Below are 143,022 nucleotides of genomic sequence, written 5' to 3' on the forward strand. Positions count from 1 at the left end.
AAAGAATAGGTGCATAATAAAAAAAATCATATCACAAACAAGACAGCGAAAGTGGAAGAATGGAATGAAGGAACGATTAAAGAGTCAGAAAACAATGAACGAGATCAGCATAATAAGTTCTTAACCTAGCAAGAATTGCATTAAATGTAAATGAATTAAATTCTCCAATCAAAAAAGCAGAGAAAAGCTGAATGGATTTAAAAATAAGATCCTTTGCCTACAAGAGATACACATTGACTCTAAGGATTCATGTTGACCACCATAGACAGAAAATGAAGGCATGCAAAAAGATTCTTTGTTCAAATGGAAACCAAAATTGAGCAAGATATCTGTACTTACATCAGACAAAATAGACTTGAAGTACAAAAAAAAACAAACTATGGCAGGAGAGCAAGGACACCATATAATAATAAAGGGATTAATTTACCATGGAGGAGGAACAATTCAGAACCTGTATGGCTAAGACTGGTGACAGATTTCCATTTCTTGGAGGGTATGGAGGCCAAGTTCCTGATTCCCAGCTGGAAATCCAAATGTTGATTGTTGGGGGTGGAGGAGTCCACCATGGAGGTCCGCTGCTCAGGTGAGAGATGGAAGCCCCTAAATGCTGACATCAACATAGGAGTAGGAGAGAAGCTTGAGGAAATGGACCAGGCTGGGCCATGGGAGCCCATAAGGACACAGAAGGAGGAGGAATTGAATAAAGAGGGTTATAGAGAATGAAAGAGGGGTAGAGATGACATCTGACACACCAAAGAGAAGGTGTCCAGAGACAGCAGAGTTCTGCTTCTCAGATAATACAGTCCACTGTGGTCTCTGGGTCTCCTGGACTCCAGAGTGAGCATCTGAGCACTTGAGGTGTTGTTCCTGGGGCTCTGGGATCTAAGATCTCTGATTCTCTTGTCTCCTTGCCCTGTGCTTGCTGTCCCAAGCTTCTCCCAGAATCACCACCAGGGTCAGCAAGACCACCCCTGCCAGGACCATGTGGACATTGTTGAACACTGTGTAGTTCTGGAAGGTGGAGGCTGGAAACAGAAAGATAGGGAACAGTGTGGGGTGGGGGTGGAATGGGACTATCAGGTATACAAGACCCAGCCCAGGACTCCTAAAAGGGGAGCCACTTTCTCAGTATCCTGCCTGGAACCTCTCCACTGGGGCACTTCCCCATGGTACAATTCCCCAGAGACTTACCTATAGGAGCCCACATCTGTTGTTTGGAAGCTGATTTTACTAGAGGTTCCCAGGAGTCAGAAAGAACTTGTTAAAGGCTGGGTAGACTCTCTTCTCCTTCTGGGCTTCCTTGCCATCCTGAGCCCTCCCCTAACAATCCATTCAGAATCCTCTGGCCCTGCCTCCCCTGGTGCCATTTGCCCCACAGCAAGCATCCTGAGTTCACCTCCCAGATCTCAAACAGTGAACAAGAATGCCCCAGAAACAGGAGAAGCGGGATAATCCACACCTGTCTTGGATCAAACTCAGCTTCCATATTGAAGGGAAGGGTCACCCCATCCTGGATCTCAGTGCCTCAGGAATAAACTGGAGACAAAAGAGTTCTTCTGCTTATGAAGTTGAAATGACATCTTAGTGCCTGGTGGTGAATACCACACCCACTGTGAGAACCATACAGGGAAGGCAGAGCCTGGACCCTAGCGTGTCCACTGCCCCTCATGTGCTCCAAGCCTGTAGATCCATGGTCTGGATACTGGGAGGGGCAGGGAATTCTATGATTCATGGTGTCTCTGCTCTGCCCATACAGCTTTCAGTCTCCTGGTTCACCATTTGGTATTCCCCATCCCTCCTCTCATGGTGAACCATGGTGCCAACCATGGTGGTGATTATCAGAGATCCAGGTTCTGTGGGTCCTGTTGAGATCTCAGGGAACAGGATTGTGCAATGTCCCCTCCCTCTGTAGGGACAGAGCATGAGTCTCACAGAACTGATGAAACTGTGACAGGACCAGGTTGCTCAATAGGTGCAACTGGGAAGGTCCAGACCAGCCTCTCCTTCTCCTGAAAGGTTCTATTCAAATGCTAGTAGGATAAGGTTCTGTTCAAATGCTGGTGGGAGAAGGTGTGTGCAGAAAGCTACACAAATGTCCAAACAGTGAGGGCTATTGAGCCCCATCACATGGACAGGGAGGCAGAGACAGCTGTGACAGCTTGACAATTGGAGTAGGGTGGCAATCAGCCAACCACTTCTCATCAATGTTACCTGTCAGTGCCTTGCACTGTGGCTTCATCCCCTTAAAAGATTTATGTGGTATGATATCCACCTCCTTCAGAGGGGCATCGGGTATCTGTTTATATTATTGTGATCATGTGTGTGTGTGTGTGTGTGTGTGTGTTGCTGGGGATTGAACTCAGGGTCTTGTGCTTGCTAGAAAAGCTCTCAACATTGAATCTACCCCTCCCAACACTTTTGTTTTATTATGTTTTTAGTTTTGAATCTCTTAAGTTTTCCTGAGCTGACCTCAAACTGGTGAGTCTCCTGCCTCTGCCTCCCAAGCAGCTGGGATCACAGATCTGAGCCACCATTGTGGTCTTCATAGAGCTGATTGTATAGTGATAAACAAATGAACAGACACACAGAGAGAACAGAGACACACAAAGAGCTGACGGCTCTGGGCTGCAAGCCACAGCCTCAAGATAAACTAGGTGGACACTCACAGGACTAGATCATGGGTTCAGACCTGTAACTGTGCATTTGACACACAAGATGTCTGAGTCATAGTAGAATGAAAAGGAGGAGAAAGACTCTGCTTTAAAGGAAAAAAGTCCCTGTCCTTCCTTGAGGTGTGGGAACTTTCAGACCCTGAGTCTAGGATATCTCAGGGGTTGACTACACACAGGGCAAAGCTCCCCTCAAAATGCCATCCAGCCCTTTTCAGAGGCCAATAACTGGACTTGCATCCTGGACCAGTGGGAGGGGACACACCAGAGGTAACATATTCTTGAGGTCACCACAGGCTCTGGCTCCAAGGAAAAGACAGGTAAAAACATACAATACCATGAAGGGATCCAGCCTCCACCATCCACAAAGAGCCATCAGGGACAGCTCCATGCCCACCCTATGCTGAGCTGTGTCCAGGCCACGTGTGATGTGCAATGAGACAAGTGCTCCAAGGAACAGAGGAGTGAGGGAAGAGGGTGCAACTGGGCAGAGGGAGGAGAGGGATGATGAGGGAGAGAGGAGACTGAGGGCAGGGGATGGCAGCTGAGGACAGGGTCCAAGAATGTGAGGACAAACCTGAAGGCAGAGTTGAGACTGGAGCAGTGGCCTTTGTGATGTCTTCACTGATCACAAGCTCCAGAATCTCAGTGCGTGAAGACCACTTGGACTGTTTCTGATAGATGTAGCAGTACTGCCCAGCAGTGTCTTCACTCACTGAGTCAAGAGGGAATCTGTCCTCTGTCCTAGAAGGCAGAGAGTTCTTCTCATCCTTGATCTTGACACTTCCCTTCTGTAGGCAGAAAATCTCAAACCCACCAGGGGCCCAGCACACGATGATCACAGGTACCCCCGAGTGATCACAGGGCCTGGCTCAGCTAAGATAGAGGGTATGGGCAGGTCCCCTAGGAGGGAACAGAGCAAGGATGTCAGCATCCACTGTGAGGAACATTTTCTCTCCGAATGTGATGGACAGGAGGGAAACAGCACAAGACCTCCCAACCTCCACCACATCTCCACTCCACTCCCCACTGCAATCAGAGTCTTCTTTGGCTGTGCTTCATGAGACAAAAGATTCTTAGGAACCTCGGATCTATTCTGTGCAACCAGGTGTGCCCTCTGTGCCCATGAGATGGAGCCTTGCTTGTGAGATTCCCAGAAAGAAAACTTACAGAGTGGCAGTCAGGCAAAGAGAGCCTTTCCCTTCTTTCTAGGGTGCAAAAAGATGTGATGCCTGGAGCTACAGCAGCCATCATTGGCATGTTTCAGGTGTTTGGAGTGATTGATAGAAAACAGATAGATGATGTTTACATGGCTTAAGCTGGGATTAAGATCACTCCCTGAATCAATAAAACTTCCATCCAGAGTGGCCCTTAGGGTGGAGAGGATTAGGAATATTGTACGCCAGACTCACCCTCCTTCATGTGGACCTTCTGGCCCAATCAGAGCACTGGAAAAGAATCCCCAGTAAGAAAAATGCCCACCATAAGAGGTCACTCAACTGGGGTCAAGGGTCAGTTTGATGCATGGGAGAGGTAGGTGATTGAGCTGCTTATAATCTCCAAGTACCCTAATAAATGTTACTTCCCAGTAAGAGTTTCCTTCCTCTATAGCCAAGACTAGAAGAAGCCCAGGTAACCTCTGAATTAGTCTTTCCTATTGGACACTCTCCACTCCTCAACTTCTGACACACTAGAAGCCTGTTATGGTTTAGATATGGAGTGCTCACGTGTTGAAGGCTTGGCCTCAGCCAATGGGGCCAATCATTAAGTGGTTATTCACCAGGGCTCTGACCTAATCACTGCATTAATCCTTGAGGGATTCCTAATATGATGGCATTATTAGGAGTTGGGGCATAGTTTAGGAAGTGGGTCCAGGGGAGGAGAGGGTTATGCCCTAAAAATATGTATAATCTGTCTCATAAATTCCCCTTCCTTTTTCTCTTTTTCTCTCTCTGCTTCCTGGATGCCACAAATTGGGCATCTCTCTCTCTCTCTCTCTCTCTCTCTCTCTCTCTCTCTCTCTCTCTTCCTCTTTCTCCCTCTCTCTCTCCCTGCCATCAACTCCTCACCATGATGATTCTGCCTTCCCTCATGGTCAAAGTAATGGAGCCAACTAAAACTTCTGAACCCATAAACCAAAATAAATCTTTCCTCCTTAACTCATTTCTCTCAGGCTCTGTCACAGCAACAAAAAGTCTGACTAGCAAGGCTTCAGGTCCATCCATCATTGCTCAGATATAAATGACACTGAGCAGGCAGTTGACTAAGAGGTGACTCCTCCTCCCCAGAGTTTCAGCAGTCCTGAAGTAGAAATGTGATTTGGATGCCTCTCCCATGATATTGATGTCTTCTGCCTTCTGTGTCCCTGGAATCCCCCTTAATTTTCATACTCACCCATGCCTAGGAGGGAGATGGGATGGGGGGACATGGCTTAGTGTCTTGAACCTGCTCTGTGCTTGTCCTGTGGTTAGGCGAATAGGTCCTGTAGTCAGGAACTGTGTAGGGTGAGCTCACAGGACCAGGTCACAAGGACAGAAGTGTTGAGCTCAAGGCCCCATTCTAACTTACCCCAAGTGAGCCACAGGAAGTCCTTGGTTTCCAGAAGCAGTTTATAGTGAGGCATTTCATAAGTAGACAGAATCCATGTCCAAATTAAACCCATATATTGTTAACTAGCCATAGATAAATAAATAGATACATAATTGACTGATGATTCATTACTCCTAATATGGATTCATGCATGGGTGGATGGATGGATGAATGGATGGAAGAATGGGTGTACACATGCATGCATGGGTGGGAGACTGGATGGATGGGTGAGTAGATGGGTGGGTGGATGGATGGTGGATGGATGTATGAATAGATGCATGAGTAGATGGATGGTTTGATGGGTGGATGGACAGATTGGTGAAGGGATAGATGAATGGCTGGGAGATATATAATAACAGTCACAGAGTAGCACAGGGGTTGGAAAGCCTATTGACTCAGACTCTGGTCCTAACAGCCTTCTTCTCAGGTCATAATAGCATAATAACCATAGGTCCTCCACGTGCAAAGTGAGAACTACAAATTTTCCTTGTGACTTAGTATTACAACATCTACAAGGCACAAAGAGTTTTTGGTACATAGAGAAGGTTTGCATTCTCAGTGCGAACCAGGAGAGGTGAACCAATGTCACTGATGGGGCCCTGATTCTTGTCCACTCCTTTACACAGATGGTAGATCCCACCTCTCCCTGGGGCACTGTGTTAGAATTTTAGCTATTGTTAGAGTGCTGTTAAATATGGTGAAAGTACTGTTAATGTCAACAATGAGCCTTTAATATAAGCACCATTTTTATGTTTTTTCCCTTGAAATGTGCTGAGATAGTGGATATTAGGAAGATTTAACTCTTTCATTTACAGTTCTTAGACCCCTCCCCAGGGTCTGGACTGTCTTGAGTGAAGGACATCCAGTCAAGCAGCCAGCCAGACTGTTGCTTTGAATACTCCGTGGACACCTTAAGGAAGCTGCACAACAACCATGGTTTTCTGTGAAAGCACAACTTGCTCCTGAAGATGCTGTCCCAGCCAGCAGCTTCACAGGATTCTTGCCATCACACACCTCAGTGAACTCTACTGAGCAGCTGGGAGACACCTTCCTGCCTGCCTCCTGGTGTTGTAATAGCAGGTCCAGCAAAGACTTCTCTCCAGAGGTCTTCCTTGGCTACTTTTGATTCTCATTATTAGTAGAACAGCTGAGTTGGAACGTGACAGAGAGAAGAAGAGAAGGCAACAGTGGCATCAAGAGTGAAACTGACATCACCTGATTGTGGGGTCACAGTGGTGAAACTGAAACTGACGTTGACTGATGAGGACAAAGGTGGCGAGTGACTTCCTGCCACAGGACCAGGCCCCTAGGCCTGGACTTCAACTGCTCTATGTTGTGACTTCAGGCTGGTGCTGTAAGCCATTTCAGGTTCCAATCCTAAGGCTAGTGCTGACGGATCACTATCCTGACCTCTGAGGCTGGTGCTGTCAAAAAAGCAAGCAATTTTGGAATTAAAAATGAAAGACAGAACTGTAAAATAGGTACAGTGTGTGTAATGGGGGGGGTACTTGAGAGAGAGAGGAAGGTGAAAGGAATAGATGAAGGTGAGGGAATATGATTGATGAGCTTCATGTACATATATGAAGTAGAAAGATGAAACATCTTGCAATTGCTTTAAATGAGGCAGGGGGAGGATGGGAGGAGGGATGGTGGGGACCATCTAACTAATGTACAATGTAAGACTATTCAAAATTATCACAGTGAATCCCTCCTGTACAATGAATATATGCTAATAAAAAAGAAAACAATAAAAAGAGATCAAGTCACCTGTCATCTGCCACTGCTGCTGGCTAAGGATTGCAAATACCCAGCCAAGGGCCCAGAATAAGTAGGAGTTCCTCCTTGACTACCAGTAATTTCTATCCAGGAAGAAAAGAAGAACCTCAGCCAACTGTTCTTTACTCATGCATCCCAAGACCTAGGCTGTGGCTCTCAAGAATCCCCATTCTTACCTGAGGTCTTCTATGACTATAGACACAACTGCAGAGGAACAATTGTACAAACACTGATGGGAGGTGCTTCTTGGACTTCCCAGTTTGCAAACACCCAGATAGCACTGGGGTGGTGGCTGATTCTTGTCTGGGTCCCATTTTGGGGATGGAACTGGGGCTCTGTGACCAGGGCAGTATGGTCTTGCTGTCCCTCTCCTGACAATTTGGACTCATCCATCATTTCCTCCTTATTTCTGTACAAGGAAGTCTCCTCTGCTCTCTCCCACTGGTTCTTGGATATAGGTTGAATGTGGTTTCAGGGTGCTCACCAGATGGTAGGGGGTCTTGGTTGGGTCTGTGCTTCATAGTCTGATTCCCTCCTATCTCTGCTCCCTCAGGCCTGGGGATAGTTCTTGACTGAATGTCCCCCTTAGTATCAGGAGTTCTGCACATCTGTGTACTCACAGATGTGCTCCTGCTGTCTGGTCAGGTGGGATGTCTCCTGTGACTACCCAGTGCAGCTCCTTGGTGATCCTCCTCTTACAAACATACAGGAACTGGAGGTGGGGCTCCAGGAACATGGTAGCCCTGCCCTCTCTGCTGGATCCAGTGCAGCACCATTGCACTAGCACAGCACCTCCTGCAGGTGGCGCTCTAACCACAGGCACCAAGATGGTCTTCTGAACCAGGGAGGAGCCTCAGTGGCTTGTCTGTATTTTGGTTCCTCTCCCTGCACCCTCCTCCTCCCACCTGCCTGTCAATAAGGAAAATTGGTGGCAGTGGGGGTGGGGAGGAAGTTTGTATGTAATTTTTGTCCTGAGGCCTCACTATCTGCCCTACCTATACTGGAGCAGATGAAGGCCTGGGCAGCACCTGTGCTCTGGAAGGGGCAGGAAATCTTCAGGTCCTTTCTCTGCAGATGCCCACTGTCCACCTCTGCTAAGAGTCACTTTGCCACCTATCTACGTTTGTGCCAGCATGACTGTAGGGGAAACACATGGCTCAACTTGATTAATAATCCAGAGATAGAAACAGAGAGAGACAGTGACATAGAAAGACAGAGACAGATAGTGACAGAGATAGAGAGACAGAGAGAAGGTGGGCCCCATGAGAGAGGGAATCTCATTCTTGATGTCACAGAAGAAAGCAAACGCAAAACTATAGAGCTGGATGCAGATCACTGGAGAAACTAAACACTAGGACCAGTAGAAAATTAAAGCCCGGGACAAATTAAACTCAGTAGAGCCCAGGTCATACCTCTGAGCCAGGACAAAGGCCCCCAGTACAAGCACAGCCTTTGCCTGCTCAGGACTGGCAGCCAGGCACCAGGGTGCAGCCCATGACCTCAGAGCTGCCACCCTGGAGACCTGCTCCTCCCTAGTCCCCCAGGACAGAGTCCAGTGAAGGGCTGGGTAGGATTGAGTGTGCTGGCATTTTCAGAGCACTGGCAAGGCCATCATGGCATGGTGAGAGCTCAATGAGGGTTTTTTTTAATATTTAAATTTTTTTCATACATAAATCCCTATAACAGGCATTCTTTTGTATTATTGGGAATAGAAACCAGATCTCATGCATGCTAAGCAGACACTCAACTACACTGAGCTACATCCCCAGCAAGGTTTATTTTCTGTTATTTCACTTGTTTTTATGCTCCTTTCTTCAATTGTTAAATAATACTATCTATACATTATGTTTTAAAGGAATTTATATACTATATATTTCTATATATTTATATTATATATACATATGTTTTAAAGGAAACATTACATGATACCTTGAAACATATACAGGTATAGATACATGCAGATATGTATATGTTTACATCATCAATTCTGCCAGGGTCACACCTTTCTCTGAACATCCTTTTTTGCTTGTTTGTTTGCTTGCTCATTTTTAAAGTCATGAATACTCAAAAAAATTTTTTTCTCTCTGGTGTTGTTGGGGTTTTTTGTGGTGATTGTTTTGAAGACTGCACACAATTAGTATGGTATATTCTCGCCTCCTTGTGGTCCTCAGGATAACTTTTCTGTTTCAATCTGAGGAGAGAATCTGGCCTGGACAGAGGGGCAGAGAAACTGATACTTCCCAACACACACAGGGCTAGGGCTTCTGCTCTATGTGCACCATGTGGTGTGTGTGTGTGTGCACGTATAGTTGTGGGTAGGAGGAACCACTCTGCCCTCACTAAGCCTTATATCACCTTTCTCTCCTCCCTCCCAGATCCACACACTGTATGGGGGACCAGGCTTCACTCATCAGACACTGTACAGGGTCAGGGAGTCTAATGTACCTTGTGGCAGGTGGCAGATGTGCAGCACATTTGGTTGTAATTATGGCCACACAGCATATGCACATTCAAGTCCTCAAGGTGCAGCCCTTGAATGCATGCAGTCTTGGTCAATTAGAAATGTTTTAAAGAACAAAGGATGTATGGACACATTTCCCCACTAAGCTCAGAAAAGTTATGAAGGCAGATATGGAGTGCACGTGCCTGTGCATCCAGAACCAGCACAGGGGTGTGGGTGTTCATTGTGTTAAAGTGTCCACTGATGCACCAAGAGATGTCTGATGGACAGAATGGGTTCAGCTCCAAGCTGTATGGGTACAGCTCAGGCTTGGGGTCAATGCTATGGTCTGGGGAGGATTTTGAGTCCACTGAACAGATCATAAATATGGAGTCTTGGGGACAGGTGGGCTTCCCAGGAGACATCTGGGGGAAGCTGGGCAACTGAAAAACTAGCCATGAAAAAACCTGGGCAACTGAGGAAACAGCCAGGGTGCTGCATCTGGATCTCCAGAAACAGCCAGGGGGTTGCAGTTGGGTCTCGGAGGACAGCCAGGGTGCTCTAGCTGAGTCTTTGGAGACATCCAGGATGATGTTGCTTGGATTCTAGAAGCAGCTGCAACACAGTCTCTCCAAAGGCTGGTCAGTTGTGGAAGAGACACCTTGTTATTTCTCCTAGATGTTGAGTAGAGCCCTCCAGGCTCCACCACTCATCTCCAGCAGAGCTGGATTCCAGATCAGGACGAGTGTAAAAAGAACCCCTCCTGATGGCTGCTTCACCATCTTCCAAGAATGGCTTTCTGTGTCCTCAGGTGCAGGAGCCAGGTGGGGCCAGGGTCAGGGTCTGGCAATGGTTGCATATGTGGCGGACTCAGTCAAGGGCTCTGTGTAGTGTGAGGGCACAAGTTTCTCTGCTCTCTGTGCCCTGAGAGCTAGGGGGTCCAGCTGAGCATATGTCACCTCCTGGGGACTTCCTGCAGCAGGAATCTGAAGGACAGAGATCCAGGGTGAGTTAGGATGACAGGGTGAGGGGACAGGCTATGGGGCTGGAGGCCAGTAGTAGCCACCTAGGAGGGCTCTGTCTCCTGGAATTATGTCAGCCTGCAGTCCTGTGCCACATGGTATAGGGTTGATCTCTATGATCTATAGAACATGTCTGAAGTGAAGACATGACACTTCCAGGAGGAGGCCACAGAAGTCAGTGTGGCTTCTGTACTTTCCTTTCTCAGACCTCACTCTGAGAAAAGTAGGCTACTGTAGAGAGGAGGCTTCTTTCCTCAGTGATGGGAGTGCACCATCTTGGATGTTGACCCTCCAGCCCATCACCTGCACATGACTGCAGCCTTAGCCTAAGCTTTACGGCAACCTGATGAGAAATCCTGGACCAAACCACCCAACTGAGCTGCTCCCAGATTCCTGACACAAGCCACTGAAGCAATGTTGTTAAACTGGTAAATTAGGATACTTTGTTACATTGTGATAAATGAGCAATGACCTACCAAGTCCTCCTTCTCTGTGTCCATCTCAGGAAGTCTTTCAGCTGTAGACATATCTGCAAAAGAGAAAACACATGGTCATTTCTCAAGGATGGACATGAGCAGGCAATGTGATCAACTCACATCCACACCAGCTAGAACCCCCTAGAATGTTCACAGTCATTCTCCTTCTGCCCTTAATCTCCTGATGAACAGGGTCCACACTTTCCTGCTCCATACCTGTTCCTCTCATCTCCCCTTTACCTGGTGTCTTCTCTAGATGCCCAACAGTCTGGCTGAGCCTGAAGGGAAAGAACAAGTCAGTATTAGGGGAAACTGGAGCACAGAACTGGACAAGGGGCAGGGGTCACTCTGGTGCCTCACCTTTCCTGTGGCCTTTTCTCCTGGCCATTGCCACTGGGTGTCCCTGGGTGGGGAAAGTTAGAGATCTGAGTTTAGGAGAGGGACTTTGTTCCAAACAGCCCAACACCCTACCCAGGCCACCCCAGCCTCCCTGAAGACCTACCCTGTTTCATCTGATGCTGACGATGGAGGCAAAAGAGAAGGAGGAGGAGACAAAGAAGGATGACCACAGAGATTCCGATGAGAATATAAAGGTGCTGGTTCATAAGGCCAGGTGAGTCTAGGGAAGTCACAACAGGGCTATCAGCATCATGCATCATTGGTCACCCACAGTATAGCACACATATGCTGGGTGATTACCATGAATACACTGTGTAAAATCTCTCCCATGCACACTTGTCTTTCCACAAAAGAATCAGCCCCCACCTTACCCACTGGGGTCCTGAGCTGATGCTTCTCTGTGCACAGGGACATGCTAGCACCTGGCAGATCTGGAATCTGATCAGTGCCAAACCTCAATGGTCATCCCTCTCTAGCCCCCTGCCCCAGAACCATAGCCAGGCTCATGGTTCCATGTCACCACCACTCAGTGCCATTGTTACTATTGGCCCAAGGTGTCTGTTTCACTCCTGGTTAGGATGAATCTGGATGATCTGGACAGAGCAGGCTCTACAGCCTAGGAGCTGTAGGTTTCTCACCTCCAACCTTCCTTACTCAGGACCCCAGCTCCTTCCGCTAGGTGGGTGCTGCCCAGTGGAGTCATGCAAAGATTGAAACATCCTGTATCATTGATAACACATGGCTATCGATGCTGCAAGTTATATAAATGAGAAGGCAGAGCCTCAGCAGCACTGGCCCCGTTTCGAGGACTCCGGGGCCATGAGTGACTAATGACATGCATTCTTGACCTTGCAGATTAGACTGCTTTCTCTGTGCAGGAAGCTGCACCCAAAGCATTGCCAAACTCACTCCACCCAAGTGCAAGAGGTTTGCATGAGGCCCCACGATTTCATACTGGTCACCTTTCACAGGCCATGTTTCCTCCCCTGGCACCTTCTTCTCAGGGGTCCTCCTTCCTAGTCAGGCATAGCCATAGAGTCCCCTTGACTCTCTTAGTGTCTGAGTTGGAGGATGAGCACCAAGTGTCTCCAGGAGCAGAGCAGTATGAATAGTGAGTTTTGCCCCACAAGGTGGCAGCATAGAGCTGAAGGAGCCCTGACACCTGAGGTGTGGCCTCAAGGAGCTGGTTCTGCTTTGACCCCTTCAGAGCCTTTGTTTTGTTTTTTGTTTAGGTGGTACTGGAATTTGAACTCAGGGCCTGATGCTTCCTAGGAAGTTGTTCAAGCCAGGCACTTTACCACTTCAGCCCAGCCCTTCAGAGTCTTTGACCAAAAAAAAAAAAAAGTTGTTTTCCATGTTAAAAATGGGGATAGCGGGGTGTAGAAACACATGGTTGTAATCCTAGTCACTACAGCTACCATGGAGGTAGAGATCTGAAGAACAGCAATTTGAGGACACCCAGGACAAAAAGTTAACAAAACCTCATCTCAACAAACAAACCAGGCATGATGGTACACATCTGTATGGGTGAGGTACAGGTAGAAAGATTGCAATCCAAGGCCAGTCCTGGCTAAAACCATTAAGACAAAAGAGCAAAAGAGACTGGGGGTATGCTCCATGTGCTAGAGCACTAGCCTAGCAAGTGCAAGGCCCCGAGTTCAAAACCCAGTACAGCCAAAAAATGGGGAGAGGGGAAGGCTCTGGAGAGTCAGAATGCCATATGTCTTTAGGGTTGCCATTTGCTAATGCTTTAACAGTGCCTGGCATGGAGTTATGACCACCAGTGGTACCCCAGTGCCTGGCCATATCAGTCCTTTACTGTGGTCTTCCTTGTGCTTGGTCCCAGGGTAGAAGAGGGGGCAGAGCCTCAACCCCAGCACAAAGCCCCTAGTAAACCCCTCTAGCTGAGGACTCTGTCAGTTACCTGCAGAGGGCCGGGGCTTTGTCGGGGAGGTCCTGAAGAATCCACTGGTGTCTGTAAACAGGGGCAGGTAGAGGATTGAGAGTTATATGGCAGGCAGTTTAGAGGATGACCCATCCAGCCTGGGCCTTCCCCACCTTCAGCATCTATCCAGAAGACACTTCTAGCTCTCTGTCTCAGACAGTGTCCCATGACATCTGAAAAATTAGGACAGCAAAAACAGGCAGTGTGGCAGAGGGACACACACACACACACACACACACACACACACACACACACACACAGAGTCCATCCTGCTGGGGACTGCTCACTCCTTCTGCTTGACTTCCCAGAACCAACACTGGGTAACTCCTGAGAGGACATAGAGGTAGCTGGACCCTCCTCCTGATCCCTGACTCCATTGTGTCTCAGGCTTGACCACAAGCAGTGCATGGGCTGTCTCATCCTGAAACTCCCCACAAAGTACCAACCAGCCCTGTTCATCCCTGAACCTTGTGACCTGCCAATGGAAGGGGACACACCGGAAGAGACATATCCTTGGGGCCACTACAGACTCTAGCTTTGTGGAAAGGACAGGTTATCACACCATCCCAGTCAGCAGATACACATTCCCTTGAAAGGGTCAGCCCCCCACCATCCCTGGAACCCAGTCTCCTCACAGCCAGCAGGGCCAGCTCCATGTCACCTCATGCTGAGCTGTGTCCAGGTCATCCATGAATGAGGCCTGGGGTTCAGGTTCCAGGGTTGTGAGGGCAGAGGGAAGAAGTGTGAAGAAGGAGAGGGAAAATCTGGGTCATGAGAAGCCAGGGAAGACTGGGGACAGAGATGGCAGCTGGGGACAGGGACCTGGGGACAAACCTGAGGGCAGAGCTGAGACTGGGGCAGGGTCCAGCATTACATCTTCACTGGTCACTGTGAGCTCCAGGATCTCACTGCGCAAAGACCAGATGGACTCTTTCTGATAGATGCAGTGGTACTGCCCAGCAGTGTCCTCACTCGCTGAGTCAACGGGGAATCTTGCCACTGTCACAGAAGACAGAGAGTTCTTCTCATCCTTGATCTTGACACCTCCCTTCTCCAGGCGGAAAATCTCAAAACCAGCAGGGGCCTGGCACAGGATGGTCACAGACTTCCCCTGGGAGACCACATGGTCTGGCTCAGCAGAGATGAAGGGTGGGGGCAGTTTCTCTAGGAGACATCAGAGCAGGGATGTCAGCATCCACTGTGAGGAAATCACTGCTCCACAGAATTAATTTAGGTATAACATTCAATGTTCTTAGCAAATTTGCAGAGTGATACAGTCATGATCACAATGTGACTTTGCATCATTTCCATCCCTGTATGCATTTGAATTCTCATCACACAGATATTGTCCCCACCTGGCAATAAGGACCCAGAGCTTGGCACATCTTCATCCTGATTCAACATCACTTGGGAAGTCTCAGAGCATCCCAGAACTGGGCATCCTGCTGCAGAGCCCACTCCCTCCCCACCACACCCAATTTCCAGGGGTCTGTGTTGAGCACTTCTGAGATTTCCTCTATATTTTCTACTTCCATCTCAGCCTTCTTTCCATTTCCTTCTTCACATGGTTTTTCGTTTGTTTGTTTTGGCAGTACTGGGGTTTGAACTCAGGGCCTCATGCTTGCTACACAGGCACACTATTACTTGAACCACTCTGCAAGCCCCATTTTGTGTTGGTTATTTCCAAAATAGGGTCTCATGAACTATTTGCCTGGGCTGGCTTTGAACCTCGATCCTCCTGATCTCTGCCTCCCAAGTAGCTAGGATTACAGGCGTAGGACACTGGAGTCCAGCTTATGTTTTAAAGCCCCTTTGCCTCAATCTGTTGGAGGTTGGAGAAAAGATGGTTTTGAAGCCCTGTTACCGAAGATCATGTCAAGGTCAACAACGCTCTACCAGCAGGGAGTTGACAGAGGGTCAATTTGCTCACCTATGCATCATTCATTTATTTTTTTAAATTGACAAATAAAAATTACAGTAGTGGATATTCTAATTGCTCAATTTTGTTCAGTACATATTACACACATGAACTGAAATGTCACAGTGTTACCCCACAAGTACGTACATTTACATCAACTAAAAATTTGAATTGTGCATATTTATGGTATACTACATGATGCTTTGATGTAAACGTACATTCTAGAATGGCTAAATCAAGCTTATTAACATATGGATTGCCTCATATACTTCTTTTTTCTGTGGGGAGAACAGTCAAATTTGCTCTCTTTAGCAATTTCCAGGGTTACAGTACATTGTCATTAACTATGCTGCAAGACTGGTCTCCTGAACTTAATCCTTCTGTCTTATAATGCCTCCAGCAGCAGCAGGCTGACAGCAGTGGGCAGACAAGCCACAGACGCAGATACCAGTCACTGAACTGTCTCCAGACTCTTTTTTCTTCTCTCTCTCCCTACCTTTAATGAGAAAACAACTGAACTACACCTGCATGCTGAAAGACTTACCGAAACTGTATTGCATTTGAACTTGGGACACTTTGTGGATTTTTTTGGGTTTTGTTTTTTATTTTTATTTTTTTTGTGCAGTTTTGTTCTACTTTATGCATCCCCTTTGATGAGACAACTACAGAACAACATCTGAGGCACCATCTCCAGGATTGGAGACTGAGACAGACACCAAAATTATTAAGACTGAAACTTCATTCCATTTGAATTTGGAGGGTTTTTTTATTATTTTTTATTTTCTATTTTCATTTTGTTTTATTTTATATGTATATATATATATATATATTACTTTCATTTGCTTATTTTTTATTTTTATTCTTATCTTTATTCTTTTAATTTTTTATTTTCAATCCTGTCTCTGTCACTCTAAGGCCTGTTCAGCTTACTGTTGATTAGTACGCTAACTCTCTCTGTTTATACCTTTGAAACTTTGTTTGATTCCTTGTTTTGTTTTTTCCTACCTGTCTGTTTGTTTTTCCCTTTTCTTTAACTTCTTGCTTTCCATCTCCTCTCACCCTTCCATTCTAAATATTACCATCGTTATTATTACAAGCTAGAAAATACTTAATAGCACACAGTACAGGGACAGTAACAACACCAAGGACAATGACGGGAAGACAGAAAAAACAGGGAAACCAGTTTCCCCACAGCAAAAAATTAGTACAGGACCAGAGGGAAATGAAGAAAACAGATACTCAGATCCAGACTCCAACAAAATGAAGATTAAATATGCCAAAGAACCCAATGAAGCCCACAAGAATAATTTAAAAGAACACATACTACAGGTACTCAATGAGAATTTTATAGAGATGATACTGGATATGGTCAACCAAAATGTACAGGAGACACTCAAGAAATTCCAAGACAACAAAAATAGAGAATTTGAAAAAGCAAAAGAAGAAATAAAGGAAACCACAGAAGCACTGTATAAACATCAAAGTGAAACAGAGAACACGATTAATAAGCAGATAAATAAACTCAGGACAAAAATAGACAACATTGAAGAGGAAACCACCCAGGATATAGAAAACCTCAGCAAAAAGAATGAAACAGAAATGCAAAACAAAACGGAAGGCCAATCCAGCAGAATAGAAAAAACAGAAGACAGAATCTCAGAACTTGAAGATGAAATGGTAATTAAAGGAAAAACTGAAGAACTATTAATCAAACAACTCAAGACCTGTGAAAAGAAAATGCAAGAACTCACTGACTCCATAAAAATGCCAAACTTGAGAATCGTGGGCATCAAAGAAGGAGAAGAGGTGCAAGAGAAGGGAATGCTTAATATATTCAACAAAATAATAATGAGAAATTTTCCAAATCTAGAGAAAGATATTCCCATACAGATGCAAGAGGCCTCCAGGACACCAAAAAGACCAGATCAAAATAGAACTGCCCCATGACATATCATCATTAAAACAACAAGTTCAGAAATTAGGGAAAGAATATTGAAGGCTGTAAGAGAGAAAAAACAATTAACATACAAAGGTAAACCCATCAAAATCACAGCAGACTTCTCAACAGAAACATTAAAAGCAAGAAGAGCGTGGGGTGAGATCTTCCAGGGTCTGAATGAAAATAACTTCAACCCCAGGATACTCTACCCAGCAAAACTATCATTCAAAATAGATGGAGCAATAAAAGTCTTCCATGATAAGCAGAAACTAAAACAATATGTGACCACAAAGCCACCACTACAAAAGATTCTTCAAGGGATTCTGCACACAGAAAGTGAAACCCAACTTAACCATGAAAAGACAGGCAGCACCAAACCACAGGAAAAGAAAAAGCAAGAAAGTAGACAGTAACCTCAACTTAGGTACACACAATCAAGCCTTCAAACAACTAAGACAACTAAATGACAGGAATCACCACATACCTATCAGTACTAACACTTAATGTTAATGGACTTAATTCACCCATCAAAAGGAACTGCTTGATGAAATGGATTAAAAAGGAAGATCCAACAATTTGTTGCTTCCAGGAGACCCATCTCACTGACAGAAATAAGCATAGGCTTAGGATGAAAGGCTGGAAGAAGATTTACCAAGCCAATGGAAAACGAAAACAGGCAGGAGTAGCAATGCTTATCTCTGACAAAGTAGACTTCAAACCTACATTGATCAAATGAGATAAAGAAGGACACTCCATACTAATAAAAGGGGAAATAGACCAAAAGGAAATAATAATCATCAATCTGTATGCACCCAATGTCAACGCACCCAATTTCATCAAACACACCCTGAAAGACCTAAAAGCATATATAAACACCAACACAATGGTTGTGGGAGACTTTAACACCCCATTATTATCAATAGATAGGTCATCCAAACAAAAAAATCAATAAAGATATCCAAGATCTAAAATATACAATAGATCAAATGGACCTAGTTGATGTCTACAGAATATTTTATCCAACACAATATACATTCGTCTCAGCAGCACATGGAGCCTTCTCCAAAATAGATCATATCTTAGGGTACAAAGCAAGTCTCAGCAAATATAAGAAAATAGAAATTATACCATGCATACTATCTGATCACAATGCAGTAAAAGTAGAACTCAACAACAAAAGTAAAGGCAAAAAACATGCAAACAGCTGGAAACTAAATAACTCACTACTTAATGAGCAATGGATCATTGATGAAATAAAAGAGGAAATTAAAAAGTTCCTGGAAGTCAATGAAAATGAAAACACAACCTACCGGAACCTATGGGACACACCTAAGGCAGTCCTGAGAGGAAAGTTTATAGCCATGAGTGCATATATTAAAAAGACTGAAAGATCCCAAATCAATGACCTAATGATACATCTCAAACTCCTAGAAAAACAAGAACAAGCAAATCCCAAAACAAATAGGAGAGAAATAATAAAAATAAGAGCTGAAATCAACAAAATAGAAACAAAAAAAAAACCATACAAAGAATTAAAGAAACAAAAAGTTGCTCCTTTGAAAAAATAAACCAGATCGATAGACCCCTGGCAAACCTGACTAAAATGAGAGAAAAACCCCAAATTAGTAGAATCAGGAATGCAAAAGGGGAGATAACAACAAACACCATGCAAGTACAGGAAATCATCAGAGACTACTTTGAGAACCTATATTCAAATAAATTTGAAAATCTTAAAGAAATGAACAGATTTCTAGATACATATGATCATCCAAAACTGAACCAAGAGGAAATTAATCACCTGAATAGATCTATAACACAAAATGAAATTGAAGCAACTATCAAGAGTCTCCCCAAAAAGAAAAGTCCAAGTCCTGATGGATTCTCTGCTGAATTCTATCAGACCTTTAAAGAAGAACTCATACCAACTCTCCTTAAACTGTTCCATGAAATAGAAAGGGAAGGAAAACTGCCTAACACATTTTATGAAGCCAGTATTACACTTATCCCAAAACCAGGCAAAGACACCTCCAAAAAGGAGAACTATAGGCCAATCCCCTTAGTGAACATTGACACAAAAATCCTCAACAAAATAATGGCAAACTGAATTCAACAACACATCAAAAAGATTATTCACCACGACCAAGTAGGCTTCATCCCAGGGATGCAGGGGTGGTTCAACATACGAAAATCAATAAACGTAATAAACCACATTAACAGAAGCAAAAACAAAAACCACTTGATCATCTCAATAGATGCAGAAAAAGCCTTTGATAAGATCCAACACCATTTCATGATAAAAGCTCTAAGAAAACTAGGAATAGAAGGAAAGTACCTCAACATTATAAAAGCTGTATATGACAAACCTACAGCCAGCATTATACTTAATGGTGAGAAACTGAAACCATTCCTTCTAAAATCAGGAACCAGACAAGGAAGCCCACTATCTCCACTACTATTCAACATAGTACTGGAATTCCTAGCCAGAGCAATTAGGCAAGAAGAAGGAATAAGAGGAATACAAATAGGTTAAAAAAAAAACTGTCAAAATATCCCTATTTGCAGACGACATGATCCTACAACTTAAAGACCCAAAAAACTCTACTCAGAAGCTTCTAGACATCATGAATAGCTATAGCAAGGTAGCAGGATATAAAATCAACATAGAAAAATCATTAGCATTTCTATGTACTAACAATGAGCAAACTGAAAAAGAATGTATGAAAACAATTCCATTTACAATAGCCACAAAAAAAATCAAATACCTAGGTGTAAACCTAACAAAAGATGTGAATGACGTCTACAAGGAAAACTATAAACTTCTGAAGAAAGAGATTGAGGAAGACTATAGAAAGTGGAGAGATCTCCCATGCTCATGGATTGGTAGAATCAACATAGTAAAAATGTCTATACTCCCTAAAGTAATCTACATGTTTAACGCAATTCCCATCAAAATTCCAATGACGTTCATTAAAGAGATTGAAAAATCTACTGTTAAATTTATATGGAAACACAAGAGGCCACGAATAGCCAAGGCAATACTCAGTCAAAAGAACAATGCTGGAGGTATCACAATACCTGACTTCAAACTATATTACAAAGCAATAACAATAAAAACAGCATGGTACTGGCACAAAAACAGACATGAAGACCAGTGGAACAGAATAGAGGACCCAGATATGAAGCCACACAACTATAACCAACTTGTCTTTGACAAGTTGGGAAAACTGGTTAGCCATCTGCAAAAAACTGAAACTAGATCCATGTATATCACCTATACCAATATTAACTTAAAATGGATCAAGGATCTTAATATCAGACCCCAAACTCTAAAGTTGATACAGGAAAGAGTAGGAAATACTCTGGAGTTAGTAGATATAGGTAAGAACTTTCTCAATGAAACCCCAGAAGCACAGCAACTAAGAGATAGCATAGATAAATGGGACCTCATAAAACTAAAAAGCTTCTGTTCATCAAAAGAAATGCTCTCTAAACTGAAGAGAACACCCACAGAGTGGGAGAAAATATTTGCCAGCTATACATCAGACAAAGGACTGATAACCAGAATATATAGGGAACTTAAAAAACTAAATTCTCCCAAAACTAATGAACCAATAAAGAAATGGGCAAGTGAACTAAACAGAACTTTCTCAAAAGAAGAAATTCAAATGACCAAAAAGCACATGAAAAAATGCTCACCATCTCTAGCAATAAAGGAAATGCAAATTAAAACCACACTAAGATTCCACCTCACCGACTAGCCATCACTAGCAACACCACGAACAAGTGGTGTTGGCGAGGATGTGGGGAAAAAGGAACCCTCTTACACTGTTGGTGGGAATGTAAACTAGTACAACCACTCTGGAAAAAAAATTGGAGGCTACTTAAAAGGCTAAACATTGATCTACCATTTGATCCAGCAATACCACTTTTGGGGATATACCCAAAAGACTGTGAAACAGGTTACTCCAGAGGCACCTGCACACCCATGTTTACTGCGGCACTACTCACAATAGCCAAATTATGGAAACAGCCATGATGCACCACCACTGACAAATGGATTAAGAAAATGTGGTATCTATACACAATGGAATTTTATGCAGCCATGAAGAAGAACAAAATGTTATCATTCGCCGGTAAATGGATGGATTTGGAGAACATCATTCTGAGTGAGGTTAGCCTGGCCCAAAAGACCAAAAATTGTATGTTCTCCCTCACATATGGACATTAGATCAAGGGCAAACACAACAAAGGGATTGGACTTTGAGCACATGATAAAAGCGAGAGCACACAAGGGAGGGGTGAGGATAGGTAAGACACCTAAAAAATTAGTTAGCATTTGTTGCCCTTAACGCAGGGAAACTAAAGCAGATACCTTAAAAGCAACTGAGGCCAATAGGAAAAGGGGACCAGCAACTAGAGAGAAGATTAGATCAAAAAGAATTAACCTAGAAGGTAACACACATGCACTGGAAATTAATGTGAGTCAACTCCCTGTTTGGCTGTCCTTGCCTTAACCAGCAAAAACACTTGTTCCTTCCTATTATTGCTTATATTCTCTCTCAACAAAATTAGAGACAAGGGCAAAATCGTTTCTACTGGGTATTCAGGGGGTGGGGAGGAGAGAGGGGGGGTGGTGTGGGTGGTAAGTGAGGGGGGTGGGGGCAGGAGGAAGAAATGACCCAAGCCTTGTATGCACATATGAATAATAAAACAATAAAAAAAAGAAATGTTTCCTTTGACCAACACTTCCCCATCCCCTCTCCTCCTTCATTCATGCTCTCAACCATATCTTAGTTCCTTATTTGTCCTTCAGAGACACTGTCCATGTGCAAATACAGAAACATAGACAGAATCCCTGCCCTTTGAGGCTAAAGTCTGTGAGGAAGCAGTGATGTTTATTTAATAGCTGTCCAAGTTCATAGACACAGCTACAGACTGAGATGCATGTTCTTGGGGTGAGTGCAGTAAACTAGGGGACAGGTGGAAGCAGAGCTGCCCTCCCTGAGCTGGCATCTGAGGGATGCGTGTAAAGTCCCCACACCAAGAAACAAACATTGCATTCAAAGCTGATAAAGCAGTACCAATGTTGGTCAGGGATACAAAATGTCAGCTAGAAGGAGAAATAAATTCAAGAGATCCTTTGTAGGATGTGGTGATTGCGGTTGATACAATCTATCATTTTCTTGTAAATTACCCAGCAAGATGATACTAAGTGTTCTCACCACATACACAAAAAAAGTAGTGGTGAGGTAAATCCTGTGCTAATTAGCTCCATTTATCCATGCTGCAATGAGTACTTAAGTTGTTCATGGCAAACATAGACAATTCTTATTGTCAGTTTTTAAAAGTTAATTAAAATTCATCATGTGGGAAGGTCCAAAGTATCTGAGGAAGTGAAAGAGAGTTGAAGAATCTAGAGATAAGTGAGCCAGAAGGGAAGGGGGAAGGATGTAGTCAGGGAAAGGATGCAAAATAGAACAAAGAGAGATGCACAGGCCCGATTCTGTCTGAAGATAAACAGTGAGAGGACATTGAGGAAGAATACTTTATCTGAAAATAAAAATACACACAAGAAGTTTTGAACAAAGTTTTAAAATTACGGAAATTAGGACTAGGCATGGTGGTACATGACTATAATCCCAGTTACTCAGGAGGCAGAAGTAGAGAACCGAGGTCCCAGGCTGGCCCAGGCAAAAGTGCAAGACCCTATCTGAAAAACAAAATAAAATAAGCGAAGGGGCTGAGGGTTATGGTTTGAGTGATAGAGAGCTTACTTAGCAAGCACAAGGCCCTGAGTTCAATTCCCAATCTCTCCACAAACTTTGTAGAAATTAAATGAATATATTTATGCATTTGCAATGCCAACATCATTCCCCCTGTGCTGATAAGGGTGTGGGCGATATCAGGCATGTGCAGGTGGCAGCAGTCCTCGAGCAGGTAGCAGCAGCATGGAGGAGAGAGGTGGTGTAGTTTGGAAAGGACTGGACAGAAGTACATGAGATAAGAGGGAAAGACTTGAGAAGAGATGGGAGTAGGGCAATCAACAGGGCCTGGTAACCTAATGTGCATAGGACAATAGAGAAGTGAGATGCAACATGAATCTTTGGGTTTTGACTTTGTGATTGCTAAGCAGATGCTAAGGGAGGTCTGGTCTTGTGGGGGGAGTCTCTTGACTCAGCCTTACTCATGTGGGATTTGAATGATCTTTGCAGACATCAGCATGGCAAGGAGACTTCTACTTCCCCTTGTTCATTGCAGCTTACTTTGCAGTAGCCAGGAAATTGAATCAACCTAATGGTCCATCCAGGACTGAATGTATAAGGAAAATGTGGTGCATATTCACATTTGAATACTACTTATCCTTTAAAAAAGGAAATTCTGACATTTGTGGCAACCTGGATGAACCTAGAGGACATTATGTAAAGAGAAATAAAGCAGACAGAGGAAGACAAATACTGGCCAGGCTTGGTGGTGCAGGCCTGTAATTTGAGCTACTTGGGAGGTGAAGGCAAGAAGATCACAAGTTAGAGGCCAGCCCATGCAAAGCAGTGAAACCTGCTTCAAAAATGATTTAAAAAAAAAAGGATTGGGGCATAGCTGAAGTGGTAAACCACTTGCCTGGCAGGTTCAAGGCCCTGAGTTCTAGCTTAGTACCACCAAAAAAAAAATTAATTCACTCACATGTGGAGTGTAAAAACACTGATCTCATAGGAGCTGAGGGTAGAATGGTGACTACTAGAGGCTGGGGGAAGAGGGAGGATGGGGAAAAGAAGTTGCCCAAAGGGTACAAATTTGCAGTTAGGCAGGAGGAATAACTTCTTAAGAGTTCAGACCCTGGTACTATAGTATCTATAAGGGTAGATATTAAATTTTCTCACCACACAAAACAATGCATCTGTGAGGTGATGAATGTATTATTTAGTCTAATTTAATCATTCCACAATGCAAACATATATCAAAACATCATCTTGTATCCCATAAATATATACAGTTATTATTTGTTGATTCAAAACATTTTTAAAATAAGAAAGCAAAAGGAGACAGATAGACATTGGGAGAGGGAACTGGATGAAAGCTGCACACTTGGGGTGCTCACAACTGAAGGCATATTCAAGGGTGCCCCTCCAGGCCTCCCAGGATGCACATCACCACTATCTAAGCTGCCCATGGGCACAGACGCACTGGGTCGGGGGGAGGGGGGGTGACTCACCTTCCTGTCCACGTATTGTCCAACTCAGGCAGAGTACTGGAAGAGAAACACCAGTGAGAAAAATGCCCACTGCCCAGGGTTCTATACAGGGCAGAATGAAAGAGGGTCTTAATGGAGCTGGGAGCATTTAGCCTCCCATGATTACCAAACCATCCTCCTCTTTAACCTCTGAGTATACTCTTCCTTGTTTCAAGACATCCCCAGTGTCCCCTTCTGAACAGGCTCTCTGCTCCTCCAACCTCTCTTAAAGCTGAACAGGTCCCTGTTTCTAGCTCTGACTCCTCACAGGTCAGACTGAGATTGGTTGGGAGGTAAGGGGGGCTTTCCTCTCTGAGTGCCCCAGATTTCCTGGGTTGGACTCAAGCCTGAGTAGGGAATAAGACCCCTTCCCCAAACCACTTCCCCTAATCACCTCCCCTGTCCCTCCAGTCCTCCCCCACCCCTCCTTCCAGGACTCACCAAGGACCAGCAGGGTGCCAGGATGGGAGAACATGGCCCAGACTCCTGCAGCCTACCCCCACCTGGAGCTGAAGCCTTGCAGACACAAGGGACAGAATGTGTTTACTGGGGTTTGTCATGGGATTTCTACATCATCTGTGTCACACAAAGAGGAAGGGCTTTCTCTCCACTCCTTTCCACTCTTTTCACTGCTAACACAGGGGATGGAGGTCAGGGGAAGTTTCAGCTTCTGAAAAATGTTTCCAGCCCAAATGCTCAGAAACTGCTGAGCTCATTCCTTGGTTTATTAACCTCACTGTGAATCTGCAGGAGAAGGCAGAATAAGATTGTGAAACAAACTGACTTGGACACCAGTCCCAACTCCATAAAGTGACAACCATCTGCCTGGGACAAGCATTACAACACTGAAATCTAACATTTCCTGATTTTTGCAATGGGAACCCTAAGTTCCTCCCCAAGCTTTTAGTGTTATGATCATTGTTTAAATTCCAATAAGATATTAACACATTAAAATATGCTATTATCACACTGTAGGCATGGCTCAAGTGATAGAGCACTTGCCTAATAAGCACAAGACTCTGAGTTCAAACCTCAGAACCACCACCAAAAGGAAGAAGAGGAAGAAGAAGAAGAAGAAGAAGAAGAAGAAGAAGAAGAAGAAGAAGAAGAAGAAGAAGAAGAAGAAGAAGAAGACTCTACTATACATATTTTAAAGACAAGTGCTGCCACAGATGTGGAAAAATTGGATCCCCACTGGTGGGAATGCAAAATGGTGCAGTATATGGAAAACAGCAAAACTAGAACAAAACAATTAAAATTAGAACTGCTGTACAATCCAGCAATCCTGTTGCTGGGTATATATGCAAAGGAAGTGAAATAAGTAGATTTAAAAGATGTCACTTCCATGATCATGACAACTTTATTTGTGAGAGTTAAGATGTGGAAATAAGCAAATAACATTGTTTCCCTAATTTTCCATTTATGTAACCATGTAGGTATATCTGTTAAAACCAAGAAATTAACATTGACACAGTAACTAAATGGTAGTCTAGATTTGGACTACATCCATTTTCCCACAAAAGTTCCCCTGCCAGGACCTGATTCAGGGTACTTAATTATATTTATTGTATTTAATTTCCTCTCTCTTAACTACCTCAAAGATCTTCTATTCTCCTGAGTGGATGCTGGTTAATATTCCCATCATACCTAAAAACCATATGCCAGTGAGGAGGTAGGGACTAGAAGTGTGCTAACCACTTAGAAGAGGATTGTTTGATAGAATCCACATTGATAAGCTCCTCCAAAAGGGTTGGTAGAGTGGCTCACATGGTAGAGCACCTGCCTAGCAAGTGTGAGGCCCTGCATTCAAACCCCAGCACTGCCAAAAATTAATTTATAGGTTCCTTCAGAGATAAAACATAAGGATCATACTTAGGGACCGTAGGGTGGCTATTATGGGTTTTCCTTCAGGGAGTGAATGCAGCAATGCCATTGCAATACTCTCAGAAAGTCACTTCACCATTACATCCTTCTAAGACTCTGGGCCCCATCTGGAGAAAACATGTGCCCAAGGCTTGCTACAGCATGAGCACAACACATCTTCCTCAAAAAGTACATGACCCTGAGTGTTTCATAAGCATTGAATAAAGATCCTCTTAATGTATTCAGATACATACACAACTCAGGAAGGCAAATATCAAATGTTTTTGCTTATGTGCAGAATCTCAACCTAAAAAATAATGATATGACATGATTGCAAAAATGGACCTGTTTGGGGAAGGGGAACCATCCGGAGGGAGGAAGGGGAAAAGAGAGTGATCAGAGAGGAAAAGAGATAAGATAAAAGTTACATTATGTGTTCATGAGTGTGTGCATGTGTGTGTGTGTGTGTGTGTGTGTGTGTGTGAAAATAGCATAATGAAACCCACTAAAACTTGTTAAAAAGGAGGAGGAGAGAGAAGGGTTAAGAAAGAGTAATATAGAGTGAATTCAACCAAAGTACATTATATGTATGTATGTAAATATCACAGTGAAACCCCTTTGTACTATTAAATTATGCAAATTAAATACTGATTGGTTGTCAAACGTAAAGGCAAGATTGGCATAAAAACAGGATGCAAGATACAACATGAAATGTTATTAAGAGATGAGTTGGCATCTGAATAGTCTGAATAACTCAATGTTAACCACTCCTCTCTGAGATGGGATGGTTGTAATGACCTCCAGCTTGGCTTTTGTGGACAGACTGGGGAGCTCAAGCTAGGTTCTGGTCCTCAGAGTGTCCAATCTATTACAACCCTCGGTCTTTCCTTCACTATAAGGAGACATGATCCAGTCTTTAAAGACTCCAGTTCCTGAGCACCCCCAAGTTGGCTCAGCTAATGGGGAGAGCCTAGAGAACCTGAATCTAGAATGCCAAGGGGGCTCCATTCCAGAAAACACAGCAGCAACCCCAGTCTTCACATTAGCTCACACTTCTGTCCTCCACCCTTTCTGCCTGGGGACATCCCCTGTGTCCATCCAAAAAAAAGCAACAGGGGTCAAAGTGGTGATGGTGACTAACCTACTGTGTCCTGATCCTCTAGCTGTGATGGAACTTGAAAGAAAGGCCTCAAAACTGATGGCCTACCTCCAGAGGAATCCCAACCTACTGGTATCTTCACAGTTTTGGGTGTCATCTGTGGTATACAAGTCTCGGCTCCAATGGTGACAAATTGGGTTTCCTATAGGCTCCCACCTCCAGTCCTACACTTAGACAGGCCAGGTCTTCAGGATGGGATTTTCCACCATAACCCTCTCTCTTTCCTTCCAGAATTTACCAAGACATAACAGGTGATGAATGTGGTAGAAGTAGGAGTACTTCTGCTGGGCAGGAGACAGCCTTCCAAGTTGAAAATGCACAGGAAGTGTTATGCTAAGCAGAACTCTCCTGTGCAAATAATGCAGCACACACAGAAATGAATACTGTCTTTTTACCCTGTTTGCTTCTCCATTCTTCTCCAGAATGGGGCCAAGAAGGGAATATAGCTTCCTGATTTTTTTATATGAGACCCACGGCTTTATTAGGAAGCTCTGCTTCCTTCTTAGTGTCTGGCAAGAACACTATTTCTGTTCTAATCCTCCTACCCAAAATAATTACAATTTGCTTTTGTCAAATGCTAAACTTGTGCCACAGTCACCAGGTGAATATTTACACCATAAAGATTAGAAAGTGGTGCACATGAGGTATTTTCTTATAGAGAGCTGCTTTTGTCAGTACTCTGCAGGTAAATTTCCAAAGGCCAATTTAAAGAAAATTAAGTTAAAAATATAAAATTTTAAAAAATAGAACTACCATATGACCCTGCTATAGCACTCTTGGGCGTATATCTGAAGGAATGTAAGTCAGAATACAGTACAGATACCTGCATGCCTATGTTTATTGCAGCACTATTCACAATAGCCAAGCTATGAAATCAGCCTCGGTGTCCATCAATCAATATATGGATAAAGAAAATATGGTGTAGTCCATGATGGCAGATTGCTGGCAGGAACCACTTTTCTGTGCTTTCATGAACCAGAAATAAAATCTCAGGTATATGGCTGCAAGGAGAGGTGGACAAGTTAGTAAGCTGAAAGAGGATGCCAGGATGAGGCTAGATAGCCGCTAAAGAAAATTTTAAAAAACCTGAACTTTAACAAAACCTCTAAAAGCACATATCTGCTGCAGGATGGATCAGAGACATCCTGTGCCCTTCCCAATCCAGTCTTTTTTTTCCTTTTATTCATATGTGCAAACAATGTTTGGGTCATTTCTCCACCCTTCCCCCTGCCCCCTCCCTTTTTTTTCTTATTTGATTTGCTTCCAACAAGAGGCACACACATGCACCACCCTATGAACCAAACAAGGCACAGAAGACTAACAGCAGGTTACAGCAGGTTACAAGCCTTGCCTAGGCCACCAGACAGAAGCTGACTGGTGTTGGTACTCCACAGACTAAGGGCAAAAAAGACAACATGCAAAAGAGCCAGTGGAGCAAACTGGTTTCAGTCCCTAGGCCTTCATCCAGGCCAGACCAGTGCATAGTCACAAATACAACTGAACCCCTAGAAAACTATTGTCTAAGCAGACTGATTAAATGTCCCCACTCATAGCCCTGGGTTGGCTAGGGTGGTGGTGAAGCAATAGCCAGTGTTATCTCTGAGGGCTCCTGCCCAGCCAAGCCTACCCATTTGACTCCCAAGAAAACTTTTGGCTAAGATGACTGATTAAAAACCCCACACCAGCAGGTAATGGATGAAGCAGCTCAGCAAGAGGGTCTCTACCCAAAGGAAGGGTGTGGAAGTGAGCTGTCTGGTTGGCTGTTGCTGAGCATCCAGGTCTCTATCCTAAGACAAGGAAAGGTGTGGAGGTGTATGGGCTACAGCCCTTAAACTACAACCCAACACAGCAGTGTATGCATATACACAAGTGATAGGAGCTATTTACCCTTCAGTCTCCAAATGAAACATTAAACTGGAGGTCTAAACAGGAAAGTCTAGAGCGGCCACTAGACTCCCTGAGCATGGAAAAGCATGAGCTTCAAGGGTGGCAGAGAGCTTTCTGACCCACTAGCTGTGCTCAGGGATTCCACCACCCCTCACATATCTGGAACTGCCCCAACTCACCCCAGCAGATCAACTCAATGTCTGGCAATTGCTACTACTCCCCAGGATTTGCCCCACCTCACCCCAGCAGTTGCCCAGATCCAGAGCCTTCCTCAAGGTTACACCTGGTCAGTCCAGGGTCCTGAGGGGCATGTGAGTAAACGCAACAGGAGAACTGCAGACAAAAAACTGGGGGACCAGAGATTGGAGGGGAGCATCCATTGTGCTGATAGAGCACAGAAGACATCCACTCTCCTCAACAATGAAGAAATCCTGCCTTTTTCTTTTTAATTTGTTGATCTTTTTATTTATCGTCATTTTTTCTTTACTTTTTCTTTTCACTTTTCCTATCTTCTGCTTACCAAATATTATACTGGTTGTTTTTTCTAGCTTCTTCTTATCTTATCATTAACTTTTCTTTCCCTTTGCAGTCCTGATGATAGCACCCTTCTTCACAATAATTGAACTATGTTCCTGCACAGTGGTATTTTGTTTATCTGTAGTCCTCACACTTTACTCTTTCTCCCCATCTTTCTTCTTTCTTACTTCCTCCCCCACCCCTTTATTTTTATTACCTGAGTTTTACACTCCTAAGTAAATAAATTTTATTTTTCTACCACCCTCCCTACTGTACCATACAAGAATGCTTGTCTCCTTCATATATGAGATGGTTGGTTGTATAGATAAAGTCATCAGTGGTATTTTACTTCATGTAAATATCTTGTTTGGTATTGAATTGGTGAGTTTGTTATTGATGAGTTAGACTCCCAGGCCAGTGATCAGGTATAACAGCACATCAGAACTCCCAACACCCAGTCCTTCCAGAACTTAGAGAATAACTCAAGGGAAAGACTTTAGGTGATGAAAATCCCCAACAAATGAATTGTCTACAGATGAGCAAATCATAAAGTAGAAGCACACAAAATATGAAAAGGCAAGGGAATATGACTCTAAATGTCAAGAACCACACAGCAAAGAATCTAAATGATAGTGAAGGGGGTGACGTTTCAAATTCTGTGTTCAAAGGAATGATGATAAGAATGATTAATAAGATGAAAGAAGACATGTATCTATACCTCAATGATGGAATCAGTGGAATAGGGAAAGGAAAGGATGTGCAGGATGGAAATGATCAAACTATGCTACACACACACACACACACACACACACACACACTGGAATATTATTCAGCCCATAAAGAAAAATGTTGTTTGAAGGAAGATGGATGGAACTGGAGATCATCATGGTAAGTGAATAAGCTAGACCAAGAAAGACAAATATTGTATGTTTTCTCCAATATGTGGAATCTAGACCATACAAACAAGAAAAGAGAAGAAAATGACATGAGTGTAAAACAGGGACTGTCTGGGCAACAGTGGAAAAGGGAAGGTGAAAGGAGAGGGTGATTAGATGGTGATTGTGATCAAAGTACATGATACATATGTATGAAAATAAAATGATGAAACCCACTAAAATTGTTTTAACAGGGGGAAAAAGAACAATACATGGGTTGAATTTGTTCAGAGTATATTATATACATGCATGGAAATATAACAGTGAAACCCCTTTGTATAATTAATATATGCTAATAAAAACAATGTAAAAATAAATTATTAAATAAGTGTAGGATGTGAAAAAAATTTTAAATAAATAATAAAAAGTTTAAAAAAGCATGAAATCAGCATCTTGCAGGAAAACCAGAGAACTAACAAAACCTTATTTATTTCTGTGGTGTACCCCATCCTCTCCCTACCCCATCTCACATAAACAACATCCAAAATCTCTTCCTTCACATTTTAAAAACACAATGTCATCTCACCCATATCTACTTGTGTGTCTGTAGATGTCTACACTGTCATTTTTAACTTTAGTACAAAGTGTTGTTTTCAAAATTATTTTGGAATTTCATCAAATATGCAGTGAGCATGCCTCAATGTTCTATTAATTTTTCAATGATAAAATCACCATTCAGAATTCTTACCTCTACCCAAATATTTACCTTTTCCCATTTGCTCATTCCTTCCTGTATTTCTCTGTATTTGCTACAATCATTTTCTCCTGCCTAAAAAACTTTCATCTTTTTGTACCTAATCTGTTGGTGACAGAGGTAGTTTTTCATTGCCTGGGTGTCTTTATGTCACTTCCAATTTGGAAGGGCATTTTCTGTTACTCTAGAATTCTAGGGAGGGTTCTTTGGGTTTTTTTTCTCCAGCACTTTACAGAAGCCTTTCCATTGTGGCTGCCTTTAGTCATTTCCACTGTGAACACTCTGTAAATCCTATTGCTGCTCACTTGTAAAGAATGTTTCCTTTTCTTTCAGTGCCTTTCAAATCTTGTTTCTGTAGTTCAGCTTTTTTGTTTACGTGTGCTGTGTGTGCTTACTTTTATTTATAACAGCAAAAAAAATGCATGCAAATGCAGTTTCATATACTTTCCTTGTTCTGCCTTCTTTTATCTTCTTCCAAAGGGCAATGACTATCCTGATGTCTAACAGCTTGGATAAAATTTGCTTGCCTTGGTTCTTTACACGGATGTGAAAATAAATACTCTGTTGTTTTGGTGTGGGCGGACCTCCTTTGCTCAGGAAGTGCTTGTAAGATTTAATTCATAATAAAGAATGTAACTTTTCCACCTCCATAGTGTTCTGTGGTGGGGATAATGACAAAGCAGTTGTCCATTCTAGTGTGACTAGACATTTGTTTTACTTCTAGTTTAGGCTAATATGAACACTATTGCATTGAGTATTTTAATGCTTGTCAATTGATGAGCAAACACACTCATCCTTTCTCTTCACACAAGGACTGATTCCAGGTATCCCTTCAGACACCGAAACCCATCGATAATAGTTACATAGATCCTATGCACATCTTCCCATTCACTTTAAATCATCTCTAGATTATTATAATGCCTAAAGCAATGTGAACACTTTGCAAACAGTTAATGAACTGCATTGTTTAGAAAATAATGACAAGAAAACATTTGCACATGCTCAGTGCAGATTCAATATCTTTTTCAAATATCATTCAATTCACAGTTGATTGAACCCCCAGATGTAGAACTTGTGCACACAGAGGGCTGACTCTAGTGCACCTCTGTTGACTTAAATCCAGTAGTGGCTGCATTACATACTGTGCATTTGTTGAACTTAGTCAAAACTGCCAAGAATGTTTTCAAAGTGATTGTAAGGATTCCTGCTCCAGCTCCTGCATTTGAGGTGTCTTGTTGCCCCATCACCTCACCCATTCTTCAAGCTTCTCCTCTTTTTGGTTAACCACATCATTAGGTGCAATGGTATTTTGCTGTAATTTTTTTTTTACATTTCTGTGGGGACCAATGCAACCGAGAACACTTTCATATGATTTTGGCCATTTGGTCATCCTTTCTATTTTTGCAAAATGCCTATTCAAGTCTATCTCGTTTCCTCATTTTTTAAAAAATTGGCTGCCTTTTTAATTAAATGGGACTAAATTTCATTTCTTGCTATGCATGTGAGTTGTCAATACCTGCATTGTGAGGTTGTAGTTCCATCTAGTTGAGATTTCACTCTTATTGGTGTATTTTTGAAGAACCAGATTTCTGAGTCATATTATAGCCCAGTTTATCTATACTTCCTTTTCTTTATTTTTTTGGAGGCATTGGAGTTGAACTCAGGGCCTCACACATACTAGGCAGGTGCTCTACCACTTCAGCCATAACATCAGCCCTTTTTTCTCTGGTTATTTTGAAGATAGGATCTTGGGGGCATTGCCCAGGCCAGCCTGACCATGACTATTTGTTTTAAGCTTTCCACTGTTGCTGGGATCTTAGGCATGAACCACCATCCCACAAACCTGGGATCTCACAAACCTTTTTGCCTGGGCTGGCCTGGTACCACCATTCTCCTGATCTCAACCTTCCAAATAGCTAGGATAAAAGGTGTGAGCCACTGGAATCCAATTTTTCTGAATTTTTTTTCTGCATACTGGGTCTGAACTCAGGGCCTTGTACTTATTGGGAAAGTGATCTACCACTTGAGCCACCCTGATGTATGCACTTTTAAAAAGAGTGGGCATCCAACTTCACCTGACTGATGGAATTCCTGGTGAGAAGTAAAAGGAGAGCAGGAGGGAGCAGTCAGTCATTCTCAAATTTCAGTCCCACAACTCTGGTAGCCAGGCCATGGTCCCAGCCCCTAGGATGCAGGCTTCTTGAGGTGTCATCTTTTTCCAATTAGTATACATTACCTGCAGAAAGAGGTTTTGTTATGATAGTTCCATATGAGTATATAATGTATTTTGATCATGTTCATGCTTCCCCCATCAGTGTGTTCCATTGTGCTATTTTCATATATGCATATAAAGAACTTATTTGATGATACCACGGTCTGAATGTTTGGTCCCTCCCCCTCCCCTCAAAACTCACATTTTCAAACCTAATCCCCACTGTAATTAAATTAGGAATTAGCATCATACATGTTTTAACTTTTGATTGATTAGAAAAATTCATAAGCAAATTACCCACTTCTCTGATGAAGAAATATTGATGCATCTCATTGTTTAAAAAGCCAAAAATAATTTATGAGCAGTGTAAATTTTACATTTTACCATTTTAAATAGTATAGTTTTGTGCTTTTACCTGAATTGATGAATTAATAAGAGAATGCAAAATGAGGAGTTTGGGGTATAGATATATCGATTCGTTGATTCTATGTACAAATTTGAAACAGAGTTACAGTTTTATGTAAGTATAGGGTGAAATGGGGTATCAGTAGAGATGACTTTCCACTCAGAGCATTACCATTTTAAAATGTGGTGTCTCTTATAATAGCGGAGCAGGATGATAGAGAAAGGGCAAATAATGGGGGGGTCTGATTAAAGCATGATATAAGCAGGTCTGAAATGCCAAGTCAAAACCCCCTTAGACTATCAATACACACTTTAAAAAATGAAGTACAAGAAGGTTAAACAGGTCTTTTCCAGAGATGTGTATCACTGGGAGGGGGAAGGCATACAGAAAGGGTGAAGGAGGACAAATATGGTGGATATATTTTGTATTCATGTATGAAAACAGAACAATGAAGCCTGTTGAAACTATTCTAAGAAGAGGGGGATGAGGGAGAATGAAGGAGGGGGTAACTACTAAGATATATTGTAAGCACATATGTAAATATTACAATGTATCCCCATGTACAACTATTGCATACTAATAAAAATAAAAAATATGTGATGCCTTTCATGAATTGGCTAGCAGAGTCAGTTTAGTCTGAAATAATAGCAACCTACGGGAAATAATTCATGATGCACCACAATAAATAAACAATACATGCAACAAATAATATAATAAGTGCCCTTAAAGGAACAGCAATGAAACTCTTGATCCACAAATTACAAGTTACTCAATTCTAGGCATCTGATAAGTGGGAGTCTATAACGTGAAGCCACATATGCTCAGAAGTGAAAATAAAACACACACATGCATAAATGCACATTAATAATTTTTAAAATACTAACCCTATTAAATGCCTTCAATATTTTTCTCCCTCAGTTTTGTTTGCTTTTTCAAATATTCTGTTTTCCCTGAGTAATTGGGGAAGCCTCGAGAAGCTGGAAAGTGAGAGGAAGCAGGCTCTCCCATGGAGCTCCCTGGGTTCTAGCCCATGGAGACCCACTTGGGATTTATGACTTTCAGAACTAGAAAATAATAAATTTTCACTGTTCTAAACCACAAAGTACACAATAATTTGTTCCAGGTGCAGTAGGGAATGAGTCTACTAGCTAAGAATTCATGTATGCTCAATTCTACTCACATTTTATTAAAAAGGGCTGGATACAAGAAGGTAACACTGCCATGTGGTCACTCAACACCATGAAGGGGCACAGGCATGTCTTTGATAAATAGCCATTTTTAACACATGACACATACATTCTGTGGAAGACACACTCACGGGAATAAAAAATCAGGGTTTTGTTTTGTCCAGTGTCTGCTTCTGTTCCATGAGTTGGCACTTGGAGAGTGATTGACCCCTCTGTCTTAGAAGACTCTTGCCAACTTGAACTTCTAAGAGCACTGGAGACACACAAAATCACTAGGAACCATCCCAAGTCATACTGGTCTGAGGAGGGCTCTTTACATAGTGAAAGTAAACACAGAGATCTTCATAAAAATTTGTCTATCTCTTCCTCTGCCCCTCAGCTTTGGACCCTGAAGACAGATGGGCCCAAGTGACCACCCACTTCCTCCTCCCTTTTTTACAGAAATTGGAGCTGGGGAGCTCTGGTGCATGCCTATAACCCAACAGTGACAACCTCAATAGAACACTTCTTACTGCTGTAGTAGTGACAGTCACTAGGCCACAGTATCTCTATCATGGATGTGATGGAGAATTTAATGCGTGGTTGCCAGTCTGTCTACCCCAGAGCTCAGGCTCTGACCTACTCTACAGAGCACACAGACCCAGGAGCTCCCCACAATATACAATATATGCCTGTTATGCAGGCCACAGCAGCCTGTCTCATACCCACCAGCCTGTCTCTGGTAGTGGGTATGGAGGAAATACCTGAAGATGAGTCAACACATCTCAGATTTTAGCCCCAACACTGCTCCTAGAGAAATCCCAATGACCCCAGTCCTTCCTGTTAACCAACTTGTGTGATGTCTTTGTAGCATACAGCAGAGTGGTCTCTGAGTGTTGGCAACAGTCTCTAAATGTGCTCAGGTGTGCTGAGCCAGACACGGACTTGAAGAGGAACCAGATGTGATGCTCCTTGCCTCACCTCATCCAGAATCCATGCTTGATTAAGTCTCCCAGCTGTGTACCTGGCCTAAGCCAGTGAAGCCTAGTGCTGCATAGATATTGCCTTCTTCCCTGATCACCCAAGTCCTATGGTCCTCAGTCAACCCAATCGAGTCTAGGGAAGCCCCAGTCTACACACTTCAGGGTTCACACTTGCAGAGGAGGACCAGGGCTGTGTCAGAGGCAGGAAAGGCCTGAGGCCCTCATCCTCTGGAGGAGGTAATGCTCAGAGCTGACTGAGCAGTGAGCATACCATGGTGTCCACTTCTCAGCTCAGTGGTGAGAAGTGTTTCGTATGGTGACAAGAGTTCTCCACAGCTTCATTTGCCCCACACACGCAACCAGTGTCCTCCACTAGACACCAAATTCTAACAGGCAACTTGACTCTTTTAAAAATAGACTTCTTTTTTATTTTTTGTGTATATTAGTTGTACAAGAGGGGGATCATTGAGAAATTTCCATATATATTATGCAAAATGTATTTTGGCCATATTCACTTCCCTCCATTACTAGGCTTATTCCCCTCACTCCTCCCTTTTTGAAAATAATTTTAATGGGTTTTATTATGCTAAAATAGACTTTTTATGGTACTGGGGTTTGAATTCAGGGCCTCAAGCTTGCTAAGCAGGGGTTCTACCACTTCAGCCACTCTGCCAGCCCCCCAAAATAGACTTCTTTTTTCTTTTTTTTTAAATTATAATGTTATGGATGTACTTGAGGTACATTTTGACATTTACCAAAGTTCATACAATAATCATAGGCGAACTCACTCCCTCCTTCAATCGCTTTATCCACCTTCCCCTGCATTCCTGGAATAGTTTCAACAGGTCTCATTTTTCCATTTGCATACATGAATACATAATATTTCCACCACATTCAGTCTTCTTCACCCTTTTCTTATATCCCCACCCAAATGGTGCCAACCCCCAGACAGGACCTGTTTTACCTTCCTTCCTGTTCTCCATTTTTGAAGGAAAAAAAAGACATTTTTATTTGTTTAAGGTAGCTATCCAGGGTGTTTTCTGTGACATTTCCAGGTAAAAAAGGCTTCTTAAAGAGAAATTTTAGACTCATAGAAAAATTGATCAGAAGCTGCAAAGAGTCCCCCTACTCCTCCACCTCCTGGGTTCCCCCACTATCAATGTCCCCACTAGAGGGGTACACCTGTTAAAATCAATGAACCTACATGGACACAGTCCTTATAGTTCACTCTAGGTGTTGTGCACTCTATGTTTTTGGTTAGATGCCTAATGGCGTGTATCCAGCATCATAGTATCATACAGAGTAGTCTCACCACCCTAAAAACCATCTGTGCTACACTTGTTTATCCTTCCCCACAGTCTAACACCAATAACTACTGATCTTTGACTGTCTCTTCCTCTTTGTGTATGTGTGTGTGTGTGTGCTACTGGGGATGGAACCTAGGGCCTCACACCTCTGAGCTACAGCCCTACCCCTTAATGTCTCTATGTTTTGCCCTTTTTAGAATGTCCTGTACTTGGAATAGCCTGTAGAATATCCTATAGTTGGACAATATTTAGCCTTTTTGGTTTGGCTTCACTTAGCAACACCCATTTTGGTTTTCTCCAAGTCTGTTCATGGCTTGAGAGTCATTCCTTTTTAACACTGAATAATATTCCATTATCCGGATTACCACAGTTTATCCACAGACTGAAGGATATCTGGGCTGATGCCAGCTTTCAGCAATTATGATTAAAGCTGATGTAAATTTCCATGTGCAGATTTCTGTGTGGACATGTTTTCAAATTCTTTGAGAAAAGTTTAATTGCTGGATCATATGGCAACAGTGTATTTGCTTTTATAAGAAACAGTCACATTGCATCCACAGTGGTGGCCACAGTGTCACCTTCCTACCAGCAGAGAATGCCTGTTCTTGTTGCTCCAAATTAATGCCAGCTATCTGAACTTCAGCTATTCTGGTCAGTGTGCAGGGATAACTCCACTCCTGAGATTTTGAAAGGGGCACAGAACACCAGCTGAGGAGTCAGACAGACTAAGTTTCTCCTCTGGTTATGTCTTCCCCAGTGGCCTTGGGCAGGTCATCTCTGTGAGTTTTCATGAATGTGAATGTGTGAAACCTCTTTTCTCAGAAACCAACCAGCCCAAATTTATCAGTTGCCATTATATGCCAGTATGTGAAATTCAGGAGTAAGGAAAACAGATGCAGCCTCTAACCTCAACAGAGCTCCCAGTCCAACCAGGGACACAGAGTGAAAAAAACAGTCACAAGTTATTTAACTATGATTGGGATATAAAAATTAGGATAAAACTAGTCAAGGTAACAACCACATCCTACAATTCCACTGGCTTTACTCAAGGGGATTTTGTTTCTCATTTATACAAATGACCAGTGGAGATTTCTCTGGGCAGAATTTGAATATGCTTTTCTAGGGTGATTCATGAACACTGGGGTTTTCCATCTGTGGATGTCCTCTGCTCTCAGATAATAGAAAGAGAAACAGAGAGTAGAGAATGTGTGTCTGCTTACAAAAGTCACAGATCTGGAAGGGACATGACTTGTTTCTGCTTACGTTTCCTGGTAATATTTAATTGTGTGTTCACACATGGATGTAACTGATTCTGAGAGTGATCACTTCCCAGAAACTCCCTCTTTCTGTGAAAGGGGGAGTGCACATTTTCTCTTCTGGTAACTAGCCACCTGTCTCTGCCTCATGTGAAAACTATCTAAATAAGTAATGCACATTAAACCAATTGTCCTGGGATGATAGACTCCTCTGTGCTTAATGGAAACTTCTCAACCTGAAGCCTTAGGTGACATCAAAGAGAGGCAATTCCAGGCTCCCTCTAGAAACCACAAGTCTTGGCTAACCTGAAGGCAATCACAGACTCCTTAGAACAGAGAGAGGACATTGTGCACAAAGGGCTTATTTTCTCCTCTCTCAACTCCCTTAGTTCTGGACTTTGACACAGCAAGGATTCCACTTGGCCCATTCATTTTCCCCTATCTCTGATCCCGAGGGGCAAAACCTGTAGCTAGTCCACCTTTGGATATGTATCCAACCCAGCATCATGAGGTATGACTATGGTGAAGCCCTGAATTATCTGCTGTTGTGGATATAATGGATAACTTGGATGTTTTCCCAAACTCCAATGACATCTTCCTCTTTGGGCTGAAGATATTATTCTCCATCTAGATAGAAGTCATCAGGTTCAGAAGGTTCCTAGCCCCAGAGGTTCACAGACCTCTTCTGGTAGTTTGTGACCCTGGAGAAGTTATCTAGAAAGGAATTCAAATCTAGAGTCTCCAGAGTTCCAGACACTTAGGACTTTAAACTTCAAAATGACTCCCAAAGTAACCGCATCAGCCATTCTTCCTTCAACACCAGCTGTTCTGGTGAGGGTCGATTAAAGATAGACCATCACAGTTTAGGGTGAAGACATATCATCCTGGGCTCAGATCATGTGGTGCAACTCAGTTCTGGCAGAGAAATCAGATTTAAAATGAATTGAACAGTTTTCAAAAGAAATACAAATGGCCAATAAATACATGAAGAATATTCAATGTCTTTAGCCATGAAGGAAATGCAATTGAAAGTGATACTGAAGTTCTATCTCATCCCAGTCAAATTAGCAATCAAGAAAACAAACAGCAGCAAAGGCTGTTACACTACAACACCAATGCTCATACACTGTTGGTGGGAATGTCAATTAGCCAAGCCACTATGGAAATCAGTATGGCAGTTCCTCAAGACACTAAAAGCTTCCATGTGATCTTGCTATACTACTCCTAAGTCAATATTCGAAAGATTAAAAGAGACACCTGCACGCCCATGGTTATTGCTCACAATTCACCAAGTTATGGAGTCAGCCTAGGAGCCAATCCACCCACAAATGGATAAAGCAAATGTGGTATATGTACACAATGGAGTTATTAAGCCATAAAGAATGATGAAATGATGTCATTTGCAAGAAAATGGGTAGAACTGGAGATCATAATATTGAGCAAAATAAGCCAGACTTAGAAAGACAAGGCCTGCATGTTCACTATCATATGAAGACTATAGCTTAAAACAAAAAGGACACAAATACAAAATGGGACTATTTGGTGAAGTAGGAGGTGGGAGGGGAAAAAGATAGGGTGCAGGGAGAGCAGGTCAAAGTGCATTGTATGTACTTATGGAAAGGTCATAATGAAACCCATTTTTTTAATTCACAGGAAAAGTTCAAAGAGGGTCACTTGGAGGGAAGGGGTAATAAAGAGTAACAGGTGGGTGAGTATAATCAAAGTACATCATATGCATGTATTGAAATGTCATAGTAAAACCCCTCCCCTTGTACAAACATGAATGAAGTACTTAATATGCATGTCTAAAAATATGAAATCATTAACGTTGTTTAAAAGGGGAGAGACAGGACAAGAAAGACCCATAGAAAGGCTGTATCTGATCAAAGTACATTATACATGTGTGTGGAAATATCACAATTAATGTACAGTAATAAAATAAAGAATAATTTTAATAAAAGAGAACCCCTCCCCCAAAATGCTCCACCATGTACTCAATATCTGTGCTTGATTCTGTCTCTCAACTCTTGATTCCACCTTGGGCAGAGAACCCCAAGTCTGGCTAGACAACGCTTTCTTGTTGATGTCTCTGGTCCCCTCAATCACTAAGGTCTCACAGCTTGGCACCAGCTAGGACTTGGGTCTAGGCTCAGACCCTGCTTGCTCACTCCTGCTGCTTCATGCTTCACTAAGGGAATCCCAGGATGCAAACCTAGTCAGCCCTGTGCTGCCTACCTCAGCCACTGCCATGGAACACAGATGCACAGAATGTGGGTCCTGAGATGCAGTGGCAACCGTCTTGTGGTTTTCTTTGCAAGGGTTTCACAGAAAGGCCAGCCACAGGGTTTGGTTTCTCCTTCTGTTGGAGAAAGGAGGAGAGCCGTCCTCCTTTGATGGTTTTATCTGTCCCTATCTGAGTGTTGTCTCTGATCAAAGCACTAGGCCTGCATCAGAAGGTTAACACTGGGCGGTGGTGAGGGACTCAGAAGTGAGACATAAATGATGCTGTGATGCTAGGTGTGGCTGACATAGGACAGGGAACCTGAAATAATTCCCCTTCTCAATGGCCCTTAATCCATGTGACCTGGTCAGCCAGCACATATTTAGTGTGGTGTTCATAGAGGACTTGGGTCTGTGCCAGGTACATGACATACACAAATCATGAAGCCCATCATCTAAGGAAGATGCACAACAAATCATTGCAAAAACTGTACAACCTGCAGTGTCACTAGATCTTTCTAGTGACCTAACCTAAGATACCAGATTTTATCACAATGGCCATTGTTTATTTCTCACTCAGGTAACACTGTCATATTTGCCACCTGGAGTTCTTTCTGGGGTGACTTTGACACACACCTCTAGTTCTTAGCTCCAACAGGTCCTAGAACCTCAGGGAAGGAAAGATTTGAAAATGTCACGTCCACTTTGGGTTTGTTTTTTTTTTTTTTTGAGAGAATGGTACTAAAGTTTGAACTCAGAGCCTTGCATTTGTTAGACAAGCTCTCTACCACTTTAGCCACACCCCTAATCCTTTTTGCTTTGGATAGGGCCTCATGATTTGGCTTGGGGCTGGCCTCAGACCACCATCCTCCTACCTCTGCCTCCCACATAGCTGGAATTATAGGTAGGAACCACACCAGCTTATTTTCTGAGATAAGGTCTCTCTAACTTTTTGTGAGGGCTGGCCTTGAGCCATGACCCTCCTACCTTTGCCTCCCAAGTAGCTGGGACTATAGTCATGCACCAACACACTCGGCCCCATTTCTGTTTTTAAAACCCTGAGGCCCCACATATCACTGCTGCTCTTGTTCCAGGGATGAGAATCAGTCACAAGTCCACAGCTGTGTGTAAGAAGAGCTGGGACTAGGATTCTAGTGGGGCAGCCATCTACATGGTGACCCAAGGCCAGCACGGGAAAATAGTTCATGAGACCCCATTTCCAAAATAACCAGAGCAAAGTGGACTGGGATGTGTGGCTCTAGAGGTAGAACATCTGCTTTGTAAGAGTGAAGCCCTGAGTTCAAATTCCAGTTCCACCAAAACAAAAAAAGAAACTAGTAGAGATTTTAGGCATAAGTATGAGGTATTCATACTTTTTTTGTCTAAATAGATCTGCATGACCACTTGGTGAAGACAAAATTGCAGCAGACAATAAAAATAACAGCTAGCTTTTCTGAGAAGTAGCCCAGCACTGATCTTAGTCCCCCATCTGGACAGTTGACCTAATTCTCACAATAATTTGTGAAGGTGTTTCCCTTATTAGACCCATTTTATAGTTGAGAGCACTGAGGCTCAGAGGATTGATCAACATTGTACAGGAGGTAAGATGTGAAGCTATTGCTATACAGTTATCTTCACTAAAGAAAAGAAAAATGGAAGTAGATAGGCTTGTTGGGAAGTTTTTGCCTTCCAGGTGAGACAAGATGCACGGACCAAGATAACAACCCTAGAGATTTGAATAAATTTGAATAAATACATGGATTTATGTCTGCAAGCTATGCTGATGGAAGCTTAGCTCCCCAAAATATCTGACTAGGTTATTTTATTCATAATGTCTCACTGTAAAAAAAATTCAAAAAAGGCTGAAGAAAAAATAAAGAACATCTGTTGGTAGGCTTTGGAGAGCCTCCAAGGCAGACAGAATATAAGGGTCCAAGATGAGAAAGAGGAAGGAAGCCAGGAGGAGAACTCACACATTGCGGGTAGTTGTACCCGAACATTTTTACTGATTCTGAAAGTAAAAGTAACAGACAAGAGACCAGAAAGCCAAGTGGGAGCTGGGAAAGGTTGAGACAAGGAAGATGGTCAGTTCAAAGCCAGCCTGAACTACACAGTCAGTTTGGGGCCAGCCTAGGGGATAGCAAGACCTTTTCTCAAAAAACAATATAAAAACTGAACCATAAGTGGAAGCAGAATGGTGGGGGTGAGGGAGGAGAGGGTGAATTCCAACAAAGAACTAGAAAACATGAAACCAAATAAATGAAAATTCTAGAACTGAAAAATGCAGTTATAGAAATTATGAACTGAGCAGATGAGCTTAACCACAATTTGAACAGCAACAGAGGTGAACAGACACAGCCCAGATAAAAGCACAAAGCAACCACAGAGCAAAGATTCAGGCTGGGTATTGTGGTGTGTACCTGTAATCCCAGAACTCAGAAGGCTGGGTCTAGAGGATCATGAGTTCCAGGCCACCCCAGGCTACATAGCAAGACACTGTCTTAAAAAAAAATCATTTCATGCTTGGGAAGAAGAGACAGGAGGATCGTGATTTGAAGCAAGCCAAGCAAAAGTCAACAAGATCCTATCTCAAAAATATGCCAGGCATTGTGACTGACACCTGTAACTCCAGCTACTCAGGAGGTGGAAATAGGAGGATTGTGGTTGGAGAGGGACCAGCCTGGGCAAAGTTAGCAAGATCCTATCTGGAAAGGAAACTAAAATTTTCAAAGGACTGGACATGCGGCTCAAGTGGTAGAGTAGCTGCCTAGCAAATTGGAGGCCCTAAGGCCCCAGTGACACAAACAAACAAACAAAAAAAGCAACTCAGAGAGAGCATCAGACACACATGGGATGTGGTGAGAGGTCTCACATGTGTATTAACAGAATGCCAAATAGAGAGGAGAGAAAGAGAACAAGGCAGAAGCAATCTTTGAAGAATTAAAGGGCAATATTTCCCAAAACCAATGGAAGGTACCAGACTACACACTGGATTTCAAAAGCCAGTCGAGAGAAAACATGTGGCCTTTGTCTTTCTGAGCCTGGCTTACTTTGCTTAATTGCAACCATTTACCTTCAAACCCCAGGTCATTATTCCTGTGACTAAGTAATATGTGTATATATGCCACGATTCCATGATCCATTCATCAGTGTGGAGCATCTGGATTGTTTCCATTCCAAAGCTTGGCTATGTGAATAGTGCTGTAATGAACATTGGTGTACAGGTGTCTGTACTGTATCCTGTTTTACATTCCTTTGGGTAGATGCCCAGGAGTAGTATCACTAGATCATATACACAAACACAAACATATACACCAAAACAAGCATGATCACATACAAACTCAGATATAGAACATGATTGTAATAGTGTAACTACTACCTGGAACTTGGGGAAAGAGGGAAAGGAAAAGGAAATGATAGAGCATCAATAATATCATAAAACATAATGTCTATGAAGGTAGAGGATATAAGGATGTATACTGAAAACTGTTGAAAATTAGGGGGGGAGGTAAAGGGATAAGGGAGAACAATGGAAGGAGTTTAACAGACCAAAGTAAAGCACACCCATAGTGGGCATGCACTGAGACACCCCTTTGAACATAAAATTAAATATTGGTATGAAAGACAGGGCTGTAAAGTAGGTACAGTGGGGGGGAGGGGTACTAATAGGGGTGGGAGTGTGAATGGAGATTTAGGTAAGGGTATATGGTGGATGGACTTCATATACATATATGAAACAGAACAAAGAAACCTCTTGCAAGTGCTTTAAGTGGGGCAGGGAAGGAGTTGGGGGGGGAGAAATGATGAGGGTGATATAACTAATGTACAATATAAGCCTAATCAGAATTGTCACTATGAATACCCCCTGTACAATGAATATATCTTAATAAAAAATTTTTTTTAAAGGTCCACATGCATCATGTTCATAGCTGAGTCTCCTGTATTCCCATAACTGTTCTTCTTCTGCAACCCTTCCCCTGCTAGCCAATGGGAATTCCAAGCTTCTAGATTTTTCAACTTGAAAAAACAGTGTGATTCTCAACTCCCTTTTTCCTCATACCCCAGAAAATTACATGGATTTCTCCTTCAGTTCTCCAGGACACCTCACATGTTACCACCTCCACCCTCATCTGTCTCCTGGAGCAATGCCAGGGCCTTGGCTTGCCCCATTTGCTCCTAACCTTTCCCTCCCCAACCTGTCTTTATCATCCTCTTAAAACACCTCAGCTCTCCGGAGAATTGGGGTCACCTTGGAAGACAGGGGACAGGCAGAGCAGTGGCCACCAGGTGCTAAGGATGCCACCCATACATGGTGCCAACTCAGCTCGTTTCTGGAGTCTGGGAAAATCCAGAGGAGAGAAGATGATGCCAACTTTTTGTCTGTCATTCTTGGAAATCAATCCCTTGAAAGCAGAACTTTGTCAAAAGATGCCACAGTACCAAGATGACACAGAAAATGTCTGTTGAGGAGATCAGATAATGGAAGCAGGTAGCCAGGAGCTGGAATGTTTTTATAATCTGAAATCATGGCTTGGAATGTGACTCGGGTTTTGTGAGAATCTTGCTCTGGAGGAGAGAGCTGAATATGGAGAAATGGTCCCCAGACAAGCATCGAGGACAGGTGGTCCAGAGGAGCACGGCGGAGGTGAGGTCCAGGCTGATCTGGGTTCACCTCAGAGAAAGGAAGTGTTCAGGTGACACCCAGGTGATCTCTGAAAAGGAAAGTCTGAGGAACAGGCTTCCAGTTTCTGATCACCATCCCTGGAATGGGAGGGCACACATCACCCAGGTGTTCACACAGGATGCCCAGGGACAACGCCCAGGTGTTTGTGCAGGATGGACAAGGATGCTGGTGCATTACCACACACACCAGTGCTTCCCTGACAATCATTTTTCCTTGAAGTCCAAATCCACGTTTCAAGTTAAGCCATCCTGATCACAAGACACAATTTGATAGTAAAGTATCACTTGAATACAAGGAAAACTTTATCATTTTTGACACTCCTCTGCTTAAAAACAGTCAAGGGCTTTCCACCTCAGTCTTATTTACAGAGTTCTGCGCCTTGATTTAGTCCTGGTTTCCCTCCCTCCTCCTCCCTCCACCTCCTGACTCTGATGAAGCCATCCTGACATGCTTCCTCGTCCCAGAATATGCCCGGCAAGCATCTGCCTTAGAACCTTTGCACTGGCCATTCTCCCTGGAATGTTCTCACCCTAGAGATGCACATGGTCCACCTCCCCCTCCTTCAGTCTTGACTTTTCTTCTCATTTAGCCCTTCTTGGACCATCCTATGTAAAGTGACTGTAGAATATATGTACCTTTCACAGACTTCACTCTTCAGTACATATCACTAGCCTTACACAGATTTTACTGATTAATATTCTTTACTCTCTGTCTCTCCCCACTAGGATGTATTCCTGAGAAATCATAGATGAGTTTTTTTCAATTTTGCTTTCTGAAGTCTTTCCTACTTTGTCCCTACACCTGGAATAGGGCCCGGTACACGAGAGACATTTGATCAATATTCTTGAATGAATCATGAATGAACAAACACATTGCACAATGTATGGATTAGTGAAACATTGCATGGCATCCTTTAACTGGATACAATTTTTAATGTATCAGTTATAATTTTTAAAATTAAAAGAAAATACTTAGCGACAACCAGCCCCTAAAGAAACACATCACTAAAGAAAAAAAATAGACACAATAGTATGTAACTCATAGAGCTGACATGTTAAGAGCAGTTGGATAGAGCCTGACACTTAGTGAGGGCTCTGATATTGTTTATTTATTGTTATTATTATTATTACTATATTATTTATGATTCATTAATAGTACAAGGGGGTTCCATGTGAAAATTCCATTTGTGCATACAGTGTATTTTGAATAATTTCACCCCTCTGTTATAATCCCTTATCCCCACTTCCCCCTTCCTGCCTTTTAAAAACAATAGTTACTGGATTTCTTTACACACAATGGAGTATTGTTCAGCCATAAAGAAGAATGAAATTATGCTGTTTGCAGGAAAATGGATGAAACTGGAGATCATCATACTGAGTGAAATAAGCCAAGCTCAAAAAGTCAAATATCTCATGTTCCCTCATATGTGGGAACTAGGTCTAAAACAATACAATAACAATAATAACAATAATAAAAGAGACAATAATAATTATAACAATAATAACAAGAGACAATAATAATAATAACAATAATAACAATAATAAAAGAGACAGTGTTGAAGGAAACAGAGAGGAGAAATAAAGAGGATCAAGGCATGTAACTTATACATGCAGGGAGATAGCATAAAGAAACTGCCAGACATTGCTTCTGATATAGGTTACTGTTAGAAATGCCATTCCCAAATGATGATCAAAGAAACACTCGGGAGTCACTCAGCAAGGCAAAAAGAAAAGTTTTACTTCTGCAGAAAGAAGGGAGCAGTCACAGACCATGGTCTGAGAGGCAGAACACACCTGGGTGGGAAATCCACCCACATCATATTTCTGATGCATTCCCTGTCCCTCACCAGGATTGAGCCACACTTGGGCTCACAACACTCCACAACTAGATATTGTTTGGGGTAAGGGCAAAGTTTTCCAATGCAGTGACATTTTACAATTAAATGAGAGAGTGATTACTCATGGTGTACAGCTCTGTGAATGAGTGATTTCCCAAGGTCCTCTGTCCAGACAAGGGATGGGGCAGACATCTTACTCATGATTTCAGGAATATAAAGTTCAAAAAAAAATGGTGGTTTTGTAGCAGGGAGGAGGATCAGAAGAAAACAGTCTAGGCCTGAGTTCTGAAAAAGTAGCAGGGAGGTAGGTATGGCATAGCAGAGAGATAAAACCTGTGAACATGAGGAAGGTCACATAGCACCAAGGAGAGGAAAGTCACATAACACTAGGATAAAGTATCCAATAAAATTAAATATAACCATATAAGGATTAGACCTTACTTTTTGCTTCTGTAACCTGCTTGCAAGGGTATATAAAGTGAGACCCTTTTGTTCTCAGGGCTCAGCCTTTGGACATGAGTCTGCTGAGTCTGTGCTGGCACAATAAACATTGCTTCCTGCTAATTACCTTAAGAGTCTCTTATCTCAGCTAGCAAACTCCCACAACATTTTTGGGGCTTGCTATCTGGGAATGCAGAGATGGTGAATTATCACCTACTTTGTTACTGGGATGCGTCCCCTGGACTGCCAGGATGAGATCCCACCAGGTGCCAGTGGAGGGGGATTCATCCTCCTGGTGAGTCAGTTTGAGGGCCTTGGATGCACAGAACCCAGTGAGGCGCAGGAACCAGTGACAAAGGGAGGGGAGCACCGCTCATCAGACTGCTAGTAACCCAGACCTGCCACAGGAACCCGAAGGAGAGCTTGATCACCTCCCAAAGGGACATCCTAGTAACTGCCATTTTGGGAGTGAAACCATGTTTTTCGGGTTCAGGGAGCAGTATGGAATTAAGGTGCTGTATGAGAGTATATGAAAATGCGAGCTGAGATGCAGCCCAGCTGTGAACGGAGTGAGGAATTCCCTCCCGCTCTGTGTCTGTCTTCCCATCTGGTAACGGGAGGAGAAATGTGGAAATCAGAGTAAAAACACTCCCTTGCAGTGTATGATTAATAACTTTAAAGGGGGATTTAATGAAGACAGAGTTAACTCCTAACAAGCTAAAGGTCCTTTGTGAGGTACATTGACCTGCTTTTGGTGTAGGATGGCCTCTGGAAGGGTCACTAGATAAAACTGTGATTAATGAAGTTTACAGAGTAATTGTGAATTAAAAAAAACCCCTAACACCCAGAAGAATGGAAAAAGCCAAGAGGCTAAAATTGGTCCTCAAAAACCAGACTCTTGTTTATTTAAGTTCAGGTAGCAATTTATTGGACAGACTGAGGAGAAATCAGAGTCTTTCAGTCTTGGTGGGTAGCTTTGGTGCCCCAGTCTGCACATCTTCACCCAAAATGGGCATCCTGAAGGAGGACTGAGGCTCAGCACTAACTGAGCTCTTACAAAAATTAACACATGAAGGATGGACTTACACTGATACTAAGATCTGGTCTGACTTTTAAAAAAGGAATACTGTACAAGGATTGTGAATGTAGACAGAGGGAAATGAAGAAATGGAAACAAAATTGGGATGAGGTCTTCGAGGGTGAAGTGAGGAAAGAGAGAGAGAAAAAAGAGAGAGAGAAAGGAAAGAGGAAAATAGAGGGGAGAGAGAAAACAAAATAAAATGTCATAAAATGTTTACAGACAGAAAAGGATAAAAGGTTTAATATACTCCTTCAGTTGATTTCTTATGTCTTAAAAATAGAAAGTAAATAAAAAACAATTTAGGATTATCAAAATATGCCAGAAATATTGAACTTGTTGGCACTTTTACTTCTAGGGAACATAAACAGGGAGAACCTACCTAAAAGGGTAAAAAAAAAAAGGAGTTAAAAAAATGTTCCAAAAGGTTGGTGTAGTAAGCTTGGTCTGCTATTGAGACAGTCATGAGATGCTTATGTTTCCCCTGCTAATGGCTGGTCAGATTATGCATCCATCTCATGGTATGCTCACTGTGTATTATGTGTATGTAAACATCTTCAAAATGGTTCTTAAAATGCTACTATCAGGTTAATATGATACTCAAGGTAACAAAAAAAACAGGGTATTTATTTTAAAGATCCCTATTATAAACTGCTTAGGATTTTTACGCATAAATATGTAAACATCTTAAGAACAGTTCTTGTTGTAGATTCAATGTAAAAATTATTACTCTGTTCTACTGCTACTTTTAAGAAAACAGGTTATAAAACTTATTTCAATCAGTTGAAATAAGCTGCAGGCATTCAGGGTTAACACTTTGGCTGAGACTAGAGGGGGAGAAAAAAGAAAAAGAACAAAAAAGGGCAGGGGCACAGCCTGCAACAAAAACCTTGGAATTTGGGTAGTTAAAGAAATGACCTTCACATGTTTCATTCTGTGATAATTACAATCTGGAACTTAATTCTCTCTTATAATACAGGGATCTGTTAACAACTGGGCTTTCTATAAATAATTTTTATACAAAAACTAATTTTAAGGTTGCTTTCTTTCTGGTTTTTTTTCCATACAAATATAAGGTTCTAATTTAAAACTTTTTATAAGTTAATTTCAACAAGTAACATGATATTAAAGCTGATTTTAAACAAATAAAAAATAAAGAACAAAAAATACTTTTGGATAAAAAGAAAGGGATAAAGACAAACTCCCCCAGGGAATACAAAATAAGTTGTCATAAAGATTCAGAGTAAATTGTCATAAAAGATGGAGCTTATAGATGTTTATGTAAGTGATTTACTAAAATCTAAGAGTTACATTAAAGGTTTTATAAGGTCAAAATTTAATGTACTGATGTTAAACTAAAACTTAATTCTCTAAGCTCATAACAACAAGCCTATCTTTAAAATATTGTATTGTTCTTGATAACATTTACCAAAAAATTGCCTTAAAATGGTTTTTGTTTTGTCAAGATAACTGTCAGGAAATTTTTGGTGCAACAGGTTAATCCACAAACCTAACAAGACAACAAGAGTTTATTAAAACACAGAAAAACAAGAAGCAGCTGAACACAGGAAGTACTGCTGCACTGATGTGAGAGTTAAAAAAAATTTACTTATGTAAAGCTAAAGTGCACCCTCCAGATAGGATTAAAAAAAAAACTACATTGGAAGTCAAGACCTCCAGTTTTTATTAGACTCAACAGAGTGAAGGTGTTAATCCTACTCCCTCCACATGTTGGATGGAGGGAAATTTTGGCTTGGGATGTCCAGATTGGACCTATTATTTTAGGGGGCCTCCATTGACTACAGGCTGGTGGGATCCTACTGTATGTCATGAGCCATCTGTTAATGTCAACAATCCGGGATGTGATCCCTTATCAACATTGAGCCATGATTCTTGGCCACTATGTTTCCTAGCTCCACACTTAGGCCCCATAAATAATACCTGTGTTCTCTGGTGATTTTTGTCAGGGTTTTAACTATTAAGGTAACTAAGTCATGTTAATTTAGGAGTTGGTTTATGTTGAGGTTAACAATGAAGACAGCCATGTTAGGCCTGGACCGCCTCCCCCTTGCAGATGACTTACCTTTATCTCCTTGGATAGATGCCAAGGACAGTTGGGCAGACAGTGACCTAACTACAACTTATCTTTCTTGGTTGCACAGCAACAATATCCCTTAGTGACCTTCCTAGTACTTTTCCACTATCCCCCTATATCCAGTCCAACCCTGTGTATGGCAATGGGCTCTAGCTCTCTTGCTGAGGTCTCCCTCCACAGGGCTCCTGCCTAAACAATAAACCCTGTACTGGCGTTTGGGCCATCTCTCTGCCTCTTCCATGCCTCTTATTTTCTAACAGTTTATATAAAACTTTCTAGATGACCTCATGGTTAAACAACTGTTGTCTTGGGTGATTCTAATGCAGTTGGTACCCTATTTGTGTCTGTGATTGGGTATTTGGGGTCACTGACAGTGTTCCTCACCAATGATGAAAAAAATCTAAGGTTTTACTTCAAGAACAACCAAACTAATATGTACATATAACCTCTACAGAACTGTGATGCTGCTGCTGGTTCCTGTATATTAAATATATTTATGATTTTCAAGTATATCAATCCTCCTAAAATACAAAATTTAGAAAAACATGGTAAAAAGAAGTTAGTGGTACTGATATACTGTTCTGTTAGTTACTAAATTGTCCATCAGAATTTTAACCATGACTGTTAAGTTTTTGTCATTACAATTCTGATTCTTCTGGGGCATTTACAATCAAGTCCATAAAAAAATTCTAGTAACTACTTATGTGTCACCCAGGTAGATTTTTAGACATCTGCTTGTGTTAGATTTTGTTTTAGAAGCCCAATGCCTAAGGGCCACTCTTTCTAAGACTTTTTATTGCTTAAATTTGGCCAAAAGGGTCTAGTTGGCACTGACTCCCACCTGATCTGCTCCTTATTCCCTCCTGACATGGGACCAAGACCAACCAAACAAACAAAATCCAGGAAAAAGCAAATCCTGATGATGACCAATCAAGAAAGATCTTCAGTCTACTGCCATAACACCTTGAACACACCCAATCTTGTCTGGTCTCAAAAGCTAAGCAGGGTCAGGCCTGGTTAGTACTTGGATGGAAGACAGATCTTCAAAAGAGAAGCAGTTTGGAGACAATGGGGGGAATCCCATCAAAGTTCAAATGGAGTCACTGGTGACAGACCTCTCAAAAACAACCAAGGCCGAGAGGATTAAAGAAATGGCTCTTATGCATGTGTTGCTATCTGGCATTAAAGCCCTTCTAGACACAAACTCATATTTTTAGACAGGGTCTTCTACTTAAATAGAGACAAAATAACTATTTGTACTGGCTCTAAACATGTCCTTTGATACTTAAAAATGGTGGTTTTAACTTTTTTAAACGAGTTTTCTTGGACATATACACTGACAGTATATTGTTGCCATAATAAGTCTACTCAGTTAAAAAAAAAGAGAGAGAGACATTGGGTTAAAAATAAAATAAAATAAAATATCCAACCATTAAAACCCCTTTGGAGGGGCCCTTTTGTTGTTATCTTGTCTACTCCCACCATAGTTAAAGTAGGAGTGATTGCTCCTTGGATCCACCACAGTCGAGTCAAGCCAGCTGCTCTCCAGTGGGAGTGCATCCTTGATCCGACTTCACCGTGCAGGATCACCCACCAGAACCTGAGCACCCTCCCCTGACAGAACTCTGCTTCCTAGGAAACATCAGGGGACCAAGAACAACAACGGAACGACAGCCCTACACTAGTCACCACTGGAAGCTGACTAGTCTACGCACACATGGCAGAAGCTTGAGGAGTCAACTCTCCAACAGGACAAACCGGTGTTTTTGACCCCAGTTATCTCACTGTAATGTATTGTCAACCCTTGTCTGTATCTGCTGCTATAGTTCTCACCCTAGTCTTCACCATAGCCTTGGCAGAAACTGCCCGGCTGACTGGTCTCATGGTGAAAGGTTTTTATTTGCTCTCTTCTATCTCTTTTGAGCAGGATGCGTAATTACTATTTATTATTACTGATCTGGTTTAACAAAGGACAAAATACACAGCCCTCCTCCACAAGGAGAAAGCTGCCTCTAACTACACCTGTGGCATCTGTAACCTATAAATTTACTGTACTTAAGCCATCTGATTAACATGGGAAAAAGTAATTAATATAAAAATAGATAAAAGGGTCTTGACCCTGAGAGTCTGATGCACCTCAAATTAGTAACTGTTGCCCATGAGAGTTCCTCTCACTGACTGAGTCTATAGCTCAGACACTAAATGTCACTTTATGCTATGTTTGGCGGGGGGACCAACATGGGAGACCATTAGGCTTGGAAAAAAGATGACAAATGGCCTTACATGTAATGATGTCATAAAAATACAAACCCTTAAATTAAGATGATGCTGTTTGACCCTAAGTGGGTCTGAGCATCAAAGGGGGGAATAATGTAGCAGGGAGGAGGATCAGAAGAAAACAGACTAGGCCTGAGTCTTGAAAAAGTAGCAGGGAGTAGGGATGGCATAGCAGAGAGATAAAACCTGAGAAATCTGAACACGAGGAAGGTCACGTAGCACCAGGGAGGGGAAAGCCACATAGCACTACGGTAAAGTAGCCAATAAAATTAAATATAACCATATATGGATTCGACCTTGCTTTTTGCTTCTGTAACCTGCTTGCAAGTGTATATAAGGTGAGACTGCTTTGGTCTTGGGGCTCAGCCTTTAGACAGGAGTCCACTGGGTCTGTGCTGGCACAATAAACATTGCTTCCTGCTAATTGCCTCAGAGTCCCATATGCCAGTGAGCAAACTCCCACAACAGTTTGACTAAGCTACAGAAAAGATCAACCAATTTGAGATTAGGACTTCTGGCGATAAACAGCTCTTTGACTAAAAGAAATTTTCAGGGTCAAGCAGTGTTTCGGAAAGCAGGTAGGCAGCAATTCAGGGAGGTTAGCTTTACATTAACTCCTTTGACAGAAAAGACCTCACTTTAGTTGATTTTCACAGTGCTGTTGATGCAGTAGGTAGCACGCTGAGAACAGCACCAGCAGGCAGTCCATGTTGTTTTAAGAATGGACGAACATCACCTGAAGAAGTCTCGAATCAATTAGATCTTAAAGTCAACTAAGGAGGTCTTCAAAATATTACAAAGATGTAATGGAATACAAACCATATCCTCTGACTATAAATATCATATCAAAAGTTAATTGAAAACATGCATTCTGAAACTAAGGAAGAAAATTTCAGCACTAACTTATGGTTACAGAGTCTAAAAAACAGAGGTTGCAAAATATTTAGAAATGAACAGAGAGTGATTCTTAAAGAAATTTGTTAGATGCAATAGAAGTCATATTTAGAGAACAATTATATCCTTTGGTAGACTTTTTTTTTTTTGGTGGGACTGAGGTTTGAACCCAGGGCTTCCCACTTGCAAAGCAGGAGCTCTGTGACACAAGCCATATCTCCAGTCCATTTTGCTGTGCTTATTTTGAGACAGGATCTCTCAAATTACTTGTCTAGGCTGTCCTCGAATTGCAATCCTCTTGAACTCATCCTCCCAAGTAGCTACGGTTTGGTAGACTTTTTAAAGAAATTGTGAAATTTGGGGAATTAATTGCTAAGCATGCAACTTGTGAAAGTTATAAGGAGAAAAAGGAAGGAAGGAGGGAGAGAGGAAGAGAAAGGAGGAGGAGGAAAAGGAGAAGAGAAGGAAGAGGAGAAGAAAAGAAGAAAATCATTATCAAGAAATTCTTAGAAAACAAAGGAAAAATAAAAGGTCCCAACACCTAAGTGAGAGAAAAGACAATTGTACACTCACTTTGCACTGTCATAATCCCATTAATTGCATTTCTCATTGACCACCCTGGAAGTTAGAAGAAAATGGGGAAAAATGTTTTATTGTTTGTTTTGTGGTACTGGGGTTTGAACTCAGAGCTTCACTATGGCTAGGCAGATGCTCTACTGTTAGAAATCAAGACAGTGGTGGTCCATTTTCAAGGCAAGGCATTTAACTCTGGCCTTTTGCTTGTCTATCAGTTGTGGATGTTGTGGGAGGGCCAATTGATAAGGGAACTTAAACTGGGAGGGGTAAATCAGGATAGAACAAGGAAATGGGTAAAAACTGTGTACCTGCCAGAAAGCACACATCACAGGGAGATCTTCCTGACACAAAGGAAGGCAGATACCACTTAAAGACCACTTCTAGAATTTGACCAATCCCAAGAGAGGCATATTTTAAAATAACCCCATGGGTAATCTAGGCCACATCCAGAATGAATGTACACCCCACACTACTCAGACAGTGAGGAACCAGAACTTGCTCACTAGAGAGTATAATGGTTATTGTAATTGTTTTGGGTATATCTGCTCACCAGGCACCTGATCTTACAAGACTGCCATTAAAGTCTCTTTTTCATTGTACTCCACATGTCTCTGAGTCCATTCTTTGAGTTTGGACAGGTGAGTGTATTTCTCACATCTACTGCTTGAACCACTCCAGCAGCCCTTTTCTGCTTTGGTTATTTTGGAGATAGAGTCTCCCAAAGTTTTTGCCCTGGGTGGCCTGGAACTTCCCAATCTCCACCTCCCAAGTAGCTAGGATTATAGGCATAAGCCACTGATGCCTGGCAGAAACCTCATCTTAAAAGAATCTATGTGCTCATGTGTAGAGATCACAGAATGCACTTTTAGGTATTAAACAAAGTCAGGACAGTGTCTACATTGTGCAAAGAATGCATACATACAGGAAGGAGAATCTACATTCATGTTTATATATAGTCACCAAAAGAAGTGCTAGAAAGAGTAATAAGAAACAAATTAGGGTTGGGACTTGGCAAAAGTGGTGGAGCACTTTCCTGAGCAAGTGCAAGATCCTGAGTTCAAACTCCAGTATGGCAAAAAGAAAGAAAGAAATTAACATTGCTGTTCTGCTGTGTTTCTTCCCCATCTGCCTAAATATGCAAGCCACATAAAGAACTCACCTTGGTCCTTGTCTGTCCTCAGCCCTTTGCTGCTTGGTGTCTTCAGAAGGCGTCCTTACCCAGCCAATTCCTTCTCACACACTGCCCAAGTGTCATTTGCTCTCCCCAGCCAAGGACACATCTCCTCACAGGATCTCTGTACCATCTGTCACCTCTCACAGGTCTCCATGGCATACAGAGGCTCATCACTTGAGCTGAGGATATAGCTCAAATGGTAAAGCAACTGCCTAGCAAGTGTGAGGCCCTGAATTCAAACCCAAGTACCTCCAAAACAAGAAAAGAAAAAGAAAAAAATTTCAGAGGGTCACTACCAAAATCTCTCCAGTGACTTTGCAATTGCAAACCCTGGGCCCTCCAGGCCCCACTCAACTCTTTCTGACCCTGCAGTTTGGATTCAGTGCAGCTCAGCCCTCACTCCGCTCCCCTACCCTCCAGCCACCCTGCATTTCTGCTGCTCCTTGTGGATACCGGGTCCTTTCTACATTCCCACTTAGTTTGCTGCTTAAACAATTTCACAGGATAGCATTACAGTCACTTTCTTTTTTTATTCTTTTTTAAAAAATTATTAGCATAAATTGTGCAAAGTGGTTTCAATGTGGTATTTACATACTTGCATGTAATGTACTTTGATCAAATTCAGCCCTTCTATATATTACTCTTTCTTACACCTTTGCCTCCTTCCCACACATTGCTGTGTGTATTTGTGTGTTTTTTTGGTGGTATTGGGGTTTCAACTCGGAGCCTCACACTTGCTAGGTAGGTGCTCTCACCAATTGAGCCACTCCACCAGCCTCTTTTGTTATTATTATTATTATTATTATTATTATTATTATTACTATACTGAGGGTACATTTTGACATTTACCAAAGTTCTTATAATATGTCATAGTTGAATTCACCACCCTCCATCATTCTCCTTTATCCCCTTTTCCCTGGAACTATTCCTGGAATAGTATCAACAGGTCTCATTTTTTCATTTTCATTTCCCACTGTGTTGATCAATTAGGACCTGAGCTGTTCTCTTTCCTATTCCCTCGTGTCAGCCCAAGGACTTTGCTGCTGTTGCTCATGTAATCTACTGTTTTTGCTTTATTTATTTGTTTATTTACTTTTGCAGTGCTGGGATGGAACCCAGAGCTTCACACATGCTAGACAAGCTTCTGCCACTAAGCCCCACCTCTGGGCCTATTTTATTTATTTTTTTAACAGCTTTACTACAAACAATGCATGTACATAAAGCTGCATATTTAATGTTTACAAGTTGATGAGTTTGGACGTAGACAATCTTTTTTTTAACTTTTCAAATTGCATGTGTTTAAAGTGTATAAGAGATGATCTTTAAAAATAAATTTTGTGTATGCTTAAGATAAACATTTGACATGGTGTTTTAAGAAACATGTACAGTGAATATAGTGAAATGGTTACAACAGTGAAACAAGAAGAAGGTCAGGAAGGAGAAAGGAAAAAGTCCACATCACCAGGCTCAGAAGCAAAGACCACCCTTGAGTTCGAGAGTTTGTGCGTGTGTGTGTGTGTGTGTGTGTGTGTGTGTGTATGTGCGTGTATGTGTGTGTTGGGCTCCCTCTTGTGATCAGAGTGGAGAAATCCCCATCTAAGCTGATATTTTTCCTATCTGACACATTTTTGCATTCGAAGAGTGTGTGTTGACCCTCTACCCTGTGCTAAACATTACTAAGGCTCTTGAGACTTATCAGTGTGCAAAACACAGGTATACCTCCCCTCTGACGATTGCATTCTTGCAGTTGGAGACACCAAGCCATGAGCACAGTACATGGTTTTGCTTATTCACAATTTCACTTTCTGATGTTGCTGTTATCCATGGTTGACACTGTTGGAAAATTTTAAGTGAAAAACTTCCAGAAATAAATGAATCATAAGTTTTAAGTTATGTGACTTTGAGTATTGTGATGAAATCTGATGCAATAAGGTATTTTTACCAGTGTATGGGAGTTTGTACAAAGGAGTTTCATTGTGATGTTCCATACCTGTGTATAACGTACTTGACCAAATTCTCCCCATTACTCTTTCTTATCCCTCCTCCTTCTCTTTTAAAGTAATTTCAACAAGTTTCATTTTTATGTCTTCATACATGCATATAATTTATATTTTCATACACACACATATATAAAGTACTTCATTCATATTCACCTCCCCCTTCACCCTGTCTTTTTACCTTCCCTCTCACTCTAGTTCCCACACCCAAACAGCCCCCATTGTAGAGAGAGAGAGAGGTTTTATTGTAGTATATCATTACAATTCTTCTGTTTTGTTAGTCTCTGTGCCTAGTTTATAAATTAAACTTTGTCATAGGTATATGTGCAGAGGAAGAAACATGGTGCATCTTGAATTCAGTATTTTTCAGGGTTTTAGCCATCCACTGGGTGTCTTGGAACATATCCCCATGTGTAGGGAGACTGGTGTAAGAACGTTCAGAGTCTAGCAGGTGAAAAGTGACAAGGACATATGGGACAGTAGATGCAGCCCTGGGGAATCCAGAGGGTTCAAAGGTCTACAGAGAGAGAGGGAAAAAATGGCCAGTGCAGAGCAAGCAACAGGGAGAGGGAAGAGATAGGAGATGAATTCAGAGAAGTAAGTATTGGGGACCTCAGAGTCCATCAGTGATTCTTGGTCCTATACTTCTATTACAAAGCTAAGCTGACATAGGAGATGTGTCATTCCATCAGTCTTCAAACATCCTTAGCCATTCTGTAGGTCAGGATCCCTCTCTTCTGCACTAGGCCTGCCTCTGGATGACCCTGGATGCCTGTTTTAGGAGTCTCACCTGGCTCCTTGCACTCACAGTGTGTGGTATGGAGACCCCAGACGTGTGAAGGGCACAACCTACACAACTGTATATGATGGTTCTGATGCCCTTCTTCTGTGTTCCTGCTGAGTCTGTGCTGGCTGTCATTGCACTGGATGTTGTGACACCTTAACTTCTCTTCTTCCATTTCCTATAAGTTCTTTAAGGATGAGATAGGATCAGATATCAATCTGTGTTCCTGGTTCCCAGAGAGGGCTGAAACATCAGAGGCCTCAATAGCATCTACTTAACAAATGAAATAAGTCATTAGGATTGGGCCAAATAATTACGACAGGGCTATAATTATCTAAAGTCACTGATACCAGCTAAGGGATTGTGGCACAGCTGGTTAATTGTGCCAGGAGCTCCCAGAACCAGTGAAGTAATTATAGTGGAGTCCCTGGACTTGCTGGGTAATTACCATGGAGTCACAAAATTGGCAGGGATAACAGAAGAGTCCTGAGCACAGTGTCTAGAGACACTGTAATGCCACAACTCAAAGAAGAGGGGGTGATCCTGGCATCTTAGGGGCTCACCATGCACAGGAAAGCCCCCACCACAGAGGTGTCACCCCAAACGTCCATAATACTGAGGCTGAGAGATTCTATAATAAACTATTTTAGAGCAATTTTGTGGTGTCCCCCTCCACCACAACCACAAACTCCCTATTCAATAATGTCCCCCACAAGATGGGTACAATTCTTACAACTCATGAGTCTTCATTGACGCATTGTTCTCACACAGAATTCAGTTCACATTAGGGTTCTTTTCTTCCTCTTCCTCTTCTTTTCCTTCTTCTTTTTTTGGTGGTACTGTGGTTTGAACTCAGGGTCTTGAGCTTGTTAGGCAAGAACTCTACCTCTTGAGCCATACCTCCAGCCCTTTTTTGCTGTAGTTATTTTTCAGATAGGGTCTTGCATTTTTGCCTGGGGCTGACATCAGACAGCAATCCTCCTACCTATACCTCTGAATAGCTGAGATGACAGACACACCACCACACTTGGCTTATTGATTGAGATTTTTTTTTTTGCCTTGAACAGCAATCTTGCTGCTCTTCACCTCCCAAGTAGCTGGGATTACAGATGTGAGTCACTGTGTCTACTTAAGTTTCACTCACATTGTATGGGTCTGGACAGATGCACGATGATGTATACCTGCCACAACAGTGTCACACGGAGCATTTCTACCACCCTAAAAACTTCCTCCCTCCCCACTTAACCCCTGGAAACTACTAATCTCCATACTATCTCCAAAGTTTTGCCTTTTCCAAAATGTCATACATGTGGAATCATATGATATGAAACATTTTCAGATTGACTTCTTTCACTCAATAATGTGCATTTAAGTTTCCCCCATATTTTCATGGCTTGACAGCTTGGTTCTTTTCAGCACCAAATAGTATTCTTTTGCATGAATGAGCCACAGTTTACTTTCCCACTCACCTATTGAGGATATTGTGGTTGATTTAAGAAACTCTGACCTAGCCAAGTGTGGTGGCTCAAGCCTGTAATCCTAGCTACTTCAGAGGTGGAGATCAAGTGGATTGCAGTTTGAGGTCAGTCCAGGCAAAAAGTTCATGAGATCCTATCTCAACCAGGTACCAGTCAGGTACCAACCAGGCAAGGTGTGATACTGCACAGCTGTCATCCCACCTATGCAGGAAATACAAATAGGAGGATATGGTCAAGGCTGGCCCAGGCATAAAATGAGACCCAATCTCAAAGATAAGTAAAACAAAAGGGGTTGGGGACATGGCTCAAGTGGTAGAGTGCTTGCCTAGCAAGTGTGAGGCCCTGAGTTTAAGCCCCAGTACCACCAAAGGAGGAGGAAGAGGAAGAAGTAGAAGAAGAAGAAGAAGAAGAAGAAGAAGAAGAAGAAGAAGAAGAAGAAGAGCACTTTGAGATAGAGGAACTAACTAGTGACATTGCATGGTCTTCCAAGTGGCTTTCCTGTGAACTTTCCTTCTGTTAGCAATGGGCTGAGGGCTCCCTTTGCTCTATTTGGATGTAAATCATGAACTAAGAGCAGATTCCTCATCATCAGCAACTCTGACAACTCTAGGGTGTCAGGGCCTCTGTTCTTAGTGGGCTTTAAGTGCCAGTAGCCAGCACCCAACACATGGGCTCTGAGCTCAGGATATCTGCACCTTTAGCTCTTAGTGTCAGAGCTCTGAGCTCACAGTGTCAGGATCTCTCAGTGGCCATGGCTCTCAGTCTATCCTCTCTGCAGTCTCTTCTCAGCACTCCACAATCCTTTTCAGTCTCATCTCTCTGCAGTTTCTGCTCCCTGCCGCTGTCAAGAATTGCACCCACTTTCTTGGTGCTGTTGCTGTGGGTGTGCCTGGGGCTGGCAGCGTTTGCAGTTTTCTGTTCCTTGTGTTACTATCTCAGTCTGCTGTGCCTGTGATAAGACCACCAGTTAGCCATACAGCCACTCAGGAGAAACGTATTGGGGTCCAAGCTGCAGCATGGTGGGGGCCGTGCACAGGAGAGAGGTCAGCCAGAGGGCTCTGAGGACAGTGAAATGAGTGCTGCCTAAATAGGAGGCAAGATGCCCTGTCATGGCCAGGGAAGAGCTCCTCCCCAATCAGACTGAGGACAGCTTGTGAGGAGGCCCAAGGCAGCTGTTGGTGGGATCACCTGAAGGTGTCATGGCCTGATCAAAGTCTCCCAAAGCAAAGTGAGAGTTAGAGTAGTGGCCAGGATAATTACGTGGTTCCCAACTCTGGAATGAAGTTTCCTGGCATCATCTGGTTGGGAGTCTGCTCCAAGCATGGCAGCAGGATTTGTGCCTCCTGAGCACCTGCCAGCTGTTTAAAGCAGCCACAGCTCTCACAATGAAAGCTTGAGAACTGCAGAGAGAGTTGCTTGATTGACAGTTCTGTAGTTCCCATGAAAATAGCACCGCTGAATGTGTGGTCTCTGTCACCTCCGATGGACTCCCAGGAGTGGCAGCAAGATTGTTCTCAATTCACCAGTCTTGGAAGACACCTAGCCTTACCCCCTGCCCAGCTTGGGGCAGTAGCTCATTCTGCTCTGGGACAGCTGCTGCTCCAGCCTGGAGTCAGGGAAGAGCCTGACAGCTGTCAATCAAACAGCTGACTGCTCACATCTGACAGCTTCTGTTGCTTAAAAGGAAAATCATCCAGGATTTTTTTTGGGGGGGAGGGTTTAAAACAAAGTTCTGAAATGGAATTAACTTCCTTTTTCATTGAACAATTCAGCTGAATATCAGCAGGAGGATTGAGTCCTGCTGATCTGTCTCTCAGTATCCCTTCTCTCCCTGCCTTCCAGACTACTGGATTCTGTGTTTAAAATAGGAGACCATGGTGAACCAAACCAATCCAACTCCTGGCAGGGAGGTAGAAGCAGAGGAGAAACAGATGATAGGGACCCATCTCTACCTGGGACACAGGAACAGAAGTTAAGAATTGTTAGACCATTGTTAAATACTGCAAAAGCTCTTCTACTGATAAAAGCATCCTCCTAAAACATTATATTTCTTTTAAATGTGTTGAAATGTTGGGAGATGGGGAGACAGCTCCCTAAAGAGGCAAAGCTAGACTTCCTGCTAAGCCTCAGGTTGATGGAAATAGGAAAAGGCTTCACACAGACAAAAATGGCAAACGTGATCTTCCCCCATACATATCAGCTAAGGTGATGCCTTAAATAAAACCTCCTGCCCACACACTTTCTGCCAGGTGCCCCAATTTTTTTTGCGTATGTAACCAAAAGAGACTGACAGACCTGTGGTTGAGAAGATTATTATAAGCCGAGTTTTTCTCTAACATTTCATTGTGAAAAAATATCAGACATAAAGAAAAGCTGGAAGAATTTTGCAGCAACTATCTTTTTATACCTTGCCTGATTTTCCACCATTATCATCTCACTCTACTTGTTTTTATCACCTGTCTCTCCCTCCCTCTGCCTATCTGTCAACCCATTTGGGATGTTTGGGGTACATTTCCAAGTTGCAGACGTCAGCATTCTTCACCCTGAATTCTTCAGCAAGCTGTGTTTAGGGTTCTTTCCTTTTGTGTTAAGATTTTCATAGGATGAAACACACAAAAATCTGAAATGCACCATTTGCTGGGTATTGACAATTGTATAGCCAATCCCCTATCAAGACAGAATATTGTCACTGTTTCAGAAAATGCCCATGTGCCCCTCCCTCCTCAAATCCTGGTCTTTCTCTCCTGGTCTTTCTTTCCTGATTTTTTTCCACTATCAATTAATTTTGACTGTTCTGGAACTTTACGCAAGCAGAATCACAAGAGTTGAATGATGGGACCAGCCTAGGCGCCATGAATGGATGAATGGATAAAGAGAATGTGGTCTAGTTACACAGTGGAGTTTTACTCAGCCATAAAGAAGAATGAAATTATGCCATTTGCAGGAAAATGGATGGAACTGGGAAATCGTCATGTTGAGTGAAATAATCCAGTCCCACAAAGACAAGTTTTCCCTTTTTAAAGTATTTTTATTAGTGTATACGAATTGTACAAAGGGGTTTCATTGTGATATTTCCATACATGTATATAGTATACTTTAATCAAATTCATCCCTCTGTTACTATTTCTTATTCCTCTGCCCCTTTTAAAAAACAATATTTAAAAGGTTTCATTATTCTACTTTCATGCATATGTATGGAGTACTTCACCCTCTCCCTTCACCCCTCCCTGTCCCACTGGTTTTCACTTTCAAATAGTGTCCCATTCTACACTGTTCACTCACTTTTTAGGGTAAGAGGAAAGGTGGTTAAAAAAAGAGTAATGTAGATGGGCGAATTTGATCAAAGTACTTTATATGCTATTTTAAAATACCACAAAGAAACCCTTTTGTACAGTTAATATATGCTAATAAAAATGTCTTAAAAATTAAAAATAGAAATATCATATAACCTAGTAATCCCACTTCTGGATGTCTATCCAAAAGAATGGGAGGCAGGGTCTCAGAGAAGTATGTAAGCAGTGAACGCCATGATCCTGATAGCATTGTTCACGACAGTGTCCCTAGCTCACACCAGCCATGAGGTCTCCATGGTTGAGAGAAACAGGTCTGCAGGCTGAGCCCAGGCCAGCTGCCATTGGCATCTCCTCCTGCAAAATGTACCCTGCCTGGGGGAGCAGGAGGGTCATGGGGAGACCTCCAGATCTCCCATCCTTTGCTCCCCAAATCAGCTCTGCTTTTTGTCCTTGTCTCTGTCTAGACTTCTAAGCAATGCTTCCTATAAAAGATGGTTTTTATTGTGCTGCTCAATAAAGTGTACAAATGTAAGGTTAGCAGAGAGAAGAGGAAAGATAGACAGAAAATACATTTTTAAATCCCCAAATGTTCCTTTACCTGCCAGCCCAGATCACACACACCTGTCCAGTGCTGCTCAGAGGGGACTTAAGGACCTGTAAGTTTTTGCTGCCTTTTTCTTAGTTGGTAGCAAATTGCTACATGTCTGTCATACTATAAATAAGATGGTTTGGTTTTTGTCTCACCTGCTGGAGCATTGGAGCCCACATGTATTTCCTGCCAAACTCCACTCACAGCCTCACTGCTATGCCTGGAATTGCTTAAGGCCTCCCAAGGGCTTCTATTGCTTGAAAATAAACTCCAAACTCCTCCCCAAGACTCCAAGATCCTGCAGAGCTGGCCCCTGCCTGCCTCCCCATCCCACGCTTTGGTGCACCACCTGCTCTGCCTACTCCAGCCAGCCCTCCCCTGCATGCTGTTGTCCCTCGCCTCCTTCAAGCCTAGGCTTGTCCCTACCCCAGGGCCTTTGCACATGCTATTACTTCTGCCTGATCCTCTCTAGCCCGAGCATTTTACATCACTTCCTTAAAAATACCTCTCCTGATTACTCCAAATGAAATACAACTCTTGTTATACCTCCTCCAAGGTCCTCATTCATTCTATCATTACTTTTTCTGCAATGTATAATCCTCTGAATAGTGTTATGTGTTGGGCTTACCACAACCCACTAGAAAGTTTTAAAAGTGTCAGAAGAAAAGCAACCCAAGACGGGAGAAAGGCACACCCCTCTCTAGTGTCCTCCTCCCCAAACTTTCAATCACAGTCTAGTAATGAAAAATGTCACTCAAACCCAGTTGAGGAAGGTGCCACCAAGCGCCTGTCCAGGAACTTCAAAAGTGTCAAGGTCATGAAAGATAAGGAAAGACAGGAAATGTCCCAGGTCACTGAAGACCTGACCTGGGGGGATATGTCAGCTAAGAAATTGGGGAAGTTCGAGTACAGTTTGTATAGATGTTTCTTTCTTTGTTTTGATCAGTGTCCCCTGGCTGGGTAAGATGTTACCTCAAGGTGTATAAGGGTGAATACAGTGCAAATACTGTTTACACGTGTATGTAAATGGAAAAATGATACCTGTTGAAACTATTCCAGGAAGTGGGGGGGGGATCACAGAGAATGATAGAGGGGGTGAATTTGACTATGATATATTTGATATATTATAAGAACTTTTGTAAATGCCACAGTGTTGTGCCCTGCACAACAATTTTTTTTTAAGATATTACCTCAAGGGAAAGCTGAGCTTAAGGCACACAAGAACTCTCTCTACTGTCTTGGCAACTCTTGTGTAGATCCAAGATTACTTGGAAACAAAAATGTTAAAATAAAAATCTGAACAAAACAATGAGCACACATTAGCGATTCTACTTCTGGGTATATACCTGAAATAATTGAAAGCAGAGTCTCCAAGAGGTATTTGCACACCTCTGTTCATTGCAGCACTGCTCACTCACAATAGTCAAAAGGTGGACACAACCCCAGCATCCAAATGACAAACAAAATATGATGTATCCATACAAAGGAATATTATTCAGGCATGAAAAATTATATTCTCAACTATGCTACAACATGGATAACCTTTGAGGACATTATACTAAGTGACATAAGCCAATTGAAAAAAGACAAATATTGTATGATCCATTTATATGAGGAATCTACAGTACTTAAATTCACAGAGACAGAAGGTAGAGTGGTGGTTGAGGAATTGTTTAATGGGCTCGAGCTTCAGCTCTGCAAAATCAAAAAGGGTCTGGAAATGGATGTTGGTGATGCTTGCACAGCAAATGTGAATATACTTAATACCACAGAGTGGTGTGTACACTTAAAATGGTTGAAATGGCAAATCTTATATGTATTTTACCACAATTTAAAAATAAAGATACAAGCAAGCAGAAAACCACCCATATGTAGAAAGTCACAGAGGGTTGGATAGCTGCTTTTGGACAGGGTGGGAGAACCCACCCAGAAGGAAGTGCAAGATGCAGCCTTCTCCTTACCTCTGAGCTTTGAATGGGCACTGAATGTCCACACATTCTGAAGAGGGGCTCGATGTATCCCACAGAACCTGTCACGTGGCAGCCACTGGGGCACGTTCACCCCTCACTCATCTTGGGAAGATCACAGGAGGGCAGGAATCTTAGAAACTGACTTTATAGAGTAGAATGTGCCTTCACCTCTTGTAGAGGTTATGGACTGAATGTTTGTGCCCCACACCCCCAAAATTTATATTTTGAAGCTTTCACACTGAATGGGGTGGTATTTACTAGGGGACCTATTGAAATAACTGAGTTTAAATGAGGATATGAAAGGGGAGCCGCCATGATGGTATTAATGTCTGCTAAGAAGAGGCAGTGACTTCTGAGTGTTCTCTCTCTCTCTCTCTGTCTCCGTCTTTCTCTCTCTTATTCTCTCTCTTTTGTTCTGTTCTTCTCTCTTTGTCTCTGTTTTTCTTCCTTCTTCTTCTCCTCCTCCTCCTCCCTCTCTCTTTCTCCCTCTCCTCTCCTCTTCTTTCTCTCCTTTTCTCTGTCTCTTCTCTCTCTCCTCCTCCTCCTTCTTCTCCCTCTCCCCCCTCTTTCATCTTCTTTTCGTTTCTTTCTCCTTTCTCTCTCTCTCTCTCTCACTCTCTCTCTCTCTCTCTTTCATTTTCTCTCTCTTCTGCCTCCACTTCCTCCTTTTCTCCTCTTCCTCCTCCTCCTCCTCTTTCTCCTCCTTCTCCTCCTCCTCCTCTCCCTCCCTGTCCCTGTCTCCAACTGCAAGCCCGAAATACAGTCCTCAAAACACATTGTGCACTGCCCTCCTGTCCACCTTAGGAGTCACCCTTCTGGATGGATAGTTCCTTGAATCCAGATGCAAGTGAGGCCTTCTCTGGGACCTGCCTAGCACAGGGTATAAAAAAGTGGTGGGTGGATTTAGAGAGCCACAGGAAAAACATGTAGCCCTGAGGCTTCTTCCCATGCCTTCCTATGCAGTGGGACAAAGCCTATGGAATTCCTGACAACACTGTTTCTCCACATCTCCACATCTGGGGCTGGAGCACTTTGTGGGGCCCATGTGTGGAGGGACTGCTGGGCAGCAGCCTGGGCTTCCACCACTAAGTGTCAGTACTTAGCCCACTCGCTGTGCCAACCCACAGTGGCACAACTGGGAATCACATTCTCCTTGGAGGGCAAAGTCACTCATCAAGAATCCCTGCTGAAATAGTTTCTGCCCTGCTGAAATCATTTCTGCCAGGTCTTGAGGGGGTAGGGGGGAGAGGGAGGGGGCGGAGTGGGTGGTAAGGGAGGGGGTGGGGGCAGGGGGGAGAAATGACCCAAGCATTGTATACACATATGAATAATAAAAAAAATTACAAAAAAAATCTAGAAAAAAAAAAGAATCCCTGCTGTGTTAGTTTCCTGTTGAGGCAAACACGGTGGCTTCAAGCCAATGTTATTTTTTTACAGGTCTGGAAGCCAGAAGTCCAAAATGAGACAGGGTTCAAGTGAAGGTGTGGGCAGCAGAAGTTCCTCTGGCATCCTGTGGAGACAGCCTACTTCCCTCCCTTTTGCAGCTTTTAAGGGACACCCTGTGTGCCTGGCCTTGTAGCCCTCCTCCATTGTCAAAGCCCACCACTTCATTCAAAGCCAAATGAAATCCATCATTCTGTACAATTAATTTAAAAAGCAACTAAGAACAAACAGCCAGGTGTTGATGGCTCATGCCTGTAATTCTAGCTACTCAGGAGGCAGATATTAGGAGAATCCTGGTTTGAAGCAAGCCTGGGCAAATAGTTCTGCAAGACCCTATCTTGAAAAAACCCTTCACAAAAATAGGGCTGGTGGAGTGGCTCAAGGTGAAGACCCTGAGTTCAAGCCCCAATACCACACATACAAAATAATAATAATAATAAAAATCATGGTGTGGAGCATGGTGAGAGATGAGAATATGTGTCCCTGAGTTTTGGGGTATGTGGGGAATGGGAAGATGAGCATAAGCCGAGCTTCCTGGCCTCACTGTGGTGGCTCCCTGTGTCTGACAGCTAAGAACCTGTTGGGGAATGACAGCAGCTAGAGTGATGCTGTGAGGGGGTGGAGAGGCCAGGGATGAATCATGTAGAACAGGAGCTATGGGGTCATGGAGGGACAGGAAGAGAGATTGTACCACCCCCGTGAACAAGAAGTGTTATGTGGTAATGGGTTCAGCAGCTTTGTGACTCCTGCTACACAGAGGTCTTCCAGGCTCTCACTTCCCTGCAGCCAGGCTCTACCCAGGTGTTCCTGCACAAGTGAGCTATCTCACAGGACGCTCCTGCAGACAGCAGAGTACAGGGAGGGTCACAGATGTGGGTTTTTCTTGGCCAAGCCTGAAGGTGACACACATCATCTCAGTAATCCTTTAACCCCTCCCCCTCCCAGGAGTAGCCACAAGATGGGAGAGCAGGACATAGGTGTGGTAACTGGTGGGGCAATTGCTTCCCAGTGAGAAAAGTAAGAAATTCCACTGCCCAGAAAGGCTCATAGCTGTGCCATGGTCTCCAGTGGGATGCTAACAATCCCCAGGCTGTCTACTTCATACATGGCCGGTGTGCATCCCTCTAAACCCACCTGCCCCTTTCTGTCTAAACAGTAACTCCTGATCACAGCTCCCTTCCCACACCAGTCTGCCCTTCTGTAGATGCGATGCCTCTTTCTGACAGCACCCAATCCACAGAAAGCATTCGCTTTCTTCCTTTGACATGGTTAAAACTGATCCAAGTAAATCCAAGTCCCGTGAGAGGCTCTTTCTTGAACTGTGAATTAGTCTTCTGGGAGCCCCCATAGCAATCTACCACACCAAGTGACTCAGATGTATTTTCCTAGTGCTCAGGCAGGAAGTACCAGATCAGGTGTGTAGAGGGTTAGTTTCTTTCAACCCTCTCTCCTTTACTTCCTACCTTTTTTTTTCTTTTTTTGGTGGTACTGGACTTGAACTCAGGGCATTATGCTCACAGCTTTGGTGCTCTACTGCTTGATCCATGCCTCCAGTCTTCTTTTGCTTGGGTTATTTGGAGATAGGGTGCTTCTTTTTGTCCAGGCTGGCCTGGATTACAATCCTCCAGTTTTATGCTTTCCATATTAGCTGGGATGCGAGGCATGTGGCACCACCTAGCCTTTTTTTTTTTTTAAATCCTGGTTGGCCTCAAACTGTGATCCTGCAGATCTCAGACTCCCAAGTAGCCAGGAACATAAGCATGAGGCACCAGCACCGGGCTTATCCTCCTCTTTTTATGAAGAATCCACTCATATTAGACTAGAGCCTACTCTAGTGACTTCATTTTTCTTTGATCACCTCTTTAAAGACTCTCTCAAAGGTAAGCCACATCTGAGGTACTGCAGGTTAGGACTTCAATGTAGGAAGTCCTAACACCTAAGAGTCCCTTACACCCTCTCAACACCTTTCTCTTGGTGTATGTTACTGTTGACCCACGGGGTGAGTTCTTTCAGAGCCTTTAGTAATATAACCAACTTGGTTGACTTGGTGGTCTTTGGTTGAAGGACATCAAACCAACAAAAATTTGACACTAAGGAAAGCAGAAATTCTCGGAGGAATTGTCAAAAGGGGAAGGGACAAAGATTCCAGCTGCACACCTGGCATGAAGAGGAAGAGCAGTGGGGAGAGTAAAGCATCACTGGTCAGTGTGTCTCTGTTCCCTTCCACTTGCCCTCAGAAACTGGGCACAGAAGAAGTGGAGAGTGAGGAGAAGATAAGCCAGCCAGTGCCCCCCTCTTTTTCTTCGGCCTGTGGGGTTTCAGTTCAGGTGTCCACCAGAATGAGGAAAGTAACTTTGAACTGGACATCAGGTGGTCATTTTGATAAATTAGGCTGGTCCATTGACCCCCTGAAATTGTAACAGTTTGGAAACACCAAAATGGCAGTAAAATCTAGAAGATCTGCTCCTGACATAGCCAACAGAGGGAAAGGGATCAGACAGGCAGAATAGGAAGTCAGGTGAGAATGAATGAAGTTGTTTCCCATTCACACCAGACTTCATTTTGTAACTCTCCTATCATTTTTAAGATTAGATTGCTTTTTCATTAATGTATATTAATTGTACAAAGGGGTTTCACTGTGATATTTCCATACATGCATGCAATGTACCTTAATCGAGTTTGTCTTCTTATTTGTTCTTTCTTATTCCCTCTCTTCTCCTGTTCAGCCAATATTGATGGGTTTCACTACTCTGTTTTCACATGTGTATATAAATTATAATTACCCCTATGTCCACATGTAGAGGACTGAAAGTAGACCCCTATCTCTCACCCTGTGCAAAAATCAATTCAAAATGGATCAAAGATCTTAATGTAAGACCTGAAACTTTGAAACTACTAAATATCACTAAAGTGGTATTTTAATTTTGGAATTATTTCAGATTGAAGGAAAAGTCGCAAAGACAATACAGATTTCCTATATGCCTTTCACCTTTCTCTTCTTGCTGGCAACATTACATTGCTAAGATACATTGCTACAACTAATGAACCAATATTGTGACATTGTTGCTAGTTACTTCCACATTTTATTCAGATGCCCTTCACTTTTGTTCCTGTTGTGTCCCAGGACCCCATTCAAGGTAGTATGTTAATGTCTGTCATATCTCCTTTGGCTATGACAGTTTCTCAGACTCTGTTTTTGATGAACTTGACAGTTGAGAGCAGTACATTTTGTAAAATATTTCTCAATTAGGATTTGTCTGATGTGACTTTCATGACTAGAATGGGGACATAGGTTTTGGGAAAAAAGAGCACAGGACCAATGCCCTCCTCATCACATTATATCAAGGGTATGGACACACTACCAATAAGACTTGTGATGTTGACCTTGGTCACCTGGCTGAGGAAGCATCTGTTGCTCTTTTCCCCCTTCCTAGACTATCTTTTTTAGAAGGAAGTCACTGTGTTCAGCCCATCCAGGAGGAGCTTTGTTCCACACTCTTGGAAGTAGAACATTTGCATAAGTGACTTGGAATTCTTCTCTATGATAGATCTGTCTACTTAACCATTCATTACTTTTTTCACTCAGTCATTTATTTCTATTTCTATGGACTCACACGTTTTGTATTTGGCTTATAATCCAATACTATTTTGTTGCTCAAAGGATAACCCTCCATTTTCTCCTTAACATTTTATTATGAAAATTTTGAAGAATACCTAAAAAGTTAAAAGAGTGCTACAATGAATACCTAGATATATTAGTTTTTTTCTTAATTTGCATGTGTAGCCTGCCACTGACCCATCTTATTTTCTTCTTTGATTCTTTTCAAAAGAAATTCCAGACTGCACTATACTCCCCCTTCATACTTAAGAAGACGTATCATTAACATAATAGGCAAAATATTGCATAAGCAAAATGCATAGATCACAAATACAGCCCTGTGCTGTCCAACCCTTATCAAAATGCAGAATAAAGACCACAATCCCAGAAAGCCCTGCCCCCACACTTCCAGAGGCCACCACTGTTCTGATGAATGTTTTGCCACCATAGATTAGCTCCATCTCTTCTGGAGCATCACCCAAATTGAAACATACCATGGAAACTCTTTTGTGTCTAGCTTCTTTCACTCAGTGCAATGATTTGAGACACTCTGTGTTGTTGTATATTTATTGGTTTACTCCTTTTAATTGCTGAGTAGTATTCATATACATTACATCATATGGATGTACTACAGGTTTTTATCATCCTCCCATGAATGGACACACAGGCTGTTTCTAGTCTAAGACTGTTATGAATAAAGCTGCTATGAACATTCTTGCACAATTATTGGTGTGGATGTAGGTCTTTGATTCCTAAGTTAAATACCTATGAGTAGAATTGTTGGGTCATAGGGCAAGTATATGCTTAGATTTATAAGAAACTCTCAGGCCTTTTTCCAGACCTGACAAGTGTCAGGCACTTGTACCATTTACACCACCCCCATCAATAATGTATGAAATGCCTGGTGTTCTAGCCTTTTAATTTTTGCATTTCAGGCAAGTATATGGCTTTGTTGGTATCTCATTGTGGTTGAACCTGGTTGTATTTATGAGGGCTCTCTCCAAAGAAACAGAATCAGTAGGATAGATGATAGGTTGGCAAGTACATAATAGATAGATAGATAAATAATAGATACATGGATACATAGATGATAGATACATAGATGGATATAAAGATAGGTGATACATTATATATATATGTACAGATGCATAAACACATAAATAGATACATAAACACATAAATAGATACCTAGATAGGTGATGGATACATATAGATGATAGATACATAGATAAATAGTAGATATATAAGTGATGTATAGATGATAGATGCATAGGGACATAGAAGAGATACATTAATAGATGATAGAGAGATAGGTAGATAGATATGGTAGATAGATAGATAGATAGATAGATAGATAGATAGATAGACAGATAACCAGAGGAGGTTTATTATGATAATTGGCTCACACTATTATGGAGGCCTACAATGTTCCATCTTTAAGCTGAGGACCCAGAGAAGCCACTGATATAATTCAGTCTGAGTTTGAAGGCCTAAGAACCAGGAGCTCTGGCATCCTAAAGCAGAAATATGGATGTCCCAGGTCAGAAAGAGAGAATTAAATTTTCCTTCCTCTGCCTTTGCATTCTAGTAGGACTCTCTGCAGATGGCATGATGCCCACCTACATGGGGGTGGACAGATCTTCCTTACTCAGTTCCCTGGGTGGACTCAAATCTAGTTTCTTCCAGAAACATCCTCACAGACACATCCAGGAAGAATGTTTTACCAGCTATCTGGGCATCATTGAGACCAGTAAAGTTGACATATAAAATTAACCATGACACCAGCCCATATCTACTGTTTGCTCATTTAGCAGAGGGTTGTCCCTTTGCCATGGGAATCACACCAGGTGGCTTGGCTATAAGGCCCAAGCTCTCAGTCCCACCCATTGTGAAATATGAGCATCCTTCATTTGGGTCTGTATTCAAATGTCACCCACAGGGAGGGAAACCCCATTCCTGAACTTCTTCTGTAAGTGGCAACCATGCCCTCTTCACCACAAACTTGGAGTCTGTAGCTTCCTCTTACCTGAAGCCACAAACTATACTTACCAGTTTTCACTTATTCTCTGCCTTTCTTACTCCAGGAACATTAGCTGCATGTGTCCTCTTTGCTTATCCCTATTTCCCTCGAACATAAAGCAGTGCCTGCCAGGCACTCAGGGATGTGCATGAGGCAAACAGGACATTGAATCACGACTGTCTGCATTTACTGCTGATTGCATATATTGAAGACCTACTATGTGCTAGGACCCAGCATTTAGTGATCTCTCCTGGAATTCTCACAACCACCTAGTTAAACCTGTGAGCCACTCAGAATCTAAGCCACAGGGAGCTCACCCTGAGTCCTTTAGTCCAGAGTTGTCCTGACTTTCTGTCAGAAGAGATTCGTCAGACAGCCTTCCTGGAGGAGGCGCATTGCTGCCTGGCTTCCCTCCCACTTCCCTGGCTGCTCTTGCCTCAGCATCGCCATGGGTTCCTTTTTCTTCGCTTGCCCCTTGCATGGCAGTGCTGCTCAGCATCTGGCTAGACCGCACTTGCAGATTAGCCAGCTCCAACCTACAGACAGGTTTTATTTGGCCCACACAGTAATTTTTTGTATTTGAATTTGTTTTAACATATAAAAGCTGAGAGATTTTGCTTTTAAAATATCCAGATTTATGTCTTATTTTAAAAATTTGGAACATCTGGTGATGCTGGGTCCCTCTTCCCATATGGCAAGCACTGGTTGAAAGTAAGTAGCATCAACCATGTGGTCAGAGCCATCCTGTACTAGAGGACCATCCTGTGCTGCAGCTTGAATTAATGCTTCTGGAACTTGAGGTTGTATTAGAATGGTGTTTAGCCAAGGGCCCTAGAAACACCCAAGGACCATCCAGGAGAATCAGATAGGGAGCAGTGACAGGGGAAGGGTGAACCAATGAGTTTGTATCTGATGGCACTGCCAATCTCCCATGCAAGAGAACAGATGCCTTAGGCTTAGTCAATGTGAACCAAAGCAGTGCTCTGAAGAAGCTTGCCTTTTGGACCTGAATCACACATGAGAGAGACAGAGAGATGGAGGAAAGAGAGAAAGAGAGAGAGAGAGAGAGAGAGAGAGAGAGAGAGAGAGAGAGAGAGGGAGAAGGAGAGAGATTTAATCAATTCAAACTTTATTCTGAGGGGGACAAAGGGAAGTGGGGTGTGTGTGTGTGTGTGTGTGTATGTGTTAGAGAGAGAGAGAGAGAGAGAGAGAGAGAGAGAGAGAGAGAGAGAGATGGGAGGAAGCATCTTCACCCTTCCCTGTCTCCATCATCACCACTATAACTATCACCTTCTTTCTCCTGTCATCCTCCTTCTTATTATGGTTGGCACCATCCTCACCACCACCACTCCTCACCATCATCATAGTCCCCATCATTATCATCATGGCCATCACAATCACCATGAGTATCATCAGACCCTCCTCTTCCTACTGCCATCCTTCTCCTCATTATGGTTACCGCTACCATGACCACCACCATGACCACCATGACCACCATGACCACCACCACCATCACCACCATCACCATCACCACCACCACTGTCATCAACAAAATCACCACCACCACCATCACCATCACCACCACCACCACCATCATCACCATCACCACCACTATCATCACCACCATCACCATCAACACCATCACCATCACCACCACCATCACCACCACTATCACCATCACCATCAACACCACCACCGTCACCATCACCACCACCATCACCACCACTACCATCACCATCACCACTGTCATCAATAAAATCACCACCATCATCACCAACACCATCACCACCATCACCACCACAATCATCACCATCACCACCATCAACACCACCATCATTATCACCACCACCACCATCATCACCATCACCACCATCAGCACCACCATCAACACCATCATCATCACCATTGCCACTATCATCTCCATTGTTATCATCATCACCATTGTGACCATCATATTTGCCATCAGTGTCATCAGCATCATCCTCTTCCTCCTGCCATCCTCCTCCTCATTATGGTCATCATCATAATCCTCACTATGACTTCCATCATTATCATTATCATTATCATTATCACCTTCACTATCATCATCATCATCATCATTGTTCCTGCTAGCCCTTTCCTACCAACCTGGATGGGAAATAGCAGGATGGGGCAGGAGAATCACTGGCCTTCCTCTCTTCCTCCCTCCCATCTCAATACCTCTGGGGAGACCAGGCCTGGGGATCACAGCGGGAAAAGACTAGCCTTGCTCCATAGGAAGGGGAATCCCTGGGCAGGATTCCTGAGAATCTTAGTTTTAGCTCCAACAGTGATGGCCTGAGTGATGATGTCAGGATGACCAGCCTCCCCTCTCCCACCCTCCCCCCACCCCGGGTCTTCATTTCTCCATCTCTCTGTGTGGCATTTGTGGGTTCCTGTGGAACCAACATAAGTAGTGACTGGAAAAATATCTTGTAAATGGCAAGGTGAGTTGTAAGGGGTAGTGGGAGTATATACTCTGAACTAATTCTTAATCAGTTTGGGGGAATTCTTTTTTTGTTGTTGTTAGTACTGGAGGTTGAACTGAAGGCCTAGAGCTTGCTAGGCAGGTGCTCTGCGACTTGTGTCATTCTGCCAGCCCTTTTTGCATGGATTATTTTTGCGATATGATCTCCCTCTATCCCCTGAGGGTCTAGACTGCAATCCTACTATTTGTGCTTCCCCTAATAGCTGGGATGATAGGTTTGTGCCACCTCGCCCAGCCATTGGTTGAGATAGGGGTCTCAGGAACTTTTTTCCGTGAGTGACCTGGAACCCCATCTTCCCAACTTCCGCCTCCCAAGCTGCTAGGATTTCTGGCTTGATTTCAGGCACCTGGCCCTGTTTGGAATTCTTAAACACGTGGGAGACATCCTTACACAGATGGGAGGAGGTCCCTGTATATAGACAAGTAGGTACCCTTTACAGGTAGACGGGGTTCCTATGCAGATATGAAGAGTCCTTACACTGTGTGTGGTATCTTAAAACACATTCTGGAGTTGTCGGTACACTCAAGAAAGTTTGTGTCTAGAAGTGGTGTCATTATACAGGTTATAAAAAAGTGGGATGGTGCTCTTATTTACCCAAATGCAGGGCATCCTTATACTTAGAAGTGAGGGTTTTTTTTTTTATTACTGTGACTGGCCATTACTTGCAAAACACTGCACAAATGCTAGCGATCTTTACATCAACATAAAGGTTCTTCATTAAGGCAAAGGGGCCTTTATATTTCACGGTGATATCAGAGTATCAGGGTCCTTATACAGACCAGGAAGGCTAACAGTTTTAAGTCTCTGAACAGCTCATAGACTGAAGTGGCCCCTGCAAGGGCCACAGGTGGAAGCCTCGGTGAGGGCGGGGCGCCAGGCCCACAGCCGGCGCTGCAGTGCCCAAGACGGCCGCCAGGGACAGCACCAAGCCCTCGGCCGCGCCTCCCCCTCCCCAATCTCCGCCCCCCGCCCTACTGACTCCAGTTCCCCGGAGCCCCGCAGACCCTGCGCTGCCCGTTCCCAGCTAAGGCTCCGAGGTTCCCGGCCCGGTCCGCCCAGCTGCCCCTCCCCGGGGCAATGGGGGCGTCCCCGGGCTACCGGCCCTCGGCCTGGGTGCATCTCCTTCATCAGCTGCCCCGAGCCGACTTCCAGCTCCGCCCCGTGCCCAGTGGTTTCGCGCCCAGGGAGCAAGAATACCAGCAGGTGGGACGCGCGCGGGACCCGACCCCAGCTTCTGGGTCCCCAGGGAGGACGAACCTGGGTCACAGTTCGTCCTGGGGTCTGGGGGCTGGCCTGGACTTGGGGGGCATCTGAGGGAGGAAGAGGTAGGGTGCCCATACTTGGAGGTCCCCCTAGGACAGGCGTTGGAGATCAGAACCCTCGCTACCTAATTAAGGGAAAGGGGGCTGGATCCCCGAGTCCTGAAGGGGAGAGGTGGGGGCGCCAGGATTCCCTTCTCTGAGACCTGGCCTGGAAGCCAGCCTCCAGGGTCATCAGAGGAAAGGTCTGCTCTTCCGGTCCTAAAAGAAGAGCCCGCCCCCATAGAATCTCAGCAGGTAAATATGTCCCAGAAAAGGTGCGACCAGAGAGAGCGAACCTGATAATGGTAGAGGGAAGGCTGGGGGTGGGGGTGGCGCGGTCTGGGACAGGGATAGAGATCCTGAAATGGGGAAGGGAGGTTTTAGGGCCATGGCTGGGAAATGAGGTGGCTTTAGAAGAGGACTATCCAGCCTGTCCCAGGACAGAAGAAGTGGGGAGGTATTGGGCGCTAGAGGGGGTCAGGGGAGATAAGGTTGTGTTTGGGGAGCCTTGGAGGATGACAGACCTGGGTCCTGGAGGGTGGGGCCGGTGTGAGAACCTTACAGAAGCCAGGGTCCCTAGGAAAGGGGGCTGAGCTGCAGCTCCAGTAAGGGAAAGCTGTCCCCTGACCTAGTTTAATTCCAGTCTTTGACTTTGAGATTAGTGAGGAGAAAGGCTTGCTGAGCTGGGGGCTCGCTAGGTGTGTGTGTTTGTGGTGGGGGGTAGTGGGGTGGGTGGGGGGAGTCCTGGCGGCCCCAGCATGGGTTCTGGCCCAGCTCACAAGGTCCTGCATCTTCCTAGGTTGCTTCTGGGAAAGGGGCCAGAGGTTGGGAGAGCTTAGAGAGAGTGGGGGCTCCCGCAACAGCAGTGGGGGATGTGTGCTGTGCACTAGCTATTTGGGTCATGGCTGCCACCACCGTGAGCAGCTCCTCCCTGCCTACTCCACCGCCCCCTCTCCCCACCAAACAGGACCGCCATCCCCTCTCCCACAGCCTCTTACACAATCACAACCTCCAGCCAGTCCACCCACTCCTGGCCAGCGCCAGACTCAAACAGCTCATGGCCCTGGAGAGTTCCCCAGACACAAGTGGTCCCACCGCCCTGTCATTGCCAGAGGAGTTCAGAGAGGGTCACTGCCCCCATCACAGCTAGTTGGGATCATAACCAGAACCGTGCACATATGGTTCCACCCCCAGAACCTCCCCCTTCAGGGATATGACCACAGGTGGACACTATCAGGGATTGGGGGTATAGGACCTGCTGGGACACACACAGTCATATATACACACACATGTACACACACATGTACACACTCATGCACATGTGTACATATGACTGGATGCACACTCATGTGTAATTCACACTCAGCATACTCAACACTTGCTCGAACATTCACACACACATACACTTACATCTGCTCACACAGATACACATGTTCACCTATTCACACTCACAGGTGAACACAAAGATTGACATTCACACACTCCCAGAATACAAACATCTCTCACACACACTCACACATATACTCACAACTCTCACAGTCACACACATGCACCACTACCACCACCACTACCACCACCAGACACAATTCATGGACTCAGGGAGCTGTGCTCAGAACACACAAATGCACATAGGTGCTCTGTCACCTCAAACTCAATGCTCCAGCATGTCCTCACCTCATGACATTCAAATGCAAAGATAAGACATCTAGTCTCATAGCCAGAAACACCAATACTGCACTCACCTGTCACATACACACCAGTCATGCTGAAGACAAGGGTGTAGAGAAAACAGCCTCAGGAGAGCAGGAGTGTGAGTTTGATCCTGACTGCTGCTGCCCCTCCTTTGCTGTGTGGTTCAAGGCAAACCCTACCTCTCTCTGGTCTTCTGAGCAGACCAGCACACAGGTCGGCTGGAACACCCTGCCATGAGCTGACCGCTATTCTGCAAGTACAGACAAGTTCTCTGCCTGCCTCTGTCCTGCAGCCTTTGGTTCTCACAACATCTCTGTCTCTGTCTCTCCACTTTTCTCTATGGTTCTCTCTCCTTTCCTCTCTTCTCTCTCTCACTTGATCTATTCAGGCTCTGTCATTTCTCTGCACCTTTGTCTCTTCTTCCTGCATCATTCTGCCTGTGTCTTCCTCCATCTCTTTCTCTGTCTCTCTCTCTCTCTCTCTCTCTTTCTCTCTCTCTCTCTCTGTTTCTCTTTCTCTGTCTCTCTCTCTCTCTCTTTCTCTCTCTCTGTTTCTCTCTCTCTGTTTCTCTCTCTCTCTCTCTCTCTCTCTCTGCTCTGAGTTCATCCTCCAGGTCTCCATTTCTGAATCTTGTGGTGTACACACACACATACACACACACACACACATATGAGTTACAGAGCATTGGTCCTCAGCCCAGGGGTGATAGACTCAGCTATGGTGGGTGAGCACTCAGCAGCAGGGGAGAGAGGGAGTGGTGAGTGGGAGGGAGACAAAGGTGCTTCCCCCACCCTTCCAGGCATAGGACCCTGAATCTCTGTCCTCTGATCCTACACAATTCTAGGGAGCCTCAGCATGACCTTGGTCCTTGGGAGATGCTTCATTCTAACTGCCTGGCTGCAGTGAGGAGGAAACTGAGGCTGGGGTGGGGGATGCTGCCAAAGGTTACACAGCCACTGGAGGGCAGGCAGAGCTGGAACCTGAGGCTTGAGTCTCTGTAATTGGAAGCTCCTCCAGGAACCTGGCCCAAAGTCCTGACAACTTAGGAGTAGCTAGGGACTCCATCTTTCCCCACAAACCTGACTGCAATCAGGATGGGCTTGGTCCCATCTGGTAGGGAGGGGCTCTGAGTTTGAAACACATGGGTGCCCTCTGAGGCTTGGTGTTACCCCTTCCCCAGGCCCTGTTGCTGGTGGCAGCCTTGGCGGGCCTAGGCCTGGGCCTGAGCCTCATCTTCATCGCTGTCTACCTCATCCGTTTCTGCTGCTGCCGGTCCCCAGAGCCCCCTGGGGCCAAGAGCCCCCCTTCTGGGGGAGGCTGTGCCACCTGGAGCTGCATCGCTGCCCTTCTCGTGGGCTGGTAATGGGGCCCCATGGCATGTGGGCAGGGGGGACAGGGCCTCCCATGCTCCCTGTCAGCCTTCTTGATGGTGTCCTGAGGTGTGGGGCTCCAGGCAGGAGAATGCCCCTTTGCCTTCAGCAGGCAGGCATAGGTGGGAAGACCAGGGCTCCCTTGAATTTCCCAAGGGCGGCCAACCTGGTGGGGGGTGGTAGGGTTCAAACCCTGGCACTGATCAGACTGCTTGGTGTTAATGGCCTTTCCATTAAATAGCTGTGTGTGCTTGTACACTCGTGCACACATACTCCTAAGGGTAAGATGCTCTTAGGACCTCAGTTTCTACATCTGTAAAGTGGATTTTACAGTCTCACACACCCCCTAATAATGTTAAAACTAGATGAGAGAGGGCTCTGGTCATTCGCTCATCAACTCATTCAATCAACAACTATAAACAGCTACTACACAGGGCAGCCCAGGAACCCAAAGAGACAGACCACGCACAAACTTTCACAGTCAGGAATGCCCTTCCTGAACCCAAGCCGGTTCAGTTCCTTCTCACAGCAGCTGCTGGACTCAGAGTTATTACTCTGGGTCTTGAGAGAAGACAGAGCAGGGAGGGAGAAAGGCAACTCTTCAAGGCCACCTGGCTTTAGGAGCAGAAAGGAGATTTAATGCTGTGTTGAGAGAACTCCCTAACCCCTCCCAGGGGCTTCTTCAAACAGGATATTTACCAGGAGCCAGTTCTGAGCCCTGCCCCCACCAGGTCAGGGACAGCTGGGCTATGCCACAGATTAGAGGACTCCAGGATTTGAGGGTGCCAGTCTAGTACCCATGTGGTGCCTCCAGCTGGGGGCATGGCTTGGAGCCTGTCGCCACCCCAGCCTGGGCTCTGGGCCATACTTCCTCACTGCAGAGAGCAGAGGGTGTGTGTTTGGGGGTGCAAGGAGTCTGGGTGCCCTATATCCAAGATCTTTCCTCATCAGGCTCTCCAGACTGGGGGTGAATGGGGGAGATGGACAAAGGCCCAGCAGGAGAGAGACACTGCCCCAGCCCTGGGGGTGGAGAGTGTAGGGGAAGGCTGGAAACAAGAGGAGCTTTGTAGGGTTCTGAACAATGGAGCTGGGCACTAGGCTCCCATCCAAGGGATGTGGGTGGGGCTGTGGGGGCTTGCAAAGACTGGGCTGGGAACTGTGAGGGTGTCATGTTCTCGCCCCCTCCAACATGGGACACAGATTGGGGGAGGGGATGGTTCCCCATATTTAGGCTCCACAATGGAGTTCTGTGTGTTAGCTGAGCAGGGGGCAGGGGCAGGGGCAGGGGCCCAGCCTCCAACTTTCCCTCCCACATTCTCTTACTCTCCTCCTGGCTGGCCAGATGCCTGGGTCCCTGGGTAGGGTGGGGGAAGGCTGAGAGCTCCAGGCACCAGTCCCCCATGAACTGGTGGAGGCTAGAGGCTTTGTGCTCCTAGGAACACACAGGAGGCAGGGGTAAGGTCCACCCAGGCCCTGAAATGACAGGTGCTGGGAATACTAGTTGCTTGAGAATGGATGCAGGAGATGATGTTCATTAGGAGGAAACTAGGCAGGACTAGGGTTCAGCTCCAGCTCTGGGGAAGTGTTAGTTAAATCTGGGGGCTTCCTTCCCTCCACCATCCCACCCACCATTAGCATCACAATGACGTTCCTCTGGGGGAGTGAAGCCTTCCCATTACCATGGCAACCAATGGGGGGAGCCAAGCTGGAGATGTTTCTTTTCCCACGGCAGGCTGGACCAATGAGGTTGGTGCAGAGACAGGATAGGTGGATGAAGAGGTGGGGTGGAGGGGGTGCATGTGGGGGGACGGTGGCCCCCAGAGTCCCAGACTAGTTGAGATTTTTCTCTCCTCTCAGCGCAGGCATTGGCATTGGTTTCTATGGCAACAGCGAGACCAGTGATGGGGTGTCCCAGCTCAGCTCTGCGCTGCTGCATGCCAACCACACACTCAGCACCATTGATCACCTGGTGAGGGGGCCAGCAACTAGACCCACACCTGGACTGGTTTCCCACATGGGGACATTTCCCTCCCACCCCTAGAACAAAGGGACCCAAACTCAAGAGCAGACCCCAAACCTGAAACTTAGAACCCCGACTGACTCAGAACTGCATTCCTCTAACGGCATGCGTAACCCCAATACTGACTGCAACCTTGAGCTTGAGCTGGATCTGGCTAAAACTCAGACCTCAGACTCATATCCAAAGACCTGGGCTCACATTCCCAGACCTGGACTTGAAATCATACCCCAAACCAGAGTCCAGACACAAGGGACTCCAGCCTCTGCCCTTGGGCTTCATCCAGAGCTCCAGACCTAATCCTTGGCCACAAATGCAAGCTTAAGTATCCCATTCTGGAGATCCAGGACCCAGGATTCCAGACCCCACATCATGGACTAGGCACCCAAACTTGAGACACCAGACTCAGACCTAAGACCCCCGACTTGAAGCTGGTCCTGGAGCTCGAGCCACTGACCATCCAGAGCTCCTGACAGGAGCCACAGAGCTCCATCAACAGGACCCCAGATTCCCACCCAGACATTTCCCCTTCCTCAATCTTCAGGTGCCCAGACTCATATACCTGCTTCACCCTGAGACTCCATCCCTCAATCCTAGGCTCTAAAGAACCCTCTCCCCAGCCTTGATACTCTGCCTCCCCCAGGTGTGGGAGACAGTGGAGAGACTGGGTGAGGCAGTGAGGACAGAGATGACCACCTTGGAGGAAGTGCTGGCACAACGCATGGAGCTGGTGGCTGCTGCCCGGGGTGCTCGGCGGCAGGCTGAGGCTGTGGCCCAGCAGTTGCAGGGGCTAGCCTTCTGGCATGGTGTGCCTGTGAGTCCCCTGCAGGTGGCTGAAGATGTGTCCTTTGTGGAGGAGTACAGGTGAGAGGTGGCTTCCCTTCCCACCCCCTGTATAACAGGGGTCCTCAAGCTGGGAACATCAGGCAGTGTCTGGAGGCAATTTTGCTTGTCAGAATTGGGGGAGTGGAGGCCAGGGATGGTACACCTTGTAATGCGCAGGACATCCCCACAATGGAAAAGTATCCAGCCCCAAATGTCAACTGTGGCAATGCTGATAATCCTAGCCGTATTGACCCAGGGTATCACCCTCATGCCCATATATTCACCCCATTCACTTACCCCTTTGATTATAACCTCACTCATTTATTTACTCACACAGTCATCCCTTGATTCACTCATCAGCAAATTACTCTTGCACTCAGTTGCTCCCAGACTCATCTAGTGATAAGTAACCTGCTTTTTCCATTATCCCATGTGAGTTATATATTCATTCACCAAATACTTATTTAGCACCTTCTGATGAGAGAGAGGGCACACATAAGACTGGGAACCGTTGCTTCACATAGCCATTCCTTACCCATGTCACTTGACTCCAGTTACTTTCCATCCTCCTGCCTCAGTTTCCCCACTTGAATGTGAGCTTGCTGGTAGCACTTCTCATTGGATTGTGTAGGGTGAGTTGGTATTGTTGAGCACTGGAAAGGCGACTGGTACACAGTGACCTTGAAAAAGTGTCAGTACAGTGCCACCATGCCAGGAGGTGGGAACAGAGCAATCAGCAAAGAGCTGGATTGAAGTCCTGCCCAGAAAGGCTTTGTCTCCCACCAATAAGGAGCAAGTGCATAAGTAAAGAGCAAAACAGATTGTTAGGTGGTTGGTGATCAGAGCTTTGGAGAAAATTTAACAGGACGGGTTGGGCTGGAATGGGCTGGTAGTTTTTATTAAGGGGTCTGGGAGGGCCATACTGAGAAGGTGAGGGAGGGAGAAGAGAGCTGTGCAGCCCTCTGGAGTGGCCACCCTTCCTTGCAGTGCAGGACTGTTGTAGGGAATTTTTGGTGCTGAGGGTTGACCGGAGGTGTGTCTCAAGTGGTAGAGTATCTGCTTTGTAAGTGCAAAGCCCTGAGTTCAAACCCCAGTCAGGAAAAGGTTGAAGAAGTTTACTAGGACATGGAGAAACAGTGGGCAGCTGTTGAGCACAGGGAGTACTGCTCCTGGGAAGATATGAAGGTTGGGCAGGGTTTTTTGGGTTTTTTTTTTTTTGGTGCTGGGATTTGAACTCAGGGCCTACACCTTGAGCCACTATTGCAGCCCTTTTTCATTTTTTCTGAAGGACTTTTTCGAGATAGGGTCTTGCAAACTATTTGTCCTGACTTCGAACTGCAAATCTCCTGATCTCTGCCTCCTGAGTAGCTAGGATTACAGGCATGAGCCACTGGTGCCCAGCTAAGGGTTTTTTTTGTTTTTGTTTTTGTTTTTAATGTAAAGGAAAGACTCCCTCAACAGCAGGGTGAGCAGACTCAAGAAGTAGCTCTGCACTGAAGGACTCAAGACCTCAAGCTTTTATTGGGGTCAACAAAAATGGGGGTGTTCAGCCCTGGAAAACTGGGTTATGTGTCATTAACTCTCAGAGATTGGGCTATGTGTCATTAACTCCTCCTATGTGTGTGTTGGCGGGGGGTTGGCCTTGGATGGTCAGACTGGGGCTGTTTGTAGCAGTCTAGAATGTGATTTTTTTTTTTTTTTGGTGGTACTGAGGTTTGAACTGAGGACCTCATGCTTGTTCAGCAGGTGCTCTACCACTTGAGCCTCTTGGGCAGCCCAAGGATGTGATTCTTTATGAACATCCAAGGCATGGTTCTCGGCCATTAAGTTTCCTGACTCCCTGCTTAATCCTCATTACTTGTGTGAAGAGGCGATGGGGTGTCAGACAACAGGAGATAGACAGGCCTGAGTCCAATAATGACCAGGTTCTTCTTCAAGGCCAAGCCCAAGGCTACAAGAGCTGGGTCTCAGTGGGGGAAGTTGGTACAGCTGTTAGGATGATTTAAGGTGAAACAGAGCCACTATCCCCGGGGAATGTCTGGGAGTGCAGCCGCAGCTATGTGGGGACCACTGAGAATAGCATCATTTATTGGGTACTTCCAGGGTGGCAGGCACTGACTGTGCTGTGGCCTTCCATGCTTTCCCCCCTAAACCAGGGTGAGTCACTGATATTTAATTACTTATAAAATACCATTTAAAGCTTCCTTATTAGTGTGCAAGCCAACACTCAGTGTCTCTACAAAGTCTTCTAAGGCCTTCACACATATTTACACATTTGCCTGGCAACAACCTTTCAAAGTTGTTGCTGTTGTACTCCCCAGGTTACAGGTAGGAAAACTGAGACAAGGAGTTCCCGGACAGTTACACAGCTAGTTGGGACCCAGGAAGCTCTGCCTCCAGACATCATGTCCAAGGGACATGCGAGGAAATCCTTGGGACCTGATGAGTTATCTTTACTCTACAGGGCTGGGCTGGGGACCGTACTCAGAGAGGTCATCATTACACATGTCCATGTTCACAGACCTTGTGTGTGTTGTCCCTTTAGGGTAGGTCCTGGATGCTCCAACTCCAGGACCTGAACTGCTGCAGTGTCCTGTCTTCCCATGCACCATTTCACACATGAGCTAGCTACAGCTTAAATGGTGGGTGCAGGGAGGTTCGCAGCCATGCTGGGCAGGGGTGAACGTGGGGTGCTGTTTCCTGAGTCTCCCTGCCTCTGCTCTCCCACCCTCAGGTGGCTGGCCTATGTCCTCCTTCTGCTCTTGGTGCTCCTGGTCTGCCTCTTCACCCTGCTGGGCCTGGCGAAGCAGAGCAAGTGGCTGGTGGTCGTGTGAGTCACTGTGCGCATCACACAGGGCAGGGACCCCTTTGCTAGGCTGCCCTCCCTCAATGCTTCCTGTGCCTAGCACTTCGTGCTGTAGGGCTTCATTCACTGTCAAGGGACCAGGGTCTCTCCTGGGCTAGGAAGCTGACAGACCTAGAGAAGCCTGGGGGTGGGGGGTGGGCACATGGAAACAGACAGGTCTTGCTGCTCATAGCATGCAAAAATCATGGGAAATATGTCCATGATGTCTGAGATAAAGATAAGTTTAATCACTGACACCTGTTGATGACCTCGCATGCTGTCTCCTTCAGTAGCAAAGACCCCAAGATGGAGGTACTGTTCGACTTCCTGCCTGGCAAGTGAGGGCCTGAGGCAGGGGACTGCCAAGTGGCATGGGGGGACTACAGACCCAAGGCTTGCCCTGTGTGCCAGACACTCCTCTTGGCACTCTGTGGAACCCTCATGCCCAGCCTCCATGGTAGGCACCTCTGTCCTCCTTGTTTAATTTGAAGCTCAGAGAGGTTGGACCACTTGCTTAAGGCCTCCAGCACAGCTGGAGGTTAGACTCAAACCCAGCCAGTCTATCATTGGAAGAGTCCTTTATTTGTCTTCTTCATGGTAGGGATTACGCTTGTGCCTGCCATCTGCACACTTGCCCTTGGGGAGAGGTCCTGTCACTTCAGTATAGGGGTCACTGAAGCTTGGAGATGGATAAAACATGGTGCACAGAGATGGCCTGGGAATGGAGGCTAGACTTCAGCTTGAAGTCCCAGGCTTTGAAACAGCCAGGCTTAGAGTTTCAGCTCTGGAACCGTCCCCACACTTTGGAGATGGAGACTGGGCAGAAGGAGAGGCTGACCAGGCTGTGTGTAGACCTGGGAGTAGGCTTGAGCAGTACTGAACCTGCAGAATTTAAAGCCTGGGAAATTAAGCCCAGAGGCCACCATGGTGGCCTCCTAAGGTGCAGGTGAAGTGGGGCACAGATCAACTGAAATACAGGCTGCTGACCTGCCAGCCTAGGTCCTCCTCCTCCACATCCCTGACTGCTCTGGGCAGAGGCCAGATGTTCTGCTTGATATCAGCAATTACAGGCCCCTTGTGCCCTAACTGATCCTCCAGGTGGGCTCCAGAGGTAGATGGGACTCAGATGTTGGAAGAGGCAAGGTGGAGGGATTTAGGCCCCTGAGTCCACACCCCTCCTCCTACTCTAGGATGACTGCCATGAGTCTCCTGGTGCTTGTCCTGAGCTGGGGCTCCATGGGCCTCGAGGCAGCCACAGCTGTGGTGAGTGCTGGGGGCTCTGGACTCAGGGGGCCAGAGACCCTGACTCCTGGATTTTAGGGTGGGGTGAGACCCAACCAATGCCTTAGGCTTGGAGAAGAAGGATGAAAAATTTCAGTTCTGTAGTTCAGGCCTGGTTTCCTGGTCCTGAGACAGCAGAAGCTGCTTCTGGGACACCTGAACTCTAAGAAAAGAGAGGCTGAGGGCCTGGACCTTTGGGTCTGAGGGAAGAGAGGCTAGAACCTGGTCTCCTGGTCTGAGGGAGGAGGGCTGGGTCCTGGACTCCTCCTGGGTCTGAGGGAAGAGGGGCTGGGGTCAAGAATTCTGGTTTGAGGTAGGTGGGCTGGGCCTGGACTCCTACGTTCTTTGGGAGAAGGGTTGGGTTGGACTCCTGCATCTTATGGGAGTGTGGAATTGGCAGTATCTGATCTGAGCCCCTCTGGCTTTCTCACTCAGGGCCTCAGTGACTTCTGCTCTAATCCAGACACCTACATCCTAAATGTGACTCAAGAGGAGACAGGTCTTGGCTCAGGTGACTCCCATGGTCCCTGCTTTCCTTGGGCCTTCCCAGTGCCCAGTTCAGGGTGGGATGGGCTACAGAGCCATCTACCAGACTTGCAGAAGTTCTGGGCCCCTGTCCTGGTGCTCTGGAAAAGAGGACGGGAAAGATACTGGTGTGTGGAGAGGGATCAGGAAAGGGTGGTCCTGTGCCTCGGGAGCAGGAGGACTTGGCTGTGGAACAGGCACAGTTCAGTCAACTTAGGGGGCTGCCAACTGTGGGTGGAGCAGAAGAGATGAGGGAGCTGGGTGTGGAGGTGCATACATGTGATCCCAGCACTTGGAAAGCTGAGGCAGGAGGAGCATGAGTTCAAGGCCAGACCAAGGACTTGAAAAAAAGGGACAAGAGGCTGAACACCAGCTCCTGCAGATACCAAGAGGATTCCCGAGTTGGGGAGTAACTCGAGGGCCCTGTTCCTCTCCTGCCTTCCCCAGGCTCACAGCCTCCTCCTCCCCTCTCCCCTTCCACTTCAGACATCCTGAGCTATTATTTCCTGTGCAACCAGGAGGTCTCCAACCCCTTCCAACAGGTTAGGGCTGCAGGCAAGGGAAATGGGAGTTCAGGGGACCATGAATGTGGACCCTTGCGGGAGGAGATGGGGCTGGAGCCTGGACTCCTGGGTTCCTGGTATGGAGGAGGGTGCAGGTGCCCAGCGTTGTGTGATCTGAGAGTGAAGAGAGGGCCAGGGCCTGGACCGCGGGGTCCTCCTCCTTCCTGTCTTCCCGCAGAGACTGACTCTGTCCCAGCGAGCTCTGGCCAACATCCATTCCCAGCTTCAGGGCCTGGAGCGAGAAGCTATCCCCCAGTTCCCGGCAGCACAGGTGGATGGACTGCACTAGACCTAGGGGAAGGAGGGTGGGCGGGAGGAACTTGTGCGGTGCAGGCGGAACCCACAGACAGGGACAGGGAGGTTGGGTGAGGAGGACCTGTGCAGCCGAAGAGCTGGATAACTGTTGGGGGGGGCGGGGCATGCACAAGTGGGCGGAGCCAGAGTGATGGGTGAGCCTGATAACATCTCCCTTCCCTTGGCAGAAGCCTCTGTTGTCCTTGGAGGAGACACTGAATATGACAGAGGGAAACTTCCACCAGCTGGTGGCACTGCTGCACTGCCGCAGCCTGCACAAGGTCCGTCTTCCCTCCACCTCCCACCCCAGGCTCTGCTCCTCTAGGCTGGCCTCAACCCAATGGACCCCCTCCTAACTCTCCCTGCACACACTTCTCATTCCTCCTGAGAATTTCTATATGTCCTCCTTCTGTGTGCATTAGTTATCATATTGCTACTGTGATACTCGCCCATTACCTATCTACCAACCATCCATCCATCCATCACTTATCATCTGTACTCCCTCCTTCTTTCCCTCTTCCAGTCTCCCCACACTTCCTTCCTTGTTTTCTCCCTCCCTCTCTTCTCTTCTCTCCCCTCCTCCATGAGCCCTGGAGGGAGAGCCTGGCTTCCCCCTCTGGCAGGTCTTCCAGCTCCTCCATGCCTCCTGGCTTGCAAAGCCTGAGTTTCCAGATGAGTGAGGGTCCGGTTGTCCCTTGGTGTGGGGGAGGCAGGGAAGACTTCCCAGCTCCAGTGTGGGCTCTGCTGTGGGCTGGGGAGGGAGCTGTGTAGACAGGCCAACATCTGTGAATATGTTTCCTCACCTGTGCAGTGAAGAAAAAGGACACCATCTTCAGGTGACAGTTGTGAGTGCTGAACAGAAACTCACTCTCAGAAACTCTAGTGCTCAAATGCAGGTTTGACTGCTTTCCCACACACAGGCTTTACCACGAATGAGCTCTGTGGTGTTTACAGATGGGAATTCACTGACTCCTTCCCACTCCCAGAATAACACCAGGAAGAAAGAAATACTATTATCTTGAAGTCCTGGAAGAGTGACTTGCCCAGGGTGGCACCCCCAGGAGACAGGGACCTTGCCTCTCCCTCTCTGGCCCCCACTGTCAGGCATTACTAGTCCTGTCCCTCTACCTCTGAACCATCTGCCTCTGTTCACCACATGGGGCCTACTGCTGTTCACTTGGTTCTCTGCCCTTCAGGACCATGCTTCCTGGCCACATTCTCCCCATATCTGGTCTGCCCCGGAACAGGGATGTGAGTTCAGCAAACAGAGTCTTCCCTATAATATGCAGGTGCAATTCTAGGGAGGTCTTTATGATAAACCACAATTTACTGGGTACCTGAAATTTGAAATTAACTGGATGTCCTGTATGTGATCTGGCAATCCTACCTGAAGAGAAATCGCTACACTACAGCACCCACAGGATGGCCAGGGGCACTGAGTGCATACTCTGAATTACTGAATATCTGAGGAAGCCTGGGGGGGTGGTCCTTGCACTTTTAATCAAGGGCAGGTTGAGACCTTGGCACTGCCCTATGGTGGACACTTGGCTGCAATATTGGTTCTGGGACTTCTCAGTGAAGGGAGAGACAATGGGTCAGTCTCTGACCTCCACTGATACACCATGTGACCCTGGGCCTTGGATCACCCTGTCTGAGCCTCAGGTTCTCCACATATTAAAAACAAGGCTGAGGGACATTAGGGCTAGGAAAAAGGAGGGTAGGCTCTGGAGCCTAAAAGATGGCTCCAATCCTTTCCAGGCTGTGTGACTCTGGACAAGTGGCTTGCCCTCTCTGGGCTTCAACTTCTTTCTACTACAGCATGAGAGCTGTTGGTGTCTGCCTTGTGGGGATGCTGTGGAAGTGAAAGGACACTGTAAAGGTGCCTGACATCTTCCAAACAAAATCCCCCATTTCCCTGACAGGCCCCTCCCTCCCATGCCCATGATTCAGCAGCAGGTACCCCCTGACCTTGCCCCAGCATGCAAGCCAGAAACTCCAGAATATCCTTTTTGCTCCCTGTCCTCACCTCCTCCCAACTTCCTGCAACAAGTTCTGTTAGCCCTTCCTCTGAACTCTATCTGGATGCCAGCCACTGCTCAGACAGCCATTACTGCTGACAGGTCCTGGCCATCTTCGCCTCCTGCCCTGGAGCTTCTTTCCTGTCTGCTTGCCCACCCCCATCTGTCCAACAACAGCCATCAGCTGGTGAGCCTTTCAACACACAATCCGATCAAGAGGTCTTCCTCTGCTTAAAGCCTGCAGTGATCCCCCTGCTTTTGGATTAAAATCCAGGCTCCCTGCCCTGACCTACAAGGGCTTTCATGGTCAGTCCTGTCCACAGCTCTCTGGCCTTAGCACCTGCCACCCCCACCCTCCACATCAGTCCAGCCTGTCCAGAGAACACCTGTTTCCTTGTGCTCTATTTATCTGTGCTGATCTCAGGTGGCCTGGCCCAGCCTTCTCATCTTGTCTCTCACCAGCTCATTGTCTGACATGACCTTCTCTGTCCTGTGTACTGAAGGTCCCCAGTACTGGGAGCATGCCTGGTGCAGAGGCTTCAGTCCATCCCTGTGGAATGAACTGGCAAGTTAGCTGGGCCACTGGGCATTCAGGTCACGGTAGCTTTGTTGACTTTCAGAGCTTGTAATCACAATAGATAACATTTGCCTTGTGTGTGCCACCAAGTGTCATGCTAAGCCAGTGATTTTGGACCCAGGAGACATTCAGCAATATGTAGAGAAGTAACTGCTTGCTATTACTGTAAGAAGTGGGGGGCTGCTAAAATCTAGTGGGTGGAGGTGGGGTATACTGCTCAAAATCCTGCAACACAGAGAACAGAGACTCTTCCAGCTCCAAGTGTCCAAGGCACCTGGTGTGAGTTGGGGCAAGGAGACAGCAATGTGGCAGCTGGCTCAGGGTAGGGTTGTTAGAGCAGTTCTCTGGGTACTGGATGAAATGCTGGCCTGGTTCAGATGTAAGGGCCTGTGCTGCAATCAGGGTGGGATGCAGCTTAACAAAGGCACAGATGACCTTCCACCTTCAAAACAGCCCTTTGGCGGGAGGAAACTGAGGCACAGAAAAGCTGGGTGACCTGTACACGATCACACAAGCCAAGTGGCCTCCCCATGTGTGCTGTGCACAGTGTCTAGTGTGTGTGTGTGTGCTGACACTCAATCTGTGCCCTAGGACTATGGTACAGCACTGCGTGGTCTGTGTGAAGACGCCCTGGAGGGCCTGCTCTTCCTGATGCTCTTCTCCCTCCTAGCTGCTGGGGCCCTGGCCACCACCCTCTGCAGCCTGCCCCGTGCCTGGGTCCTCTTCCCGCCCAGGTCAGCATGGGAGAGAGGGCAGGGTCCCCGGGGAGGGGACAGGAGGCAGCACCCAGGGCCACTGGTGGGGAGGGGATGGCCTCCTGATGGGTCCCCATCCTGCTTCTCTGCTGCTCTCCACATCACATGCCAGTGACGACTATGAGGACACAGATGATGATGACCCTTTCAACCCTCAGGTACAGCCCAGGTCTGAGGGAGGAGGTCTGGGGTCTGTACCCCAGGGTCTGAGGGAAGAGGCTGTGACTTGGACTCCTGGGTGTGAGGGAAGAGGGCTGTGGGTCCACAGAACAAGCCAGATTTACACTTCATTTCCTTCTCTGTTCCATGTCATCCTGGCAGGAATCCAAACGTTTTGTACAGTGGCAGTCGTCCATCTGATGCCCTCTTCCCTACCAGCCTTGAGCCCAACAACCTTCCTCGGTGAGCTTCCAGGTGACTCCCTGGTCCACACTGGCTTTGCCTTCCCCTACAGCACTTGGTTTGCAATTGTGTTGGGGGGGCTGTACACCAGGGCTGTATAGCCTGTCAGTGCCTCATTTCTGCCTCTCTGCAGTTCCTTTCCTAGCTGCTGGAGAAGGCCCCACTAACTTGCTCCACCTGGGCTCTGACCACTAACTGCTGGCTATGGACGCCCTCACAAGACTGCCTCCAGCCCTGGCCCCAGTGCCCCCAATCTGTCCTTAGCACTGGGGGTAGCTGAGGGAGCAGAGCAGGGACCAGGGATGGCAGGAGATGGGGCAGACAAGACCACCCCACATCCCTCATCCCTGGCTGCTAGTACCATACTTGGAGAGACTGAGCTGGGGATGGGACATGAGTCTCTCCCTGCTCCTGCCATATCGCAGTGGGCTCCGGCCCCCTGATCTCAACTTGTGGCACTAACTTGGAAATGGGTTGATTTGAAATAAAAGGGAAGACTTTATTTTACAAGCATACAGGTCCTTCTCATTTCTCCCCTCCCTGGCTTCTCCTCCTGGCTGGGCTGGGGAGACCTCCTTCCCCAGGGTGGCTAGGGAATTCTGCTCCTGACCAGGCTCAGTGTGGCTCTAAATGTCATACACATATCCTGACCCTGGAAGAGACAAATGGTCTAGAACAAAATAAACCTATAGATAGACCTAAATGTGTGTGTATACACATATGACAGCTTCAGGTCCATGTGAAAGCCCTGTTGAGTTTGGAAGCAGTGTTGAATCAACTTGCTCTCCATCAGCCCAAACCTCCATAAGATAGATGAAAAGCCTAAATGTGTATCAGTAAAGGGACAGAAGTGTTTTGAGAGAAATTAAGAGACTATATGCATGCTGTATAGCCAGGTTGTGTGTGTGTGTAGGGGGTATTTTAAGTAAGATATCATAAAGCCAGAGAGAATAAGATTAACATATTTGATGAACCATGGAGTGAAAAACAGTATTATAGGCAAATTTATAATCTGGGGAACAAATGTGTGTGTGTTTTTAACACATATGCCAAAGAAAATATATTATGCTTAATAAACATAATCAACAACTGTTTCCACTTATCCAAGAAAAAAAACCCCTCAATTTAAAAATAAACAACTGAGATGAGCACTCAATGAAGCAAAATCCCAAGGCCTGTAAATAGATGAAAGACAAATGCTAACTATGAGCAAATATAATGTGGAATGATCAGCAACTACCACTTCCCACTGCCAGGTTATCATGAAATTAAGGTGGGGCACTATCCTGTGCTGGCCAGGATGTGCAGGAGGAGGTTCTCAAATGCACTGCCCCCAAGAAGGTGTACTATCACAATGGTTTGGAAGAAAAAAGGTTGCTCATGTGTGAGAAAATGAAAACTGGGTATTTGATGACCAGGCAATCCTGCTTTGGGGAACCAATCTTGCTTTTGACAATCAGTTTTCAGAAAGATAAGCATAGGCAGATAAGGATTTATGTTAAGAGCTGTCTGCTCCAATACCACTTGGGTCAGCAAAACACTGGAAGCAAAAGTATATAAAAATATAAGTCGTTGTACAGCACAGGGCTTCCTGGAAGACAGCCTCTGGAGGGAACTTAGGAAAGGTGATCCACATCTGAGAAGCTGATCCAGATCTTGGGAGCTCAAATGCAGAGGACCAAATGGTGAAGGGCCTGGCAGTTGGACGCCCCTGGGCCCCAGTCCTGGTCCTGCTACTCATCACCCTGAGTGATGTGGGCAAGTCATTTGGCCTGTTGGTCCTCAGTTGCATCATCAATAAACATCATATATCAAAAATCCAGGAAACTTAACAGGTAAAAGGAACCTAAATGCAATTTGATGCCTTTGATTACAAAAAAACGTGAATGGAAAAAGTATTGAAATCCAAATAAAGTCTGGGGCTTACTTAAGAGTAATATACCCATGTCAATTTCTTTTAACAATATGAGGTGACAGGATTAGGGGAAAGTGGGCACAGTATGGCCGACTCTGCATGATCTTTGTAACTTTTTTTCTGTTAAATCTAAAATATCTATTCCGAAACAAAAAGTTCAATACCAGAAAAAAAAAAAAAGAATTAGGGGAAAAAATCTAACATGCTAACGCTAACAAAATGATAATGGAGTTAGGAAAATCCTATGCAGTTATCAAAAGTTCTTAATAGTAGAAAATGGACAGGAAGATTGGCTCTAACTGTTATAACTACGGTCCCTGAACTGGACTGGGCACTTGTATCCGAATCCAGCTGGAAACACGGAACGTTCTAAAGGTTGCTGAAGGGAAGCTTAAAAAAAGGCTTGTTTACAAACATGGTCCAAAGCCCCTGCCTGACATCACTGGCCTTCCCGGATCTGCTACGAGCCCAACCCTACAGAGCTCTTTTTCACTCTGGGACCCCACACACTACTACTGCACTAGCATAGTCCACTACACCGCCCGTCCCACGAGCCACGCTTGTTTCCAGGCTCCTGGGTTTTGAACTGGCTGTTCCCCACGCCAGGTTTATTTACGCAGGGAAACGCCTCTTCCGGGTGGAGGCTGCTCTCCGCTCTTTTTCTTTAGCTCATCATTCTTCGGGCTTTCACCTCACAGCGCTGTAGGTAATTTCGCAACTCATCACTCAGGGATAATAATGGCTACCACTGACAAGAGTCAAAACAGTGCTGCATGCAAGAAGGGGGGCGGGGTGGAGAAGAGCCAGGCGATTTAGCCGCCCGTGTCCCCTCGGGGCCACCATCTCTGCCTAACTTCTGGTTTGCCTTCACGCCCACTGCGTGATTGCGTAAGCGGGAGGGCGGGCTCAAGCCAAGTGGCGGCGTTTATTGGCTGTACAGGCGAGGGAGGCGGGGCGAATCTTCCACATGACGTCAGGACGCCGTGATCAGGACGTCGAAGCCAAAGAAGACAAGAGCCAGCCGGGTGGCCGAGTGTTTTCGCGGCCTTGGTGCTACTGCCTTGGGCCGCTACTGACGAGTCCCGGGAGCGAACGATCCTGGCTGGTGTGGTGAGCGCCCAGTGGTGAGCGGGAGGGCGGGCACGGCGTATCCTTTGGACCCTACGCCCCACGAGCCCGAGGCCTGTTCATACCAACGGACGCCGCCCGAACGTCCGCAGGGTGTGGCGGCCGGGGGCGCTACTGCGCCTGCGCGCCAGGGTGGGCGCGCGACCGGCGACTAACGCGCATGCGCTGATGGCTCCGCGCCCCCCCCCCCCCCCCCCCCGCCCAAGCTTTCCTCGGAACTCCGTGGCCTCGTGAGCCCTCTCGCCCCCAACCCCATTGACCTGCCGTTCTCCGGGCGTCGGCGTTGCCCTGGGCGACCCAGCGCAGCTTCCTTCCTGGGGCGTGGGGCGTGGGTACTACGCGGCTCCGGTAGTGGCTGCGGGATCAGTCGTGGGAATGCCGGCTACCTCTTTTGCCTTCTCTCGGCCTACGGGATGGTCTGGTTTTTCAGACGCTAGGAGGAACCAGGAATGTGACTTAAGATTCCCAAATCTCCATCTTGTCCGGAGACTCCCCTACTTGTGACCCCACTCGTGAGCCCTTGCTTCCCCTCAGTGCTGCGCCCTCTTTAAGGCGGTTTTCTCTCCAGGGGTTTTTCCAGCCCCAGACTCCTGCTCTTCTGCCAGGACTTCCGGGTTCTCCTATGGGATTCACCCCGACTTCGCCGTAAGCGCTTCCAGAAGTTTAGACCCCTTATTTTAGCCCTTGCCTCCAACAGAGCTCTTCACTTTTCTTTCAGTTTTTTCACCCCATCTTTAATAATTTGCTGAAGGTGTTTTGGGTTTTCCCTAGGCGTCCCCAAAGCTTTATCTCTAGGTGCAGAACCAAGGGAATTGCCTAATGCCTCTCCCAAGACTACCCCTGCTTCTAGGAATCTCCCATTGAATTTCTTCTCTACCTGCGGGGATTTTTTTTTTTTGCAGACATTCCCTTAGGTGCTTTTTGGGAATCTGGATCTTCACATGGGGAATGACCTCTTGCTTTCTGCCTGCCCCTCAGGGGAACTTCCAGAAATTTCCCTTTCCTCTTTAACTTTTCCTCCTTTCTCCAGTGTTCCCCCAATCTCAGCTCCTCCCTCCTCATAAGTGCTCCAAAAAGCTTTCCTCTTTATAAGCTTCACAGCCATAAGGACTCTTTCAGACTTAACCCATTGGAGCACTGTCCTCCTGCCAGGTCTCTAGAGAGACTTGCCCATGACTGAGGCCTCCATCCACCCTCTGAACCAATCCTAGCCTTACTCAGGGTTTCCATTACACCCACTTTTCCTCATATAGGTTTCAGACCCTTCTCTTGTTTTTAAATCGTTTTTCACTTGGAGCATTACAGGGAGGTCTTCCCTTCCACTTCAGCCTCTTTATTCCACACCCAGGATTCTCTTCTACAGAATTCTCTTCAGACTCCTTTTTCTTTTTTGAGGTAGGGTGTCTGTTACTGTGTACTCTAGGGTAAGATCAAATTTATAATCCCCCTGCGTCAGCCAACTCAGTACTGGGATTACAGGCATGTGTTCACTTCGTTTTTCTTCAGATTCTTTAGCAATGTCTCTTTGTGCCTCAGACTGTCCTTTTCCTGCTTGTCTTCTTATGGGTACACCTACTTTTCATCTTTGAGTCTCGCTAACTCATTCTTTTTGTTATAGGTAGTGAAAAAGCAGTCTGGCTCCCGAAGTCCACTCCTTACGCCCCAAGGTCCAGATGGCGGCCAATGTGGGTGATCAGCGCAGTACAGATTGGTTAGTGGGGTGTGCCCTGGGGAGGGAAAGAGGAAACAAGACACAGTTGTGTCCTCTGTAAGGGACCTCACGCAGCCTAGGGGGAAGTGATCTGTTCCAGGGCTGGTGGGTGGGACCACAGCCCACAAGTTTGGTTGTAGTGTGGAGAGGGGCAAATCTTCTTCTCTGACCTTTCATTTTTCACATTGTATGTTTATTTCAGAAAATTGTGATGACTCAAGCAACTATAATTAGAAAGCAGCCTCCACTAGTGCTCAGTTTTTGTCTTTCTGCTAATTCATTGTTTTTTTCAAAGAAGATAGTATTAGGATTCATTGTATCATAAAACACAGAGACCTACTGAGTGCTATGTCTTGTGTAAGGTTTTGTGCATACTGGTCACAGTTCAACACTTTCTGTACTCCAGGTACCAGGGTAGGTACCTTAAGTAGACAGCCTCATTTGTCCATTTCAGAAACCAGTTATCAACATAGCACAATTAGAAACCTTAGGCTGACATAGGTAGGTAGCTTAGATCTGGGGCTCAGGGCCTGATATTTGCCTCTTGCCACCTTGCCTACCTGCATGCAGTGGGAGAACAGACTGATTCCTTGTCTTATCTGCAGGTCCTCTCAGTACAGCATGGTGGCTGGGACTGGCAGAGAGAATGGCATGGAGACCCCCATGCACGAGAACCCGGAGTGGGAGAAGGCCCGCCAGGCCCTGGCCAGCATCAGCAAAGCGGGAGCTGCTGGCAGCTCTAAGGCCAGCAGCAGTGGTCCTGTGGCCAGTGCACAAGTGAGAAAGCCACATGGGGCCTGGGAACTCTGTGGGATGGGGGTGGGGTATTTGCTGTGGGAGGGACTCAGCTTGGTGTCCTGGCATCCATAGGACAGATGCCCTGAGGGGGAGTGTAAACAGATGTTTTCTGTTATCTGAACGTGATGAGGGATGTGGTGTTTTCATTGAGTCAGCCAGGGTGTGAGTGATGTGGTCCTGAAGGGGAGGCTGGGCCTATATTTGGTGTGCCTGGTCTAACAGTAGAGACAAGCTCTCTTTTCAGAGACATGGACTGGTGCCCTCCCTTGGTGGTTGGCTACCCTCTAGTGGAGAGGCTGTCTTCCTGGGGTTGTGTCCATGGCTCCTGCTGTCATTGCTTAACAGTCGGGCCTCTGTTTCCCAAGTATGTGTCTCAGGCAGAAGCCTCGGCTTTGCAGCAGCAGCAGTACTACCAGTGGTACCAGCAGTACAACTATGCTTACCCCTACAGCTACTACTACCCTATGGTGAGTGCCTGGCTGGAGAGTGAGAAGTGGGTAATGAGATGGAGACAGCCTAGGTGAGGTTGAGAATCCCTCTGCTGGCTCATTACCCCAAGGTCCTGCCCCTTTCCCTCCTTATGCTCATCTTGGCATTGCTTCCAGACCTCTGTGACATTAGTGCATGTGAAGCCCACTTGTGCTTTTTTCTGCGCAGCTCTCTGCTTCTTGGGTCCCCACCTTAATCTAGTTGGTCTCTGCTTAGATAGCACCTTTGAGAGCCTCTCACTGCCAGACTGTTCTTAAAAGTCTCCTTCCAATCTCTGTTCCTCTTCTTTGCCTCATTTTCTTTCATGGTACTTACTGCAGAATATGTTACACATTTCTGCCTACAGCTGTGTATTTATCTAGTGCAGACATCATTAAGGTTTTTGTATTTTGCTCTATGGTAGTGGTTAGAAAATTGGTACTTGGCATTTGTTGAATAGAGATTTCTGGGAGCTAGCATAGGTGGGATGTAGGGTTAATGCAGCTTTTTCTTGCTGTCATTTACATACATGATTTGGTACATTTATATGCTGGAGAGAAAAAGGGTGAGGGATCTGTAGGAGTCCAGGATTGTGCACAACTCAGAGCAGGCAGAAAGGGGTGAGGGTGGCTTGCCACTAACCCCAGCTCCTCCTGTTGCCTTTGGCAGAGCATGTACCAGAGCTATGGCTCTCCTACCCAGTACGGGATGGCTGGCTCCTACGGCTCAGCCACAGCCCAACAGCCGTCGGCTCCCCAGCATCAAGGGACTCTGAACCAGGTAACACTGTGCCTACAACTTCCCTGTCAGGTGGGAGCAGGATCTAGATATTAAGGGACTAGCAATGAGGAATCACTTAGGCTATTTCAAAAGCTGCTTCCCCCACCACACCCCCCCATTTTTCTTCCTGCCACACCATTCCTGGATCTAAGAATGACAGAGCAAACATTGTTTTTAAAGCCAGGGTGGGCTTAGGCTTGGGCAAGGCTATGGCTATAGTACTGGGAAGATGCCGAGAGAGAGAGAGAGAGAGCTGAGGTGTGGCATCCTGTCTTCTCTATTCTTCTCCAGCATGTGCAACTCCCCTGTGCACACAAAAACACAGGAGCATTCTGGCTTTGCATTTAATGTGCAGCTTGGGGGTAGGTGGGGCCTAGTGCATGGGAGGTGGATTGACCTGGGTTTGAATCCCAGCTCACACACCCTGTGTAATTCTCAGAGTCATGTGCCCTGTGCACCTTACTCAGCTGTGGGCTTCCTGTGAGCGTGTGGTCACACTGGGAGAGAGCCATAGCGGGTGGTACTCTCAGAATGGCTGTTAGTGAAGTAGAGCCAGACTCCTGGTGGTGAAATGCTGGCAGCTGCCGCTTGACCGCTCTACCATGGGAACTTGCTCAGTCTCCCTGAGTCCCACAGATGGCTACAGATAGGGTTGCTAGTACAGCCTTAGCCACAGGAGTCACTGAGGACAGAATGGCAACCTGGAAAGTCATGGCAGAGCTGAGAGTTGAGTAAGGTGTCAGCAAGAACCAGGTGCTATGACAGCTAGCACTAGGACTCTGCCTCCTTTCCTCAGTGCCTGCTTCCTCCCGCAGCCCCCGGTCCCTGGCATGGATGAGAGCATGACCTACCAGGCCTCGCCTCAGCAGCTACCAGCGGCTCAGCCTCCTCAGCCCTCCAACCCCCAGCATGGAGCCCACGCTCTGAGCAATGGTCCTCAACCTGGAACAGCCCCAGCCACCCAGCACAGCCAGGCGGGGCCTCCCACAGGCCAGGCCTATGGGCCACACACCTACAGTGAGCCTGCCAAGCCCAAGAAGGGCCAACAGCTGTGGACCCGTATGAAGCGTGAGTTGGCAGCTCTGTGGGGTGTAGCAGGGCTGGGAGGTTGAGGATCTTTAACAGAGCTATGAAGTGTGAGATGCACGGCACTGATCTGTGTCTGGGTGTTGTAGTGGTCCCGAGTGGGCTGCTTTGGAACAGGTGTGCTTGCAGGCCCTGCTCTGGAGCTTGGCCTCTCGTGCTACAGGATCCCTGATTCCTTCTGCCCTCGGAACTTTCATACTACATTCCATGGGAGCCCCCAGTGTGTGGGAAGGGCCTAACCCCTGCGTTTGCTGCTCTCATACAGCAGCCCCTGGAACTGGAGGTCTCAAGTTCAACATTCAGAAGAGGCCCTTTGCTGTCACCAGCCAGAGCTTTGGCTCCAGCACAGAGGGTCAGCATAGCAGCTTTGGCCCCCAGCCCAACCCTGAGAAAGCCCAGAACCACAGGTGACGACGATCCCCCTTTCTCACCTACTCCATACTTGCTATGTGCTAGGTATCTGCTCCAGCCCCACCAGTGGGCTCCTCACTCTGAGCTCAGATTGTTCCTCCAGAGTGGGCATGTTTCATTTCCTGGAGCCGACATAAGCACTGAGGGGGAAGGAAACACTTTGATTGGTTCTGCAGGGGTTTCACTCAGGGTGGTTGTAGGAAGGTCTCTGCTTGGGCATGGAATCTTCCCAGCTAAGGGTTATCTCTGCCCTAAACCCCCACAGTGGACCTTCAGCCCGGGGGAACCTATCCGGGAAGCCTGACGATTGGCCACAGGACATGAAAGAGTATGTGGAGCGATGCTTCACTGCCTGTGAGTCAGAGGAAGACAAGGATCGGACAGAGAAACTGCTCAAGGAGGTGCTGCAGGCCCGGCTACAGGACGGCTCGGCCTACACCATCGACTGGAGTCGTGAGCCTCTACCTGGGTCAGTTTAGGTGATATTGTGAGATGGTGGGACTGCAGGGCACTTGACTGGGGACCTGGACCCCAGGAACCAGAAGCTCCAGAGAGAAATGAGCTAGAAAGCTGAATTCAGGCCTGAAGTCCTGGGTTGGAGAGCCCTATGGGTTGGGGTACAGGCCCAGGAGTGGCGGCCGAGGTTGGGGTTATAGGTAGAATTGGGCTGTGGGCTCTGGAGTGTGGGTGGCTTGGTGGCTGAGAGCATCCCCTGGACACAGAGAACCCTGGGCTTGCTCCCTTTCCTGCACTACCGTAGCTGAGTTGCCGGGGTAAGTGCTTTCTGTCTGACGTCTGGTTGGCGCTGGGCAGTGGAATGGGGTCTGCGGTCCTATAGGTTGGCGGCGGGTTGGTAATGCCCTACCCTGCTATATCTTCAGGCTGACCAGGGAGCCTGTGGCTGAGAGCCCCAAGAAGAAGCGGTGGGAGGCCCCTAGCAGCCTTCACCCTCCCAGGGGGGCAGGCTCGGTGACCAGGGGCGGGGGTGCCCAGTCCCAGCGAGGGACGCCAGGGGCTGGGGGTGCTGGCCGAGCCCGGGGTAGCAGCTTCGCCAAGTTCGGCAACCGCAACGTCTTCATGAAGGACAACAGCTCTTCCTCCAGCACGGATTCCCGCTCCCGCTCCTCCTCCAGGTCCCCCACTCGCCACTTCCGGAGAAGGTAGAAAGGCGGCTGGCAGCCTGGGCTGAAGGGTGCCTGGGAGGGGCTGCTTGAGGCCTGACCTTCTCCTGTCCTTGTGCAGTGACTCTCACTCGGACTCCGACAGCTCCTACTCAGGGAACGAATGTCACCCTGTGGGCCGCAGGAACCCACCCCCTAAGGGCCGGGGTGGCCGGGGGGCCCACATGGATCGGGGCCGAGGCAGGGCGCAGCGCGGGAAAAGGTGAGACTAGGTGGGGCTCTGCCACAGTCCTGGGTGGAGGGTATCAGAGCCTACTGGAGGCCTGTACAGGTGGACGGTAGGACTGGGTAGCTAAGGCCACAGTGTGTCTGGAGGCCACATTCCTTTGTCCTTCCTTCACCCCTGTCCCTTCCTAGGCACGATCTAGCTCCCAACAAGCGCAGCCGCAAGAAAATGGCAGCTCTGGAATGTGAGGACCCTGAGCGTGAACTGAAAAAGCAGAAGCGGGCAGCCCGCTTTCAGCATGGCCATTCCCGCCGCCTGCGCCTCGAACCCCTGGTGCTGCAGATGAGCAGCCTGGAGAGCAGTGGGACTGACCCTGATTGGCAGGAGCTGCAGATTGTGGGCACCTGCCCTGACATCACCAAGCACTACCTGCGTCTCACCTGTGCCCCTGATCCGTCCACTGTGCGCCCTGTGGCAGTAAGTTCCAAACAGGGCGGGTGTGCCCCATGAGGTGCTGGCAGGAAGTCCTGGGAGCTGACATGACAAGGGGAGGGTTGTAGGATGTAGACCTATTCCTCTAGCCCTGCTGTGGAGAACGTGCAGCCTTGGAGGGGGATTGCTGGGCCTTCCTGAGCCTTTCTCCTTCCTGGGCACCAGGGAGAGCATAGCTTTCTCTCAGCCCTGTGGCCTGAGCCAGTAGCTACAGGGAAAGCAGTTAGGGAGGCTAAGAGTGCTAACTTTAGCATGTCTGCTGTACTGTCTAAGCTGCGCTCTAAGCCTTGATTTCCTGCCAGGTTTTGAAAAAGTCATTGTGCATGGTCAAGTCCCACTGGAAGGAGAAGCAGGACTATGCCTTTGCCTGTGAGCAGATGAAGTCCATCCGGCAGGACCTGACGGTGAGGTGGACACTGGGTGGGACCCTGGCACTGGTTGTCCTGCCCTGGTCTGCTCCATTTGACTCTGTTTTCTTCTCACTGCAGGTGCAAGGTGTCCGCACTGAGTTCACTGTGGAGGTGTATGAGACCCATGCCCGCATTGCCTTGGAGAAGGTAGGTAGCCATTGTGATGGGTGTCTCCTGCTCCCTCCTCTGCTGCTGTCCTGCAGCTGCCTGCACCTGTCTGGGTCTCACTGCTCCTCTGCTTCCTTTCCCTGCCCTCAGGGTGACCATGAAGAGTTCAACCAGTGCCAGACACAGCTCAAGTCGCTGTATGCAGAGAACTTGCCAGGCAATGTTGGCGAGTTTACTGCCTACCGGATCCTCTATTACATTTTCACCAAGAATTCGGGAGGTGAGTTACCAGCCCATAGTTTAGGGCACTGTACCTCAGGGTTGCCCTGCTCTCTGACCTCCATTTGTCTTGGGTACAGACATTACCACAGAGCTGGCATACCTCACGAGGGAGCTGAAGGCAGACCCTTGCGTGGCCCACGCGCTGGCACTGCGGGCAGCCTGGGCCCTGGGCAACTACCACCGTTTCTTCCGGCTGTATTGCCACGCGCCCTGCATGTCTGGCTACCTTGTGGACAAGTTTGCAGACCGGGAGCGCAAGGCTGCCCTCAAGGCAATGATCAAAACGTATGTGGCACTGTGTTCTGCTGCCCTCTGCTGTGGCCCTGCCACGCCTCACCCCTCCATGTGCTCCTGGCTGGGCAGCCTTGTCCTGCTCCTGCACTTGAGTCTTCTTCTCCTCCTCCTTTCTACACTCCCCCTCACCCCTTGCTTTCCTCCTCAGTCACCCTCAGTTCCGGGTCCCTCTGACTACCATTCTTAACCTCGATATTCCTGGTGTTCCCTTCCTACCCTGTTCTTCTCTTTTGTCTATTTAACATAAGCCGGACCTGGTTTATCTTCACTTCTCTCCAGGCTTTTTGCGCTCCCCCTGGGGCCTCTGCCTACCTGTTGCAGCTCCTCGCTGCTCCTATTCTAGACAGACTAGAGAGGATGGGCCCTATTGCAGCTTCTGTCTCATGAGACAAGGGCCAGTGCCCATTGAGCTCTTCTGAGAGTCCCAGAAATGGATAGGGACAGTGTGACAGGCTAGCCACACTGGAATGGTGCTAGAAGGTTCTTTGTCTACCACAGTATGACTCATTGTGGGTAAGGAAGAGGTGCTTGACTCACACTTGGACCCACAGTTCAGTCAAGTTGAAATGCCTCCAGGAGACATTTTTGGTTGTCAGGCTGAGGGGGGATGCTACTGGCCTCTAGAGGATAGAGGCTAGGGATGCTACTCAGTGTCCAGCCCCACAACAGCCATCTGGCTCCAGGTCGAGAAACCCTGGTCAAGAGGTCCGTCAGGAGGTCTGAAGGGCTTTGAAGGCCAGGACAGTAGCCTTCTTTTCTTAGGAAGGTTAAATAGGGAGTCCCAGGATGGTATGCAGCTGGGGAGGGACCATCAGCCTGAAGGTTGAGACACTCCCTAGAATCTTGTTTTGGTCAAGCCAACTTAAGGGAGAAGTAGGGCCATGGGGCAGAAGATGACACAGAACACAGTGCTTGGGACTTGATTACTAGCTGGGTAGGGTGAGGAGGCAGCAGGGCCGCTCAGACCTCTGCAGCCTAATAGGCCCCTTGCAGGTCAACCATGAGCCTCAGTGCTACACAGATTGTGTGGTTGGGTAAGTGACCCTTCCCTTGTTTATATGTAGTTGGCATTGGTGGCAGCACAACTGTGAATGGCCCTAGTGAGGTAGGTAGGCCCACCTTTGACCTCATGAATCCCCATGTGGAGTCAGTTGGCAAGGCCTTCTGTGACAGACAAATCCATCCTAAGACCTGGACCCCTATCCATGTAGGAACTGGGAGAACAGCTTGGTTGATGAGCAGGCTGTCCTACTCCAGGGCTGCAGGAAACTTGGGTTTGTAGGTAGAATTGGTTCAGCTTGGTGCAGCTTCCTGAGTATCTAAAGGACAGTGACACATGCTGCAGGAGAGGGTCCCCTGGGTTAGCCGGAAGCTCTGGACAGTTGTTGGCCTGGCATGTGTGAGTGTGTGTAATGTGTAGGGCATCAGTAGCATCCAGGAATCACTGCACTGACTGATAGTCTGTGGAAGCCTGGGCTCGGGCTTCCCCAGGTAGTGCCATGAGCCCTCTCATCTGCCCATGCTGCTTCCTCCTACTGGCTTCTGCCCCTCAGCCAGTGGAGGAGCCAGCTGGGCCCTTCCCCTTCTGTCCCCTCCTTCCTGGACAGGTAAGTGAGGGTGAGGGGGGGCACAACCGGGCACGGGGCCACCAACCCCACCCCGGGGCCCCCCCAAGCCCCTGAGGTTGGGAGGGACTGCAGGAATCAGCAGGTGCCATGCTGAGGAAACCCTGTGGGTTCCCGAGGAGGGGGCACCCGCTCCCTGCTCATGGGGCCCTCCCCTGCCCACTGCCCGCTTCATCACTTTCTCCTCTTGTCTCCATAGCTTCCGCCCTGCGCTGCCAGTATCCTACCTGCAGGCCGAGCTGGCCTTCGAGGGCGAGGCCGCCTGCCGGGCCTTCCTAGAGCCCCTGGGCCTGGCCTACACGGGCCCGGACAACTCCAGCGTGGACTGCCGCCTCAGCCTGGCGCAGCTGCCAGCCTTCTGAGCACCCAGCCAGCACGGGGTGGGGGCAGGGCTGTGGCCCCCGGCACCGCATTTGCGGATTTTGTTTTGAGCCATGGACTTGGGTTGTAAATTAATTTGTGGGAAGTGGGCTCCAGGAAGAGCCACCGTCCCTGCCCACATTTCCTAGCGGGCAGTCTGTACAGAGATTTTTCTACATTTTTATTTTTTGCCTCAGAGGGATGGTTGGGAGGAGGGCGGGCGGCGGAGGGGGGTGGGGGCTGCAGGCTCTGTGTCCACCTCTCACCTCCACTAATGCTGTCTCAGTGTTTTTTCTTTCTCTCTCTCGAGCTCGTACTCCGGCACCCGAACCGGCGCTCTGGTCCATCCCATGCTGGGGGGCCAGTGGAAAGAAGACAGGCCATCCAGCCCGCGCCAGCCTGCAGCAGGGCACCAGCCAACCAGCCACACCTGCTGCTTCATCTGCCTCTTCATAGACTTTTGTTGCCCAGCCCTCGGGGCCTCAGTGTTTGGGGGTGAGGGGAGCTGCTTAGAGACTGTGCCCCGCCCTTGGCCCCCCACCCCAGAAATGCCAACACCGCCAGCATCATCACCATCACCGCCAGACCAGCGCACCACCCTGCACTGAGGACTCCGAGGCCATCGCGGGACCTCGCCGGCCGGGCCGCCTCGTCTCAAGTTGTATTAAGTTGTCTCCATGTCCCTCCTCCCTCTGCCCCAATGTTTCTTCTGATTTTTTTTCCTTCCCCTCCCTCCTCTTCCTGCTCCCTAGCCCTCCCTGGCTCAGCACAGGTAAAATGATTACCCTTCCTCCCTCCCTGCCTTCATGGATCACCAGCTCACGTCATGTTTCCTCTTTTCTTTGTGTGTGTGTTTAAGTTATTTTTTTCTTCCTCCCCTTTTCTTTTCCGTCCTCCCTCCCTCTTCTGCCATGTAACTGGAGGATGTGCTATGAGTTTGCAAACAGCTGGACTGTCAGGCTGCTTTTTTTCCAGATGTCCCTCCTCTGCCTCCCCTCCCCTCCTCTTCCCTTCCCTTCCCTTCCTTCATTCTTTCCTTGGAGCACTGAGCACCATTTTGGAAGCTTGAGAGAAACCAAAATTAAAGAGAGAGAGAAAGAGCATGTTGTCCTTTCTGCTTGGTTTGTATCCCCCCCCAGTCCCTTCACCCCCGGTTGTTGGATCCTTTTTCAGCCCAGGGGGACCTCAGCCAGGGACTGGTAGGTGCTCCCTGCTTTCCCCATGCGGCACAGCCATAGTCTTCCCAGGGGCTGGCTCCCCATCTCATGGTTCAGGCTGATCCCAGGCTCTGGAAGGTGGACTTGGGAGCCATGGGGCACCTTGGCCAGGGTGAGGTGGGGCTGCATCCCACCTGGGGGCCTTACCACTCTCAGTCCCTCAGCCTCCAGTCTCTGGCTCAAAGTCTGGGCCATGCCTGCCAGTGTGGGGGATGGTGGGGCACAGAGCACATGGTGGCCCAAGAGAACTAGGTCTTTAAACTGCAGCAGAGGGGGTGCTTGAAGCCCTGGGGCAGAGAGGACCCGCCTCAGGGCAGGGACTGCAGCTGCCTCCTCCCCGGGGCCTGCCAGCCGCAGCAGGGCAAGTGTCAGGTGCAGGTCTTGTGTGGGCACCAGGAACGCAGCACAGAATGGGGCAATTTGGGCCAGGTACTCCTGAGCCTTGGTCACTTCTGCCTGAAGCGCCGGCTCAGTCACCATGAGGGCCACAAAATGTGTGGGCCGGGGCTGGCGAGGAGCTACAGTTCTATCTAGCAATGCTTTTTCAGTGTCCTGAGGCCACCCCTCTGGACCCCACTCTTCTTCCATCTCTCCAGTGGATGGTCCCTGGGGTGCCAGGGCCTGCCCCTGCCTCAGTGACAGCTCCTTGACTCCAGGGGCCTGCCTTGGTTTCAAGGCCCTCTCTCTCTCTCCTTGGAGGTGTTCCCTAGGGGCTTTTGTTCTAGAGTTGGTGGCCCTGCTCACCTCTGTCTGTTCAACCACCTCATGCTCTCTCGGGCCCAACTCCCTGAGCCCAGTCCCGGCCGGCTTTCCACTGGTCTCTCTTCTAGTAGCAGCCTGAGTCACCCTCCCCTCTGGAACATCTCTTGTCCTCTGGGTGCCTAGGTTCCCTAGGGCAACCTCTGGCCAGTGCGCGTTCCCGCCTTCCGGCTCGTTCTCGTGGCCGTGCGCGCCCCCGCTGCCATGCTCATCTCCATTTCCCAGCTCGTCCTCGATGTCGTGCGCAACCCCGTCGTCCAGCTCGTCATCGACGCCGTGGGCGTCCCCGTCGTCCAGCGCGTCCAGGATAGTAGGGCCCCGGCCAGCGGTCGAGCCCGAGCCGAAGACGAGGTCAGTGCGCGAGGCACGGTCCCACACCAGGCGGCCGCGGAAGCGGAAGTAGCGCACGCGGTGCTGCGGCACGGCCAGGACGCCCGGCCCCAGCGCCGCCAGCGGTTCGTCCCAGCAGAAGGCGGTGAAGGGCTCCTCGCGCACACCCAGGAAGCGGTCGGCGTAGCCCACAGAGAAGTCGGCAGGGTCGAGACGCGGGTCCCAGCGGATGCGCTGGATGACGGCCGCGGCCGTGCGTAGCGGCGGCTTCTTGGCCCCGGCGTCAGGCTGCGCCCCGCCGCCAGACAGCGCCGGCGGCGCCCCGGGGTGGGGCTGGCGGCAGCGGGCGCCGAAGCGGCAGCGGCCCTCCAGAAAGAAGCGGCAGGCCAGCGGCGAGGCCGAGAGCTCCGAGGCGGAAGCCTCCGACAGCTGACCCGGTTCTTCGGCTGCCGCCATGGATGCCGAGGGCGCAGAGAGCAGCTCTACTAGTTCAGTGCCAGGACCCGATCCAACTGTGGTGCCAGCCACTCTGCCCTAGCTCTGCCCCGGACCTCGCCCGCAAACTTAGCTGGGTGGAGCCTTCCGCGATCCGCGGGCGCGGGCACGCCAGGCCCCGCCCCTTAGTGTATATGGCCCCGCCTACAAATAACGTATTTACATATTTCCCGCCTCTATAGGGAGAGCCTTAAATTTCTTGTCCTGCCACCTGCCAAGTGGCTAATGCCTGTCCCCCGCCCCTCTGGAGTCTAAAGCGCCTTGCCGGGCTGATCCACAAGCGTTTGGCCCTACTGGGACCTGAGAGTTCCTGGCCCCGCCCCGAGTCAAGAGCTGACAGATAAAGGCCCCGCCCCTCTGGGAACCTTGGAGAACCTGGCCCCGCCCCATTGCAGCCCTGCCCTTCTGGGATTTTTAAAGAACGTGGACACCTGCCACCTCAGGCTGAACTTTGTGCTCAGACTTTGGACGCAGTTGCCGCTGTCCTCCGGGCGACCCACCTTTGGAAGGGGATGTTTAAGAAGCCCTCCCCACAGGGACCACACCCCTTGTGCTTCTAAAATTCTTCCACTTCCTTATGCGGCCGCTCCCAGAATAAAGGGCAGCTGTGCGCGGTCGGGGTCCACCTGTGATGCGCAAGGTCAGAAGGCTCTAGCTCCCCAAACTTCAGCATTCTGCTGTCCCACTGGCGCTGACAACCGCTGGCGGTGGACGAACTGAGATCTGCCAGCAGTGGAGCTGGGTCAATATTTGATGAATGAATGAGGCGGTGTAGGTGCAGGACCCCGCCCTCTGGGAGGGTCACCAAAAGGCCACGCCCCGACCACTCTTAAAGGAGCGGTGATTCACTACTCCAGGTCAATCACGGACTTCATCGGAACTGCAGGTGACTGCACCTGCGCACCTGGCTATATAAGGCGCAGGAACCCCACCACTGCCCTCCCTCCTCACGCCTTCACGCACAAAGTAAACAGACTGAGTTCGGGAGCAAACCTCGGCCGTTTATGTGTACAGAAATGGGGTGCCAGACAAGAGGGTAGTGAATCCGGGGCTACAGGCCAATGACTTCGTCAAGCTCTAGGTCGGCGTTAGGGCGGCAACGGGCCCTGGAATGCTGCGTCCCGGGCCGGGCATCCCCGTCTGGCTTGTCGACCGTGGCTTCCGCGCGCTCTGCGTCCATGACGCCCAATACCGCGTCTAGCATGGAGGGGCCCAGGTCCAGGTGGAAGGACAGCAGCGGGTCGGCGGGTGCCGGCGTGCGGAGGCCGGGCGCTGGGGGCTGAGGGATGGCGGGTGGCGGCGGTGTGCGCGGGGCTCTCGCTGGAGGTGCGCGGGGTTCGGGAGGCGGTCCGCCTCCGTGACGGCTCAGGAACGAGGTGTCCCCGAAGGCATCGCCGCCGCGCCCCACGTGCAGCGTGTGTCGAAAGTCACCGAGGGGCGCCGAGATGGACAGCGTGCCGCGCTCAGGACGCTTCTTGGGCTGTGCAGGGCCCAGTTGCTTCAGCACTGGCATCTGTGGAGGCACCAGCAGTTTAGCGCTGCCTCACCAGGGAGCCCAGAATTGTTTCCCAGCCCCGCCTTCCAGCCATGTAGTTGTCTTGAAGGTTACTCTGATAAGGAGAGGGTGATGAGGGAAAGAGGTGTGTGTGTGTGTGTGTGTGTGTGATCATTCCCATTTTGCAGGTGGGGAAACTGAGGCTTCGAGAGATTCCCAGGTCACAATAGGTAGACTCGAATCTCAGATCACAATAAGGTTTGTCTGACTGCAAAATGCCCATGGACACTGCACTATGCTGATAACTAATATTTGAACTTTCTTGTAGGCCAGGCAACAAGGAACGAATCCTTTGGAGTTTGCTTCCCAACAAACTAGTTTACTAGTATAAAAGTATAGGACCCATCTTTGAAAACGAGGCTGGACGTAAAGGAGGGAGGGGCAGACACACACACACACACACACACACACACACATACACACACACACACACACACACACACGGAAGCACTGCAGAAGCTGCAGACCTGTCTGACGACTAATTTGCAAGGTGCTACTAGTTTTGAAAGTATAGTGTCTCATATTTTAAATTCCCCTATATTAAAAAAAATGGTATGCATGGCCTACATTTGAAGCTGTCAGCTTGTGAATTGTAAACTGGGTACCCTACTGCCAGATGGCTGCATAGGGTTGGATGGTCAATAGAAAAGCAGCCGATCTCTGCCCAGATCCTGGAATATAGCCACTTTCTATGGAACTTCTAGGAGGGACTTTGATGACTTTGTACTTTTGTTGTAACAGTCACTGTTATTATGATAAAAACTCTTCTTCCTATTTCAATCAAAGCCCCACCCTTTGCCAGCTACATGAGTCGGGATGAATTAATCTTTCTGTTTTCCTGCCTGTATAATGGATAAAATAACACTCTCTCCCCATGCAGAGCACATAGAAAAGCTCATTTAAGGGAAACAATATTTTTAATAGTGTCAGCCAATTGGTAGCGCTAGTGTTGGGGGAAAAATGTGTCCCCAAACAATAACTGCGGAACAAAGATTAGATTTGGTAAAACAGTATAAGGAAGGCAAAGTGGCCAGCATTGTTCTCTTAGTAACTAGCACCCTGGGAAGGATCACTGATAATTTGAACATGAAGTACAGCCAAAGGGATATGACTGGTTTTTGGTGGGACCGGCATTTGAACTCAGGGCTTCACATTTGCAAAGCAAGTGCTCTACCACTTGAGCCACACCTCCAGTCCATTTGCTCTGATTATTTTGGAGATGGGGGTCTTGAGAACTGTTTTCCAGGGCTGACCTCAAACTTTGATCCTGTAGATCTCAGCCTCCCATGCAGGCAGGATTACAGGTGTGAGCCACCAATGCCCGGCAGGGATGTGAAATAATTTAGATGGATGTATTCTGAAGATTGCCCTACATACATACACTCACACACACACAGAGACACACACACACACAAAAACACACAAACACACAGACACAAATATACATACACAGACACATACAAACACACACACACAGACACAAATACACACACACAAACACACACACTACAGTCGTAAGATTGGGGAAACCTGTCTTGATATACCATTTCTGCCATGCTGATCAAACTTCTCTGACCTTAACCTAGCTGAATAAATAAATGTATTTTTATTTCAACCATCAAGATAGCACTCTCTCCTCCCCCACAGTGACAGCAAACAGTATATGAAATAAGACTTAGCCTTATAATATGGTGGGTAGTCTGATATTTTCTATTCTAATCTAGTTTATTTTTAAATGCTGAACTTGGCTCATTAATGGAACTTGAAAAATCCTCTGTAGGCACAAGCAGTGCCCTTTATCTCAGTGCTTGCTCTGCAGGGAGTCAGGTGTAAAGGGTAGAATTCAGAAAGCCAGCTGCCCAGGCTTGGAGCTTGGCTGTGGCCACTGCCATGTGGCTTTGGGTAAGCTATGCAACCTTTCTGATCTTACTTCCTCATCTGCAAAATGAGATGGTAGTAATATAATGCTTCATAGTATTTTTGCAAGAATTGGTGAGAGATGCTGCCTGTGAAAGTCAAAGCACAGTACCCAGCACAATAGCAAATGTTCAATAAATACTGAATAGAATATGTGATATTTCCAAGGTGAATAGAATCTCACCTGGGATCATTCTCCTCAAGTGCCAGCAGAGGAAACATGCCCAGAGGGGTGAGTGACTTGCCTAAAAACATAAAGCCAGAGTCCAGAGTAGGCTCTTTCCACTACCCACTGCCTTTTGAACTCACCCCTCCCTCACAGTTCACTGCTGCTGCCTCTTTCTGGGCCCAGCCCCTGTCTGGGCTCTCATTCTATCCTTCCATGGCCTCACTCCTAGGAGCACATTCATAGAGCTCATATTTTGTCACTTCCTTTTTGTGGACCCCTGAACAAGCTATCTCAGTTTACCCCTCTGAAAAACACAATTCAAAATGCCTGTTTGCTGGGGGACTGCATGATGCATGCTCACAACACTCACAACTCACATTTTATTTCTCAGCACTTATTCTAGGCCAAGCACAAATCTGAGTGCTTCACACAGATGAACTAACTCACTTAATCCTCAGGACAACCCAATGGGGAAGAGATTATAATTCTGTCTTATTTATTTATTTTTATAGGCCTATGATGAATGCAACACAGAGAGGCTCAGTAACTCACCCTGGGTCACAGAGGAATAAATATCAAGGCCTGGATTTGGAACCTAGGCAGATGAAGTCTGAAGCCTAAGGATGATAGCGTATGGCTAAAGGCACTTACAGGAGCTGGAGAGCATATTTTGATACAATGATCATGAATTTCCTTACATCCTTACTAGTTTTTCTTTCCCATTTTAGGTGAGTAAAACGAGATAAAAAGAGCATTTGAATATCACCTAGTCTCCGGGCTGGCCCTGAGACCCTGGGCAAGTCACTCCCCTCCTCCAGCGTGGGTGTCCTTTTGCTGTAAGGCTGACTGAAGGCTCTAATCTGCCTGTAGTGCGGCTGTTAAACTAGATGCAAAGCGGTCACCCTTGGAAAAAGCTCGTCACCAGCTTGTACAGAGGGACTGTTGTTTGGGACCAGGATGAAGCAGGAGGAAAGCAGGCATACACAGGGGACACCCCGCCCGCCCTGACGCCGCGCATTCGGGTAAGTGGCCCTCGGCCTGCCTCCTCCACCCACTCTTTCCTGGCGGGGTTGGGGGGAGGCGCACAGCTGGTTCACTTCTGTCCTCTCACAGCCACAACCCCGTCAGGACGGAAATAACCACACGCTCCAATCCGGCCGGACGGGTTCTCAGACCCCTGAGAGAGGCTGGAAGCTGCTGTGGGGCCGAGGCCACGGCTGGGAGACCCCTGAGCCCTTAGGGTGCGCTTTCTGAGGCCACGTGGCTGCTGCCCGGACTTCAGCGGCCGCGGTCTCTTTGGCCGTCTGCCCCTCTTCCCTCTGGCCCGGACAGAGGACCCCTACCCACCACCGCCCCTTACCTCGTGGTCCTCACGGAGCTGGGCGGGCGCCCTCGGGCTTTGGCTCAAGCTGCTACCCCTCCCGGCCTTGGAGTCCGCCTCCGTCTCCTAGTCCCCCGCCCGCTCCTTCTTCCTTCTTCCTCCGGGCGGATCTCACCTGGCAAAGGAAGTGTCTTGCCAAACCTGGAGGGGGATCCAGGACCTAGGCTCCAGGTCCGCGGTGCCACCTCCTCAGGCCTTGTCTGGCACTCTGGAGTCCCAGGAGCCCTATCTACTAGCTCTCAATCAGCAGGCTAGTGGATCCAGACCCCAGCCCTCCTGGCTCAGATCCAGGGGTCCACACCCCAGCCCTCCTCTCTCAGACCCATGGGTTCAGACCCCAGCCCTACAGGGGTCAAGCCCCAGCCCTCTTCCTTCAGACACAGGGGTCCGGGCCCCAGCCCTCCTCACTCAGACGCAGGCGTCCAGCTTCACCCCTGGAAGATCCTGGCATCGGGTCCCTTGTTTACCTGCACCGGGAACAGAAGTGTCAGCCCCTCTCGGGGGCCATGGTAGGAACCCAAGCAAGAGAGGACTCAGTCCAGTATGCCTAATCAAGCTCTGTTTCTTGTCCCCAGGCAAAGAGTGTTAAGCCACAGGCCCCTCCCAGCCTTCCTTATCCCCCAAAAGTCTGCCTGGAGGATTTAAAGGACTAGAAAGCAGTAGTGGAAAGGCTGAGGCCCCTCTGGGCTGATAGTGGGCAGGAGGAGGCCAGCACTGGGTGTGCAGGCAGCTCGCAGAAGCACATAGCTGTGGGGGAGGGAGGGGGCGCGCCCCCAGCCCGGCCCCTCCCCTTGCCCAGCTTGGAATTTCCTGAAACTGGGGAAGTCTGGCCGTTTAGAAGAGTAATTTCTTCCAGATTGCCACTGTTGGGGGGGGGGGTGGGCGGAGAGAGAGAGAGAGAGATTAATTCACCAAGTCCTGCAGTAGAATGAGGTGGTCTGAGATCTGCAGCTGTGGCTCTGTTGAGTCCCCTGGGTGAGTGTCCCTGCCTGAAGCCACCCCTCTATACAAAGTTCATTACGTCATCTGAGCAACAGTGTCTATGGTGAAAAGAGTCAGATTTGGGAGTTAGGAAGATTTTTCCAAGGCCATTGAGAGGCAGGGCCTGACCTAAGGTGGTGGGAACAGAGTCTCCAGGGAGGAGGCAGGTTCAGAGAGGTCAGAAACCCAGGTGGGAGGCTGGGGCAGTGCAGAGGGTGGGAGAGGCCCAGATGGGAGGCTGGGGCAGTGCAGAGGGTGGGGGAGGCCCAGATGGAAAGATGGAGTAGTGGGGGGGAGGACTAGGTAGGATGTTGGGCCAGTACAGAGGTTGAGGCACAGGTGGGAGGCTGGTCTAGGGGTTTGAGACTGAATCAGAGTCAGTTCTAGAGATAACAAGGAAGTGCCTGTGCTGCACACTGAAGGATGAGTGGGAACTTACAGGGCCCAGGGGTGGAGGAAGGTCATTAGCTGGAAGGCAGAATGGCAAGAGGCCAGGTGGAGCACAGGGCAAGTAGGTAAGGAAGGGTGGAGTTTAGTTTGCCCTGAAAGGCCAGCTTGGAAACCACTTGGAACCTAGTCTGTATTCTTAGACTCTAGCTTGTTGGCCTTGGGGCCTCCAAGGCCTCCAGAACAGGGTCAGCTGCAGGGATTAGAAAGCTCCCTCTGGGATCCATGTGGGGAATAGGCTTGGAATTCAGACTAAAATTTAAGGGGTGGGGGTATGGTCCCCCAAAACTCAGTAATTGAGGTAAATAATATACCTAAGTTACAGATTTTTAATTAAATGTCTCTTTATATAAAATTCACACAACATAAAATTAACAATTTTAAACTGCACAGTTAAGTGTCATTGCTAAGTTATTTATATTATTGTGCAACTATCACCTCTGTCTAGTTCTCAAATATTTTAATCACCCCAGAAGGAAAGCCCATTAAGTAATCACAACCCTCATTCCTACTCTGCCCTGACCCAGGGGACATCAACTGTCTGTTTTCTGATACTATGGATTTACCTATTCTGGACATGTGTGTTTTCAAGATTCATGTGTATTGTAAGGCTGTGTTTACATGTATACTATTAATATATATCATATAGAAAGAAGGCTGGGGTATGGCTCAAGTGGTAGAGTGTCTGCCTAGCAAGCATGAGGCCCTGAGTTCAGTCCCAAGTACTGCAAATCAAACAAACAAACAAGCAGAAAGAGATTTCTTTCTAGGAAGTGAACTGCAGGATTGGGGGATAGGGAGTGCTGGTAAGGCTGGCATGTACAGGGCTGACTGGAATTGAGGCCAGACCTGATGCTGCAGACTGGAGACAGGATTTCTTCTTCTCAAGGGAAGCTGTTTTGCTCCAGAGGCCTTTTGAGGGATTGGACCAGGCCCATCCACAGACTCTATCAAGGGCAACCTCCTTCACTTAGAGACAAGGGTTTCTGGATGCTAACTACATCTGCAAAAATATACCTATGGCAACTCCCTGACTACTGTTTGTTTGTTTCTCTTTTCTCCTGTGGCACTGGGGATCGAACCCATAATCTTACACTTGATAGGCAATGCACTCTACTACTTCAGCCCATAGCCTTTTGTTTTTGAGACAGCATCTCACTAACTTTGCTCTAGGTTGGCCTCAAACCTATGATCCTCCTGCCTCCACCTCCCAAATAGCTGGGATTACAGGTGTTTGCCACCATACCTGGCTAGCCTAGCATTTAATTGAGGCACTGGATACTAGAAAGTAGTCAAGTGGACACATGGAGGTGCACAACTGGAATGGTACCTGCAAATCCTCGCCATGAGAGGTAATGTGTAAACAAGTTTCAGGAATCAGCACAAGGATGTCTTTGGTGGGGGCATTCTGCTTACTGCAATGCCCTCAGAAGTCATTCCAGGAGGAGAGGGTGGGTCTGGAGCAGGACCAAGTTCATGGATGTTCACCTGTGAGGCTATCCAGAGCCCTATGCTCAGAAGGGACTGCTGCTTGGGTTAATACTCAGCTATCACCCACCTGAAAGTCTCTATTATTTTGAACAAGGTCCATATTTTGTCATTCTCACTCAACCCCACAAAGTACATAGCCAGTTCTACATGAGGGGCAGAGCCTGAGACAAAGCAAAGGGTGACATTTGAGAGATAAGAAGAGGGAAGGGAACCCTGGACAACCCCTAGCAGCAACCAGAGAAAGAGGAGGAAGAAGAGTGGAAGGAAGCTTTTGAGACTTGGGTCTCAAAAGCAGGCTAAGGACAATAAACCAAAACAAAACAAAAGGGCCATTGGATTTAGCAACAACCCAGATGACACTGGGGGGCCAGAGGAGGAGCTGGCCCAACAGGGCCAGACAGATTGTGGTAGGGAGAGGTGAGAAAGGGCAGAGAAGTGGGAGGACACTCAGGGAGCCCTCTGAGAAGGGGATGGGACAGAGGGAGATAGTTGGGAAGGATGGGTAAGGTCAAGGGAAGGTTCTGTTTCTCTGGTTGTTTTGAATGCATTTGCTACTATTTTGTTTATTTTTTTAAAAAGTAAAATTTAAATGACGCAAAGGATACAGAAACACATCCTCTGGTGGGAATGGGAGGGAAAGGAAAGAGGAGAAAGAGGGAAAGGTGGGGAAGGAGATAAGGGAGGGAGACGAGGGAGAGAGGGAGAAAGAGGGAGAAAGGAGACAGAGAGAAAGAGAGAGAGAGAGAGAGAGAGAGAGGAGAAGGGGGGAAGAGGGACAGGAGAGGAGAAGAGAGAACAGGATGGGAGTGACAGCTTTAACTAACAAGGTTTTGATAACCTCCTCTGACCCATCCTCATCTCATGCATGCCCTGAACTTGTCAACGTGGGCAGAACTCTTACAAATACATAGACCAAGGTTTTGCCTGCTCGACACTCTAACTCATAATTTTTGGTTGTGAAAGGCCATCCAGGATGCTGAGCAGCATCCCTGGATTCTACTTTCCTCCCTCCCTCACTCCTAGTTTGAACAACCAGAAATATTTCCAGTCAATCTTTGTTTGGATTGCTGTAATAAAATATCATTAACTGGCTGACTTATAAACAACTGAGTTTATTTCCCACAGCTCCAAGGTTGGGAGTCCAAGATCAAGCCACCAGCAGATTTGGGATCTGGTGAGGAACTGTTCCTTATGGATGGCTTCTTCTGTGTCTTCACCTGGTGGAAGGGGCAAGGGTCTCTCTAGGTCTCTGTTATAAGGGCACACTAATTTCATTCATGATGGGGAAGCTTCATAACCTAACCTCCCAGGACCATAACTTTGGGGGGGGGGGTGAGAATTTTAACATGAGTCCTGGAGCACACAATCATTCAGACCATGGGACAGGCAGTGTCAAATATCCACTAGGGGTGGGGGAGGGGATGACCACTGGGTGAGAAAACCCAATATAGATTGTGCTCAAAGAAAACATATAGTACTTTTTAAATACACAAATGAGATCTTACAGGATGATTTGGGTCACTATTTTGTCCTGCTTAGTTTATTGTGGATCATTCATCATTAGCACATACAGATTTAAAAAGAGTTGAGTTTCAATGTTACAAAAGTATGTAACAAAACAATAGAAGCTAACATTTACAGAAGGCTTAAAACCTTTCAGGAAAATTTTAGGTCCCTTTCATCTAACTATGGGAGGGGGTAGGAGTTGGTATTACTATGGCAATTTTGTAGATGGGGAAACTAGGTCACAGGGAATTTTTTGTTCTATTTTGTTGCAATTTAGCTAGTGCAACTAATTTCACAGGAAAGACACAGAAGAGGGTGTGGTCTATTCAGAGAAACTCCTTTGGAGCTGGGAAGAAAGGGATTCTGTCTCTGATAAAACCTTCCACAAGGATGTTACATTGTTACACTGTCCAAGATGGTAGCCAGGTGTGACCAGCTGGGGCTGAGAAACTGAAACTTTGCTTTTAATTAATTCAGATTGGGATTGTCACTGACAGCCAGCCATCCTGCCTCTCACTGGGTGGTCCAGGTCTGGAGAACTTGTGGTGGGTTTATCCAGAGCAAAAGCGGCCTTTGCTGTCTTTGGAAAGGAAGATAGAGAGGAAAGGAAGGAGGGAAGAAAAGGATGGTGGTTAGGGAGCTGCAATCCAGGCAAGTTTAGGGTGGGCAGAGCTCACAAGGTGCTTACCCTCTAGGCTGGGTTTCCATGATGGGGAAGGAACTCTGGACCAGCTGGAGGGAAGGAAGACAAAGCTGATTCATTATGGCCCCAAAAGGACTGCATGATAGCATCTATTGAGCAGTTGCTGTATGCAAGACCTTATTCTAGGCAAGCCTGACACCTTATTTCTTTCAGTCTGCACATCACCTATGACATAGGTACTATTATTGTCTCCACTGAGCAAGTAAGGAAACAGTCATCTGGGCAGAGCCTGAGACAAAGTCCACAGAGAGTCAGAGGCCACCAGCCTATAAAGACTGATGTGTGGGGCTGTGGTATTTTCTATAGCAGCCTAGGGTTAGGTGTGGACAGGGCTGGCAACTTGGGAAAACCAAAAGGATTTTGTGAGTGCTGGAGGGGGGTTGGTCAGAGGGGGACAGAGGGATAGGGAGAGAGGGAAGGAGAGGGAAAAAGAGGAGAGAGTGTGAGTCACAGGTGTGTGGAAAGAATAAAGTTCATCTTCATGGGAGAAGCCCCAGGAGTGGACATCTCTAGTCAACTGAGCTGTCTCTGTTGTGGGTCAGACTTCAAATTCACCAGCAGGTAGGCTGCTAGAGTCAACTTTGTCATGTGAGACACGTGAGACATCCTGTCTCAGAAAGATTTTGTAGTTGTAAGCAACAGACTCTCTGCCTTCCTCATTGAAGCAGAAAATAGCTTTTCTTTTTCTTTTCTTTTTTTTTTAATTGAAGTTAAGCTGGGTGCTAGTGGCTCAGGCCTGTAATCATAGCTTCTAAGGAGGCAGAGATCAGGATGATTGCAGTTTGAAGCCAGACCAAGAAAATAGTTCATGAGACCCTATCTCAAAAATACCCAACACAAAAAAAGGTTGACAGCCGCTCAAATGGTAGAGCATCTGCCTAGCAAGTGTGAGGCCCTGAGTTCAAACCCCAGTACTGCCCCAAAAAACCAATTGGGACTAGAAGGCTGGGACAGTAGTTCATGCCTATAATCCTGGAGACTCAGGAGATCATGGGGAGAATAGTGGTTCAAGACCCTATGCCAAAAATAACCAAAGCACAAAGGGCTAGGGTGTGACTCAGTGGTAGAGCAATTGCCTAGCAAGCAATGTCCTGAGATCAAACCCCAGTACTGCCAATTTTTTAAACCACTTTATAACAACAATAATGAGACTTGAGTACAGAAGGGATACTGTTCAGGATGGAGTTAAACAGGAGGGGCAGGGGAAATGTAGAGGAAACCAGGGGGTGAAGAGGATCAAAGTATGGTGTGTATGTATGGAGAGGGCATGAAGAAACCCACAAGCATGGTTTTTAAGAAGGAGGGATAGGGGGTGGCTAAGGGAATATAGGGGGGGTGAACTTGATAAAAAATACTCTGTGTATATATGGAATTTCACATGAAACCCCCTTGTACTATTAATATAACATTTTTAATGTGCCATTTCAACCATTTTTATGTTCAGTTGTGCCTGTTCACATTGTTATGTAACAGATCTTGAGAACTTTTTCATCTTGCAAATCTAGAACTATGTGCTCACGGACCTCTCTCCCCTTCCCATGGTTCTTGATGACCACCTTTCTACTTTCTGCTTTTATCTATGATTTTGACTACTTCAGATGCTTCATATGAGTGGAATCACACAGCATTTGTCATTTTGTAACTGGCTTGTTTGACTTAGCACAATGTCCTCAAGTTCATCCAATACAGGATATAACAGATTTCCTTTTTAAAGGCTGAATCATATTCTGTTGAGTGTATGTGTCAAATTTCCATTATCCATTCATCTGCTGATGGCTTACTTCCACCTTTTGTCTCCTGTAAATAATGTTCCAATGATCATGAGTGTGTAAATGTCTTTTTGAGATTTTTGCTTTCAGTTCTCTCCAAATGGGATTCTTGGATCATATGGTAATTTCATTTTTAATTTTTTTAAGAAACTTTCACATTATTTTCTATTTTTCATTCCACCAACAGTGCATAGGGATTTCAGTTTCTCCCCATCATCACTAACACTTGTCACTTTCTGTCCTTTAGATAGTGGTCATCCTGATAGGTGTAGAGTGATCTCTCATAATGATTTCTATTTGGAAAATTAACTTTTGAAAGGATTTTGGGAACTCTGAGCATCTCTGGAGGACCAGAGACTCAGACCTGGAGGAGGATCTCTAAGGACAATCAGCAGCAACACAGAACTGCTCTTGGTAATGACAGAGCTATCCTTCCTGGGAGGAGACATTGACATTCTCTCCAAAAATACTGGGTGGTACCTGAGACTGTACAATTTGCGGTGCTGGTGCTCAGCTCTATATGTTTAAACTCTACTTAGAAAACCTGAGGTATGCATCAATCGTAAGGGTTCTGCATGGTGTCTAAGTCCTCTACTGACATCTTATATGAGTGCATTCTGACCTGTAGAATCCAGGTCACATGTCTGCACCTTTCCTGCATGGAGGCAGATGACATGAGCATCTACTTTCATCTTTAGAAGTATAGACCCTAAAAGGGTAGACTTTATAGACATACAGGGTGTCCACAGGTGTCAAATGGCCAGATTTATTGACAAGGAGTGGCAGGTGTCCACCACAGATGCTTGGATAAGAGTGTTCCCAGATTTGGTGGATCTCACTCTTTCCTTCCTGTTACTCCTCCCTTGGACTCTAGCCTTCCCCTCTTCTCCATTGATTATGCTTTTGGCTGTATTTCCTGCTCAGTCCAACTGTTCTTTGACTCATTCCTAGAAGAATATCATACAGGATCCTCCTACTCAATGTATCTACAGTGGAAGTCAATATCTGTTCTCTGCTGTCCCCAAATCTGCACGCCTCTTGGATACTTGTCCCTGGAAATAGCTTTATCATACCCACAGTTGTTTAGAATTGACTTCTGAACTTCCTTTTTGTCTCTTTGCCTTTTTTCTCCGCTCTGAAGGCTTTCTTCAATATATTTCCTCTTCTCTTGCTCAATATTCCTACCCTTTTTTTGAGGTGCTGGGTTTTGAACTCAAGGATTACACCTTGAACCACTCCACCAGTCCTATTTCGTGATGGGATTTTTCAAGATAGAGTCTCTAAAACTATTTGCCTGAGGCTGTCTTCGAACCACAATCCTCCTGATCTCTGACTCCTGAGTAGCTAGGATTACAGGCATGAGCCACTGACACCCAGCTCTCCAACCCCTAACAAGGCCTAATCTTTGCTAACCTGAACCATTGTACCAGCACCTCTCTAAGGCCTCTCTCTATCCCATTACATCACGTTTTCTACAACCAGACCTGAGGTTCTTATGCTCAGACCTCTTCTAAAGCTCCCTAATATCCAGCAGATGAAATCCCTCAGGATCTAGTTATTTGTTCACAGGTATTCAACATGCAATGGACAGTGTGTCAGGCAGATGGTTTGAGACTCTTTCACTATATCTCCTTTACCATTTTTTAGTTTTTTGGTGGTACTAGGGTTTGAACTCAGGGCCTCACCCTTTCTAAGCAGGTGCTCTTCCACTTGAGTCACAGCCCAGCCCTTCTCCCTAGTTAAATCCATCACATTGAATGGATTAGTGTTCTTTCCCTGAACTTTCCTGGATACCTCTCATATCTTGCAATGCTCAGCCCTTCAGTAGTAAGTGACAAAGTCATTAATTTAATATATAAGGCCAAGCTGAGCTCTTCAGTATTGTCCTCCCCAATTTCCCTCTTGTTGAATCACACTCATAACTATCTGATGCTTCCTGAATACACCAAGTTCTCTCTCACCTTTGGACTCTGTCTGTTCTCTTCCTCTTCTCCCTCATTCTGTGGGTCAATTATTTCTCTCTTGCAGGTGTGATCTGGGAGGTTCCTATTTCTAAGAAGCCTTAGGAAAAACTTGGTACATCTTTTATGTTCAGTATTACCTAGGTTTCTGATAGCTCAGCTCCATATTAAGTCGTGGTTTTTCTGTGTCAGACTCTGTTAGTGGCTGGAGTTGAGGTGCATTCATTTTCTCTGCACACTAGAAGATGTGGCATGCCAGACTCACACAAGAAGTTTGCCATATAAATATATGAAAGAAAAATGCTTGCATCCTTCAAGGCCAAGAAGGAGTCTTTAAACCTGAAATGGGGAGTCCAGGATATTACAAAGTAAATGTGAGAATGTTTTCAATATCTGTGGACCTTCTGGGAAACCTCCCAATGGTTCATAAAAAACAGCAATCTTTACTAAGCAAAGAGTACCCAGAACTTAGTACAAAGGGTACTAGGCACTTAGTATTAATGGCAGTAATGTGACAACAGTTCACATTATTGAATGGATGATAGACACTTAGCATTAATGGCAGTAATGGTGACAACACATCACATTACTAAAAAGTCACTAACTACATGTTAGAATTTCACTCCGTGCTCTATGGGTATGAGCTACATAGTTCTCCACCCAAATCTTTTGGTCAATATTTAACAACTGGTGTCCTCAATAGCTGGGAAGATGCTCTGAGGTAGATGGGGGACTCCCTAGGTCCCTCCAATAGTTTTCTTGTTGAGTGAGGGACTCTTGTGGCTTGAATATGGTTTGTCTATCCCAAAATCATGTTGAAATTTAATCCCCATCATGAGATATTAAGACCCTGGACCAAGTGAGACATTTAACAATGGATTAGAGATCTGCCCTCATGAAGGAATTACTCTATTCATTGGCTTAGTGGGTTGTCTGGAGAGTGGTCCTGTTGTAACCCCCATTTGACTAGGTCTCTGGGGGTGCTCCCTGTCCCACCATGTGATGCCCAGCAGCACCTCAGAATGCTGGCAGCAAGAAGGCCTTCACCAGATGTGCCCCTTGACCCTATATCATAACAGTTTTCTAAAATACATTTCTTTGTAACTTACCCAGTCTGTGGTCTTGTGAGATTAACAACAGAAAATGGATCTAGACTGAAGTGAACATTCTGAGCTTCTGAAATCTCTTACTATCAGAATCCATGGAGTTTGAAGAAAATTTGGATTGCTGTTGAAAGCTGGTATTCTCTTGCTTCCCCCCCCCCCAATTTACTTTCATCCTCCGACTGAACATTATTTATTAAACACCTTCAGCAAGACTCCATGTAGGAGGAAAAAATAGGGGGTCAGACCACACAAACTTACCAAATAAGAGCAGAAAATGGCAGAAGCAAAGTTGCCTCATATGTTCTGACCAGGGGACTGAACTCAGTCAGATGTCAATATGCCAATCACATATATATATATAAAATACCAATCCGTTTTATATACATACATACATACACACAAATATATGATTGTTTCACACAATTATGGAACTTAAAAATTTGTACAGGGATCTAGCAGGCTGTAAACCCAGGGACCAGAGGATTTTTCAATTTAAGGAAGAAGGCTTCTGCTGGCAGAATTTCCTCTTGATTGAACTCCTCTAGTCTTTAGTTTTATTCAGGTCTTCAACTGATTGAACAAGGCTCATTGACAAGGCAATCTGCTCCACTCAAAGTCCAATAAATTGAATGCTTATATTATCCAAAAACATTATCACAAAAACCTTTGGAATAATATCTAACCACTAATTTGATGAATAAAATTGACACAAGTTCTCCGCTTGTCAACCTATTACCTGTACACATTACCTGTACTCAATAGCAAGGCCATACTTCAACCTAACTTGATACAACTATCCTGTGTAGAACTGGAAGCGGAATAACCAGAAAACATTTCAAACTCTTTGAGTGATGTTTACCCTTTTTGGTATTCCATAAAAAGTAATATGAAGTAAAGTTGGCAATATTTAAAAACTATGCTCTAAAGTCAAAACATCTTATTTTACCTGATAAGAGGATAAGAGAAAAAGAAAAATATATGTATAAAAGATTTGATATTGAACACTAGCGACTAGAGGCATGGCTCATGTAGTAGAGTACTTGCCTAGCAAGTGTAAGGCCTTGAGTTAAAATCCAAATACACACACACACACACACACACACATCTGTACATCACAGATTTGAAGTTGGGTAAAATGTCATAGTAGAAGCATGAAGAAACAGAAAGGTGACTGAGTAAAGGAGAAAAAAGTCCACAGTTCCATCTGGATCCTCTGGGAGAAACCCAACTCACAACTACAGGGTAAGTCAAATAGTCCTAGTGACACTGGCAATTCTAGCTGCAGAATAAGCCCACATATTCCCTCAACCCTTAAACCCAGTGTGGGGATATGGTGAGACAGTAACTGTTCCACTGTGACATGCTAGCTTCAGAGAAGAAACATCTGGTACTTTCCATTATCTCAGAGAGCAAGAGTGACATGCCATCTTGAAAGGGAGCCTGTTGGGACTGAGACATTCTAGGAACTTGAAAACAAGGAACAGTTATGGCCTTGGAAAACTTGGAATGCCTTGCCATAGTATCTGGTTGGGTGAGAGTCACAAGAGGTGGTTGAGACTAAGAGTGTCTGCTGGGGATTCACTGAGAAGTTTAAACAGTTTGAATAGTGAAAGGCCAGGTGTATAGAGGCTCTGTCTTCCCTGGAGAAGAGCAAGTCCCATCACGTGAGGGTCACAGCAGAAAAAGATCACTAAGACTATGACTGTTGACATGCTTCTCCTCTAGGAACTACCTCCTGGAAATGTATGTTTGCTGCCAGGTAGAACTGAGAGTCTGAGGCCCCTCCCTCCCCTGTACCAAAGAGAGGTTGGCTGCTGGACAGGATCTGAAAACATAGAGACCAGCTTCTGGGAACTGTACCTGGGCTGTATGTTTTTGCTTCTAGGTGGGTCTGAGAACTCTGAGCTCAAGACCTGTGGGTGATGTGATATCCCCAGACTCCTCCTTTTCACAAGATGAGGTGAGGGTGAACTGTTAGGTGGGGCCTGAAAGCACTGAGGCCATCAGACAGAGGACCTGGGTCACTCAGTTGTCCTGCTGCCATTGTAGAATTCAGCACTCTATTTGCTTCCTCACTTTCTGACACACTGAGGGGACACCCTTAGGATTGGATGTTTGCTGGCTCAGGGGGCACAAATTAAGAGGTGGGGCTTATAGAGAAAGTGAAAACAAGCCAGGCCCACAGGCTGTAAAGGTCCTTGCAGCCAGCACTGACTTTTGGTGCATAAAGAAGGGAATCTTCTATAGTGGGGTGACTGACCCAACCCCTCTCCCACATATAGCAACAATCTATACAGTGGGAACTACAAGATACCCCAGCTAGTTTTCCTCAGTCTTTGTCAGGTTAGTTATCATACCTGGTGCCCTGAGCACATGGTTAAAAGTTTGGCTATTGAGCCTTATCCACATCCAGTGGGGACAAACAGAACCTTAATGCTGCCACTACACAGTACTGTCTGAACACTGAGAATCTTCCAACTGGAAGACCACAGGTAATTAAAATTTCTAACCAATTGCTCTGTCATCAGATGTACAAATCTCAAAGCAAAAACTACAAGAAATATGAAAAAACAAGGCAACAAGACTCCTCCAAAAGTCAACTACACACTAATGGACACTAATGACAGAGAAGTGAAGGAAATCCCAGAAAAAATTCAAAAGAATGATCAAAAAAATCAAAGGGGAAGGTTTGAAGAAATGTTTGAATGAATATCAAGAGAATACAAATAAGCTGGATGAAATAAGGAAGACAATGCAGGATATGAAAGAGGAATTCAATAGAGATATAGAAATTTTCAAAAAAAATCAAATTGAACTTCTGGAAATGAAAAAACCTCAGTTGAAACCCTCTTCTGTAGAATGGATCAAACTGAAGACAGAAGATCAGGACTTGAAGACAAGGTTTAAGTATTAGAACATTAAGATAAAGGTAAAAAATGAAAGAATTAGGAACTCAACAAACAAAACACATCGGACACCACTGAAAATGAAACCTATGGCTCATGGCCATTGGAGAAGGAGAAGAGGAGCAAGCTAAAGGCACGGAAAACATATTCAATAAAATAATATAAGTAAATGTCCCAAATCTTGAGAAAGAGACTGTAATCAGGCACAGAGACTTTTGAGATACCAAACAGATAAGACTAGAAAAGAACTTCTTGGCAAGATGTTGTATTTAAATAATTAGGTATACAGAATATTGAAAGCTGCATGAGAAAAGTACCAAGTCACATAAAAAGCACACACATCAGCATAATAATATTTCTAACAGAAATGCAAAGAAGTAAAAAGCAAAGAGGGCATGGGATGTTGTATTTCACACCCTAAAGGCCAGTAACTGCTTATCTAGATTACTGTAATGTAGCAACCCTACCCTTCATGATTGAAGAAGAAATCAAAACCTTACATGATAAATAAAAGATAAAGGAATTCATGACCACTAAGTCAGCACTGTAGGAAACATACAAATAGAAGAGAAAGGTGAATGCAACCATGAAAATACAGGAGAGAATAAATCTCATGAGACAGGTAGAGAAGCTAATGAGCAGTAGGGAACAATCAAACACTACAAAACAATAACATACCAGGAGTTACTACATTTCTTTATTTAATAACTTTGAATGTTAATGGTCTCAATTCTGCAATCAAAACAAATAGACTGGTAGATTAGATTAAAAAAAAACCCCAAGAACTAACCATTTGTTGACTACAAAAAACACACCTCATTGGCAATGGCAAAACACAGGCTTAGAGTGAGAGACTAGGAGAAAATATTCCAAGCAAAAGGAGCCCAAAAGCTAACAGAAGTAGCTGTACTCATATTTGATAAAGCACAACTTCAACCGAAAATTTGTCAAAAAGAGACAAGTTTGTTTCATATTGAGAAAGGAACACCCATCAGGAGAGCATAGCAATTGAAAACTTATATGCACCAAGTGTTGGCACACCCAGTTTCATAAAGCAAATGCTACTGGATATCAAAGCACAGATAGACTCAAACACAATAATGGTGGATGACTTTAAACTCCACTCACCAAAAGATAGGTCATCCAAACAAATAATCAACAATGAAACTTCATTTTAAATGATACTGTAGATTAAATGGATTTCACAGATCTGCAAAATGTTACACCCAACAACCACAGAATACACATTCTTCTCAGAAGCCACAAAGTTTTCTCCAAAACAAATCACATTTTAGTACACAAAGCAAGTCTTAACAAATACAAGTAAATGAAAATTACATCCTGTATTTTATTGGACAACAATGGAATAAAGCTAGAAAACAAGAGAAATGACAGAAGTTATTAAAGACAATTTAAATATGTTTTCTCTGCCCCTCTCTGTCTTGCTCTCTGTCTCTGTCTTTCTCTTCATCTATTTCTCTTTTTCTGTCTTTCAGATGATTACAGATGTTTGTTTATTTAGGATGGGGTCAATCCCAGTAAACACATTGTAAGCTGAAAATATTGTAAGCAAACAAATCAATTAATACACTTAACCTACTGAACTGATGTGAACTCTGGTTTCTACTGAAGAGCTGTCACTTTGCACAATTGTAAACTCAAGAACCATAAAACAAGTTGAACCATGGTTAACTCTAGTTATGACTAACTGCTATAATAGCTTTCACTAATTTGAACATTTCAAAAATGTTTTTCTAAGATCATCTCAAATCCCCAAGCAAACACTGTCAGTGCACTTAAATCTGAAATGATAATCACCTCCCAGCAAGGAGATGACCTCATGGCACCCCAAACCTTTATCTCAGAGAGGAGATGCAACCTATTACAAAAATGCTGTGAATTTGGCCATGGGAGCCACTGTCCCAGCAGGAAATAACATTTTGGTAAGTAGACCTGATTTTTAAGTAGAGAAGAGCCATATTCCTAGAAATATAGAATGCTTGTTATAAAACTATGGTATGGTTGTGTAATTCTTTTTCTCTTCCAGGATCAAAACTGAATAGAGGCAAGCATGGCACCACTTGAATCATGCCCCCAGCCCTCATGACTGAATATAGAAAAGCACATAGCAGAAATATTTTCTTAGGGTTCATGAGACAAAACATCACCCCAACCTTCCTGTGCCAGGGTTTCTGATATCTCTTTTCCTCCTTCCCTGTCATGGCTCCTCTGAGTGAGAACACTGAACGCACAGACTTGGCTTTCCTTCTTGTATAGAGTTAAGAGCATGTTTAGCTCCTGACCTCTTCTTGCACACCTGTCATCTAATGGTACTGGGTATGTAGGACCCTAAGAGGAAATTTATGGTGGTGATGATGTGTTCTGATGATGTGTAGGTGGCCATGGCATTCAGTTTCTGTAAACTTCCTGTGAGGAGTGCAAAACCATTCACCTGCATCTCCTTCTGATGGGCTCTGGGGAGTAGGAGGCACTTCATTGCACCAGTAATATCATGTCTATAGACAATTTCTGAGATCTGTGTGAAGAAGGTAAGCCATACTTCCCTTCTAGAGAAATAGAAATCTTTTTGCAAAAGCAATTGAGTATTTTCAATGCTTGGTGAGCAGGAATAAGCAGAGGGCTACACATACATTGATGTCTAAATGCAGCTTGGACACTTGACTGGAATTAACAGTGCCTTCATGATTATACCTTTGCACCTGCTGCAGATCCATTGGGATCTAAGCTAAAGATTTTGAAAGCTGTTTCTCCACTCAGCCTGGACAGCGATCACTTGCTCTGTTCTGATGCTGAGGTCCCAGGTAGCAGGGCTCAGGTGGAGACTTCCTGTCCCATCCCAGGAAGTAACATGGGATTATTTTAGTTCTCTAATTGTACCTCCAAAAATCACTTTGATAGAAGAGTGGAGACAGGTCTTATTTTTCCAGAGATAATTGCAATTCTTAAAGAGCACAGGGGATCCAGAATCACAGCTAGTCTGAGAGTAACAGGTCTTTTCTGTCTCTGTCACTTACCACAATCTTCTTTCTCACTCCTGCTAAGATGACTTCCTTGTCCTAATTTAAATTCATTTGTATGATTCCTCTGCAATTTAATGAGCCACTCCTCCCCACTTACATGGGTTCTTGATGAATTTATATTATAAATTAGCTATTTTTCTGTTGTTTATTCTAAAACACTTTCTTCCCAAGAAAATGCCAACTCTGTATAGGTACATATACATAAAGTGCATAATTTTTTCTCTCTTTCACATCCTGTGTAACACTGGAATCAAACTGTTAATGAATTTTCCAGAAATTAATTTGATTTCTTAAAGCACCAATTTCTCTCAACTAATGTGTACTTTACCAAGATTCTGGTATTTCTCCAATTTTAATACCTTAGTCACTTATGAAAATTTAACAAGTTATCAAACATTAGAACAAATAAGTAAGCTATTAGATTATTAAAGCTATTAATTACTAATAATTGTTATTTGGAGTAAATTATTAGATTATGATTCTAGTCTTAAACAATCCTATAAGAAGTATCCAAATTTTAAGTGACTACAAAAGTTTCTTAGATATTACTAGAAAAAAAACTATCTAACTGTAGCCCTACAGGCTATGTAGGGCTCTGGCCCTAAATTATATATTTGGCAAACAATATACTTCTAAATAAAAGTGTAACTTTTAAACTTTTTTATTTTTTATTTGCAGTATGTAACAAAAACAATATTTATGGAGCCTTCTTTTATCCTGAGAAATGCTTGCTTACATCATTCTTTCATGGTATTTAAAAACATTTTTATTAGGATATAATCATTGTACAGGGGTGACAATTCTGAGTAGCCTTACATTGTACATTAGTTACATTACCTCTACCATTTTTCTTCCTCAACCCCTTCCTGTCCCTCTTAAAGCAACTGCAAGAGGTTTCTTTGTTCTATTTCACATAGGTATATGAAGTCCATCAACCATATATCCTCACCTTAATCTCCTTCATTCACCCTCCCCCTCCCACAAGTGCCTGCCATCATTATCCCCCACTGTACCAATTTTACAGTGCTGTCTTTCATTATTAGTTTTTAAGCCAGTGTTCAAAGGGATATCCCGATATATCCCCATTGAGTCTACTTTGGTTCACTCAACCCTTCCATTACTGTCCCTTACTCCTTCCTTCCCACCCCCATTATTCAGTAGCTTTCATTACATATGGTTATATCCTCTATCTACACAGACCTTGTGTTTTATGATATTGTTGATGCTCTATCATTCTCTTTTCCTTTTCCTCCTCATCCGAGGTCCATAGAGTAGTTCCATCATTACAAATATGTTCTACATGTAAGTTTGTATATGATCAAGCTTGTTTCTGTGTTTATGTTTATCATTTGGATCTATCTTTCACATACATAATTCTTTCATCTTTAATTTAGCAGTTTAAAATGGACACTTAACACCAGCATCCATCTTTTATTTTGCTACAGGAGGCAACTTTTAATATTGTTTCTTTTTTTGTCTTTAATCTTATGTAAGTTAAATTATTTTAGATGCTTTAATATTCTTAAATTATTATATGACCCCATTTTTAATTCCTCATTATTTTCTGCAGCCCTTTCAAAATAAAATATGCATTGTTTGTATATGCTTAATCTTCTAGATATTAATTTATTTCTATATGTCTGTATATAATTTTTTGTCTAAATAGCATCTAGTAGAAATTTGCATTATTTTATCCAAGTGGCAGATATTTCAATATCATGAACTTAGCAAACTTTCTTGCAACTAATTTTTAACTCAGTTTCATGCACACAAGTCCTAATATCTTTCAAACTTATAATTTGCAAGCTCTCTTAGTTTTTTAAATTTACATGTCACTATATCTATTCATCTACCAATACCCTCACCAAATACTTCACATTTTCCTTAGGCAGCCTATTCTACATCCTTTGTTTGCTGTATCATGTTTTATTTGTATTTTAAAAAATATTTGGTAAACCTGATCCTCTTCTTTTAATCAATTTCTTTTTTTTTTGTTTTTGTTTTCTTTTTTTGTCAGTACAGGTCATTTAAGAATGCTGGCAATGGTAATAAAGTATATTGCTTCTGCACACATTTATTTTATGTTTTTGGTGCTACTGGGGCTTGAACTCAGGGCCTCAGCTTGCTGGACAATTCCTTTACCACTTGAGTCATGCCCTAAGCCCTTGCTTCGTCACACATATTTATTTATTTATTTTTATTTTATTTTATTTTTGGTGAGACTTGGGCTTGAACTCAGGGCTTCCTCCTTGCAAAGCAGGCGCTCTACTGCTTGAGCCACACCTCCAGTCGTCACACATATTTTGTGACACAAATTATTTAAAATATTGAGGCACTCCTGGACTGGAATGTGGCTCACGTGGTACAGCGCCTGCCTAATAAGCGCAAGGCTCTGAGTTAAACCTCAGCATTGCAAAATAAAAATTGAGGGGCTGTATTCAGGATATAGATTTCTTTGGAGTTTTTTTTTCATTATTCATTAATTTATTTATTTAAAAAAATTTTTTATTCATTTATTTACATGTGCATACATTGAGCCATTCCCTCCCCCAGGCCCCCATCCTCTCCCCCCAACCCCTCTTCCTTCCAGGCAGAGCCTGTTCTGCCCTTATCGCTAATTTTGTTGAAGAGAAGACATAAGTAATAATAAGAAAGACAAAGCATTTTTGCCAGTTGAGATAAGGATAGCTGTACAGAGAGATTCCTAGCATTGCTTCCATGTTTAAATGTGTTACAACCCAAGTTGATTCATCTCTGCTTGACCTTTACACTAGTTCCTGATCCCCTTCCCATATTGACCTCTGTCTCTTTAAGGTTTCTGTATTAGTTCCTCTGCTGTGGGGACATCAAACACTTTCCTGTTTTGGGTTTCCTACCTATCCCCATACCTCCCATATGTGCTCTCCCATTAGCATGTGACCCAAGTCCTACAACATTGCTGTATTTGCCCTAGATCTAAAGCCCACATATGAGGGAGAACATATGATTTTTGGTCTTCTGAGCCTGGCTAACCTCCCTCAGAATGATGTTCTCCAGTTTCATCCATTTACCTGCAAATGGTAAGGTTACACTCATCTTCATGGCTGAGTAAAATTCCATTGTGTGTAAATACCACATTTTCTTAATCCATTCATCAGTAGTGGGGCATCTTGGTTGTTTCCATAACTTGGCTATTGTGAATAGTGCTGCAATAAACATGGGTGTGCAGGTGCCTCTGCAGTAGCCTGTGTTACACTCCTTTGGGTATATCCCCAGGAGTGGGATTGCTGAATCATATGGCAGATCTATGTTTAGATTTTTAAGAAACCTCCATATTTTTTTCCCGAGTGGTTGCAGTAGCTTGCATTCCCACCAGCAGTGTACGAGGGTTCCTTTTTCTCCACATCCTCACCAGCACCTGTTGTTGGTAGTGTTTTTGATGATAGCTATTCTAACAGGAGTGAGGTGGAAACTTAGTGTGTTTTTGGTTTGCATTTCCCTTATGGCTGGAGATGGTGATCATTTTTTCATATGCTTTTTGGCTTAGCATTTCTTTGGATTGTGCTTTACCTTCTTTATTTTCTTTTTTTTTTCCTTCTTCATTTTCTTACAGTGTTTCTTCCACATTTATTTAGTTGTGTGGTTGATTTATACAATTACACACATTTTCAGTTGTAAAACTGTCTATAGAATGAAAATTGTTTAAGTTTTACCTAGAATTCGTGTTTTTTAAAAGTTCATAAATATTAATAGTCATTATATTCTATTTAGTAATCAGAAAATTATGGTGCTTAGAAATTATTTAATGACTCATTTATAAAGGTTAAAATAGTTGCCTGGATATACATTCATGACTATAATTTTTCTTGGTAATATTTACTAGGGCTATATTGAAGTTTTTAAAAACAGTGGATTCCAGAATTGTGATCTTATTTCTATACAATGTCCATCTGCTGATAATTTTGAGCACTGTAATAGGGAAATGATGCTGTCCAATATTGGGAAATGATAAAAACAATGTAAGTGGTCATTCATACCGTACCAGAGTTTTATCTATTACTGGGTTCGGGAGTTGGATCCATGAGTCCTGCCTAAACAGTACATGCATATTTTCTTCTTCTTTGGGTATTTGTAAGTGCATATACTTAACATGTACAAATGATGTTTAGATATGTGTAGGCACCTTTAAGTAATTGCTTGATCCTTGATAATTGCCATCCACCAATTCACACAGTCACCATTTGTGTGTGAGACAGGAACACATAGGATCTACTCTTACCAAGTGTCAAGTGCACAGTTCAGTATTGTTTCCTGTAGTCACCATGCTGTAAATCAAATCTCCAAAATTTATTCATCTTAGAAAACTGAGCTTTGAAGTCCTTTGACTTCATCTCCTCTTCCCCATTCCACCCCCTGGTAACTACCATTCTACTGTCTGTGCTATAAATTGGCAATTTTTAATGCCACATTTATGTGAGATCATTTAGAACTTGTTTCCTTTCTGTGTTTGACACATACTGTCTTCTATGTTATTTTAAATGACTAGAATACCTAGTCATCTAACAAGACTGAATAGCTCATATGAACTATGCCATATTTCTCTTATCCATGCATCTGTTTTTTGTTTTGTCTTTTTGATGAGACTGGGGTTTGAACTCAGGGCTTTGCACCTGCAAAGAAAATGCTCTACCACTTGAGCCAAACCTTCAGCTATTTTGAAGATGGAATTTTGCAAACTAGTCCTCTGGCTGGCCTTGAACCAAGATCCTTCCAATCTCAGCTTCCTAAGTAGTTAGTATTATAGGTGTGAGCCACCAGCACCTAGCATCCATGTGTCTGTTGATAGACACTCATGTTGTTTCCATATCTTTGCTCTTGTGACTTCTGGTGCAATGAATATAGGATTGCAAATATCTTTAAAAACCTCATCTCAATTCTTTTGGAAAAGTATTCAGAAGTGGGATTCTTATGTCACATAGTATTTCTGATTTTTACAATCAGATATATTGGATTCGCCAATCTACATCTCCACCAACAGTGTTCAAGGTTCCCTTTTCTCCACTCTCCCTAACACTTTGAGTCTTCTTCTTTCATAGTAATGGTCACCCTAACAGGAGTGAGGGTATATTGCACTGTGGTTTTGATATATACCTCCCTGATGATCGTTGATGTTGAACACCTCGCATACTTGTTGACCATTTAGATTTTCTTTTGGGGAAAAATGTCAATATGGTTTCTTTGTCCATTTTTATTTATATTATAAAATTTTCTTGTTAATGTACACTAATTGTATTAAGGAACTTCCTTCTGATATTTCCATGGCTGCTTAAAATGTAGTTTGATCAAATTCATCTCCTTTATTATACTACTTCATTCTGTCTCTCTTCTCCCTCCTTTTTAAACAGTATGTACAGAATTTCATCATCCTATCTTCACATTTATACATATATAAATGTATACATATGTGTGTGTACTTCAGGTATGCTCACCCTAGTACCCACTCCTTTCCTCCTCCATCCTCCTGAAGATCCCCCCAGACAGCCTACTGTTTACTGTTTACACTCATTATTTCTTCTTCTTCCTTCTTCTTCTTCTTCTTCCTCTTCCTCCTCCTCTCCTCCTTCTTCTTCTCTCCCTCCCCCTCCTCATCCCCCCATCCTCCTCCTCCTCTTCCTCCTCCCCTCCCTTCTTCATCATCATTATTATTTTTAGGTCTACATTTCACATATGAGCAAACAAATGCAATATTTGGCTATTTGAGCTTGACTTATCTTGTTCAAACTGATGAGCTCCAATTCCATTCATTTCCCTGCAAGCAAGAATTTCTTTCTTCTTTATACTTGAATAATACTCTATTTTGTATATACCACATTCTCTTTATCTATTCATTGGCTGTTGGGCACCTAGGTGGATTCCATATCTTGGCTATTGTGATTACTGCTGTGATAGGCATGGGTATGCAGGACTTACAATACTTTGGATATATGCCCAAGAGTGATACTGCAGGCTTGTATGGTATTTCCTTCTTTTAGTTTTTGATCATCCTCCATACTTATTCCAATTGTGGTTGTTCTTGTTTACATTCCCATCAACAGTTTATAAGGATTCCTTTTTCCATGCATCCTGGCCAGTGGTTTTTGTTGTTGTTGTTTTTGTTTGTTTTCTTGATGACAACCATTCTGATTGAGGTGAGAAGGAATCTTAGTGTGGTTTTTATTTGTACTTCCTTTATGACTAAGAATGTTGAATATTTCTTCACTTACTTTTTAGTAATTTGTACTTCTGAAAACTTCATTTTTATCTGTTAACTGGATTATTTATTCTTTTGGTGGTTACTTTTTAACTCTTTGCATATTCTGGATATTAATCTTAGCTGATGAATAGTTGGCAAAACTGTTTCCCATTCTCTGAGTTTTCTCTTTGTCTCCTTCATTGTGCAGAAACTTTTTAATCTTATGCAATACCATTTGTCAATTCTCAATCTTGTTTCCTTGGCAATTAGAGTCCTATTCAGGAAATATTGGCCTATGTCTACATCTTCAAGTGTTTTCCCATAGTAGTTTCAAGTTTTACATTAAGAAGTTTGATCTACTTGGAATTGATTTTGTATACAGAAAAAGATAAGAATCTACTTTCAGTCTTCTGCATGTGGATATTCAGTTTTCCCAAAACACCTTATTGAAAAGGCTATCTTTTGTTCAATGTATATTTTTGGCTCTTTTGTAAAAAATCAGGTGACTGTAGCTATGAATTTATTTCTGGAACTTTGATTCTATTCCATTGGTATTTGTGTCTGTTTTGTGCCAGTATCATGCTGTTTTTGTTACTATAAGTAGTATAATTTGAAGTTTGGTGATGTGATGCCTACAGAAATCTAATGATACACCTCAAGGTCTTGGAAAAATAAGAATGAACCAATCCCCAAATTATTAGGTGGAAAGAAGTAATTATGATTTGAATATTAACTAATGAAATGGAGACTAAAAAACATTTAATGAATCAATGACATTTTTGTTTGTTTAAGATTGCTATATAGGGAGTTTCCTTGTGACATTTATATATATATATATATATGTATGTATGTATTATAACCCGAATTGGTTCATCTCCTCTGTTTTTCTCCTTTCTACCTTAATCCCCTTCTTATGGTGATTTCAACAGGTTTAAAAATTCTATACTCATTCTTGTATAGGAAATACATCAACCATATTCACCTTCTTAACTTCCTTCTTTTACCCTTCCCCTTTCATATGTGACCTCCTCTTAGCATGATCTGTTTTTCATAATATTGTTTGTATTTGTATTGGGTCTATATTCCATCTATGAGAGAAAACATATGGCCTTTGGCTTTCTGAACCTAAGTAACTTCACTTAAGATGATGTTAGTTGATTCTTTGAAAATATAAACAAGATTGATACACCCATAGCCAAACTAACCAAGAGAAAAATACCCAAATTAATAAAACCAGAGAAGAAAAAAGTAATATCATGACAAATACCAATGACATTCAGAGAATCATAAGGAATACTTTGAAGTTATATTCTAACAAACAGGAAAATCTAGAATAAATGAACAAATTTCTACATGCATTTGACCTACCAAAACTGAACCAAGAGTATATAAACCACTTAGACAGATCTATTATAAGCAATGAGATTGAAGCTGAAATAGTCTCCTAACAAAGAACAGCTCAGTACCAGATGGCAAAACTAGGGTTATATGAAAGTACCTCAACATTGTAAAGGCTATAGATCACAAACATACCCAACATCGTACTAAATGAACAAAAAGTAAATCATTTCCTTTAAAGTCAGGAATGAAAAAAGGGATGTCCATTGTTCCCTTTCTTATAGTGCTCCCTTCAATATAGTGCTCCCTTCAATATAGTGCTCCCTTCAATATAGTGCTCCCTTCAATATAGTGCTCGAATTGCATCCAGAACACTAAGGCAAGAGAAATAAACACAAGATTTACAAATAGGAAAAGAAGAAGTCAAATTATTCATATGTTCAGATGACATGATCCCAAAGTTTAAAGACACAACCACAGACAAAACCTCCTAGATGTGACAAATACTTTCTGCAAAGTAGTAGGATACAAAGTCAACATACAAATACCAGTAGCTTTTCTATATACCAACAATGAACAGGCTGAGGAAGAAATCAATAAAACAATCCCATTCATAATAGTCTAAAAAATAAAATACCTAGGAATAAACCTAACTAAGGAGGTGAAAGACCTGTAGAATGAAATAGAAAAACTTGAAGGAAAAATTTGAAGAAGACACTAGAAGATGGAAATCTCTCCCATGTTCATGGATCAGATTGTGAAAATGACTATACAGATATAATATAATACCCATCAAAATCCAATCAAAGTTTTATGGTTTTGCACCTTATGTTTGAGTTTTTAATCTATTTTGAGTTAATTTTGGTGGCTGATGTAAGTTAATGGTCCAATTTCCTTCTTTTGCACATGGATATACACTGTTCTCAGTACCATTTATTAAAGAGACTCTTTTACCCATGTGTCTTCATAGTTATGCGTATCTTTTTTATTGTACTTCATTCTCCCCCTCCCCCTTTCTCTTATAACTTCAACTTCCTTTTCACATCCACAGGCTCTCTTTTTTTCTTTTCAGACTGGGGTTTGAATGCAGGACCTACACCTTGAGCCACTCCACCAGCCCTTTTTTGTGTGATTTTTTTTTGAGATAGGGTCTCATGATCAATTTGCCCAGGCTGGCCTTGAACTGTGATCCTCTTGATCTCTGCCTCCTGAGTAACTAAGATTACAGGCGTGAACCACTGGCACCTGGCTCCACTGGCACTTTGTTCTTCTTGACCAAGTCTACTCTTGAAACTCTATCGAATATTTTAAGTCATTCATTTATCCTGCAGCTCCATAATTTCTATTAGTAGTTGTTTATGGGTTCTAGCTCTATATTGAAATTTTCACTTTGCTCATAAATTATTTTCCTGATTCCATTGAGTTACATATTTTTTCACTGAACATTAAGATGATTATTTTGAAATCTTTTTCAAGCAATTCATAGATCTCCATTTCTCTGGGGTCAGCCACTGGACTTTTATTTTTTTTCCTTTTATGGTGTAATATTCCTTTATTCTTCATGATCCTTAAAGCCTTGTGCTACTGTCTTCCGATTTGAGGAAGTTCCAGTCCTCCAATCTTTACTGATGGCTTCAGGAAGGAGAGACTGTCTTGAGCTGTACCCAGGTAGAGATTTGGGGCTATCTCAGGCATTTTCTATGAATAATCCACTCCCCTCCACTTGTTCCATCTTGGGGGAAGGATCTTAGGATTTGTGTGTCTTCCTTCAACATGCAGACTGAGTTCAGTTGCTAAGAGTCTCCTGATTATTTCGCTCAGGAAAGTGCCTGAGAGTGTCCAAAGCTGTTTGTCCTCTCCCAGTTTTGCAGAACTAAGCTGGATGCTGACATTCATGAGCTCCCAGTGGGGGTTTCTGTGAACTCTCTTGAGGGTATCTGCAGAGAGATGGGGACCCCTACTCTTTAGGTGAGGGGTCTAGTGGTGAGGTGTCCTACAGGGTCACGTGTGGACTGTTGTGGGTTCCACAAGTCAAGTAGTAGGATCTGCAGCCAAGTTCTGAGGTCTGTGTGGTGTTTGCTGCATGCTCCCACACCTGTCCCCTCCTTCCATCTTCCCCCCCTAAACTATGCAACCATGTTGATCTCCTCAGTGATGTGGGTGGGGTGAGGCTGACATGGCCTATTAAGCATTTTCCTAGTAGCTGTTCTGCTCTGGGCATATGAATCTGGTTGTATTGTGGCTCTTTTACTTTGTTGTAAAATAAAGGATCTGAGCTCATCTCCTGAACTTCCTCTCTTAATGTGGATTCAGCTTTTTCTTTAGGGAGAAATTAAATAGTTTTTCTTTCAAATATTTATTTAAATAATTTTCAATTAATAGTCATAAGCATAAAATATGTTATTATGTATGACTGTAAATACTCAAATATGATATTTGACAAGGGTATATTATATTTGACTATAGTATACATCATATTATTGTCTCATGTATAGACTACATGGTTTTTTTTTTTATACTACATGTTTTAACATATAGTCATATATATTCATCAGTATAAGATATATTTTTCCATGACTATATATAGTTCAATTAATTTGTTATGATTGCTATTATATTATGTAATTTAGTTATTGTAGTTATTTATAAATTTATAATATGATATATAACATAATGTAAGTGACTTAAAAAGTATATAGTGAAATAATTTTGCTTAAATTCAGTGGGAACAATTGCTCTTTGCTTGGTTAAGGCCTAACTTGATGTGAAGTTGGGTTGATTTTATTTTGGTTTCATTTTAGGATTATTGATTATATTTGAAATATTTGAGGCATTATTTAAATATTTTTGAGAAAATATCCATATTTCTAAGCCAAAACAATAAGGAAGACATAATCAGATCTTGTCCATCCTGCAGGTTCCTCTCTCCCTTATAATTATGAGGGGTTGAGTTATTCTTTCCTTTTTAAAATAATACTCATGCCTATCCATATACAATTTCCTTCTAGTTTTTGCAAAGTAATGTAAGTGTTTTTCTTTTGTTTTTTCCCCTTATGGCAGTATATTCAGGAGGGTCAGCCATCGAGAGAAGAGCTTGTGGCCAGCGTGCCATCGTTGGCAGGAACCAGAATACTGTCTCTTTTCTCTGTCTCTGTCTTTCAATGCTGGAGATGGAGCACAGGACCTCATAATACTAGGAGGTGTTCTCTCCTGACTACATCTTCATCGGTCCAGGTCTCTCTTCCACTTAGATTCAGTGAGTTATAGTCATTGTGATGTTAAAAATAATAATTCTACAAGAAATATGTTGAGGAAGGTGCGGTGTTCCATGCCTGTAAACCCAGTTACTTGGGAGGCAGAAGCAGGAGGATGTCATCTTTTGACACCAGCCTGAACAGATTTAGAGAGACTCTATATGAAAAACAAAATGTGCAATCAAAAGGCCCAGGGCATGGCTTAAAAGATAGAGCACTTGCCTATCATGCATAAAGCCCTGGGTTCAATCCCCAGTACTAAAAAAGGAAAAGAAAGAAAGAGAAAAAGAAGGAAGAAAGGAGGGGAAGGAAGGAGGATTTACAAAATAGGTGCTGTTTTTTCACATAATAGGAATGTTTTTTGGGGGATTTTCTAAAAAAAAATTTGACAGATACTAATTGTACTTCTTTATGAGCTAGAGTGTGGTTTTTCAGTAAATTGTACACGGAGTGTTGATCGTCTCAGGATGCTTAAGATACCTGTCATAGCAAACACTTTCATTTCTTTGTGACAAGAACATTCAAAATCTTCTCTTCTAGGTTTTTTTTAATGAAACTTATTAGGGTGAACATAAGGCAGCCATATTAGGACCATACCCTTCTCTCCCTCTCAGGTGGCTTGCTGGAAACTCCCCATCTGACCCCAAAGACTGACAAAAGGACAGTTGTTAACCTTTTTCTCTGGTGGGTGCCCAACACAGTTGAGCAGCCAATGACTTAACTACAACTTATCTTTCTTGGTTACCCAGCAACAGAAATCCTTAGTGACCTTCCCGGTACTTTTCCACTAGCTCCCTGTATCTACCACAAGCCTGTGGGTGGCAGTGGGCTCTCTTGATAGAGAAGAGAGCCCTCTGCAGCTCTCATTCCCAAATAAACCCTGTGCTGATGTTGGGCTGCCTTTCCTTCCATGCCTCTCTTCAGTCTGACAGAACTGGGGTTTGAACTCAGGACCTTGTGCTTACTAGGAAGTCATGTTAAAACTTGAGCCAAGCCTCCAGCCCTCTTCTAGCTATTTTTAATTACATGATATACTGAGTGATAGAATCCGAGAACATATTCTTCCCACCTGTCTATGGCTCTGTACCTGTTAATCAGTCTCTGCCCCATCTTCTCAACTATAGATGAATAGATATTGGAAATGTGGTACATTTACCAGTGTGGTGACATTCATCCACAAAAGGATGAAGCTCTTTCATTTATGGTAATGTGGATGGAACTAGGTAGTGAATATTAGATGAAATAAGTCAGGCATAGAATCAGAAACACCACATGCTTTCACTCGTGGAATCCAAAAGTCTTTTGTTGTTTTTCATATTGATTTGCAATGATGAGGGTTTGTGTGTGTGTTTGTGTGTGTGTGTGTGTGTGTGTGTGTGTGTGTGAAGGCATTTTCTGGGTGCAATGATAATAACCCATTTTCCCCTTTCAGTCTCCAGCTTTCTCAGATTCCAATAAAATCTAACTCCAACAACTGCTCCAAATGGATGGATTGGTGTCTGTTAACTTAAGTTGGGGTATCACCTTCCTCCTTCAGATTGGTGTAGGAGTCCTTGGAAATTCTTCCATCTTTTTGCTGTACAGCTTGACATTACTCACCAGACAGATGCTGAGACCCATAGACTTGATTCTCAACCAGCTGGTCTCAGCTAACAACTTGGTTCTTTTCTCTAAAGGAATTCCTCAGAAAATGGCAACTTTTGAGTTGAAATCTTTCATGGATGAGACTGGATGTATACTTGTTTTTTATCTACACAGACTTGTCAGGGGGGGTCACACTCAGCACCACCTGCCTCCTCAGTAGCTTTCAGGTCATTAAAATTTGTTTCAATGTCTCTGTGTGGGTGAAGCTCAGAATGAGATCCCCAAAGTGCATCATCTTCTGCTGTTTTCTCTGCTGGATAGTTCAGTTTGTGTTAAACATTCCTATTGCATTTTGTGTAACTGGCCCAACAAACAGCAGAAACGTGACTATGGAGATGATATACAGGTTCTGCTCCTCCCCCACTACAGGGAGACTGGTGTTCGTGGTGTGTGCTGTCCTGTTCTCCCTCATGGACGCCATGTGCCTGGGCATCACGGTCTGCACCAGCAGCTCCATGGTCCTCATCCTGCACCAGCACAGGCAGAGGGCCAGACACATCCACAGCAGTGGTCTCTCCCCCAGAGCTTCCTGCGAGATGTGGGCCTCATGCATCATCCTGGCCCTGGTGAGCATGTTTGTCTGCTTCTCTGTTCTGTCTTCCATTTTATCATTTATGACTCTCCCCAGAAAACAAGCTACAGCATCCTGCCTGTCCCCAGCTTTAGTCCTCTTGGCTGTTTCCTCAGCTACAAGCTAATTTCAAGACCAGGGTTCAGTTGCTCAGGTGTCCCCAAATGTCTCCTGGGAACTCCACCTGCCCCGGAGACTCTGTTTTCATTATTTCTTCAGTGAACTCAGAGTCCTCTCCAGACCACAGAGCTTATCCTGAGTCTGAGATGAGCTCATATGCTCCATCAGGCCTCACTTTGCACATTGGTGGATGTTTTTAAAGATGGAACATCCACAGCCATGTATGGGTTCTGGACCCTGTCTCTGCCTTCACAGATGCTCAGAGCTGAGTGGGGAAAATGAGGGCTATAAAGGGGTGTCCACACTTCCTGTTTTCTGTAAAGCATGTCTAATTGACCAAGGCTGCATCTATTCAAGGTGTGTACCACAAGGACTTCATGTGTGCACACATTGTGCAGCTGTCACTACATCAAAATGCCACACATCCACCACAAGGCACATTAGATTCTTGAACCTGTTCATCTGATAAGTGAAGTTAGGACCCGTGTTTCCTGATGGATCAGGGAGGAAGGAGAGGAAGCTTGAGAGGAGGTGGAACTGAGTGAAGACAGAACACTTTCATGACACACACACACACACACATGAACACACCCATGAGCCCACATATGCACACACACATAAACACAAACAGGCTAAGAGAATCCTGATTCCCCTGTGAGTTGGGACTTATCAGTATCTGTACCCCACTAATAAGCTCACTTCCTCTTCTCTCCTGATCAGAACAAAAAAA

The 143,022-nt window shown here is 45.2% G+C and overlaps 5 protein-coding genes across 27 annotated transcripts; 2 read left to right on the forward strand and 3 right to left on the reverse strand.

Annotated features, from left to right (window-relative positions):
* Positions 1-8,792: 8,792 nt before the first annotated feature.
* On the reverse strand, positions 8,793-79,173 carry Lair1 (leukocyte associated immunoglobulin like receptor 1). Of its 6 annotated transcripts, none has more exons than XM_074058238.1 (12): positions 56,047-56,246; positions 33,531-33,691; positions 24,843-25,145; positions 24,384-24,419; positions 14,151-14,315; positions 13,430-13,489; positions 13,296-13,346; positions 11,475-11,591; positions 11,333-11,375; positions 11,189-11,250; positions 10,973-11,025; positions 8,793-10,460 (listed from the first exon to the last, which is right to left on the reverse strand). In XM_074058238.1, the coding sequence occupies exons 3-12, from the start codon at positions 24,874-24,876 to the stop codon at positions 10,311-10,313; spliced, it is 771 nt and encodes a 256-aa protein (XP_073914339.1). In that variant the 5' UTR covers positions 24,877-25,145; positions 33,531-33,691; positions 56,047-56,246; the 3' UTR covers positions 8,793-10,310. The 6 variants fall into 6 exon arrangements, with proteins under 6 accessions (XP_073914339.1, XP_073914335.1, XP_073914338.1 ...); XM_074058234.1 differs by having other exon boundaries at positions 14,151-14,480; positions 56,047-56,231; XM_074058237.1 differs by having other exon boundaries at positions 11,213-11,250; positions 14,151-14,480; positions 56,047-56,230.
* Ttyh1 (tweety family member 1) lies at positions 76,712-92,718 on the forward strand. 11 transcript variants are annotated; one of them, XR_012442741.1, is made up of 15 exons: positions 76,712-76,943; positions 79,914-80,092; positions 81,739-81,849; positions 81,961-82,072; positions 82,764-82,984; positions 85,680-85,775; positions 86,981-87,053; positions 87,507-87,582; positions 88,044-88,138; positions 88,338-88,430; positions 88,642-88,734; positions 91,640-91,782; positions 91,916-91,961; positions 92,125-92,217; positions 92,339-92,718. XR_012442741.1 is itself a non-coding variant. In XM_074058227.1 (15 exons), the coding sequence occupies exons 1-14, from the start codon at positions 76,818-76,820 to the stop codon at positions 92,161-92,163; spliced, it is 1,503 nt and encodes a 500-aa protein (XP_073914328.1). In that variant the 5' UTR covers positions 76,712-76,817; the 3' UTR covers positions 92,164-92,205; positions 92,339-92,718. The 11 variants fall into 11 exon arrangements, 9 of the variants coding, with proteins under 9 accessions (XP_073914328.1, XP_073914331.1, XP_073914329.1 ...); XM_074058227.1 differs by having other exon boundaries at positions 92,125-92,205; XM_074058230.1 differs by having other exon boundaries at positions 88,083-88,138; positions 92,125-92,205.
* Positions 92,719-95,073: 2,355 nt separating this feature from the next.
* Positions 95,074-106,521, forward strand: Leng8 (leukocyte receptor cluster member 8). 6 transcript variants are annotated; one of them, XM_074058223.1, is made up of 17 exons: positions 95,074-95,230; positions 96,867-96,959; positions 97,565-97,736; positions 98,123-98,224; positions 98,895-99,005; positions 99,821-100,073; positions 100,357-100,498; positions 100,768-100,971; positions 101,225-101,275; positions 101,384-101,662; positions 101,745-101,885; positions 102,041-102,326; positions 102,644-102,745; positions 102,830-102,898; positions 103,010-103,139; positions 103,219-103,426; positions 105,260-106,521. In XM_074058223.1, exons 2-17 carry the CDS (start codon positions 96,922-96,924, stop codon positions 105,420-105,422), a joined length of 2,451 nt encoding a protein of 816 aa, XP_073914324.1. In that variant the 5' UTR covers positions 95,074-95,230; positions 96,867-96,921; the 3' UTR covers positions 105,423-106,521. The 6 variants fall into 6 exon arrangements, with proteins under 6 accessions (XP_073914324.1, XP_073914326.1, XP_073914322.1 ...); XM_074058225.1 differs by lacking the exon at positions 101,225-101,275; XM_074058221.1 differs by lacking the exon at positions 105,260-106,521 and having other exon boundaries at positions 103,219-104,650.
* Positions 106,507-109,073, reverse strand: Leng9 (leukocyte receptor cluster member 9). Its single transcript, XM_020185168.2, has one exon. The coding sequence runs from the start codon at positions 108,180-108,182 to the stop codon at positions 106,590-106,592; it is 1,593 nt and encodes a 530-aa protein (XP_020040757.2). The 5' UTR covers positions 108,183-109,073; the 3' UTR covers positions 106,507-106,589.
* A 128-nt stretch (positions 109,074-109,201) lies between these two features.
* Cdc42ep5 (CDC42 effector protein 5) lies at positions 109,202-114,288 on the reverse strand. Of its 3 annotated transcripts, none has more exons than XM_074058240.1 (4): positions 114,156-114,288; positions 113,652-113,710; positions 113,223-113,358; positions 109,202-109,734 (listed from the first exon to the last, which is right to left on the reverse strand). In XM_074058240.1, exon 4 carries the CDS (start codon positions 109,732-109,734, stop codon positions 109,273-109,275), a length of 462 nt encoding a protein of 153 aa, XP_073914341.1. In that variant the 5' UTR covers positions 113,223-113,358; positions 113,652-113,710; positions 114,156-114,288; the 3' UTR covers positions 109,202-109,272. The 3 variants fall into 3 exon arrangements, with proteins under 3 accessions (XP_073914341.1, XP_073914340.1, XP_020040760.1); XM_074058239.1 differs by lacking the exons at positions 113,652-113,710; positions 114,156-114,288 and adding exons at positions 111,878-111,938; positions 113,711-114,072; XM_020185171.2 differs by lacking the exons at positions 113,652-113,710; positions 114,156-114,288 and adding an exon at positions 113,711-114,063.
* Between the last annotated feature and the right edge of the window lie 28,734 nt (positions 114,289-143,022).

This window comes from Castor canadensis, chromosome 16 (assembly GCF_047511655.1).
Source record: "Castor canadensis chromosome 16, mCasCan1.hap1v2, whole genome shotgun sequence".
Lineage (NCBI taxonomy): Eukaryota > Metazoa > Chordata > Mammalia > Rodentia > Castoridae > Castor > Castor canadensis.

Excerpts from the sequence above, each read along its gene's own strand:
- Lair1 (XM_074058236.1), bottom strand. The coding sequence starts at position 24,876 with ATGTTCTCCCATCCTGGCACCCTGCTGGTCCTTG. Across the intron at positions 11,592-13,295 it reads AAAGCCCCGGCCCTCTGCAG|ACTCACCTGGCCTTATGAAC; the intron begins GTAACTGACAGA and ends TGACTTCCCTAG. Across the intron at positions 11,026-11,188 it reads AGGGGAGATGAGAGGAACAG|ATATGTCTACAGCTGAAAGA; the intron begins GTATGGAGCAGG and ends TCTCTTTTGCAG.
- Cdc42ep5 (XM_074058240.1), bottom strand. The coding sequence starts at position 109,734 with ATGCCAGTGCTGAAGCAACTGGGCCCTGCACAGCCCAAGAAGCGTCCT.
- Ttyh1 (XM_074058226.1), top strand. The coding sequence starts at position 76,818 with ATGGGGGCGTCCCCGGGCTACCGGCCCTCGGCCTGGGTGCATCTCCTT. Across the intron at positions 81,850-81,960 it reads CGGCAGGCTGGACCAATGAG|CGCAGGCATTGGCATTGGTT; the intron begins GTTGGTGCAGAG and ends CTCTCCTCTCAG. Across the intron at positions 85,776-86,980 it reads AGCAAGTGGCTGGTGGTCGT|GATGACTGCCATGAGTCTCC; the intron begins GTGAGTCACTGT and ends CTCCTACTCTAG.
- Leng9 (XM_020185168.2), bottom strand. The coding sequence starts at position 108,182 with ATGGCGGCAGCCGAAGAACCGGGTCAGCTGTCGGAGGCTTCCGCCTCG.
- Leng8 (XM_074058221.1), top strand. The coding sequence starts at position 96,922 with ATGGCGGCCAATGTGGGTGATCAGCGCAGTACAGATTG. Across the intron at positions 97,737-98,122 it reads GTCCTGTGGCCAGTGCACAA|TATGTGTCTCAGGCAGAAGC; the intron begins GTGAGAAAGCCA and ends CTGTTTCCCAAG. Across the intron at positions 102,746-102,829 it reads CCATCCGGCAGGACCTGACG|GTGCAAGGTGTCCGCACTGA; the intron begins GTGAGGTGGACA and ends TTCTCACTGCAG.